This window comes from Amblyomma mixtum, chromosome 1 (assembly GCF_055824585.1).
Source record: "Amblyomma mixtum isolate Tamu chromosome 1, ASM5582458v1, whole genome shotgun sequence".
Taxonomy (NCBI): Eukaryota; Metazoa; Arthropoda; class Arachnida; order Ixodida; family Ixodidae; genus Amblyomma; species Amblyomma mixtum.
In genome coordinates this window covers 20,823,399-20,924,772 of record NC_143012.1, presented here as the reverse complement: position 1 = coordinate 20,924,772, position 101,374 = coordinate 20,823,399, and the positions used below count along the sequence as shown (strand labels likewise).

Sequence of the window (101,374 nt, the reverse complement as noted above, 5' to 3'; positions counted from 1 at the left end):
ATTATAACAGTGGCGGGTGCATCAGCGATCCTTCTATTGCTCTCAATGATAAGGAGTTCTCTTGTTTATCCGGAAAAGACATCTGTCTCACGCACATGCGCCACGGCGTTGATGTGTGTGTCTTGTCACCGTCATGTGTGATCAGTAGTTTTGGTTGCCTTGTTTTACTTTCGGAGTTTTCCTGGATAGGAAAGCATTTAAACGAACGTTTTCTTGGAATAATGATCAGTTGCGAGTCAGCGCTTGTGTTGTATTTTTCTTCGTTCGTCTCGTTTTCCCGCGGACAGGAGGCGGGAAGCGAGTTTGGGTGGGGAGGGGAGGTACTGCCGACAGCCTTCCAGTGCGACTAAAAAAGAAACATCGGGGAGCTTCCTTTGTTATCAGTCACCTCTGTCTTGACTGCGGCGCCGCGTACACGGGAGGAAGACGCCGTCAAAGTGCGCCGCTGTCTACAGCCCCGACTAAGCAACAATTGCATGCACGCTTCCGCTGCGTGTGCGCTAGGCGCGGTTCTGATTGGTAGCGCCCAGTCTCAGTACTGGGTGAGTGAAATGCGTTTTCATCTCAGCTTTTCATTTTGAATTTTCAGAGCGGAATAACTTTCGTTTGCATGCCCCGATTTCAATAATTCTTTTTGTCCTGGTCTCGAGAACGCATCATGCATCTATTTAATAACCGGTACTGAGGAAGTCATCGCGGTGCCTCTTTAAAGTCATCTTGCTTTGAGCTCACCTCCTGATTTCGTAGTTAGCCGGTGCAAGTCGCTTCGCTGATCGGCTCGTTGCTGACAGTTAGGGAATGACACGACCTCTTTCTGAATGTAAAATATTAGAGGAAAGGATTTTGCCGACATTGGAAACACAAACTCAATCTACGCGGGAAACCCTTTTATTGCCGTTGGCGAAGAAGTTGCCTCAACTTTCACCGCTGAGCAGAAAACACAGAAAAGGTGCTATCATGGCGCAAAACCGCCGCTCCACATATCTAAAGACTTATCAGCGCCCGCCGCGACGGCTTAGTGGTTATGGCGCTCGGCTGCTGACCCAAAAGATGCGGGTTCCATCCCGGCCGCGGCGGTCGAATATCTATGGAGGCGAAATTCTAGAGACACGTGTACTGTGAGAGGTAAGTGCACATTAAAAATCCCCAGGTGGTCGAAATTTCCGGAGCCCTTCACTACGGCGTCCCTCATAGCCTGAGTCGCTTTGGCTCGTTAAACCCCCCCCCCCCCCCTAAACCTAAAGACTTATCAAGGGAACGGCCAATGGGCGATAAGGGGAAATTTATCTGTGTAAACCAGTTAGCCAGCCAAGGTTTCAAGCTCTACGGGGGAGAACAATGACGGGATTGAATGCTCTGAGGGAGAAAACGACTTGCATCGTGCAAAACAATATATATATAGCTGCCTAAATGCGAACTAGCGCCTTATCACTCACCACTCCAGCACAGAGCGGGAAGGTACTTGATGCCTATGTCTATATCTGCCGGGTGGTATGTGCCGTGCCGCAACCCAATCGATATTGCGGAAACCTGTGTACGACAGTTTATTTCTTACTGCACAGTGAAAATTGAGGATTGCAAGGGGATGTTAAGATAGAGAAGGTAATCAATCCCCCTCCTACTCGCCTCTTCTGGAACTATGTGACTACGGAGGTTGTACGGATCACTCTTCATCGTCGTCATCATCAGCCAAACTACGCCCACAGCGCCTCTCCCATTTCTCTCCAATTAACCCTGTCGTGTGCCAGCTGCGGCCGCCCTATCCTCGCGAACTTCTTAAAGTGAAGAGGAATCTGAACTTGTATTTTTGCCGCGGAAACTCGATCTACGCGTTCCTAGCATTCTTAGAAACGTCGATTTATTGCCCTCTGTGGCCGATTTCCCTAATTAAATCGAATTAACGTCCGGCTTCCGCCTTTTTGTTTGAATTCTCCCTCGTACGGTGGGCGGAGTCGACCAACGCGTGGAGTGCCCTTCAGCCAGCTCCGTGGAGGCTTTGCTTTCGCTTCATTTTGTTTTTTAGGTTTCCGTGAATAAATAGTTTCATTTTGCAGATAATATAACCGCAAAATAAGCCCGCAGAAATAAAAATACGCGCGGACTATTTGCTACTACGGACTACTACGCATTACTCCGCCGATGTCAGAGTGGCAAGCCGCCACGGGACTGGGTGAAAGGCTCTCCCCGCGTTGGTCGACTCCGCCCACCGTACGAGGGAGAATTCAAGAAAAAAAAGGCGGGAGTCAGACGTTAATTCGATTTAATTAGGGAAATGGGCCACACAGGGCAATAAATCGTTGTTTCTAAGAATGCTAGGAACGTGTACATTGACTTCTCGCATTCCCGAGGAGCATTCAAGGCAGCCGCGGTGGGTGTAACCTAGAAGCGAGAGTTACCCCGCCCTCACCTTTCCTCAATTTTTTTTATTGCGAAAGCAATACTACGCCAGGTGTCGCCTCTTGGCGGTACCGCAGCCTACCCTTCACGGTCGGTGGTCGGTCATGTGACTAATGGCGTCATACCAGAGCGAGAGATGGGGCACCAAGTCGGCTCTTCAGCGCGCCGCAGCTAGACTTCGCGGCCGAACGACAGTTGGCGGTCGGTCATGTGACTACTGACGTCATACCAGAGCGAGAGATGGGGCACCAAGTCGGCTCTTCAGCGCGCCGCAGCTAGACTTCGCGGCCGAACGACAGTTGGCGGTCGGTCATGTGACTAATGGCGTCATACCAGAGCGAGAGATGGGGCACCAAGTCGGCTCTTCAGCGCGCCGCAGCTAGACTTCACGGCCGAACGACAGTTGGCGGTCGGTCATGTGACTAATGGCGTCATACCAGAGCGAGAGATGGGGCACCAAGTCGGCTCTTCAGCGCGCCGCAGCTAGACTTCGCGGCCGAACGACAGTTGGCGGTCGGTCATGTGACTAATGGCGTCATACCAGAGCGAGAGATGGGGCACCAAGTCGGCTCTTCAGCGCGCCGCAGCTAGACTTCGCGGCCGAACGACAGTTGGCGGTCGGTCATGTGACTAATGGCGTCATACCAGAGCGAGAGATGGGGCACCAAGTCGGCTCTTCAGCGCGCCGCAGCTAGACTTCGCGGCCGAACGACAGTTGGCAGTCGGTCATGTGACTAATGGCGTCATACCAGAGCGAGAGATGGGGCACGAAGTCGGCTCTTCAGCGCGCCGCAGCTAGACTTCGCGGCCGAACGACAGTTGGCGGTCGGTCATGTGACTAATGGCGTCATACCAGAGCGAGAGATGGGGCACGAAGTCGGCTCTTCAGCGCGCCGCAGCTAGACTTCGCGGCCGAACGACAGTTGGCGGTCGGTCATGTGACTACTGACGTCATACCAGAGCGAGAGATGGGGCACCAAGTCGGCTCTTCAGCGCGCCGCAGCTAGCTAGAACTTCGCGGCCGGACAAACACCCGCGAACGGCGGCAAGCGATTGACGTCATAAAGTTGCAAGAGCTTGTAGGCCTTGCAGCGGTGATGGATGTGTGTTGCAGCGTGTGGTATGACGTCATCCACAGGCATCCAGGCGCTATCGGGTGTAGAGAAAAGTAGCAGAGAGAGAGAAAGAAACTTTGTTTAACAGGAATTCGGGGCACGCCCCAGGGTCCCCGCACGACCACCCCACTGCACTCAAGTGTTTATGTTCCTAAAGTCCATAACACTGGCAGCCCGGCCGGTGGCGATGGTCTGCACGGCCGGGTCTTCCGAGCGCAGCAAGGTCTCCCAGTCCTCCCAGGTCTTGAGGTTCTCTAGGTCCCGCGGGGGAGGGTCCGCCGGGCAGAGGGAAAGGATGTGGAGGGAAGAGGAGCTCTATGCCCAGAAAAGTAGCACCTGCTCGCCGGGTAAAGATAGTTGCGGCAGGCTGCTTGTGAATCAGTAAGAATTGTTAGGGACCGCCCAGTCCGATAGCCCTCCGCTGCCGCTAGAGCGACGGCCGCTTCTTCAGCCTCAGCTATCGAGCAATCTTGCAGTGAGGCGCTGGTAATCTCGTGTAATTCCGAGTTGACTACAGTTGCCACTGCGTTGTTGGTGTCTTGTCCCCTTTTCATGGCATATGTGGCAGCGTCCACATACACTGTTGTATCCTGGGATGCGTGTGTTTTCTGTAAGCGGTCGGCCCTTGCTTCTCTTCGGTCTTTGTGGAGGTTAGGGTCCATGTTTCTTTGCGGCAGAGTCGGTCACAGAGCGCTCCGCATACTCCGCTCTGTAGACTGCAAGACGCAACAAACACATGCAAAACCACACAAGCCGATCAAACATAAGATCATCTGGGTACCGGGGCACACAGGGGTGGCAGGAAACCAAGAGGCGGACAGGATAGCTCGAGGATATACTAACTACCGACCATCCAACGTCAACGACCTTGAGGAATCCCTGCCAGTACCTTAGGAATACTCGGCCATACTCAACAACTACAAAGGCAGCAGGATGCGGTACCCACCACCGCACAAATCTTTAAACAAAGAAGAGGCTGTCACATGGAGACAACTTCGAACGGGGTCATATCCAAATCTAAACACACTAAGTAAAATTCACCCCACACTTTACGCACACAATTGTCCGTGGTGTCATGAAAAACCTACACTGTATCACATCACATGGGCATGTCAAAAAGTCGACATCGTGCCAGTTATACAAAACCCAAGTGTGGAACAATGGGAGGGTCTGCTCTCCAGCGACTGCCGCGATGACCAGATCGGTTTGATACGGCGAGCTCAGCTGACGGCAGCATCAAGCGGAGCCCTGGAATAGGGGCAACCGACCGTTGCGGATGGACTCATCTGACCACATAAAAAAACACTGTGCTAGAGCCAAATAAAGTTATCCTATCCTATCGCCGGATGGATGGATGGAAAACTTTATTAAGCAAGTGAGTTTGGACCGTACAAGATCTCAGGGCCACCGCACAGCCCTCACATTACGCGCATGTGTCCAGGCCACGTAGGGCCATGGCACTGGCACCCCGGTTCACACAGCGAAGTTGCGCGTCCGGGTCCTGCGACGCAAGGAGGGCCTCCCATTCCTCCCGTGTACCGATGGCGGGCTGTCCCTGCGGGGGAGGATCGGCAGGGCAGCCGAAGAGGATGTGGTCTAGGGTGGCGTGCGGTTCTCCGCAGAGAGTGCACTCTGGGGAAACATGGCGGAAGTGGGATAGAAGCTGAGGGGTAGGAAGAGTTCGGGTCTGGAGTCCCCTCGCCGGGTATTTTCATTTCGTGGGTACACACAGACATCAGCAATGTGCACCGTCCATAAGCGAAACACATAGCGTAGCCAAGGGAATATTGCTTTCGCAATTACCTAGGCTTAAACAAAGCTAAGCCCCAGCGATTTTTTCCCCACTGCACGACTGTGGCTATGCCGTTCGGCTACCACTGCGTCTTGGTGAACTGACTGCGACTGCTATGCAGTTGCCGTAAAGTTATAATTGGTTTAATATGTTTATTCTGTTTGCGAAATGCAGTTGGCGTTTTTAAGAATTTATTTCGTTCCTTGCAAAGAGCAAATCATTTTCTCAATGAAACCGCTCTCTGCCGGCGAAGTTTCGCGCGCCCCACATAATAGGAAGAAGGTCGCTTAGGGCGCCGGTTGGTTTGTTGTGGAACTATACGCATTCCGGACTTCTTTCCATGTCCGCACATGTGTGTGCCCGACGCACAATTTTACGGCGAAAGCCTTTAATAGCTCATACTACCGTCCGTCCGTACAACGTTACACCCAGCCCCTGGGGTGACTCATCAACAATGACGGGTGTCCACCGAGATATGTGAGACGGTTACTGCGTAATTTCCTTTCTTCAAATACAATTTTAATTTTCTTCATTACGACCCCTCTTTTTCTTTCTTCTTTCACTCCCACCTTCTCCCTTCCTCTACAAACGGATTTAAAGAACCCCAGGTGGTCGAAATCTCCGAAGCCCTTCACTACGGGGTCCCTCATAGCCTGAGTCGCTTTGGGACGTTAAACCCCAATAAACCAAAGAAACAAATCGATTCTTCAAATACAAATTTCATTTTCTTGTTTACGACCCCTCTTTCTCTTTCTTCTTTCACTCCCACTTTCTCCCTTCCTCTACACACGGATGACGGGTGTCCAGATATGCGACAGTTACCGCGTAATTTCCTTTCCTAAAATACAAATTCCATTTTCTTCATTACGGCCCCTCCTTCACTTTCTTCTTTCACTCCCACTTCCTTCCTTCCTGTACGGTGCGGTTCAGGTGTCCACCGAGATTTTGACAGAGAATTACTGCGACATATCCTTTCCTCAAAAAGCGTTGCGTTCAAAGGGCAAGGCATCTCGCCGAACGGGTGGTGGCGTTCCGTGGACTCCCTAGGGGAGCGCTACAACACGATATCGCGTTCCTTTTCCTAAAGGCGGAGCTTGGTGTGTGTTGTTGGTGTGTGTTCTCTCCCCTTTTGTCCGTCGTCCTGGTTTTGCGCTACTCTTATGTTATGGATCAATACAGACTTGCCCAAATTTCCACCCTGGCGGAGCTTAAGCGTCATTAATCACCCACCGCGGTGGCTCAATGGTAAGGCGCTCGCCTACCGAGCCGGAGTAGGTGGTGAAAAACATTTATAAGCAACGCCGCCCGCGTCCGTTGAACCAAGGCCTTTTGGCTCTTCAGGTCTTGACAGCCGAGCAGGGCCGCCTCCCAGTCCTCTCTGGTGGGGTTGGGGTTGGGGGGGATAGATGGGTTAGACTGACACGCCCAAACCATGTGGAAGGTGTCAGACACCTCCCCACAGAACTGGCACGTGCCGGAGTACCAGAGACTTCTGGCCTTGGGCGTGGTGAACACATTCCGGGAGCTTCGAGAAGCCCACTTAGTAAACCAATACACGCGTCTTGCACAGACCACGTCCGGTCGCCGCCTCTTGGACCGGCTACACATCAAACACGACTGCCACATTGAGGAAAGGGAGAGTGTGCCAGAACCCTGGAGACGCGCCCTCCGGGTCCGACCCCTTCCCCGCAACATGTCCAGAGAAGACCATAGCGGTCGTCGCCAGGCTCGCGCGGAAGCGTTGGCGCGATACTATGGTAACCAAGAACACGTGTATTACGTGGACGTTGCCGGCCCACACCACGGGGGGTGGTACACGGCCGCAGTCGTACACAACACAAACACAGTTAACGGGCTCACTTTCAAAGCCTACAGCGCAACACACGCGGAGGAGATTGCCATTGCTCTGGCTCTCACGAATCCCAAGTCGAAACACATCATCACCGACTCGCGAGGGGCCTGTCGGAACTACGAGTTGGGCTGGGCTCCCCCGCTTGCCTGGCGCATACTGGAATATAGCTGTCGATGCGAAGATCCAACTCCACGCAACCTGATTTGGGCCCCCGGTCACCAGGGACTCCAGGGAAACGAAGAGGCCGATCAGGCCGCCCGCGCACTCTCTCCCCGGGCCATCTCCCTGTCCTTGGAAGGGTACTCCCAATCAGACAATCTGGCCCTTACATTCAAACAAATCACCGATTACTACAAGGAGGAGCACCGGCGCTACCCGGCCCCTTGTAAGGGTCTGGATCGCGCTGACGAGCGCCTCCTCATCAAAATTCTTACTAACACTGTGCTGTGCCCGGCGTTGCTCAAACATTTCAATACATCATTTGATGGTGCGTGCCAGTTCTGTGGGGAGGTGGCTGACACCTTCCACATGGTTTGGGCGTGTCAATCAAACCCATCTATCCCCCCCAACCCCAACCCCACCAGAGAGGACTGGGAGGCGGCCCTGCTCGGCTGTCAAGACCTAAAGAGCCAAAAGGCTTTGGTGCAACGGACGCGGGCGGCGCTGCTTGCCAATGGGGCACCGGAATAGGGGCTCCACCCAGTATTGTAAGGGGAAAGGGCCAATAGGGTCCTACCCCAATCACCTTTCTGTAATGAACTTAATTTCCCATAAATGTTTTTCACCACCACCACGCCAGCTCTACCCCCCGCCCCACCCCTCCCTAGATAACAAACACGCAACACTCTGGCGCAGACTACAGACACACACTGTCCCCTCACCCCTTAACCTAGCCCACTATCATCCCTCCTTTCCCACTCCCGCATGTGCCCTATGCCCAGAACCCTTCGCTTCTTCCCTCCACATCCTTTCCCTCTGCCCGGCGGACCCTCCCCCGCGGGACCTAGAGAACACGCTCGCACAACGAGGGTCGACGCAACGCTCGGATCGACTACTTAAAGTGCACAGTCGCCCGCAGCTCCAAGACTCATGCTTTGATTTGCAAGGCATTCAAGGTAGCACTTCACCTTCCCCTGAACACACCCACAGACAGATTACTAGGCCTGGGCCTCCACAATACGATCGGGGAACTGGTGGAGGCCCACCGACAGGCCCAATACATCAGGCTCACACAAACCTCCACAGGTCGGTATATCCTGGACACCCTCGGAATCAAAATACCGGCCAACAACCCAACCCTCCTCGCCATCCCACGATCCCTTCACCGAGAGCTCCTCATCAGGCCGCTCCCGAGGAATATGCACCCTTCCCACAATGAGCAGCGCCGCAGAGCCCGTGCGAAGGCACTTCATCGAGCGTACGGCCCCCAGCCGGACGCCGTGTGGGTGGACGCTGCCTGCACGGGTGATGAAGCGACAGCAACTGTGGTGGACTCCTCTTTATCCGCCCTCCTCACACTACCTCTCCCTCCAGACACGTCCCCAGAGGCTGCAGAGGAAGCCGCCATTGCCCTTGCTATAACCCGCACGGAAGCCCGGTACATTTTAAGCGATTCTAAAACTGCGATTCTAAATTTTGCTCGAGGCCGAGTCCATGTCCCTGCTTTTGGCATACTGGACTCGCCCGATGCCCCCCCCGCCCCGCCAAGTGGAGCTGATATGGGTGCCCGCGCACTCCGGGAATCCCGGAAACGAGGCCGCCAACCTTTTAGCCCGAGGTTCTTTAAACCGGGCTCAGGCGGCCTCTGATCGGGGATTCACGAAGGAGCGCATGCACTCATTCAGTGAGCTGACCCAGGCGCACAGAGCCTTACGCCAGCTCTACCCCCCGCCCCACCCCTCCCTAGATAACAAACACGCAACACTCTGGCGCAGACTACAGACACACACACTCCCTTCACCCCTTACCCTAGCCCATTATCATCCCTCCTTCCCCACTCCGGCATGCACTCTATGCACAGAACCCTTCGCTTCTTCCCTCCACATCCTTTCCCTCTGCCCGGCGGACCCTCCCCCGCGGGACCTAGAGAACCTCAAGACCTGGGAGGACTGGGAGACCCTGCTGCGCTCGGAGGACCCGGCCGTGCAGACCATCGCCACCGGCCGTGCTGCCAGTGTTATGGACCTTCGGAACATAAACACTTGAGTGCAGTGGGGTCGTGCGGGGACCCTGGGGCGTGCCCTGAATTCCTCTGTAAATAAAGTTTTCTCTCTCTCTCTATACGTAGACGCCGCCCTACACAGAGACACTACGCGCGCCACGGCAGTGGTGGTGGACTGGACATTCCAAGAAGTGGCCAGCGTTTCCCTGAGGCACTGCACCGTCACTGAAGCTGAAACGGCCGCGATAGTGCTCGCCGTCCAGTACGGAGATACGCACGGCAAAGAAGTGAAGATTGTGTCGGACTCCCAGGCGGCATGTCGACTTCTTCTCGCAGGAAGAATCCCCAAAAAGTTGACCATATTTACAACGACTTCCCCTGTACACAATTCCGAACTCCAACACGAAATCACATGGGCTCTGGGGCACTCGGGGCTCGAGGGAAACGAGGCCGCGGACCTGTCAGCTCGAGGGCACACCAACCGAGCGACAGACACCCCCGACCAGGACACCACCACCCCCGAAATCCCCACTGCCTACAGTGCACGGCTCCAATACTTTAGAACGCTTCGCCAGCAATACCCCCCACCGCATAAAAGGCTAAATGCTCAGGAGGCGCGCGAATGGAGGCAACTCCAGACCGACACCTTTCCTAATCCATATACAAGTACCACATTATTTTCCCGGGCCGTTACGAAGGCTCCTGCCCGTGGTGCGAAGAACGTCCCACAACATACCACATTACAAGTGGGTGCATTGGGCCAAAACCATTGGAACTAAAATTCCCTAGCACAGCGGAGCAGTGGGAGGCCACTCTGCTCAGCTCGGACCTTGCCACTCAGCAACAGCTGATCAAACAAGCCCGGGCGGCAGCGATAGCCACTGGGGTCCTGAAATGAGGACACCACCCGTTCTGTAACCTTTCATTTTCTTATTTTCTTTTACTTTTCTCAATAAATGTTTTCAACAACAACCTCAAGACCTGGGAGGACTGGGAGACATTGCTGCGCTCGGAGGACCCGGCCGTGCACACCATCGCCACCGGCCGCGCTGCCAGTGTTATGGACCTCAGGAACATAAACACTTGAGTACAGTGGGGTCGTGCGGGGACCCTGGGGCGTGCCCCGAATTCCTGTGTAAATAAAGTTTTTCTCTCTCTCTTCGGCGAGGGTGGTCGAATGTGCACAAATTCCGATTTGGCCGGGGAGCATACAAGGCAGCCGCGGTGGGTGTAACCTAGAAGCGAGACAGGTACCCCGCCCTCACCTTTCCTCAATTTTTTTTTTATTGCGAAAGCAATACTACGCCAGGTGTCGCCTCTTCGCGGTACCGCAGCCTACCCTTCACGGTCGGTGGTTGGTCATGTGACTACTGACGTCATACCAGAGCGAGAGATGGGGCACCAAGTCGGTTCTTCAGCGCGCCGCAGCTAGACTTCGCGGCCGAACGACAGTTGGCGGTCGGTCATGTGACTACTGACGTCATACCAGAGCGAGAGATGGGGCACCAAGTCGGCTCTTCAGCGCGCCGCAGCTAGCTAGAACTTCGCGGCCGGACAACCACCCGCGAACGGCGGCAAGCGATTGACGTCATACAAGTTGCAAGAGCTTGTAGGCCTTGCAGCGGTGATGGATGTGTGTTGCAGCGTGTGGTATGACGTCATCCACAGGCATCCAGATGCTATCGGGTGTAGAGAAAAGTAGCAGAGAGAGAGAAAAAAAACTTTGTTTACACAGGAATTCGGGGCACGCCCCAGGGTCCCCGCACGACCCCACTGCACTCAAGTGTTTATGTTCCTAAAGTCCATAACACTGGCAGCCCGGCCGGTGGCGATGGTCTACACGGCCGGGTCCTCCGAGCGCAGCAGGGTCTCCCAGTCCTCCCAGGTCTTGAGGTTCTCTAGGTCCCGCGGGGGAGGGTCCGCCGGGCAGAGGGAAAGGATGTGGAGGGAAGAGGCGCTCTATGCCCAGAAAAGTAGCACCTGCTCGCCGGTTCTTCGGTATTTTCATTTCGTGGGTACACACAGACATTAGCAATGTGCACCGCCCATTAGCGAAACACATAGCGTAGCCATGGGGATATTGCTTTCGCAATTACCTAGGCTTAAACAAAGCTAAGCCCCAGCAATTTTTTCCCCACTGCACGACTGTGGCTATGCCGTTCGGCTACCACTTCGTCTTGGTGAACTGACTGCGACTGCTATGCAGTTGCCGTAAAGTTATAATTGGTTTAATATGTTTATTCTGTTTGCGAAATGCAGTTGGCGTTTTTAAGAATTTATTTCGTTCCTTGCAAAGAGCAAATCATTTTCTCATTGAAGCCGCTCTCTGCCGGCGAAGTTTCGCGCGCCCCACATAATAGGAAGAAGGTCGCTTAGGGCGCGGGTTGGTTTGTTGCGGAACTATAAGCATTCCGGACTTCTTTTCCATGTCCACACATGTGTGTGCCCCGACCACGACTCATGCTCCTGTACAACGTTACATCCACCGAGATATGTGAGACGGTTACTGCGTAATTTCCTTTCCTCAAATACAATTTTAATTTTATTTATTACGACCCCTCTTTCTCTTTCTTCTTTCACTCCCACCTTCTCCCTTCCTCTACAAACGGATTTAAAGAACTCCAGGTGGTCGAAATCTCCGGAGCCCTTCACTACGGGGTCCCTCATAGCCTGAGTCGCTTTGGGACGTTAAACCCCAATAAACCAATGAAACAAATCGATTCTTCAAATACAATTTTCATTTTCTTCTTTACGAAATCTCCGGAGCCCTTCACTACGGGGTCCCTCATAGCCTGAGTCGCTTTGGGACGTTAAACCCCAATAAACCAATGAAACAAATCGATTCTTCAAATACAATTTTCATTTTCTTCTTTACGACCCCTCTTTCTCTTTGTTCTTTCACTCCCACTTTCTCCCTTCCTCTACACACGGATGACGGGTGTCCAGATATGCATGACAGTTACCGCGTAATTTCCTTTCCTAAAATACAAGTTCCATTTTCTTCATTACGGCCCCTCCTTCACTTTCTTCTTTCACTCCCACTTCCTCCCTTCCTGTACGGTGCGGTTCAGGTGTCCACCGAGATTTTGACAGATAATTGCTGCGACATATCCTTTCCTCAAAAAGCGTTGCGTTCAAAGGGCAAGGCATCGCGCCGAACGGGTGGTGGCGTTCCGTGGACTCCCTAGGGGAGCGCTACAACACGATATCGCGTTCCTTTTCCTAAAGGCTGAGCTTGGTGTGTGTTCTCTCCCCTTTTGTCCGTCGTCCTGGTTTTGCGCTACTCTTATGTTATGGATCAATTTAAGCGTCATTAATCACCCACCGCGGTGGCTCAGTGGTAAAGCGCTCGTCTACCGAGCCGGAGTACCCGGGTTCGAACCCGACCGCGGCGGCCGCGTTTCGATGGAGGCGAAACCCAAGAGGCGCCCGTGTGCTGTGCGATGTCAGTGCACGTTAAAGATCCCCAGGTGGTCGAAATTATTCCGGAGACCTCCACTACGGCACCTCTTTCTCTCTTTCTTCTTTCACTCCCACCTTCCTCCCTTCCCTTACGGCGCGGTTGTCCGCCGAGATATGTGAGACAGATACTGCGCCATTTCCTTTCCTCAAAACCAATTTACCAATTTAAGCGTCATTAATTAGCAGTTAATTAGTATTTAGTAATGATTGCAGTAATTATCCATTAATTATTAATCTGTCATTACTCAGTAATTAGTCATTAATTATATGTGATGTCATACAGCGGTGACGTCACCAGTGGCACAGAGGCAGTCAAAGTGGTGCGGAAAACGCTTTCGCCTCTACGCACTATATAGACAGTCAAAGGGTGCGTTCCAATACTCCCGAGTTAAGAGTCTAGTACACTCTACCCGAGTAGACGTCTACTTAGACGTCTTGCCGGACAGCCGCCATTTTGAGACGCGTTCCATTTTTCACGAAGCCGTCCAGGAAGACTGCTTCGCCGAAGTCCACATCGATGCAGGCTAACTTCCTGTCTAAAGATGGCGGAGCAGCTGGTGCAGTCAGAGCTGAGTGAGCCGTGCGCTTGGCGGGCACTGGAGCCCAGAGACGCACAATCTTTCAAGTGCCAGTCATTCCGTTAAGTTGATTTTTATAGGAACTGGCGGCAAATAAAGCCGTCTTTGTGGACCTACGATTATATTTGTGAATCGCGCGAGAGGAAATCGTGCGGGTGAGATCGTCTGCTGAGGCGGTAGCGATGAACGCACCATTATTGCAGAAAAAAAAAGTAAAATAAGAACTAGCAACAGCGCGTTTTTAACTTGTTTTATTAGGAATTTTTAAGAACATAGGAGTGCAACTATTCGCAAATGTTAGTTCAGTTGATATGCGCAAGGCGGCGCGTGAAGTAGACACGTTCCAATATGTAGACATGTAGACGGCTTCCTAGACGTCACACTAGACGTCTTGTCGGACGTCTAGAGAATTGGAACGCACTCAGAGTGATTGCCGCGCCGTTGCTTCCACAATTCTACTCGGGATGGCCATTGGTCAAACCACAGCCAATTTTTTTTTTCTCATAGCGAGCCCCCTGTTGCCCACAGCGTGATGACGTTCGTGTACATCGCGTATTTCATTCCATCGATTCTGTCTAGTTTCTTCGCGAGTGCGATCATGGCACATTGAAGAGTACCTGCGATACGACCGATCCTTGCTGTGTTTTCTTGTTTTCAATTCAATTCAATTCAATTTATTCTCCAGTTATACACTGGAATGTTCTCCGGGCTAAAAGGACCGACTGGGCCTTGACTGAGTCCAGGAGACGTTTACAGAACAACGACAGGCAGTATATATGGAGAAATGCTAAGCAGTACAAAATTAAAGAGTGTGTAAAAAGTACATACATAAATACAAAGCACACAAAATAGGACACATGTACAGAGTTATATAACCACAAAATGCGAGGCAGAAGGCAATTACAATTTACTGAAGTATTCGTGTAGCTTTTCGCGCGAAAAGTTATTCATACCTTTATAACGATTTAATATAACAGGTAGATTGTGTTTTATGGACTGCAATTTATAATTGGTGCGAAAATGAGGAACGAGCCAAGAATCGGTGTTACGGGTAGCAACATTGTGTTCGTGGCGGGTCAATGAAGCTACACGTTTAAAATATGATTGGAACTCCTTTGTGGAAAAGAGAAATGACTTTAAAATGCGATACTAATAAAAGGGAAGAATTCGAATGATATGATTCGGCAAAAAAGCTGCCATTGGCAGCTTCAGGGTGCCTGATGCCCGTACAAGGCAGCAGCATTTAGCCAACAGAAAATTCTGAACACAGTGTGTATTACACTTTCACACAAATTGACTGATCGAAACATATTCGAAGCACATCAAAACACAGCAAGAAAGCACACAGTACGAAAAACTGAAAGGCAATGAAAATACAGTGAATACAATTAGTTGCGCAAAAACTGAGATGAGAAAAAATTTGACATGTCTGTTTTCTATTACATGCGCTTAAGTCAAAATTTGAAGACAGGAATTTGTTAAGCAAGCATGACAAGTTGTGCATGAGCGACTGTAACATATAATTTGTACGTCTGCGTGGTATCAGCCATGTCTCAGATCCACGGGTGCGACAATCGCTTTTCTGTTTCTGCAACTGCGAAAGGAATTTTGTGAGGCTCTTCAAGTTTTCATCTGAAAATAAGTACGAGTACAGTAGACGGAACTCGTAAATTTTTTCGACGCTTATTATGTTACATCGCGTGAACAATGGTGCAGATGAATGTAAATAGGACACATTTGCATTGCAACGAAGTGCTTTCTTTTGAAGAAGGAGCAGTGTTTGAATATTTGTTTGAGTGGTTGTGGCCCAAACCAGTGCGCAGTACTTTATGCGAGAGGAAAACAGTGCATGATAAATTTGAAGTTTTTCTCTACCTGGAAGAAAATGACGGCACCGTGCTAGTGCGCCGACTGATGTAGATAGTGTCTTTGATAATGGTTGAATGTGATGATTGCATGACATGTCAGCAGCAAAGGTCAGATCAAGAATTTTATGCTTCTTAACAATTTCTATGGGTGCATCTCCAAGAACCAACCTTTCATCGCCACCGGCCGTGCTGCCAGTGTTATGGACCTTCGGAACATAAACACTTGAGTGCAGTGGGGTCGTGCGGGGACCCTGGGGCGTGCCCCGAATTCCTCTGTAAATAAAGTTTTCTCTCTCTCTCTCTCTCTTCTATTTGTGCTTGCTTGCCTCTAGCCATGAATAATATGGCCTTAGATTTATTGCTATTTATTTTTAACAGTTCTTACTTGACCAATCCCAAATTATTGCAAGCTCTTTTTTGGCTTCTATTAATACGTCGTCTACATTTTTACCGGTGAAAAAGATGTTCGTGTCGTCTGCGTAGGGCCCGTATATTGCATTGCACGATATCGTTGACATAGATGTTGAAAAGAAAGGGACCTAATATACTTCCTTGTGGCACGCCGAAAGTTAGTAATCTGTGTGATGAGTTATCTTCAGCGGTAGAAACGCGCTGCTGACGATTCAAAAGAAAAGATTTAAGTAAAGCGAAACCAACTCCTCGGACACCATAACATAACAGTTTGTCTAGTAATATTTCATGGTTTAGGCGATCAAATGCTTTGCTGTAGTCAATGAAAATTCCGAGGGTAAGTCTGCCTTCATCAATATTTGAAGTTATTAATTCCTTCTGAGTTAATAATGCTGTTTCTGTTGACCTGCCTTTGCGAAAGCCATGTTGACCATCTGAAAGCATGTCCTGTTTAACGAAAAAGCTGTTCATGCGCAAAAGAATAATCTTCTCTAAACCCTTAGAAAATACAGGAAGCACTGAGACTGGTTAACATCATTTTTATTGCCCCCCTTAAAAAGGGCTGAAACTTTTGCGATTTTCATCCTGTCCGGGAAACAACCAGATGTAAGAGCCAGATTGAATATGTATGCTAGATGCGGCGCAATAATATCGATAACACACTTCACCGCCTTTATTTGAAAGCCGTCAATATCGCTGGCATTGGTGCTTTTCAAATTTATAAATAGGCATCGAAGGAGGCAGACGTTAACTTTTCCTATTCTACCATCGCCATTCTGTTTGTTAGGAAGGTTTATTCGTTTATTCGGACAGTTTGGTACCGTCGCCACTACGTACATCGCAGCAATTTCGACCACCTGGGGTTCTTAACGTGCACGCACTGACGTCGCACAGTATACAGGCCTCTAGAATTCCTCCTTCAAAGAAATTCATCCGCCGCGGCCGGGATCGAACCCGCGTCTTTCGGGTCAGCAGCCGAGCACCATAACCACTGAGCCACCGCGGCGGCGTACATCCACTCAAGCGGGTTCACCCTAAAACCGCATAAAAACATCGCTTTATTACCTATATAAAAATGAACAAGCAAGTACACAGATGACGGTGCGAAAGTCAGCACATGAGTATTTTCGGTTAATATTAACGAAGTGTTAAATAGTACTAACTTCAGCCATGAAATTAACGCTTGCTACTTGCTCGAACGCTGCAACTAGCACAAAATCATAATTACACGACTCAGTCCAATCCGTGTGCCGAGTCGAAATCCCCCGACACAAGAGGAATTCGACAGCTTTCGTTCTTTGTAAACGTAACCTCTGTCAAATAAAACTCGTTTTCAAATTCCGTCAGTTCGCAAAACACACGAAATGCGGTGCTGGATCCTAATTGCCAGAACGCTGCTTGCGGACTACGACGGCTCGGCAAGCTGCGCCTGCGCAGAAGGCGTAGCGTCAAGATTGGCCTCGACGCCGCTGGGGGCCGCCACGGTCACGACGTTAGCGTTCGCGGTGGAAGCGGCTGTGGCTGCGCTGGGTCTGACCCTGGTGTCGAAGTTCATGCCCGCGAACAGAGCGAGCGCCGTAAAGGCACTGACCACCTCCAGGAGGAAGAAGACCGCCGACCAGCCGTAGTGTTCGGCCACCAGGCTGAGGGGGAGACCGGACATCACTCCTCCCACTGCGCGGGAAGTTCAGAATGTAATGCCTCATCGTTGTCGACAGAAGGTTGTCAGCAGAGGTATCACGCTTTTCGGTTGGTCGAAATGGTTGTGACGTCAGAGTGCGCGAATTCGAAGCAATGAGGTCACCCACGCAATGCCTGACGCCCCCTTTTGGAGCAGACGACAGCTAATAAAATAGTTGTCGTCCGCTCCGACATGGGGCGTAAGGCGTCCGTGGGTGACCACATTACATACCTCATTACTGCGAACAGAGCCATGGATACAACCGAACTCATCGAAGAAGAGAGAGAGAGAGTCGTGCTAAAGAAGCAGTCAAAGTCGGCAGTCAAAGTGTGTAGTTGCAATGTGTAGTCAAAGTGTGTAGTCAAATAAAGCACTAGTACAGCACGAACAGTCTCGCAGTCAATGCCAAACAGTGCGCCAGGAAATGCTTTCGCCTTGCAGCACTTTAGAGAGCCAAAGTGGCCCCTGAATTTTTTGTGACGTTTCATTTGCTTTGATCGTTACATCAAACATCACGAAAGCGACATGGAGTGGGGAAGCACGCGACCGATCACACGAACGGCCGATCTGCTCGCGGCGTCGCCGCTGCCGTCGCATCTAGTCCGGCCGCTGCATCACTGTGACCATTATCATAGCCATCATCAGTCTAACTGCGCCCACTGCAGGGCAAAGACCTCTCCCATATCTAATCAGTCATGTCCTGTGCCATCTGCGGCCACTTTATCCCTGGAAACTTCCTAATCTCATCCTCCCACCTGACATTCTGACCCCCCTCCGCTACGCTTGCCTTCTCTTCGTATCTAGTCCGATAGGCTTAAAGACTATCCGTCATTTCATCTTTGCGTTACGTGCCCTGTCCATGCCCACTGCTTTTTCTTGATTTTCACTAGAATGTCATTAATTCGCGTTTGTTAGCTGACTCCCCCTGCTCTATTCCTTTTTCCTAACGTTTCACCAATTATTTTCCTTTCCATAGCTCGCTGCGTTGGCCTCGTTAGCCTCTAGGTTTCTGTCTCATGGGTGAATGTCGGTAAGATAGAGCTCTTGCGTAGCATTTCTTCGGGAATACTGGTAAACTGCCATTCATGATCTGAAAGTACTTTCCGAATGCGCTCCAACTCTCTCAGTTATTTCACTCCCATGTTTCGGATCTGTGGTCGCTCTTTGCTCTGAGAAGTATTCCCTTACCGGTTCCAGAGCTTCGCTACTTATCATGAACTGATTTTTCATATTAAGTTCAAGACAGGTGAATATTACTTTTGTTTAGTTATACTGATTTTTGTGCCCACCATTCTGCTTTTTCTAAGTTATTGATCATACTTTTCAATTCGCTCCTGAGTTAGTTTATGTCATCAGCGAATCGCAAACTACTAAGGAATCGCAAACTACTATAATTCGGCCCTAGCCCCAATTCTTTAGAATCCAGATCTATGAATACCTCCTGTAAACAAGTGGTGAATAGTACTGGAGAAATCGTGTCTCCCTGACACCCTCCCTTAATGGTATTTTATTACTTTCTCTATGATGACTGCAGTTGCTTTGTAGTCGTTATAGATATTTTCCAGTACATTTACATATGCCTATACACCAAGTAGTCGCACAGCCACTTATGATTTTTTTTCCATCGAGATGAAAATAGTGCCGTAAAAATGTGTTTACGTATTTGAAACGCGTCGTCGTGCTCCGAGATTCGTACACGCGTCGGCGCCGGTCTGCCATTGTGGCATGAACCTATAGCGCATTTTTCAAGTAGGTCATGACGTCACAGCCAGTGTGACGTCATCCGCAATGGCCTGCGGCACCAAAAACAGCGAGCAACGGCTGGGGACCATACGAAATGAAACCGAAATGAATCGTTGCAAAAGAAGTTCACTAGTTTGAAGGGAAAGCGCTTATACAAAGACGCATTTGATTATGGTGGCACTGTGAACAAGTTCAGTTCCAACTTCACTCAGAAGAAGCGGCCACCTTGAAGGAACTGGACAGCTACGGGACCTCTACAACTGAATTTGGTCAACACTGCAGTGTATATCTGCAAAGCGTGGACAAGTGGCCGCAAACTCAAACGAGCGGGCGACACTGGACAGGCGGAGGCTTGCGCGAAGAATCAGTTCGTACCAAACCCAGACGTGTGATGAAGGGCTGCTCTCCTTTAACAGAAAAGACCCTTCGAGGTTTAAACACTCGAATTTCAGGTAAGCATGATGCCTCTGTTCTTCCTCGAAGAAAAAAATGCTACAAGAAGAACATAGATGTAGCAATGGCAGCGTCACATGCTCCCTTACCTGCCGCACGGACTAAAACGTTTACAGGAAGCACCTGGTGAATTTTTGGGGCGGCACCCACTATCCCTCGTCCCCTCTTGACGTCACCATTTACCACTTCTATTTTTTTATGTGCAAGCAACAAATACAAATCTGCTCCTGTGGAAGCAGCCCCAAATAACTCTCCAAATATCTTTCTTTTACTTTTGCGTTGAAGGAACTCACGGCTTCCGCCGAAGGCGACGATGGCGTGCGAGGTTCCCGACAGGTGCGCGGGCACGCATTCCGAGGCGACCACTCCGAAGATGGCCATGGCCCCGTACAGGCAGGCACCCAGGGCCAGACCGATGGTGCTGATGAGCAGCTGCGTGTATTTCACATTACAAAAAGGTGGGTCGATAATTCCAGAGGCATCGTTGGGTTTCTAACATGCACCTGTATAATTCTTAACATAGGGTAGAGCAGAAGTCTCAAACACGCTGGTCGCGGGCCGCACGGGGACCCTGGTGTCCCCGTAGTGCGGTCCGCTGGCCGCAAAGATTGCAGCATTTTTTCCAGAAGCCCTGTAACAGCAACGACTTGCTTTAGAGCGCGCAGCTCTTGGGGGCCCATTCCTGGGTTTAGGGGCGTGCCTCGCCGTCGGCGTAACCAAGCGCGAGGAGGTAAGGGAGAGGAGGAGGGTCTGACAGCTAGCAGCGTGAAGGCAGGTTGCGAAACATATTTATTCGACTCGACGTTTCGATCGGAAGACCGATCTTACCAGAGAAGAACGCGCTGTCGTCTATTCATCGATGACGTCATCAAAATGGCATGCGATGAGCGCATCGCGAGGAGAGCCAGTTGCCGCCGCTCGCTCAGAGATGGCGCCAGTGTACTCTGCGGCAGCGGATCGCTGTGCGCGCTTCTGTCTGGCACTGCGGTACTGCGGGTTCTGTATGCGCTCGCCTATGGTTCAAATAGCGCAGCTGCTGCGCCCCCAAAATTGCATTACTGAGAAGCGTAATCGTAGGCCAGGTTTTTTTTAAAATTAGAATTGCACCTATTGATCGCTTTTTGTGAGTTCCACAGATCTGCAAAAATAAGTCTGCGGCTACACTTTTGCACTATCGCCGCACTAAGATATGTTTAGTTTTATTTTCGCTACGCCTGAGATGGCATAACAATTCAAGTGCTCATTAGCGGTATGAGGTGCTCTTCCTCCCACTTTCTCCTCTCCTGCTAGCGGCTCGTGCGTAACAAAGCTTTTCAATGCGGTCCCGTACAAAAGCCGGATGCTCAAACCACTAGACTGCCGCAGTGGTATCCGTACTTAAGCCCTGTGCGCACAGTCACAAATGACGGCATTTTTTTTTATTCTCCTCAAACTGTGTTTGTGATATTCAAGGCCAGGAAATCTGGACAAACGCTTCTTGTTTGCTCCACTGCCAACACAAGGCGTGTGGCGCCGAACACTCAATGTCACCGCTGGAATTTCAAATGTTGGCTACCTCCCTTTGATTACCTATGTCCGTCGGAAAGGGTCTTGATGCCATAGGAGGCATAAGAGGGTTCTCACACAGCTTCCACCCTCGTCGTTCGATGACGTGCCACGTCACACCAGCGGTAACTCAGGACGTACTACGTCCGCCGCTTATGAACGTGGGTGGCGCTGATGAACACTCTCAAGGTTAGGTAACATGTAAACATAAATACCCCCGAAAGCAGAAGGTCAGACAGCCGTCGCCGTAGCTCAGCGGTAGAGCACCGGACGCGTAATTCGGAGGTCGTGGGTTGGGATCCCACCGGCGGCATGTGGTTGTTTTTTCTTCTGCTTTTCTAATCAATTAGCTTTAAGCGATAATTACATATTCTGTAATATTCTAAATTGATCAACACCACAAAATGAATAAATAAATTTAAAAATCTCCTGTGCCCCTCGGTTTCTGTGGCTGTTGGCTTCTCTCATATGCACATAGAATGTCGGTCCGCTGCGGACACCGGCATCAAGTTCAGACGAGTACGCCTGTCGGCTGCTCCGATGACGTGTTCTCATTAGTTGTTCTCTCTACTTCTATTTTTTTTTCTGTTTCACGAGCACAAATCCGTCGTACAAACAGATGGCCTCAGCAGGCAGTCGCATCTTCCCTGCCATCACATGCTCGTGACAGTATGCGGCTCATGAACCGGCTTGATGTGTTACAGCAGGTGTAAGGCATCACCAGGACGATGCCGTTGTCTTTTCTCCTACTCCATTCGAAATTACGTTTTACTTAGAAAGTGCCTGCACCACTAATTTTCCAATGATCGACATCACAATGAATAAAAAAAAAATGCTGAATACTCCGAGTAGTGTGTGGCTTTCAAGCTTAAGCTGAACACCGCTATCAATTTTGCGAGGTGCGTTTCATTGTCTAATATACGGCCGCCTTGGCTTTTTCTTCGTTCGATTCATTCCTTTTTACGTGACCGCGATCATCCAAATCTCAGGCATAGCAAGCCGAAGAAGGGAAATGTCTGCGTGCGTTCATTTCAGTAGTAAAGTCACATATGTGCTCTGCATCCTTGCGAAGCATTGTACTAATAAATTAGGGCTAGCTCTTCATTTTAAACGACAAATGCACTAATAGAAATCTGCACTACTCATGCCCAAAGCCATGCTGGTCGGATAACAAATAAAAAAAAGGAAATAAGCCATTGGCCTCTCTCTGCACGCCTCCTGCTATCGTAATTTCCGGTTCCGGTACGGGCTGCCGTGCACTCGTTGTAATCAGCGGCTCAGGTCGTCCTTCGACGTGACCCCGGGACTATACTTGGAAGCAGTCAGACTGAAAAAATTCATTCACTGCTATTGGGACACAGCGCCCGGCTGCAGAAGTAAAGTTTTTGTTGTCACCTGTGGCGTGATGAACTACGCGCATTTTGGTGAGTTAGGTGACTTGCCAACCTGAATAACACTCCTACTGGGTAACAAGTTAACGAGAAAGTAAAAAAAGCAAAGGTTTGGTTCATGGGGTTTAACCTCTTAAAGCGACTCAGGCTATGAGGGACGCCATAGTGATGGCCTCTGGAAAATTTCGACCAGGTTCTTTACGTGCATTGACATCGCACAATACACGGGCCTCTAGAACTTCGCCTCCATCGAAATTCGACCGCCGCGGCCAGGACCGAACTCGCGTCTTTCGGATCAGCAGCCGAGCGCCATAACCACTGAGCAACCACGGCGGCGGCGGCAAAAAAAAAAAAAAGATTTGGAGTTTTTTATTGACACAGTACGACACAACGGATGTGGATTGCGCCGAATAAGTCCCCTGATGCACATACTGCTGTGAAACTTTCTAGCCGTTTAACCGCTCCCCGTGACCGCTCCCAAGCACAGCTTTCGACAACTCCGTTAACGCCCTCTGTCAGGCACCACTAGTGAACCCCACCAAACACAGTACGGATTTCACACTTGCCCAAAAATCCGGCGAGCGAAGCGGATTCGGCCGCTTTTGACGCCGAGCGACGCGGAAAGCGGCGCGGCGAGGGCGATCGGGCTGGACCCATTGACGCCGCGCGGCGACAAACATGGCGGCGCACTTCGAAGCCGGACCCCCCGCTTCGGATTGAATTCTCGTTGTTGCTGCCTTTTTCAGTGTGTTCACTGGCCAGAAATGCGGCTCAGGTCTTTCGCTTCCTCTCACCTCGCCTCCAAGAAAACGTATAAGTGATAAATTTGCTTTCTTTTTTTTATTCAGAGTGACGATTCCACCGCTTCTAGGCTTAACAGCAGAGTCGCTTTGTTGACAGTAATGGTTCCCGCCCTGACAACCAGATGGCGCCACTATAGCTGAGTTTATTTTTCCGTCCGAGCTAGCATACGCTGAACTAAAAGTGAGAATGTGCCTGCGTTTAACGTACGAAAGCATGCGTACGCTTATGGTACGTAGACAGCGTAAATTTATGCTCTTTTCTCACTATATCTGTGTAAGCCGCTAGCAGCGACGCGGTGTGGAAAAGCGAGAAACAGCAGCGGCGCGGCGGATCCGCCTCGCTCGCGCGTGAACAAGTGAGAACAGGTCCTTGTTTTTGCGGCGAGCGAATACGCTTCGCTCGCCGGATTTTTGGGCAAGTGTGAACGGGCCTTAACTCTGGGCAAACTCTGGAGTGCCGGGAGACGGGGCGCGAGCCTATTCATAGAGGTTGGCTACTGTTCCTATGCGCTGCAAAAACCGACGTGCTAAATTTTTCCTGCGCTAGCGGGTGAGCCGAAGATTCGAAATTCCCGCGATGTTTTAAAAATTTACTTTATTTAAATTGAGCTTCATGCGACACCTGGTGTAGCCGAGGAAACTAAAAGCGTTAGTCTATGTAAGAATATATATTCTTACACCGTGGTCTAGGTTTTGGGGGCTTGCCGTAACTAAAGCCCCTTGACGATTTGCAAGTAGCGCCACACTTAACTACACCGCTACCGCTTGACCTCCTCACCCCAAACGCGCCCTCCGGGTAAAGCTGTTAACCCCCCCCCCCTTTCTTGTAGCACCAGGGTTTGAATGGCCGCTGCGGCTGCGATTTGATGGCAGCGAAATGCAAAAGGCGTCCATGTCCATGTCCATGTCCATGTCCAGGACTCCTGCTTGCGCCCTATGCCCAGAACCCTTCGCTTCTTCCCTCCACATCCTTTCCCTCTGCCCGGCGGACCCTCCCCCGCGGGACCTAGAGAACCTCAAGACCTGGGAGGACTGGGAGACCCTGCTGCATTCGGAGGACCCGGCCGTGCAGACCATTGGCACCGGCCGTGCTGCCAGTGTTATGGACCTCAGGAACATAAACACTTGAGTGCAGTGGGGTCGTGCGGGGACCCTGGGGCGTGCCCCGAATTCCTTTGTAAATAAAGTTTTCTCTCTCTCTCTCTCTCTCTCTCCATGTGCTGTGCAATGTCAGTGCACGTGAAAGATTTCCACGTAGTCGAAGTTATTCCGAAGCTCTCCACTATACAGCACATCTGTCTCTCTCATTTTTCTTTCACTCCCACCTCCTCCTTTCCTTCCCACACTGTAAAAAATTTCACACCTTTAAAGGAACAAACTGACTAACACACCCTCGCACCCGACAAAATAGGAGTTTCTGTTACTCGTGCACCCGTCCTGCACCCGTCTGCAACCTAGCATTTCAGGGGCGGGTGCATATGGTCAAAATACCCGCCAGTGCAGGCAAGGGTGTTCCTTTAAAAAATGTAAAGCTGGCTTCACCTCAGTTAAGCATGCCGGACTAATTGGGGAAGGGAACTGTAAAAAACATAAAATATAGCTGTAGCTCGTGCGTTTTATGGGACAAAATGTGTTGGCGTGGTTACTGTGACAACAACACGTGCACGTGTGAAGCAGTAACATGCGTTTTCGGCATTTTATCCACGTTTCACTGATGCATCGACGCGATTGTTAAGGCAACATTCCACATGGCGATCCCAACTTAACTAATTATGAAGGCAGTACAAACGCTCTGACGGGGGCGATAGTATGCGCTTTTGAGGATTGCACTTTGAGCATGGTTTACATCTTTCGCACCCGAGAACATACATGCAGCGGCGAGAAAAATATTGGTTCACTCGCAGCTGAAAAAAAAAAAAAGTTATTGATTTTATTACGGCCGCCGCGCCGCTGCGGAAAGTGACTGTCAAGCCGCTGCTAAGAGCGGCGGCCGTTCACTTCGCCACGGTCAGCGGGCACACTCAGTTTCCATGCTCAGTTTGCTCGAGAACGCCGTTGAGAGCGTTGCAATTTGGTAGCGCACGAGCGTAGTCACGTGGTATCTTTTCATATTTCGCGGGCTTTCTTTAGATGCCGGAAAAAAGGACCCCGTAGGAGATACGATGCTACAATAAACTGTATTCGTTGTTTATAAACCTGCTCTACAACCTAACGTAATGGTCTTGGCACTAAAGTGAATATATGAAAAATTGCATAATTCATCTTAGTTAATTAATTAAGCGCAATACAAAATATTCTGAGGAGCGCCACATGATGGCGAACAATGCATCGTTTGTTTCAGCTGGCTGCGGTGTACCGCTTTTTTTAAATCTTTGGTTCAAGTTACGTGAAACACCCTGCATATTTTTCAAACGGAGTACTATCAGCGCGAAATCATTCTACTTTACGCACGAAACTACGCGCAAAAAACAAGACCAAAATTAGCAATTTCTTGAAGTAACCTCTGTGTCAACTGGAAGAAAGGTAATGATGGAGACCTGAAGTTAATTAGGGTCCCAGAAGAGCTTGAGAAGCTCAAAGAGCAAAGGGAAGAAAACAAAAATTTTATTTTGCCCCGACGTACGTAGCTCTCCAAAACTGAGCGAGTAGCAGAAGGTACCTGTGCAAACCCATTATACAAAAAAGTTAAATGCTGCGGTATACAGCGTTTAATGTCTGAAAGCTAAACCTGAGCTATCGGAGACACCGTAGTGGAGGACTCCATACCATTTTCGGCAATCGTGGGTCCTTTAACGTGCACTGACATTCGCACAACACACGGACAATTTAGGCATTTAGTGCTTCCAGTTTCCGTTCTGGACAAACTAGCGAACATCGTCTACGCACAGCAGCGCACAGGACAGAGAACATGAGCTAGAACGTTTAGAACCTTAAGCGAACATTTCGATCCTCCCGCTGATCTCGTAACAGGCGCGCCGCGAGTGGAAGCACGCTGTGCGGGCCCATGAGAGCGCCAAGGGAGCTGAAGGTCTACTGGACCGCAGAAAAATCTGTCGCGATCAGACCTTGCAGTCGGCATTCGGCCTTATGTGTTGCTCTCAATCACCGCTGCGTTTTGTTAATTAATTTAAGTTTATGAAGAGCAATGCCACAGGCCTTGGAGCATTATGCCTATCCATCATAACATAGCGCCCTCCCGCTCATCTTCTACCTCTCTGAGCCTCCTCACCACGAATGCCCTGGCACCGTCCCTGTGCGGCCCTTCGAAGGTGTCGCTTGACGGTGGGGGTGCCGTCCCAAAATATGCTACGCCGTGACTGCCATACATTTCATGCTCCCTCCACTTTCGACGACGATATAGGCTACACTTTTTTATATATATTTCGCCACCATCGAAATGCAGCCGCTGGAGTGAACGTAAAAAGAAAGAAACGGCAAGGGGGCCAATTCATGGTAACTTTTGAATACGAAGAAATATATCTAATTTAATCACTTCGCATTTTCCATAACTGGTAACGGTTGGCAATCGTTGCGTATGCTGTTCCGATGATGCAAATACATTCTAGCTTCCGTACGCACTGTAAAAAACCCAATAAACTGAATTCAAAACTGAAAGTGAAACTACATTTCCGCCGCTAGGCGGCCATTGGTACCGTCGGGCCTTTGTTGATTTTTTCCTGCCTGTTGTGTATGGTGTGGCGTCGGTCGTGGTGTGCGGATTTCAGCAGTTGACGTGAACTGCGCTTTCGACCGCGTTTTTCGAGGTACCGTGTTGAACTGAAGTGTTTTTTGTGCATATATAACTGGAGTAGTGCGTAGGTTCGTTCACTGCTGTCCAAGTACTCGTGTCTCACGTATCGGAACAGAAGCAGCCTTTGGAGGCTCTGCCGAATGCGTTTCTTTGTTGTAGATTGGCAGAAAGGCCGGCGCTCGCTCACGGTTTAAAGGTTTGATATCAGAAATCACGGGCGAAGTTATAATGTGCGCTGTTTATGCACCAGAATGTATTTTGTAATGTAGAAACGTCCTGAAGTCGGCGTTAATGAAAAACTAGCGTTGCCGTGACTTGGAGACGCACTTCATCAGCTCGGCACGACTACACACCTGCCTCGAATGGTAAGCAATACTATGTCTTCATGCATGCTGGTTTGCATTATTCAAAGCATATTTTATGGAAGAGCGGCCTCAAGACTTGCCGCTTCTAGTACCAAAGTGCCAAGATCTGCAGACAGGCAGCTCTTTCCATGTATCCAGGAAGAGAAGCAGCACTGAACAGAGTTCGCCGAGAATGATTCTACTCAGAGCTGTTTTTGTTTTGACGAAACGAATGTTACAGAGTACTGCCTCATGCTACTTAAGAGCTCTAGTATGTGTGTTCTGTCCAATTTAAAGCCGTTTAACGCTATTTCGTCAAATTCCTTGTCCTACGGTTTATCTGCACGTGGTAATTTTTCCGCCCGTGCGTAAGGTCTATTCCGTATCTGTGCGTAAAATGCGTTGCGTCAGCGTGACGTCTGAGATAAGCTTTCAATTTTGTGTGCTGCAGGCGCTGACCACTGATCGTTTGTGCATCAGGCCATGTTTTTGTATAAATTTGTTGACGCTGCTATCTATTTTGGTTTTTAATTGTTTTTAGAACGGCATCCAGATTAAAGAATCCAGTGCTGTGCCAGCTAGGTATATTTAGCTTGCTTTTTCAAGTTTTTAAAAGCTTCATTGTTTGGCCGTAGTGACCTAATTTCTGAATTTTGGCGGCCTCTAATCGTGATGGTATTAAATGGATGTCTGCAGGGGAAACATCTACATCCACATGGGAGTCCACAGCCACAGCTTGCACCTTGTTGCCGCTGGGAAATATTCACGAGCAGTATGGAAGCAAAGGTGTGTTCTAGTTCTTGCTGCAAGCTTCTTTTTATGTTGTATGCTAGGTTCTTTTTTGGGCCATTTTCCCTTCTTTCCTTCATCAGGCTGCTTCATGAAACAGGGTACATAGCCTAACCATGCCCTCATTTATTTGTACATCCTTGCTAGTTCATTGTCAGCATGGGGTTATTGCAAACCAGTTTGAGTGTCGTTAAACGTAGTTTTCTCGTCATCATCATCATCCTGATTACACCCACTGCAGGGCAAAGGCAGTCCTTTGCCAGCTGCGGCTACCATATCCCTGCGAACTTGGTACTAGCATTTGGTGATAAAAAGTGCGCTACCACATAATGTCTTAATCTCCTCCTCTCAAAAAGTATGTGTTCACAAGCAGGAGAAGTACACAGTCCTGTGTACTATCGCGCTCAATATGAGTTGCAACGCGCGGTCATCGACCGGGGCTCGTTCCGTGGCGTGCCTCCTACAAACAGTAGCTCGGAATTCTGGGAGAAACTGCTGTTCCAGGAAACAACAGCACCCCCGCTCAGGAAAAAGTTTTTCCCAGAATTCCGAGCGACTGTTTGGAGGAGGCACACCACGGAACGAGCCCCGGTCGATGACCGCGCGTTGCAACTCATATTGAGCGCGATAGTACTTCTGCTTGTGAACGCGTCCTTTCCACGAGTGTCTCACAATTTGAAAAGAATAGGAGCTAGGCCTGGTGTGCGAGTAGTATTCTCTGCTCCAAGCAAATTGCAATATCTCCGCAAGAGTGTCAACCGTGAAGGGTTGCCACCTGCAGAATGCGAAAAGAACCGAGAATTCTCTTATGTACAAGTGCCCCAAAAATGTGGCGCACAGAAGTGAGCTATCCCGCGGAACGTGCTCTATCAGTCAAACAGGACATGCCTAAACGACTGTCTGAGCGAACACAAGAGCCCCTTAAAACCACCTCCTGAAAGCAATATGGTCAAATATTGGCTGTCGTGTGAAAACTGCACCTCTGCTTTCAGCCGTACAACCATACTGTACACGCATAAGGACCAGCACACGCGGGAGATTGTTGTTGATGCGTTTTATCCGTCAGGAGCAAGACAAATGCATCTGCAAACATTCTGTTGTGCTCAGATGCAAAGAACTATACTTCGTCTCACAAGATGTTTGCAGCACTACGGAAGGTAGAGCTCTCTCGTCCAATCAGGACTGCAGAAACGCGGAAAATAGTCCCTTGAATATTTGAGGAGCGTATGACTATTAATCAAAACAATAAGCATTGCAACTAAAAACATGGTTTGGACAGGTATATTTAAATGGTAGAGAGTGTTTCAATCACTGGTGATATTACCAGACAAAGCCCGTACGGACACAGCTCTGCGGAGTCCTGCTGCGAGGTAGTGATGCGTTGCCACTTTCCAACATGGCGTCGGTCGAGTCTGTTGTGTCTCCTGTGTGCTCTACATCGACAGTGCGCTATTTCCCCAAGCAGGCGAAGCAGGTGGCTTCGCGACAACAGAGGAACTGATCAGAACAGGTTGCGACAAAAAAAAAAAAGTGGGGCTAGTCCCTTTGGAACGGGCGTCCGCCTGTCCAAAAACAAACCAAAATAGAATAAAAAGACATCAAGTGCCACCTGCTAGAGGTAGAAAGAAGCCACCTGGACATCAGGTGGATTGAGCCACAGGCGCGTAGGAACACACTAATTTAGTGCGCGCCATCCTGATTGGACGAGAGAGCTCTACCTTTCGTAGTGCTGCAAACATCTTGTGAGACGGAGTATAGGCTACCTCAGCAGCTTAGACGGCAGGGTAACAGTTTCTTCTACATTTTTAAACATTTTTTTTTTGTTTTTATTCGCCAGCATTTTTGCCTTTCGCAGTCAATCTTTAATGCAGTGCCACATGTTTTGCAAGCTGGCAAACTGTCGCGAAAAAAAATGTTGTTTATACTCTTTTTTCACCTGTTTATTGTGTGGCAGCAATTAAGATCGTCAGTCTTGAGTCAGCGCCTAGTCTGTCTTGTTCTTTCATACCATTATAGTCATGCTGTGCCCTTCATGCTGACAAACATGTACCGACTAGCTCAAGAAAGTAACCTTTTACATTGTGGAGCCATTTTACCCATTGCATTCGCATGGTTTGAATGAATGACCATTCAGGTTGCTATTGCATATCTTTGGAACCGAACAAGCTTAAATTTTGCAAGCTTACCAAGCTCTTAGGATGCTTATGTTTGTTATTACCTGCATTAAGTCTCCTTTCCTGCTCACGTCTACAGAGGGCAAAATGCTAGACTCATTATATTGCGGGGACTATATTTGGTAGACTGGCAGGAACAATACCACCATCCAAGTGCGTAGGGGAGTGGGAGTTCTCAGTGTCACGGTTATACATCTGCACAATGTAAAGATTCAGATTGGTGTCCTCGTTGTAACTTGTAATTGTAATTTTTCTAGTGTTACAGAAGCCTCTTACAGCCCAGCCAATTTATTGACCTATATGGAAGCTGCTATATGCCTGGTGATAAGTAGGCTGTGTATTGTGTTGCTGTGCAATACTGAATAAGGTGATTCCACGCCACGTTATCCAGACTTTTGTACTCGACTGCACTTGATTTCCTACAGAAACAAAAAAATCATGGCTTATTTTATTACCATGACAAAGATTTTTAAAGCATGTTCTTGGCAGAAAAAAAGAAGTTTCGTGTCGTGGCCACAGTCTTATGTTTACAAGCAATACCAAAGCTAAGTCTTACAAAAAACTTGTTAAAAATAAACGCTTTATGCATGACTGAAACTTTTTCATATAAATAAAGGACGTGCTTTTATATCCAATAAATTGGACTCATGTATAAAACATGAAAGAAGGTACAAAAATATTGGAAATTGATATTTTTTATTCAATTTATGTTCTCATAACAGTCATTTCAACTATTTTTCTGGGTTATCCAAAAGGCAAAGAATGTGATAAAAGTGTTTCAGAGATGAAAAAAATGCAAGGCATGTCAGTCAGCTGAAAAAAAATATTTTTGAGGCATATTCAGCCGCCAGTGGCTCAGTGAGGTTGGCCTCATTTATTTTCTAATGGCTGTGACATTTCTAAAATTTTAATTGGAGCAATTTTCGTTTTAGGCGTGAAAATAATTTCGCAATTTGAGTCTACCTTCAACCCCAGCATTGCTGGCTGCTTGCTCGACACTGCGGTGCACACTAGAGCCGGCATCAAGGAGACACAAAGCTTCGCTGCACGGTGCTCCATGTGGATGCTCCTCAAATTTTGGTTTTGACATGTCTGCTGGCATGTTCGCTCACATTTTGTCAGTTTGAACTCGAGCATGACTTAAGTCCAGCGTGCACCATTGAGAGAGATAAAAAAGGCTTGATGTGGTGAAAAATGCTTATTTTAATGGTAGCACTCTTGTAAACCGCCTAGTGAGTTCACCTTTGTTTTCTTGAATCATTTGTTGGAGCACCCAGATAGCTACGACACTCTTAATGGTTTTCTCCGCCCATGTAAACAGCTTATAGAGGATCAGTATTTAACCTTTCAATGGCCTCTGAATGCTTTCTGTTGCTGCAGGGGGCCTCACACTTCCACCAATGCCGTCACAAGCGCTCTTCCCATGTGATCAGGTGAAAAAGTCCATTCCACTGAAAAGTTTAAATAATTTTCATGGTAGTAGAGGTTTTAACTCTGATTGGTCATACCACAAGCAGTGCTTCCCTGTGTCGAGGAACGAGAGCCGTTCTGCCATGTGGCCCCTTCCTTCATTTTTACTTTTTGTAAATCTATCCTTCAGCAGATTTCTTTATTGCCGAAGCTGGTGGCATCGAAGACCAGCACACCATTGTATTCGTGCAGCGGAGTGCTGGTTTTGTGTAATTTACAGCTGGTGGAAAAGTGTGCTGGAGTGAAAAGGAAGCACTGAGCAGTGTCGATGTTGAACGCAGGGACTCAACTTGTAAGATTGTTTTCTCGCTTAAAACAAAAAAAGAGCCCCAAATAAACTAAAAATAAATGCCATTAAATGGTACTGTTTAAATTTCTATCTTTCATAATTTAATTAAGATCACCTCATTATGTAGTAGACTACTGAATATGTCACAAAAAGCAAATTCTCTCGACTTTAGAATCCTTTCGCTGTCTTGCCTTACATGTTTTGCTCTCTGAAACATTTTTATCACCTTTGCCTTCTCGACAGCTTAGAAAATAGAATAACTACTCTGAGAACATGAAATTTGATAAAAGATTTCAAATTTTTATATTTTGTACTTATTACATGTTTTATTTAAAACAAAATAAGTTCAATTTACTGCATTGGATATGGAATACCTTTAATTTATATAACAGAAACTTCATAGTCCTGCGTAAGAACGTTTCTTTTTATAAATTTTTTTGCAAGGTTAGGTTTGGCTATCACTTTCAAACATGAAATGGCGGCCACGTCGGGAAAAAATTACTCCGCCTAAAACAAGCTGGGATAATGTTTGCCTAGGTAATGCAATAAGCCATGAATTTTTTTAAAGAAATAGAAGATTCAGTGCTAAGCCTGGAACAGTTGGCATGGAATGACCCAATGGCGCTGATTTGAAGAAGCCTTTATAATATTTTTGTAGCTCAATTAATATTGCAGTGTAGGTTGAATGCAATTTTTTCTGCTTGCATAATTGGAATGGTTCCATATCATGCCGTTTATTTCGCATCTTGTATGCAAACTTGTATTGCATTGCCAATATTTTTTGCTGCTAGCATTCACCCCATGTGAATACTGCTGCTCCTGAGCAGTATACTCAACTGATCCACTGGAATGGTATCACTGTGTGTACCTTTGGTAAATTTCTGGGAAAAATGTATTCATTCACCTGGCTGCTTCGTAGTTTCATGTTTCATATGTAATGACAGATGAAATGCGGATCTGGCCTAAGGATGAATGTGGCCATTTGTTAACACCATTTTACAGTAGTGATATTTGCAAGATGATCAATTCTATTTATCTACTTTGTACTTTTGTTCACTACATGGTGCATGTATGCCTCTAAGAAAGGAAACGCGAACCAGAAAGGAAACAGCTTGGAACCCCTTGTGGTCTTTTTCCAGATGTAGACTTCATCTCTTAATGTGTGATAGTATATTAGTCTAGGCAAAGCAGCGTGCAGGGTAACAGGGCACTGACAGGAACACACAGGTACTGCGCTGACTAACAATTGAGGAATTTATCGCTTTGCTCACTATAAATACAGGAAATATGATCCAAAATACAAAAGAAGGAAAGTCATGGAATCATCATTTGGTCAAATCTGTTGGGCTTATTTATCCAGATAGTCAATTTCTTTTTTCGTTGGCGTTAGTGATGATGTGCTTCCATAGGTTGAACAATTCTTATGTGTCATGCACGTCTCTTATATCTCGGCATGAGCTGTTAATTATATTTCCTAAGAATTTTACATCATCGAAAGTGGGGGGTGCACTCACAGTTCGACACGTCTTGCTAGTTTGCTACTGTATCCTGTCTCAGTATTGCCGACTTGTTCTATTAGACAAATGTTGACACGCTGACCTTATTTCCCAACATACGACGCTTCGCATGAGAGAGGGATCTCGTAAGCGAAGCCACAGTCGCATGTTGTGAATTTGTTTCGGTGCTTCATCTTGTGTTGGCCCGTTGCATACTACGTTCAGCTACTTTCTGCAAAAAAAGCAAATGAATCCATCGCAAAGAACTTCCGCAAGCTGCAAAAGAAGGTTAAGCGCCAAACAGTGAAGAACGAAACCTAAAAACTTGTGTCAAGCCAACAACTTGTCCAAATTAGTGCTGGCTATGACGAAAAGTGATGGCCTATGCCTGAATGCCTTCGCTATTGCAAAAACACGGAACAATAACTGGCCTTTCAGAGTAATTGTCGCTGAACAAGGATCAAGTAAGGAACCCTTGGGGCAGTATCTGCAAGAATTGCTCTCCTTGTTCACCGTGGGAGACCTCTTCCTGGTGAAGAAGCCAGAAGTGTCTGCATTCCTCTCGAACAGCTGTACAGAAGAGTTGTCATCTCATTCTGATCAAGGACTAAGACTGCACGCTGCTAAATGCTGCCTTGTTTGAGACGATAACAGAAGGCATTAATTCAGTGGGAGCAGTACAATTCCAGAACCTGTGCAGAATTAATGCGGATAGATTCCTCGAGTTGCTAACCATCTACTTCCGTTCTACCTATGTAAAGTTTAATGATGTGTGCATACAGTGGCAGGGAGTATGCACCAGTTCCAGCGTTGCACTAATTCTCATTGTGCAGCTAGCCTGTCAAGATAGCCAACTATTAAAAAGCTGTGCATGGCGCCAGTTTGATAATGACCTTCCGATTTGGGGATGACTTCTTAGTAACCCACAAGCTTCATTACCAAGGGTAACACAAAGTCATTGTTGACATCTTCAAGACCTTCTCCAAAGTTCTTGCTAACTTTGAGCTGACCAAAGAAATGCCACTGGAGGTACAGCTTCCCGATCTATGGCTGTACTTTGTAGAGACCCATATGTGCTTGCGTTACTTCCCAAGGTCGAAAAAAAGGCTGTTGCTACTGGCGCACTGAAAAATATCCTAAATAGCTCGTGTATTGACCGTCAGCAAGAATTCCTTGAGGCCCACCTGACATGGCTACCTGAAGCTGATTTCCCAGATGACCTCATCTGCAGCCTTGGCTTCAGGATAAAGAAATTTGCCTGTCTACCTGTAAAAGGCTTCAGAAAGAATGGAACATAGCTGTCATAGCATATTACTATGGGGTTTAGCTCAGCAGCAGGCGCGACGGGTTGCACTCAGAAGGCACCCCAAACCAAGTCACTCCGAGCGCTAGCTGCAGCGTGCCTGTTGTCGTCAACTGCCCAGTGTCAAAACAACGTCCTCTTCGCCTTGCAACTTGCACTGTAGCACTACCCCCTCCGCCTCGCGGAAGGAAGCACAGCCCCTGGGCGCCCTAAGGTGGTGTGAATGGTAGGGCTTAAGACAGGTGACGTGCACGAGCTTTGTGGAGTGGGCCGGGGGAACAGTGCGGGAGTGCAGGGACGTGATTTCATAGGTCACATTGCTCAGTTGCCTGAAGAGAAGACGCGGTAAGGACCCGCGTAACGAGGCAGCAGCTTCTCACCCAGGCCCACATGGTACGCAGGGAGCCAGGGGAGTACGTGGAAGCCGGGAGGGTAGTGGGCAACACGGTGATTAAGGTCATAGGTGCATGGTATCAGCCACGCACTAAAGAAAGTGGTCAGGCAGGCTGGTGTGAACTTAGTATGCAACACGCCCAGCTAGGGTGCTTCAAAGACAGCCTGGTATAAAAGAAGGCTGTCAAATCCACAGCATGCGACAGTGACTTAGGCACCTTGTTTACTAAGTTCACACCAGCTCGCCTGACCACTTTCTCTTGCGCGTGGCTGATACCATGCACATATGCCGTCACAGCTAACTTCCGTTCTTTCTGAAGCCTCGTTGGGGTGGATCAGCAAATTTTTTTCATTATCTTCAAGCCAAGGCTGCAGACGAGGTCATCCGGGAAACCAGCTTCAGGTAACTATGTTAGTTGGGCCTCAACGCTTTCCTGCTGACAGTCAATAACAATCTGTTTGAGACATTTTTTAGTGTGCCAGTAGCAACAGTCTTTTTTTCGACTGTGGGACATAACACCAGTACATATGGGCCTCTGATGTGCAGCCATAGATCGAGAAGCTGTACCTCCAGCAAGGACTTCGGAGAAGGTCTTGAATATGTGAACAATGCCGTTGTGTTGCCCTTGTTTATGAAGCTTGTGGATTACTAGGAAGTCGTCCAAAAATCGGGAGGTCATTATCAAATTGGTGATAAGCAAAGCTTTTAATAGTTCGCTATCTTGACAGGCTAGCAGGACAATGAGAATTAGTGCAACGCAGGAACTGGTGCATAATCCTTGCCATTGTATGTGCAGATAATTAAACTAAAATAACAGACGGCTAGCAACTCGAGGAATCTATCAGCATTAATTCTGCATTGGTTCTGGAATCATGCTGCTCCCATTGAATCAATGCCTTCTCTTACCGTCTCAAACAAGGTGGAATGTGGCAGCGTGTAATGTTAGTCCTTGATGACAATGAGAAGACACTCCTTCTGGACGGCTGTTCAAGAGGAATGTGGACACTTCTGGCTTCTTTACCAGGAAAAGGTCTTCTATGGTGAGCTAGGAGAGCAATTCTTGCAGATACTGCCCTAAGGGTTGCTGCCACGATCCTTGTTCAGAGACAATTACTCTGAAAGGCCAGTTATCGTTCCGTGTTTTTGCCATAAAGAAGGCATTCAGGCATAGGCCCTCACTCTTCTTCACAACCAGCCCTAGTTTGGTCAAGTTGTTGGCTTGACCTTCTTTTGCAGCTTGTGGAAGTTCTTTTCAGTGGCTTCATTTGCTTTTTCATAGAAAGTAGCTGAATGTAGTACGCAATGCTCCTAGCAAAGGTGCTTCAAAAACAGCCCAGCGTAAGACGAAGCACAGAAACAAATTCACGACATGCGACAGTGGCTTAGTTTACAAGATCTATCCGCCACGCGGAGCGTCCTGTGTTGGGAAATAAGGTCAGCGTGTTAACATTTATCTAATGCAACATATCGGCAATACTGAGAAAGGATATCGTAGCAAGCTACCAAGACACATATCGGACTGTGAGTGTCTATCACACTTTCGACAATGTAAAATTCTGAGGAAATGCAAGAGATGTGTATGGTACATAAGAATTGTTCAACCTGTTTAAGCACATCATCACTAACTCTAAGGAAAAAGAAATTGACTACCTGGATAAATAATCACGACAGATTTGACAAAATGACGATTCCATGACTTTCCTTCTTTGTAATTTGGATGATGCTTTCTGTATTCATTGCAAACTAAACAATGAATTCCTCAGTTATCACTGCACCTGTCTTGTCTGTGTCGTGTTATCCTGCGTGGTTTTGCAAAGATTCATGCACCAACTGGCCCAGCTCCTTTTCTTGTAGTAGTTTAGTGGCCTTGTGCAAATCTTTCTTGATGGATTTTTGAGTTTACTGGCTGCAGATATGGGAGATATGTTAACTTAGCACTGTTGCCTGCCTTTCAAGATGTCACTTGCTTGATATAATAATGAATGCATGCTTTGCATTAGTTGCAGCTGACCACTCTCATGGAAGGGGTTGTGTTGCTGACTTTGATCAGATACTGTGCTTTCTGTTGTTACAGTGAATTTTGCACATTACTTGTTGTTCGGTTTATTTTAAAGCATTTTCAAGTGCGCTATTTTCGTCTTTATTGTCATGGTGTTTTGTGCCTTTTATAGTCAGTTTACCCTCCAGACAGGCCAGTGGTTTGCACTAGCTTGTAGCAGTTCGTGCAGAATTAATTGCATAACCTGACCACCTTCGTTCCATTTCATAACATCTAGCTTTTTAGCTAAAACATTGTTTGTATAATGCCGTTTAGAGCAATTTTCTCTAAACCACAGTGGCCTCTTTGGAATGTTTCAAAAAATAACAGCTGGTGCTTGCTCGCCACATGGGCAGATTTTCTTCTTTCTGTTAGCGTTAGCATGCATAATAAAACACATTGTTAATGAGCAATATGTTGGAATTTATCAGCAACATTGAACAGTGTAAACTGGTATGAAATATTTTACTGTTTTTGTCTAAAATGCAGACTCGCACCATGTATGCTGTTCACCGAAGACAATCCCGAGGTGGCTGAGAACCTGTTCGTCGAGGGAGGATGGCTACTCAGCAGGCTTACCACTGCGGCTCACTCCACAACTGCGCCATAATGTTAGGAATATGGGTGTTCAGCATAAGTTGCCTTTAGTTTGCTTTTTGCTTATTCCTGGGAGTTAGCGTCACAGTTCAAGCCTTCTTCAGGCTGGTATATAAGGCTGCACAAGCATGAATTTTTCATTGTTTGCTCTGAAAAAATTGGGAGGTAGAGTAAGTGCTATGGAACCTTATTCTTGCAGCACCATAAACCCAATAAAAGCAGGTATGGTGCTGTTGTACCTTAAAATTTTTAGTTCTTTGGATGGCAGTAAGGAATTCATTGGAGAAGCTTCTTGTGCCTTGTTTTATGGATGTGTTTTGTTCATAATAAAAATTTTCCACATTTCTGCAGTTTTGTGATTTGTTTGTCAATAAACGTTTTAGGTGCAGACCGCCTGTTTACTGCTATGAAGAGCTCCACTAATACAGGTATATTGCATTACTTAGGCAGTATAATGGTAAATTTAAAGAACGCTTAAGAAAAGTAATAAAAGTGGGAACAAATTATGAACCCATTGCATGCTTTTTTCCTGAAGGGTGTAGGGGTGTCAGAAGCGTAAAACGCCTGTGGCTCGGTGGTAAAGTGTGTGATACACCTCAACACCTTTGGGTCAAGTTTTATCATTTTCGGGCTGGTTCTTTCCTGAAACACCCCACCTTTAAGATGTATTGAAGTCACAAAACTCCTTTCTGGGCCGGGTGCAAGGGTGCGAGTTATAGACACCTGGAAACTCTTTTAAAGGTGTTTTATTTTTTACAGTGCAGCACGCTTGAGGTGTACACCGGTAATTGAGACAACTGCTCTAGAGCACTGGATAAGTGTCTCGCCTTTAGTTTCCTCAAAAGCAATTTCCATTTTTTTTCCCCGGCCGCATTTAACGACGATTGGAAGCTTCCGCCGTTACCCTTGGAAACGCACGGAGCTTGTGTTTTGCTTCTACTACATTTTTTTATTGCCGCCATTTTTCGCCTAATTTCGGTGCAGCGAATGTTTCGCGCTGTACTTTCTATGCTGTGCTGAGTGGTTAGAGTTCTCGGATAGTGAGCGAAGTACCCGGGTTTGAACCCGGTCGCGGCGCTCGCGTCTTTTTTTTTTTTTCGCGAGCTTCTCAAAGAGCGCCACTTATTGTGAAAAAAGATTGAGAAGAGTGGCGGATCGGGCTAGTTGGTGCACGTTTGACATTTTTCGAAAGCGCTAAAACAACTCGGAGATAGAAAGAACAGACAGGGACGAGCGCTCGTCCCTGTCTGTTCCTTCTTCGTCCACGTTGTTTTAGCGCTTTCGAAAAATGAAAAAAAAAAAGATTGTACTGAACTCGAAGGCGAGCAAAAATTTCTTCGAACTCAGCGGAACAAGAATTAAGGGACGAAAGCGTCCGTCCGCATTGACCGGAAGAACGAATAGCTCGAATTTCAACGATGCGTTGCAGTACTAGTTGTAGAACATGTAACCTGGGTCAGAAGTCCTCAGGACCACACAGCTCGCTTTTAAGCCGTGTTGTTGGGCATCTGTGGCGCGCCTCAAGCTCGAAATCTTTGCTGGGGGAAGAGAGAGCCCTCGTCCCCGCATTTAAAAACTTTCTTAGATCTTTGGTGGGGGAGGGGGAATAAGTGCTCCGAAAGAAAAGCCGTGCGTCCCGAAGACTTTTCACCAAGGCTGAGAGTCGTGATAGCAAAGTCAGTGGCGCCATCCCCGCAGAACCACGTGATTATCTGCTGACAAACGAATATGGAGCAGTCACAAGTCACCCCCCAGCTAATGAAAACGCCCTGTTTCGAGTTATGCAATACACGTGAACCGCTTGGCCTCGCGAAGTGGATTCCCTCTACCCTTCAAAAGGGGAGGGGGTCGCGGGACGTGGCTGTGAGGGCCGTAATCAGCCACGTGCCCCTTGTAAAACAACACGTTGATATCGTCACAGCTCGTATGTTAAACTACTGCCCGTCAACGGCGTATCATTATGTCATAATAAACCTGGGAAACCTCCCTGGCCCTCCTACCGCTGTCAAACGGTGCTTGACTTCAACGTACAGCTTCAGTAGCTTGCGGAATGAAACGCAAGACGGCACTGCGCGAGCACCTACCTCCGACGAGTGCTCCGTGATGCTGTAGCCAAAGACGTGGAAGGCCACGGTTGCTCCTGAAACTAGCACCACCGACACGGGAACCCGGGGACTCGCTCCGCTGGTGTCCCCCTGCGTTGGTTCATTCATTCATTCATTCATTCATTCATTCATTCATTCATTCATTCATTCATTCATTCATTCATTCATTCATTTGATCCCGGCCGCGGCGGCTGGAATTTCTTTGGAGGAGAGATTCTAGAGGCCCGTGTACTGTGCGATGTCAGTGGTCGACCCCAGGTGGTCGAAATTTGCGGAGCCCTCCACTACGGCGTCTCTCATAGCCTTAGTCGCTTTGGGACGTTAAACCCCATAAACCAACCAACCAACCAGCCGAAGAAAAGAACTGTAGCGCAACCGAGACGTACGCAACAGAGGACCACACAGGACTAGCGCTAAGTCCTGTGTGGTCCTCTCTTGTGTACGCTAAGTCCTGTGTGGTCCTCTGTTGTGTACGTCTTGGTTGCGCTACAGTTCTTTTCTTACAACATGCACCATCTAGCCCAACAAAACGTTCTTCTAAATTAATTAATTCGTTCATTCATTTGCTATGCACAGGTCCGTAGAAGCGGGGTGGGGGAAAGGAGTGAACATCTCAGACCCGCGTGCAAAAGTCGAGGCTGATTCCTACGCAAGAGCACATAAGCAGAAACCCTGTCGCGCGTGTGGATAAGCTTCGACTATCTAGCTGCGAACAAGAGCTAGCGTCACTACCCCCTCTCCCCTAAAATAAACCGTCTGCTCAAGCAGTTGAAGTGAAGCGCCCAGCACAAGCGAAGAGCCTCTACCTCCCCCCCTCCCCCCCCCCCCCCCCCCCTAAAAGCACCATCCACCAGAGGCCTCCCCACCCCACCTCCCTAGCTAGGGGGCTCTACCAACATCCGACCACCTTCACACTCCAGATAAAAGCCTCAGCTTAGAGTAAAAGCATCAAACTAATTATATAGGGTAAGTCCAACTCTTTTCGCAGAACAGATCTATTCGTATCAGAAGCCTGATCGTCCCACATTTTTTTTTTTTTTTTGAGGAAAGGAAATGGAGCAGTATCTGTTTTCACTTATCTTGGTGGACACCTGAACCGCGCCGTGAGGGAAGGGATAAAGGAGGGAGTGAGAGAAGAAAGAGAGAGGTACCATAGTGGAGGTGGATTTTTAACGTGCACTGACATCGCACAGGACACGGGCGCCTTTTGCGTTTCGCCTCCATCGAAACGCTGCCGCCGCGGTCTTGTTCGAAACCGGATACTCAGATTCAGTAGCCGAGCGCCTGAGCCACCGCGGCGGGTTCCACATGTTTTATTCCAGGTTGCGTAAACCTGAAATAAAACATGTTTTATTTCAGGTTTATGTGCTTTCGAGTAGCCTATTATTACTCCATTTCTGCCTTCGGTACTTGTTTGCTATGGCCAGCCACGAGCCGTGTTACTGTGTCAACCCTTGCCACATTAGGTGCTATAAGCATGGTCAGACACGGTTTTCAGTGGTTTAACTTTATTGCATGACTTGACCTGGTTGTTGGTTGATCAAAGAGCAGAGCTTACCATAAGAATCGTGGTTTGGTTTGGTTTGGTTTATGGGGTTTAAGGTCCCAAAGCGACTAAGGCTATGAGAGACGCCGTAGTGGAGGGCTCCGGAAATTTCGACCACCTGGGGTTCTTTAACGTGCACTGACATCGTTATATCTCCCCTTACGGTGTGGTTCGCCAAAGTGTGACAGTCACTGCGCCATTTTCTTACTTCAGAAACGAAACCAAACAAGTGGGCCGCTGGCGTTTTAGAGACCTCAACCTCGCTTTCATGTACGTAGCGTTGGTATGCACGTGCTTTCGCTTAATATTCCGTGCATAGCAGTGTTAAACCGCCAGCTATTTTTTACTATCTCATAAGGTGAACGGCGAGTCACGTGGTTCAGCACAACTGTGAGATGAGCGTTGAATCATATTGTTCAACGCAGTTGCGCTTGACGGTCATTCTCCAGAGCGGCATGACTTTGTCTTTCATTGAGGATAACAGTGCGGAAGAACTCAATGGTATATCCCCACCAAGTGAGCTGTCACAGCGCAACCCCTTGATATCCGATGTCAGTCCTTAAAGCACGCAAAAGTGCAATCCCTTTTAGCAAAATATTCAATTTCAGTTCTAGAGAATGCCGTCCAGAACAACAGCTGCAGTTCTACTTTAGTGACCGCACCATGTTTTAATTCAGTGAGGCTTTTTTTTTTAGATGAGAGCCCAACGAATACGCAAATGGAGGCTAATGAAAGGAATTGAAAGTAATGATATGAAGGAAAAAAAAACTGGTTGTTTTTTGGGGGGGTTTTTGAGGAAAGGAAATGGTGCAGCGTCTGTCTCACATATCTAGGTGGACACCTGAACCGCGCCATAAGGGAAAGGAGGAAGGTGGGAGTGAAAGAAGGAAGAGAGAAAGAGGTGCCGTAATGAAGGTCTCCGGAATAATTTCGACCACATGGGGATCTTTAACGCGCACTGACATCGCACAGCACACGGGCGCCTTTTCCGTTTCGCCTCCATTGAAACGCGGCTGCCGCGGTCGGGTTCGAACCCGGGTACTCCGGCTCGGTAGACGAGCGCCTTGATTCATGATGAGTGAACAGCGCAACAAAGGCGGGACAAAGACAAGACAAGCTGTTCACCCACCACGACTGCTTACCAACTCGCCCAAATCTCAGCTTTACTCAACGTGAGCGCCTTAACCACTGAGCCATCGCGGCGGGTAAAGTCAAGACGACCAACCTTGCTTGTGTGCCAGACTATAAGCCAGTCCGTTATGTAGCCGGCTACGATGCCCCCCAGGAATCCACCGCATTCGATGCAGCTCATGAAGGCACTGGCTGCGAGCGCGAAAAAGGAGGTTTAGTTCATTTTTATTTATTTCACAGTATTGCTGGCAAGACTTGGCTCAGACAGACGAGGCATGCACCCAAAGGCTCATAAAACAATAACATCACAAGTGTTACATAAGAAAAGAGACATGTAGATGAAGGCATAACAGCAAAGAAAAAAAAAACCCTCATAGGGACAACTAATTCCATTGCGTGTTGGCAATGAGATACGATTAGATGCCTTTACCGGTAGTAACATTGCTTCCGGTCTGACTACGTCCCTATCCAGCCAATAGAAATGCACCCATCTGATGACGTCACTTCCTTCCAGCCAGCAGCGAATTTAGCTTCCGACAGCATATTTTGCTCCTGATGAGGCTTATAATGCTATCGTGTTAATAACGTGACTAAAAAGAACATTTAATGGCGATTACATCCGTGGTAACGCGGATTGTCAGTAATGAGGGCACGAGGCTGTTGCATTTGACCTCCGCATAGTCAATGATTACTAGTTTCCGTATTCGATTCCAGACTGCGAAGGCTACTGCGGATGAGAGAGTGAAAGGACGTTTATTGATCCACATTCTCGAGTCATCAGCGCTGCGGTGGAAGAGATATATAGATGGTCAGTTAAGAGGAGAACGGCTGAGAGACTTAGCCGGATACAACTCACAAAGAAAACGGCAAATATCCCTCTAAGATGTTCCAAGCAGAGTCCTCGACCGACTGTCAAGACGTCGGGGTAAACCGCTTTGCACCTGCTAGTGTGGCGTCGCCAGCGGCTAGCAGTCTCTCGACCTGAAGGGCACTGAAGACAACGGCACAAGAAAGATAACACCACTAGTGCAGCTCGCTAGCAGGTGCAATACGACTGTCTGCGACGTCGTGCCAATAGGTCGAAGGTCCCTGCGATTGGCTGGAGGGACTTCTTGGAGAATCATACGCCCTTTACTTCTTGAGTTGTATGCAACTGCAACCTTCCCAACCTGGGAGTTGCCTCACTGCTAGCTGGACTGCCATCTACTACCAATAAAGGGTTACAGTTCAGTTCAAGTTTATTATTACACAGAAAAAATATATAAAGTTCACGGTGAATGAGGCATCTGGATCCTTAGCCAGTGGCTAGTTTCGGATCCATTACAGACATGTTATAAATCTATGCAGTTGAACAACGCTGAACATACAAAGCATATAATTAATATAATGCACTAAAAATAATCAATTCAACAGTAAGGGGAGGTGTATTGTTTTGATAGCATGTACGTTTTTAGAGCAGGTGGAATGTTCGAGATGGACTTAATGCTGAATGGGATGATATTCCAAACTTTAGCGCTGACAAATGCTATGCTTCTACGTCCGTATACATTGTGTGTTGTAGGTAAATTGAGGTTATTGTTGTCAGCGTGTCTAGTGTGACTTGAAGGAAGCTTCAGAATGGAAGAATTGCACGGTATATCCGCTTTTATAATAGTGCTCACCAAGAGCGCTGTTTTGTAATCGCGAATTATACGAAATCGCATGATGTTGAGGTCTCTGAAGAGTGGATCTGCTGATGATGAGTGCCAAGGTGCAGTCAAGGATCGAAGCATAATTTCTTCAGCACTGATGGTATTTTTATGTGTTAGCTGTGCACGTTTGTTCCCAAGATGACTGCAACCACCCACAGATGGTTGAAAACCGTACACGTACCGGCAAACTGCGACTGTTTGAGGTCCTCGATGAGGTAAAGCTGTCCCCAGTCGACGGCCCCCGTGCGTGCGAAGAACATGGTCAGGTACGCGGCCGACAGGAGCCATATGAACGGGCTGCCCAGCAGGTTCACGGTGCTCGCTGCCTCCTCCTCTGCTCCCTGCCAACTGCCTGGAGTCCCTAGTGTGGCCTCTGGGCAGAAGGAGCAGTTGGGCAAAATAAAAGGGAAGATTGGACCACAACACAACTGCGCCTAGTCTTTGTCGCTCGCTGCCTACTACCAGCCAGGGCTCCCTAAGAGGCTCCCTACATAAGCGCCGGGGAAAGGTGGTGGGGAGGGGGCGAGGGGGGGGGAGATTGTTGACGGTGAATATGTATAAAACGATTTACGGCTTACGGGGGTTTAACGTCCCAAAGCAACTAAGGCTATGAGGGACGCCGTAGTGAAGGGCTCCGGAAATTTCGACCACGTGGGGTTCTTTAACGTGCACTGACATCGCACAGTACACGGGCCTCTAGAATTTCGCCTCCATAGAAATTCGGCCACCGCGGCCGGGATCGAACCCGCGTCTTTCGGGTCAGCAGCCGAGCGCCGAAACCACTGAGCCACCGCGGCGGGGCATGTATAAAACGAGTTACAGAAATTAAGCAAACATAATCAAAAGAAAAAAATGAAAAATTATGAAACTTAAGTACGCAAGCAAGTGGAAGCACAACATCTGTGAAATATACACACGCGAAATGACTGGGTACGCGGAAAGGACAGCAAAAGTAAGAAAAATACGCATGTAACAGTAACGAGTAAACGCGTTCAGCCCTTGTCGAATCCTGTCGATGCTTTGTAGCGGACACTTCAGGAAGCTTCCAGTGGTGGATTGTTCGTCTCAGATATATTTTCTGCTGTCAGTAAGGACCCTAGTAACGTACAGCCCAGTATGAGTTATGGCATACACTCCGTTAAATGCGCTATGCTCACGAAGGTGTGGCCGAAACGCTGTCGTGGAACTACGTTCGAACAAGTTCCCGTAAGTACCGCATATCATTTAGGGATGTGAATGAATACACAAATAACGTTTAACTCTTTAACCACCTAATTGCTTCCTGAAAAACATACCAAAATCGCCAAACTGTTTTGGCAATTTTGGCGAGAATTACTGCTGTCAGGCTACGCTAAAGAGCGAAAGGCGTTTTTCAGACAACTACCGCCCTCTAGTGTTGAAAATTGTAACCAACGGAATTGCCGACCATAACTCGTCTATGGCGGTGCGAGCAGAGCAACATCAGGCTGGACGAGTGTGACTCGTCATTGGCGATATTGGTGTAATCACTCATGACGAATGCAGCTCGGGGTTCGTGGTTAAAAGGTTAACGGAGATTCCATTATCAAGTGGCTATATTCTTCAAAAAATCGTGATGCAAAAGCAACTTATGTCACCTTTTCCAGGAGGCGAGTCGACTTCCCGATGACTCGGACTGCGTTGCGGGCTTTCGCTCACGCTCAGGCCAACATCGGCAGGCTTGTTGACGATTGTGAACACAGATAGGCAACCCATGAGCATGCACAGTACGCCTGCAGGAACGGCACACAATAACAGCTAGGAGGTAAGTGAAGCAGGTGAAGTGGGCAGTCGTCCCCGAGCTGCCATTCCAGCGAGGCGTCAGTGAATTATGTTCGGTCCACTTCTTTACCCTATCGGTAGCCTATCGATACATGCCAACTTCAGTTTGGTCGTCAGTGTCCGTTTAAAGCATGTTTAAAGTAAGCATGACAAGAGTGGCCCCGAACATGATCCCCAGAGGGAGCCACTGGCGGTGTCTTGAGTAACCTGCATACTTTTTGAACCAGTTATTGTCATCCTGATGGGAACGGTAAAAAAGGAAGCGTGAATGTGTTTTGCCCGCTTTGCCCTTCATTCATCTGTTGCTGTTCTCCAGTTCCTAAGGCACTCATTTATCTCTGTGTACGGTTTATCCCCAAATGGTGATCACTTGAAGGTTTCCTCATGTTGATATTAAGACGACTTGTGATCGTTCAAAATCTTATTAGGGCAAACGGAATCACACGCTGTAAATGGCAAAGCAGAAGCCGCCGACCGAAAGTTATTAATTTAGAACAGAAGTGTGTAACTCCATGCACAGCGTCGCTATTTGGATGTAGAACGCAGTACAGTGCACGGGAACGTGGCATAAAATATAAAGAAGCAAAAATCACTTCAGGCGTGCAGTACGACGTTTATGCTCCCTACGTTTTTACAAATAACACCTCATCACCACTGCTGCCTAGTACTATGTCAGTGACTGACAGTACAATTCATGACTAACTCCAGTGTGATGTCACAGTGTGATGTCACAGAACTCGTGAACTTAAACAAGATCCACTACGAACAAAGATTAGGATCAGAGAATCTGTAAGGTATTCGGGTATTTTTAAATCTAATTACTTTATGGCTGTGCCGTTGCTATGATTTCACGGACAAAACAATTACTTCAGTGTCAGTGCCCCCCTAAAAACGACGAAATGAGCCTGACATAAATTTTTACTGCCAGCAATCAAGGTGGTGTCTGTTCAGGTGTCACAGAAAGCGGAGGACCGTCCGATGGGTCGAAAGGTACGCGATAGCGCAGCAAAAAGATAGGCAGCGCAGTAAATGCATGCCGTTACCAGTGGCAATGACACTTGCTCGCCAGCTGTAGGTGAGCATCAGGTACGACGACAGGAATGGAGCTATGCTCAAGGAAATGTTGGATGATGCCGAGAGCACGCCGTACAATGTCCCGAACTGGGCTTGTAGAAACCACTGGAAGACAGAAAAAAGAAGTATAATATAAAGTGGTTACATTACTGCATGGTATGTGAGATTTGTAAGTGTCGCTGAACCTTAAATGAAATATTTCAGTGTAAGCGCGTTGTACGGAATGTCATATAGACGTCATGATTGTGGTCCACGGATAGCTCATGACGAGCTTTCCTGGCGATCAGCAACTAGCGTCATCTGCTGGCGGCCAGTAGCGAACACCTCGTAACTCAGTGGGGATAGTTGGATATTTTAAAGTTTTAATTTTGAGCCGCAGCGGTGGCTCAGTGGTTATGGCACTCGGCTGCTGATCCGAATCACGCGGGCTCGATCCCGGCCGCGGCGGTCCGATTTCGGTGGAGGCGAAATTCTAGAGGCCCGTGTACTGTGCCATCTCAGTGCACGTTGAAAAACCCCAAGTGGTCGCAATTTTCGGAGCCCTTCACTACGGCGTCTCTCATAGCCTCAGTCGCTGTGGGACGTTAAACCCCCTTAAACCAAACCAAACCAAACAAAATTTTAATTTTGAGATAATTAGAGTCTCAAGAGATTTTGCGCGAACACGATGATTGCTATGGTCCACTCTTCTTCACCACTGCAAAATCTAATTTAAAAAATTGCCTCTTGCGCTCGCACCAACTGTTTCTGACAGCCATGAACATCAGTGGGATATGTAACGAAGACTGCGAACTCCCAGGGTGATTTTTAATGTCCAGCGCCAAGCGGCACGGGCTGTCAGCCATGCGAACCACAAGCGTTTGTCCAGGTTTCCTGGGTCTGTTAAACAGTGCACAGCGGCGCAGGCTGCGGTAAGCACCCGCATAAACCCGCATTTGTGCGCCCTAGTCCTAGTCTCCAATATGACTCGAGTGCAACTCCCCTGTGATTAAGCTCACAGTTAATTCGAAAGTATGCAGATGTATAGGTTAAATGTCTTCTTTGGGATTTGTTTGGCGTATAGTTTTTCAGCAGCGGTCATGGACCGTTCAAAGTTTCGTTATCCGACTCGAGTGCAACTCCCCTGTTTGGCGTATAGTTTTTCAGCAGCGGTCATGGACCGTTCTAAGTTTTGTTATCCGAACGGGCTTGCATGCATTCATCAGTGCTACGGGAGGGCAACGGTATGGACCGCTTATAAGCAAACAGTGAATGGCTGTGATGGCTGTGATGAACAACGAAACAAATCAAACAGAACATCTCAAGCGTCCGGCTATATGATAGAATAACTGGCTAATTGACCACAGCGTGGCGTGCAGTGGAAAGGAAAATGATAAGGGCAACATTAAGACACAGAAAGACAGTTTCTCGAACTGTAGACAAGCCCGTGCTAAAGTGATGTATTAGTGGACACAAAGAGGAGGAGACGGGCATGGGGTAGGGCACGTCACGGGGAAGACAAGGGAGCGATAGTCTTTTATGGAAACAGAGTGGATCCTAAGAAAGGCAAACGCTGTTAGGGGCACCGCGGGGGGTCAGGTAGACGGATACTCTTAGGCACAGGACAGAGCGAATTGGAGGTCGACTTAACCAGGACCGATGATGATGGCGATGATGATGTTACTGACCTGCTGCAGTACCTTGATGAGGGAGGGCCATCCGCAGCCCTGCGAGCATCCGTTGAGGAACCAGAGCGCAGCGAACGGGTAGGCCGACACGGACGAGGCAGCGAGCACGAAGGTGAAGCCGGCAGAGAAAAGTAGACCGGCGGCGAACATGAGTCGAGAGCTGAGGCTGTCCGAGAGCACGCCGCACAGGAACTTGCTGCCGGCGTACGCCAGGTTCTGGCTGCTCAGGATCATGCCTGCGCGCCGTTAGAATTGCTCGGAGAAGCTCTGGAGCCCGAACTATACACGACAGGGCTGCGCTGACGCTGCTGCAGTTCCTCTCTTCTAATTAAGCTAGTACTCTCAATTACTGAAGAGCATTAAACCTGCTGTCAAGATTGTTTTTTGAGAGTTAACCGCCGCGGTAGCTCAATGGTTAGGGCGCTCGTCTACTGAGGCCGCGTTTCGATAGAGGCGAAACGCAAGAGGCGTCCGAGTGCTGTGCGATGTCAGTGCACGTTAAAGATCCCTTGTTGGTCGAAATCATTCCGGAGCCCTCCACTACAGCACCACTTCCTTCCTTTCTTCTCTCAGTTCCTTCTTTATCCCTTCCCTTACGGCGCGGTTCAGGTGTCCACCGAGATATGTGAGACAGATACTGCGCTATTTCCTTTCCCAAGAACCAATTTTCGTTTTAGTTACTGAGTTATTGATTTTGTTGCTGGCCTACAGTGATTGTGCTCCGATGATTATTCTCTGCATTGTTGCAGGTACTATCAGTTTCACCGTGTTTTTTTTATTGACGCGCTAACGTTAAGGGTATACCGTTCTGCAGAAAATCCGGCATAGTATCAGCGCCGGCGTTGTGAGCGAAAGGAGGAGCAACCTAGGTGGGTCCCCTAGGTCACGTGATTTTGTGGCGTCGTCACAACCTGCCCATCGGATTAGGAGCAATCTGACCACCGTGGCAGGTGGCAGTTATATAAATGATTTGTCGCGAGAAGTTGTTCGAGAAAAGCAACCTGAGTCGCACAATCCCCACTGGTGGCAGCACCTGCCATCGCAGGGCAATGGCGCATCGCTTACCGCTGCACCACTGCGCTAGGAGTGGTATGAAGACTTCTAGGCATCTATCAATATCAATCAGTAAAAAAGACCAATTCCGCACATATGGACGTAACCCATAACCGCTATCGCGTCTTACCATTAAGACGGAGCTCAAGTTACCCCTCCAATTTTGCTGCAGGGGTAAAACCTAGCGTCTGCAAATACAGTAATTAAATAGATCTCCGGAGATTCTGCCAACACCGTGTAGAGAGGCTGGTGACCTATGAAAACAGACTGTGAAAAATCAGAAAACTGGGGTTTGCAAAGCATGCCAATGTCGTTAGCATGAACGCAAAAACGTAGGAAGAAAGATTTCGAGGTACATGCGCGTCGTTAACGCGGTATGTTCTCCATCCTTCAAAGCAGAGTCTAAAGAGAGTCTGTTGATTGTCAGTGAATTGACACCAAATAACTGTTGCACGTGCTATATTTACTCGCATAATAGTCGCACTGTTTTTCCCATGAAAAATCTGAGTATCTTGGGGGTGCGTTCAATACACAGGGGTAAAACATCTAGAAAAAAAAATGAAGCCATAAGAACTGAACAAAAAGTAGGATGGTGCAATAATTACTTCATGCGATACGACTCGCATTCCAAATGAAACAAAACCACTGTTCAGCACGATTCTCTTGCTCTAGAGCATAGCTCGCTCAGCGGATCATAATTATAACCAAACAGATCCCAGCCAGCCTTCTCTAGCACAACACACATCATTCAGCGTGAAACACGACATCAGACAGTTGGTTGTTTTATTATGGTTTACAGGGGTTTAACGTCCCAAAGCAACTCAGGCTATGAGGGACGCCGTAGTGAAGGGCTCCGGAAATTTCGACCACCTGGGGTTCTTTAACGTGCACTGACATCGCAGAGTAAACGGGCCTCTGGAATTTCGCCTCCATCGACATTCGACCGCCGCGGCCGGGATCGAACCCGCGTTTTTCGGGTCAGTAGCCGAGCGCCGTAACCACTCAGCGGCGGCTTTCAGAAAGTTGGTACTATCCTTAAACGAGAAAGTATTTATGACCATGCGTTGGTTTTTGTTAGTTTTTTGTTAACATTCTGTTCCGCTGTTTATCCTGTACGGTGAGGTACAGTAGTCTTGACATTTGAGAGATGGTGCTATTGCATAGTTGTTTCGGCGTTCAAACAAGGGTGCCAGCTAGCATTCAATATCGCTATCGGCACACTGTCTCCAAAAGAAGCGGGTGCGTCTCTTACGCGAAGGGGAAAAATGTACTCTTTGAGAGCCGAAGTAGGAAATGCGTTCATTGTATACGAGTAAGTACGGTATACGGCAGCCAAAATATGAGCAGTTTCCCTGACATGCAATACGCTAACTACCTGTCATATGAGGACGAGCCGTCGACCGGAAATGTACAGGTTGCGGCAGTATGAAAGGGAACACGGCAGCACGTGGCCTCGGCACGTCACGAAGCGCTGCTGCCGGCAAGAGCAGGCGAGAATGGGTGGCTCGCACCAGGCGCATGCGCGAAAAGGGAGCCGGCCGTGCTTGCTGCGCATGCGCCTTTGCTGCCGATTCTCGCCGGGTCTCGGCGGTAGCGCTTGGAGAAGCGCAGAGGCCGCGCGCTCCCGTGTTTCCTTTCATACTGCCGCAACCTGTACTGCTACATACAGGCTTCATTAAATCTGATTTGGTTTATTAGGGTTTAACGTCCCAAAGCGACTAAGGCTATGAGGCACGCCGTAGTGAAGGGCTCCGGAAATTTCGACCACTTGGGGTTCTTTAACCTGCACTGACATCGCACAGTACACGGGCCTCTAGAATTTCGCCTCCATAGAAAACATTTACAAGCATCTTTATTGAAAGCGTTTGGAGAAAGCGTTTCCCTAAATGTATTCATTGTATTAATTGCAAATGTATTCATTAAATGTATTCATTGGACTTCATTCGCATGACCCGCTCGGCTACTGAGCCGTAGTACCCGGGAGTGCCCAGAATGTCCGGGTTCGAACCCTACCGCGGTGACCGCGTTTCGATGGAGGCGAAACGCAAAAGGTGCCCGTGAGCTGTGCAAGTTGAAGATCTCCAAGTGGTCGAAATTATTCCAAGCCCGCCTCGGTGGCTCAGTGGTTATGGAGCTCGGCTGCTGACCCGAAAGACGAGGGTTCCATCCCGGCCGCGGCGGTAGAATTTCGATGGAGGCGACGTTCTAGAGACCCATGTATTCTGCGATGTCAGCGCACATTAAAGAACCCCAGGTGGTCGACATTTCCGGAGCCCTTCACTACGGTGTCTCTCGTAGCCTGGGTCGCTTTGAGACGTTACACCCCCTAAACCGAACCGAAATTACTCCGGAGCCCTCCGCTGCAGCACTTTTTTTTTCTCTTTTTTTCTCCTTCTTTCACTTTCACCTTCCTTCCCTCACAGCGCGGTTGAGGATTACATCGAGAAGTAAGGCATTTAACGCACCATTTCCCTTCCATAAAAAAGTACTAATTTATTAATCATTTCGCTAAAAAAAAATTGGCGTCGTCGAAATTTTTCTGCGCAAAAATCTCTTCTGCGGCGGTGGGAGTCGACACTCACCGCTCTCTTCTCATATCCGTTTATAAATTAATCATGCCTGGGCGTAAATTAAGTGTTCCAGGAAGCTGATGCCCGAATTTCGCGACGCCAGCGTCAGTCTTGGTGCTAGGTTAAGTGACATTCATTATGCGTTCACTTGCAGGCGACGCAGCGCGGTAATACGCATCTTCTATCTCTGAGGCGAAATGCTTTGTTTTTTTTTTTGTTTTTACTAGAGAAGTACTTCTAGCTGGGCGTGCTGGCGCACATGCGCGTTTTGGTTTGGTTTATGGGGTTTAACGTCCCATAGCGCTCAGGCTAGACGCCGTAGTAAAGGGCTCCGGAAATTTCGACCACCTGGGCCGCGGCCGGGACCGAACCCGCGTATTTCGGGTCAGTAGCCGAGCACCATAACCACTGAGCCACCACGGCGGGGCACATGCGCGTTTTCGTCAGACGTTTTCTTCCTAGATCGCTATGTTGCACTGAGCAGTGGTCTCACGTTTCAAACGCAGTTTGGTTTGGTTTAGTTTGGTTTATGGGGTTTAACGTCCCAAAGCGACTAAGGCTATGAGAGACGCCGTAGTGGATGGCTCCGGAAATTTCGACCACCTGGGGTTCTTTAACGTGCACTGACACTGCACAGTACACGGGCAGTGCGTCTTCTCATTCATCAGAGTAGCATCCTACGTCCTTGCGTGCTGCTACATGTATATATTCGTTAGCAGTAATAAGGAAACAGAAGAGAGTACCGGCTTCATCTCTGCGAAGTCCACTGGCGGTGAGTGCAGGCAATACAAAAGCGACACTCTTGCGGTTATAACCGTAGAAGGCGTAGCCGAAGAACAACGTTGCGAATATCATCTTCTGGTACCCCTTCAGCTCCATACTGCCATTTGCAATGCTAGGTGGCCTGGTACCGCAGGCAATAAATGGGGACAAAATACTTGCTCGGTGGCTTAGCCTTCCCGCTGTTAAGATGCGTTCGACTGTGCACACGTGTACACTAGGCGCTCGCGCTTGTTGTATGGTGATGATGGTGAAGATAGCAGAGTTAGTGGCGATGCAGATGCAATCATATAGTTTTGATAAACTGGGCGCCGAAGTTAGATTTTTGCAAGCTATGAACGCGCAGTATGAAGCCTAAATTTATTAAACATGTATAGAAAAAGATGTCAGGTCGGACGCAAAGGTGCGCTATTTTTGTTTTCTTCCCAGACAACACCAAATGTCCTGAGGACGTCCTCAAATGGTCAAAACGTCCTCATCCCGAACAGGACATTCTGAGTACTTTTTGAGTGCATCATGGCAAAATGTCCTCGTGAGGATGTCCTCAGTTTGTACTTTGCGGAACGACTCGAGGACGAAAATTTCTCAAATGTCCTACAAACGTCCTATCTCAGGACAATATTGTGGCATTGAACTGAGATGAAACCAGCTTTATCTCTCGCACTCGGCTTTCATTTCGTAAAAACTTCAGGTTTATTAAAAGATACTTGTGTACTATAGAGAAGTAATGTAGGAAACCATTCTGACTAAAAATATTGTGTGCCTTCAGGAGATATCTTAAGTTATTTTAGTTTGCAAACCTGGTCACATGTACTGCATGCTTCTGATGGGGTTGGAGTGTGCAAATTTTTGGGCAATTTGTTGGATTGGGTATTCCACTGAGGCGACAGAGTTCAACTCCTGTGAGAGTTATATAGTCATTGCTGTAGGAAAATATTGCATGTAGAATAAGCTGTAACTGTCAACAAATATGGTGAACGAACCAGTTACTTGTTGAGTATGCGAAACTTTTGCAAAATTTGTTTGCTAAAATACAAGACAAAAGAAACACGAACAAAGCAGTTTCACAACCGCTGTGCACACTGCCTACAATAATTAAGAAACCAATGACCCACATTCCCTGGGCTACATCATCGTCTGATGTCCTGAAAACAGACTGAGAATGTCCTCCAGAGGAAATCTGAGGATGTCCTGAGGACATACTGAGGCCGGACAACAGGACTAAATGAGGACCTTTTGAGGATTAGAAGAGGACGTCCTCAGGATAACAAAATGTCCTCAAAAATTAATCCTCAGGACGTCCTGAGGATGTACTTGTGTTGTCTGGGTTGTCTTCTAGCCGCAGTTAATTTCCTTTTCATCCTTCTTTCAGTCGCAACAACAACAACCACAACAACAACAACAAGTTAGCTAAGAACATCGGCTAGCGACAGCAGCTTGCAGCAGCTCGTCGGGAAACCGCCAAAGTCCGTCAGATTTTCCACGTTACGATGTTTGCCTTTCAGCCTACCGTCAAAACACGAGATAACTCGGCTTAAGTTTCCGTTTGGCGCGCAGCCGTCGAGATTATGGCCACATGTCATGGCCCCGCGCGCTCACCGTCAGACCATACGCCCGGGCCGGTAGCAAACAACGCGCCAGGCTGCTGACGCCATCGTCGTCCGCTAGGGGGTTGAGCGCGCCGTCAGGTGCCGGCGTCAACAAGCGCGCCGCCAGCGCGGGGTTGCCGGCTCATCAAGCCGCCGATCGCACATGTGATCGGCATGCGCCGGCTCTCTGACGTGCCGATGCCGTAGCTTACGAAACACCTCAAGACCTGCAGAAGAAGTCCGGAGGACGTCAAGGACGTGCCAACACCAACAGCGTTACGCCATAAACGCCGCCCGCCGCGCAAACATGGACCTCAAGAGCTACCAGTTCTCCATCTTCGCGACCATGTTCTTCGGATACGCTTTCTACGCGTACAACCGAAAGTGCGTCTCTTTTGCGCTTCCCGAGTTGATGGAAGAGGGTTTGACCAAGGAACAGGCGGGTAAGCCATGCGCGCGAGTTTCCACCGCTGTTGTGCCCATTGGTCCTCTCGCTGCTCACGTGCTCAGTGCGCGACAGTTTGAGATCCGCGACGTTCTGGACGGAGCAACGACTCCCGTCACGAAACGATGTTCGCTTTTTTTTTCTGTTCTTATTTTCGGTCTCTGTTTCCCCCTCAAGCATGCAGGTGGCCTTTTGTCATATACCGTGTTTACAACGCAGTGGCAAAAGGTCTTACTGAATAATTCATACGCTGAATCAGAAGCGCCGGAGAACATCTGCGGTATTCAGTGAGACAATGCACCCGTGATCCTGCCCGAGCTGAAATGTGAGTCCCAGTGCGATGATATAACAGCCAGAGGTATTCAGAGGAAGCACTTGCGCCGGATATAGGTCGGCTTCGTACAATTGCGTGCAATGCGCCACCGCTTATTATCAATTACGAAGATCACTGCGCGGGCGCAGCTGGTAGGGAAAGCCAACTGCTTGTGAAATAATTGAAATGAGCTGAACTCAGTTGCCACGCCAAGGGTGAGAAATTTGGGCTGAAGACTTGGATGTTTTGATAAAACCAAGTACAGTCTGGGAAATGGGCAACTCATCAACCTCTTATGCCACTGTGCACGTGAAAGGTATCGGGGACAAATCCGACTCTCATATCAGGCAGTGTACCATCCCAGCACAAGTCAGAGAGAAAGTGCCATCTTCTGCGTCTCTTCTCCTGGCCCAGTTCCACATCTTTCTGCCAGAGATAAAGTGGCGGCATTTTGACCGTGCCCTCGAGAGGGAGTCCTTAGGGCAGAGGTTTGATAAGTGTTGCCCACTTTCTCCTTTCTTTCTTTGCTGCGTCTGTTCTCTTTGCTTCTTTCTTCTCCGACCTGATGTTGAGAGGTCTGTGCTTGATGAGGTCTAGCCGTTATCACCTGACGGCAACTTGGGAGATAACAAGGCGCTGTCAGCCAGCATCGTCCCACGAGTGGTGTGCTCCGTTTCTTCGTGTCTGGACTCCTTTACACCTTTATGGCTGGCGCTCAGGCCACTGTCTCCTCAGCTCATTCCGGTGGCATGCCCTCATGCCTTGTCAGTCAACTGCTGATTAGGCAGCTGTAGTTTAATTAACCTTACCTCCATATCAGAGTACAATGTTTTTTAGGGAATCCCCAGAGTGGAGTAGATTTGTAGTAATTACTCACTAGCATCTACCAGAGTGTAGCTGTATGGCTACGAGGGACGGCTTCACATTTGTACCCTGGGCCAGGATGAATTTTTCTTCAACTACGAAGTTCCTTGGGAACCTGTATAGCTTTCCTTTCTAGCAGTATGGCTGCACTTGTGCGGATGCTAATGAGTAATTACTCCCAAGTTTGAATGAACTTTAAAACCACCTGCATAAGGTCACATGTCTGTGCTTTGAAATATACCACCATCTTTAATATCTAGGGTCCTTTTTTTTTGGGCAGAACCAATTTCACTAAATGTTTGCTTCATGAACAAAATTTCTGACGGCGGGAAAATGTGACTGCAGTTAAAGTTGGGTGGGTGGATGAGATTAAGAAGTTTGCGGGGATACGGTGGCTTCAGCTGGCAAAGAACAGGGTTAGTTAGAGAGACATGGGGGAGGCCTTTGCCCTGCAGTGGGTGTAGTCAGGCTGATGATGATGATGATGATGAAACCTGATTTGTACCCAAAAAGGCACATTCGATAAATTGTAGCTTGCAAGTGCATAAGGCTCAATGTGCTACACGGAAACTAGGAGCTGCTTTGAAGCTGGCTTATGTGGCATCTGAAGTTAATTGTATGCTTGTGATATTCACAGCATAGGCTGCCTCAGGATGAGTTCAGAAAGTGCCTGCTAGAAGCAAGCCGCCAGAACGCAAATAATAGCGTCTTGCAGACATCATTTGGCCAAACGCCAGTCATGCTTACGAAACCCTGCTTAAGTGACATCTTGTATTTCATACAGCAGCTGTTATGTTGGAAGAATGTTTTTGCAATGTTCATGGAATGACGAGAAAGTGTAGCAAGGACGCAGAAATGTGCACTGAGGTGGTAACGTCTGTGACAAAAAAGTGTTTTAATAAATGAGAAGAAATGGCTGATTTCGTAAACAGTTTCATGATGCTACCAGTGATGAGTGAACTGAGCCATCATTGTCTTGTGACAAGATGGGTGCAAATAATTTTTCTGTAGTTGGCAAAAATGACCAATAAAAGTCCTAATTAAGGAAGTTTTCTGAAAAGTTGATTTGTAACTGAGTTTGAATTCAAAGAATAGTGCTTAATTTTTACATCCCAAACTCATCCTTGTTGTAAGGGGCCTTGTATATGTTGTGAATGGCTTTAGGGCGTGCCTGTTTTGAGTGGCTCCATTAGTAAACTGAATGGCTTGGGAGTCGTAATATACTCTCAAATAGCGGAGCCCTAGTGTGTGTTCATTTCCTCATTGAATGAAATGCAGTTGCTATGGCTAGATAATTGAGCCTGTGATCTGCCCAGCAGTGAAAAATTTTTATCAACCTTGCCGCACCTCTTATGCAATGCTTTCTTGCAGTGCACTGATTTCTTAAAAGCCGGAAAAAGTGCAGCACACTTAGAGAAACTACATATTTTTTTTTTGCTGGATTTAAAAGTAGTCTTTTACATGGTACACATGAATACTTTGTGTACTTTTGAGTTTTATATAAATACATACTGGGCCCCTCTGTCATATAAGTTACCTTAAAAGGCACTGGGTGCCTGTTGTACTTTGTCTTGGAGGATTTCTGTTCTTCATCAGGATAGCTATATTAAAATTGGACAGTTGGAATGTCTTCGTAATGTCTGTGTCTCATTTGTCGCTTACACTAATTGCTCAGTGTGTTTATTCCCTGAATAGGCTGCGTCTGTAATGTGAGTAAATGTGTATAATAAAACTGGAACAAAATATCTAATTTTATTTAACAGTTGTTTATCTCATACTGCAGGCTTTATGCAGCTCCAAGCTAGGTTGGTGAAAAGGCAAAAATGCTGGAATAAAAAAAAGAGATTACGTTGTGAGACGGGAGGCAATAAATCGGGCAAACAGTTGAGATTTACCACTGTGTGAGGAACATATGAAAAGGTTTAGTTTGATTTATGGGGTTTAACTTCCCAAAGCAACTCAGGCTATAAGAGACGACGTAGTGGAGGGCTCAGGAAATTTCGACCACCTGGGGTTCTTTAACATGCACTGACATTGCACGGTATATGGACCTCTAGAATTTCGCCTCTCTCAAAATTCACCCGCTGCGGCCGGGACCGGACCTGCGTTTTCGGGCTAGCAGCCAAGCGCCATAGTCCAGTCGTGCGAAACATGGTTTTAATGCTCTAGGATGATTGTGACAGATTTGCCTCCATGTCAAAGGCAATAGGGAGCACATTCGTATTGAAGTAACCCAAGAAATTGAACAACAGTTTTTGATGTCAAGTCAAAATAATGGAACAGTCTACGCAGTGTATGCAGAATCAGTCATGTTGTTTGCATATAAAAAACTGCAGGCATGATCATCAGCAGCCAGAACCTGGCGTACGCCATCAGCAAGTTCCTGGGTGGTGTGCTGTCCGACCGGCTGAGCGCACGGCTCCTCTTCATGTTTGGGCTGGTCCTCAGTGGTGTGGCCACCGTGCTGTTTGGCGCTTCGGCCAATTCGGTGCTGCTGTTCTCTGGGCTGTGGTTTCTCAACGGACTGGCCCAGGGCTGTGGGTGGCCCTCCTGTGCCAAGATCCTCAGAAAGGTGTGTTCTTCATCACTAGTGAACCTGGTCAGGGTTTACTTATTTGAGGAGCCTTGAAACAATTTTCGGAAAAAATTCAGGGGGGCGGCCACTTTGCTGACCTAAAGTGCGGTGAGGTGAAAGCCTTAAGCACAGTGTTGCTGCTTGTGTCACTGATGTGTGGTTAAGATGTTAAGCTTTGCCTCTGAGTGGAACGCGACAGCGTCTTGAAACACTGCCAGGGAGTCCACAGAATGCCATCGCCCGTTCTTGCTCGTAGGTGAATTGGTTTTTGAGGAACGGAAATGTATCTGTCTCGCATATCTCAGTGGACACCTGAACCTTCCTGTAATGGGGCGGGAAGGGAGGAAGATGGGAGTGAAGGAAGACACCATATTCACTAGACCGGCCTTTGTTCATTCCGAACCATCGAGCTGACATGGCGGAGTGGTTAGCATGCTCGTCTCCCACTATTGCTCGGTTTTATTTATTTATGTGGTCTGACTAGAAAGGTTAATTAGGCTCAATTAGTCATTAATTATCACGCAATTACCATAGAATGCCTTAAATCGCATTCCGATATCATTGGAGTGCCATCGATTAAGCAATGATTGGCATATGCCCATATAAGGCACGTAACCGAATCGCAGACACATCTGCTGACAGGGCTGCTAACGGCAGTATGAGGCATTAAAGCCTTTTGCCTTAAAAGAGGCAGTAGGCATTCATAGCTGAAGCACACAGTTTCCTGACTCCTCCAGATGAGAATCGAAATTGACCCTTTGCCCTCTTCGCACCTTAACAACTGCTGTCGTGATTCCTTGCTTTCTCAAAGTGAGGTGCTGTCTAGCCGAAAGGGCAACACTGACATAGTCGTGTTGACACTTGTTTTCATTTTTTTTTCACTTTTTTTGTTTATCTCGCAAGATGGCTACTTCCGGTTGTGGCACGTGCGATTGTCTAGCCTCTTGAGGCTGCTGATACTAATTCACTGTTGTTGCTCTGAAACACGTATTCGTGTTCTTGCGGAGCCTGAAGTTATCTGACTGCCGTTTCTAAACCCATGCAAGTAGATGCATTACATGAAGAGCACTGGAGTTTAGAAACTCGAAGGAAAAAGCAAGCCAACTTATGAGCCCGATACAGCATCCCCTGCTGCACGTAGCGGTGCATGTTCTATATATGCTACTTGTAATAAGGGTGTAATAGGCTACAAAGGAAAGCTGTACAGCTTTCTCAGAAACTTCACAGTTAAAGAAAAATTCGTCCAGGTCCGGGGTTCGAACCCGGGACCACCGCTTCACCGGAGCAGTTGCTCTACCAACTGAGCTAACCGGGACGGCAAGCTTATGGTAGGGCGAGAGCAAATTGATCAATAATTCGGATTGGGAACAGAGTTGGTCAGATGTTTAGGGGAATCCCCCTAGGGGGAGTAGATTTGTAATGAGGGAGTAATTACTCATGTGAATGAGTAATTACTCCCTTATTACAAATCTACTCCCCCTTGGGGGATTCCCCTAAACATTTGACCTCTATGCTACTTGTGTGCATGTTTATAAAACATTTATACCAGGTGTCCCAGCTAAATGTAACCAAGCTTTTAAAAAACACGGGGTGTCCTAGCCGTCTGAAACCAAATTAGGGTTGTTTAGAGTCGCGTGACCTAGTCTGCAGTATTTTTTTCGTTCTTCAAGGTTGACTAATTAGTTAAGCTTAATTAGCTAACTTTTTAATTATTGACTTGAGGAACAAAGTGTCAATGGAAAAGTTGTAGATCGCTTTGAGAAACAGCTTACTGAGACCTTTGCAGCAAAGTAATATTTACTAAAGTAGCTTTTTTACCGACCTTTAACCATAACCCGCACAATAAGAAAAAGCTTCCACATGACAACTGTGCCACTTCAGCGTCCCAAGATGCGCCTTAAAGAATAAAATCCGTTTTTTCTGCAGTCCTCTCCTCGATGAGACCTTCGGTGAACATTGGGGCAGAGAAGTGAGCGAGCAGCTGGCCACGTGACAACTTTCTTTTAAGGCCAATAAATGAAGCTACGTGAATCGTAACTTGACGGAAACAGCACTACTAGCGGTTTTTCGAGGTGATCTAAAACTTTTTCATTGACACTTTCTTCCGGAAGTCACTAATTAAAAAGTTAGCTAATTAAATTTTACTAATTAATGAACTTTGAAGAGCGACAAAATACTCAAGACTAGGCCACACGACTATGAACAACCCTCAGTTGGTTTCACTGGACTAGGACACTTCACCTTTTTTAAAAGTTTGGTTACATTTAGCTGGGACACCCGGCATATATGCACCTTATGTGCATGTTTTGTCGCTGTTTTTTTTTCACCTATTCCATTTTCTCATTCAGTTCCTGGGCTGCTGTGTTGGCCCCTACACAAGTTCCTTTCCTCACAATGATCTCGTTTGTCTAAATGCGCAGTGGTTCTCGCCATCTCAGTTTGGCACCTGGTGGAGTGTCCTCTCTGCATCTGCAAACATCTCAGGCGGGGTGGCTCCTTTCCTGTCTGCATTCCTGATTCTGAATTATGGTTGGCGCTTCAGCCTGACAATAGCAGGTAGGCAAACGGTTGGAAACCCATAAATGTTCTCTCTGGTTATGGCTGTAAGCTACAGCACCGGTTATATGGCAGTGCAATTTTCGACACAAACTAAAAGAAATAAAAAGCCCCCAATTTGGAGAGTTTTCTGTGTGTATATATAGTGTTTTAAAAAATGTGTTTATATTTTGAACAACTGATACTAACAAGGTTATCATATATTTCCGCACACATTGATTACTGTCACGAGTTCCAATTCAGTCATTGCACAAAATGCTGCATGTCTTTTTCACACCCTGAACTCGGGCTGTTTGGAGCCATGTTCTTTGAATCATCAGTGAAATTCTGGAGAGTGTTGCACTTTGTAGGGCTGTTATCTGTGTTTAGTACGAGTGCCTCATACCTACAAGTACTGTTACGGGTTTTACAACTATTACTATCACCTTTGTTTACTGTTTTATTGTACATTCTAGCTGTTTTGTACACCATTCCTTTAACAATACACTATGGCCCTGAGGATGTATGGATCCGTTACTAGCCTTTGGCTATGGATCTGCTCAGCTTTGTGTATTGAAGATACAGTCTTCGGCCAAAAGTCTTAAGGCCAAAGGTTTTTTGCTTCAGCCCTATAATAGAGCCATTGCGGCACTATTAAAGACCGAACGACCTTGATATGCTAGCAGAAGGTTTCTTCTTGAGGCTGAGAAGCTTCCTGCTTGACTTGTGTTTTGAATCATCCGCTGCACGGAGCATTCTAGGAAGAACGTTCACTTCGATGCGGCTGAACGCTGTGGCCTTAAGACTTTTTACCAAGACTGTGCCTGGAATGACAATAAATAAATAAATTAATATGAATAACTTGCTGCTTCGACACGTCCTGGATAGCAATGCGGACTGACATTTCTTGTGTCCACTTTAGGAACCGTGTCAATTGCAATGGGAGCCGTAGCCCTGTTTACGCTTATCAACTCGCCAACTGACGTCGGCCTAGAAGCGCAAGATGTGGTTGGCAAGAAGGACGGGACGAAGACGGACGGAAGCAAAGGTGAGGCTTGCAGCACGGAGGTGGTGATGGTCAGCCCTGGGGAATTCGCATTGTAGTCGCTTACCTGAGCATGCAGGGCCCCAGAAGTCGGCGGCCGACGACCGCAGCGGGGCGACCGTCTGGGACCTGGTGGCGAGTCCGTTCTTGTGGCTAGTGTCCTTCAGCTACCTGGTCATCTTCTGCGCCAAGACGAGCGCCGTCGACTGGGGACAGTTGTACGTCATGGAGGACCTCAACCATTCCCAGTATGTCGGTATGTCGGCACTGCATTGCATCTTAACACTGCGTGCAGCTTGAAATGAGATTCACAGTCTATTTTGTCAAGAGTAGAATAGGTCACGAATAGGAAATTCATGCTCTCTTTAGCATCTGGACTTTGTGCAGTAGTCTTGTGACGCTTTGCAGAATAAAACCAATTTTCAATTTTCGAACTTTCTCTGGTCTTAAACAGTGGCTATTATGCTGCAATATTTTGCAAGACGTCGTAACTACTGCACAAAGTTCAGATGCCAAACAGAGACTGAATTTCCTATTCATGGCCTATTCTACTCTTGACAGCGTAGATTGTGAATGATATTTTGAGCTAAGACACAAGACATTTTGTTCATTACAGAGGATTGTGGCATAATAGGTCTTTGTTTAAGACTCAGTATAATTTATGCATAAAGGTGGTACCATTATTTAGCACTACCTGATGTAGCCATCTTCTGCCTCAACTCTCATTTTTAATTACAAACTATGGGTGCTTTGCAAATTTGGAGAAACTGGCTTGTCCAAATTTGACTGGTTAGTTGGACAGCTTGAAGCTCTGTTTAACTAATCAATACTGCTTGTGCATTGCTGCAAAGGTTTTCAGTCCTCATAATGACAGATAATCTCAGTGCTTATCTGATATTTTGTCAGATGAAGTACTATTGTGCTCAGTGTGACTTGCAGCTCTTCTGAAGTGAATCATCTGAGGTTTCCAGTTTACTGTAAATGAAACTGCGTTCACTTAGAGCAGCCAACTTGTGCATATAATCAGTGTACTTTATTTTTTCCATCGACGGCTGTCTGCGTCAATTCCAAGCTGCGTTCGCATTGCTTCAGGAACCGAGTTCTTACCACACCTTGTGCTTTGCAGCTCATATTGAGTAAAATAGCACTTCAGGAGGTTATGTTAAGACTGAGAATAAGCCATGTGGTGGATGTAGACAGATGCCAAAGAATGTTCTGATGTGAAGTTGAGGCTAAGATTTCATCGAAGTTGCACACAGCTGGAAGCAAGCTTCAATACAAGTTTTGGATCCTAGTTCAAAGGGGGAACATATCAATAAGAGCCATGCACATTTCACTAAGAAAATGGTGCGTTGAAACAAATTGGCTTTTTCATTGAGGATAGTCATGAACTCTGTAGGTTTTGTCTTGTGACTTTTTTATAGTGTGGTATATAACTAAGGACTACACTGACAACAGTGACTACATGACTACAGTGATAACTAAGGACTACAGTGAAGCGTTTTGCCTCTTAAGCAAAACGCTTTGGCTAATGGGGTCAACCTGTTGACATGATATTGCAGTCAGCCACAGTGCACCTGCTAGCATGCGCATTCTAGTAGCCGCATCAAATGCAAGGCAGTTGGCTACCTATATAGAACTAAATATCAGGGCTAAATTGTCACGAGTATTAGTTGTCAAGACTAAATAGGCCAACACTAGTGCTTAGTGGAGACCTCATTTTAGGGGCATCTGCCGCTTTGTTTTTGAGTTGTATCCTACTAATATCTAGCGAAAGGTTTCCTCAGGAGAGTGCTGATTTTTGTTTATTATCCTGGGATCCACCTCGCTTTTTTTTTGCTGTGTTCTTGTAGGCAGTGCCTTGACAAGCAGCATTGAGTCTGGCGGGTTCTTCGGAGGCATTTTGGCCGGCTACCTCACGGACTGGTTCCTGCACTGGCATGTCAAAAAGGTGAGCCGTAAGATGCCATGATCTCAGCTGCAAAACAGTTATATTGTCACAAGTAGTCCGACATTTTGTTCGCAGTGAATATCTTTTTGTCTTGTCGTGAAAGGATGTGCTGCTTTACTTTTTATTTCTTGTATACTGTTTTGCCAGTATGTGCCACGGGTTCTTTTTTTTCTATGTGGTTCATTTTGTTGCACTTTGCATATGCAGTGGGTGCTGTCGTGGAGCACACCATTTATATTCTCATAATGAGCACTTGTAATATGTGCATCCCCTACATTAGTCATTAAAGTTTTAGAGCAGTTTCATTTACCACAGTGTAAATTTTACCCAGCTTAATAAACACACCTTCCAGATCTGCCGCAATTTTTTTTTTGACAAATAGTATGCCTGCTTTGCAAGTACGTAAATACAGTGTGTACAGTAATAATTACAATAATAATAGTGAATATTATCATTAATATATTCTATATTTAAGGTAATAAAACGTAATAATATGGTATATAGTATAATATATATAATGTAATATAATATTAATGTAAGGTAATAATATAGTCTTCAAGGTAATAAAATGAAATGAAACGAAATAATAATGCTTATATTAATAATAATGCTTTACCGTAAATAATGAAAGTTTGCCATCTGTTCCGATGACACATAGTCAAGGAAGTGTGGTTCTCTTTCAGGGTAGCAAAAGCAATGCGAACCCTAGGATACCCGTAGCAGTGCTCTTCACGGTTGGGGCAGCCGGCTGTTTCCACCTACTGTGCTTCAACGTTGGCAAGGGGTCGTCGGAGGTGAGACCATACTTCCGCTCTGTAGCAGACTGAGCACAAACATGGACACTGGCAGCGACAGAATGAAAGCATTGGAAGCCGTTTGGCAAATATATGCTTAGTGATTTAGTAAAGGAGCACCTCACACTTGTGGGCAATGTCGGCTATGGATAAGAGAGAAATTTTCATTGCTTTTGGTTGTTTTGAGTTGTAGTGCCTAAAGGGTGCTGTGGATAATGCATACATAAATATAAAAGCAGAAATCGGAGCTTTGAATGGTGTCATGCAATGGGCACAGCGCACAGCATCTTCTTGGCCTTTTCACAGTGTAGTGTTTGTGAGGTAGACAAAGCATACAAGTTGACTTTTTTTTCGCATCATAAATTGGTCTACCATTTAAGACAGTGCATTTCTTTTTTTCTTCTGGTAGTTTCATTATTTAAAGTCAAGCAGTAAGGATCAGTACACCTGTGCTCTGTGTTCCATCCACGCGCATGTAAAGATGAAGATGAAATGATGGTCCGGTGCATCTGTTCCAGACTGGTTGCTTTCAGTGCCTCTAAGAGTCACGGAACATTGTTTTTGGGGTGCTCTGGGTAGTGTGTACAGTAAAACGGCACCTTCATTTAAACAAAACGTGCCGTATGGTTCAGTTTCAGAAGCTAAAAAGAAATGTCACTTTGTAACACCCCCACGTAAAACTATGCCTTCATTTAATGACAAGCTAGTTCAGTTTGAAAAGTGCGAAAGAAAGGTGACTTGATAACTTTCCTTCTCTGTTGCAAATGCAGGTGTTTGGAAGGAATGCTAGCTGTGCAGTGTTGTGAAGTCTTGGTCTCGTTCAAGGGCACCGTTCAAAGATAGGGTAGGCAGGGTACAGCATGATATTTGTGTTCATATACCCCATCAAAGTGTTATGTCAGGCATGGAGCAAGTTGATACAGAAGGGGAAGGTAATCATTTGCATGACTTCGATATTATTGTCATCATTATCAGTCTTTTCAAGTCCACGGTAATACAAAGGCACCTCCCACTGTTCTGTTATGGCACACCTGTGACCTGTGCCATTGGTGGCCATTCCATCCTAGCAGATATGCTTACCCCATTGCTCCATTTGATTTCTTATTGCTGTAAAATAAAAAATCCTGACTGTCCTTCCCTTTAGGTACATTCTGGCACTCTAGTAAGACTAACAGTCACCCAACTTTCTTATTTCAAGTCCTTTCCATGCCTGTCGAAGTCGCCCTGTATCGATAGAGTGCCCCATTCTATCTACAAAGGAGCTGCTTTCGCTGAAAACAGAGTTTTATGACAGAAAAGGCCAAAAAATGGAATACCGGTATCACTGCCATTTACCATTTTCATGAGCTTATATATGTTGTCAAGTTTGTTTTTTTGTATGACGATCTCTGAAAACAGGGTGCACTTATTTTCATTTCCAAATGGTAATCAGTGGAGCCATTTTTGCTATTGATCTCACTACTTTGAATCGAGTAGTGGGGGAAACATTAAGTCCCATTTTTAGATCTAATTGTTTCAGCAGTGAATTTGTCATTTTCTGCCGAAAAAAACGTAGACACGGCTACATAGACACGGCTACAAAGAACCAAATGAGCGATTTTTACAAAGAGCAAAAATTGGACTGAGTTAACACTGAGAGATTTTTAATTTTGGTTAGAATGTCACTCAAGCATGTTAGTTGCCTAATCCACACCACTCTCGTTTTGTCCTTAATTACTGAACTTAACATTGAGATAATCCTTGTGCACTTGCAAAACTTACCTTTGCAGAGCACAATCTTTCTATGTTGCTTTTTCTGTGGAAACGATACCGTAGCAGACCACAGGGGACACCTTGTTGCATCTGCACTATGTTGAAAATTCATATTGAATGCTTCACATTATTGATTAAGGTCATAGGGTATGCATCATGAATGTTCAGGTTGCTATCACAGACAAATAGTCTCACTCAAGAAGCTTTGCAATATCACAGCACTGTGCAGCATGGCCAAGATGTTCTCGTGTATACCTGTAAGACGTATACCATGAGGAAGAAAAGAAAAACCTGAACAGAGGTGGACCGGTCCTGTGGTGACTTGCCATTTCAGCTGTGGATTTCCGGCATTGGTCTGGTCCTGGGTGCCTGCCTCTATGGACCCATTGCCATCTTTGGTGTTGCCGCTTCCGAGTCGGCACCTGCTCATCTGTCGGGGACATCGCACGCTATCGTTGCCCTTGCTGCAAGTAGTGAGTGGCACTTACTGCTGCTACCTCGGTATATCAGCTAGGCTTTTGCCAATTTGTTGCACTTTTGCAGGTTATATTGCTCAGTATGCTGCCGTAGTGTGTTAATTAAATTACTGTTTGTTTTTTGCTTGTATACCCAAAAGGCTTAGTGAGGGTAGTACTTGAGAAAGAACGGTAGAATTGAACCTGTGCAAGGTATTTCGCAACCAACTACAATACAGGGTGAGACACATTCAAAGAGTGAGCATAACAAACTTACATTGTACAACTGATAGTGGAACGTGAAATGTCGTAGCAAAAGTGGATTTGAAAGTTAATACTAGTGCTTGTGGTGTGTGCTTCTCTGTCCTTCCTGTGTTTTCTGCACTAAACTTTTAATAATGTTACTGCATAGGACAAGTATATGTACTTGAAAATAGGCTTGTGCAAATATCCGATCGAATCCAAATTTTTTTCGGTATTAAAAATCTCGAAGTATTTGTATCAAGCAAATAACATTTCCGGTATGCATGCTGGTTAGCATGGTTTTGGTTCTATGTATAATTTCTGCGGGGTAGTATCGCACCGCGTGCGCAGCGCAAAGACTATTCGACAAGACTATTCAAAATATTCGCTTTGACATTATTTCGAACGAAATCAATATTCGTTTTGAATTCTCTTCGAACCAAAAAAATGCTATTCACACAAGCCTAGTAAATATACATAATAGTAATAGTATACTAGGTGCATGAAAACATGCCAGTAGTTACCTATGAATTTTGTGAAAATAAGTCAAAAGTGTTACTAAAAGTTGGACAAGTCCAAGTAAGTTGTAAGCACTGCTTGTAGCAAGAAGACCCCACTATCATGGCAATCATTGAAGGTGACACGTTTGTTCATGCTGTTAGCATTATTGATGTGTTAAGTGGTTTTTTTTCATTACTGCATGAGGCATTCATAAAGTACAATACATTTTCTGTGGATGTTATCACTGGTTAGCATATTTTAGTATGTGTAAGCGCCTTACAATTTATTCTCGTTTTCGTGTTTCCTCACAGTTGGTGCCGTCATCTCTGGCCTGCCCTTTAGTATCATTGCCAACTACTACAACTGGCGTGCCGTCTTCGTCCTCCTCGAAGTGGTGTGTGGGATTACGGCGGTGGTGTTATTTCTCGGGATGAACTTTGACGCGAAAATGGGAGCATCACGACCAAAGAAAGACTAACGACGGCTCCCTGAACTGTTCATTCCTTCCTGCTGTGTACTGAAGAATTCCTATGTTGCTGCTTCATTCTTCTTGCATTGAGCAGCATCTACATCGACTTGTCGCTTCTTATATAGAAAACTGGAGCGGGGCATTTATTGTTTCGACGTTTTTTTCTTATGCCTTGTAAAAAGGATTGCCAGACTGTGTTAGATTTACTTCTAAGTTTTTGACAATTTAGAGAAAACGGAATTTTAACTTTATGCTTGGTATTACTGTGTGATAAATTTAGCATTAGGCATTGCCCACGCATTGTGATATACTACTTAGTGTTCGTTTTCTTGCTGCTACACTCTAGCTCCTGAGTTATTCCAATTTCATGATGCAAAAGATGTGTCAAGGACATTATGGAGGCATTCTGATATAGTCATTTTGTGTCATACTTAGCTTTTCCTTGCGCTAGACAGTATTAAAGCGTACCATGTGTGCATGATCCATTTAGAAGCCTTTTGAAGACTCTTTATTTCAAAGCAACCTGGGATAAGCAACTGCAATCTGTTTGGGATGTCGAGCTTTGGAGAGTCTAAGTTATCCTCTGGAACAGGGAACAAAGTGTTTTGTATGTTTTACTAAAAAAATAAAAGCACAGGCATATCATCTAACAACTCACCATGACTCCTGTTTCATTATTTGAAACTTGGCTTCGTAGTTCTTACTCTTGATTATCTCTGTGACACAGTGGGGCGTAACAACTGCAAGAGCACGCTAATAAATTTGAAATGGTCAACTTGCTTTTAGATGCATTTGCTAATAGTGTCATAAAATGTGATTGTTAATGGTTGACACCTACTAAAAGAAAAGTGGCACCAATGGGAAACATGCTGTTATCAATGACTGTTAACGTGCATTCTACAGCTTTAATGAGTGCAGTTAGTTTTTTTAGTGTTATCACTTTCAAGTTGAGAAAAAGAGAATCAACATTTATTACACATCTTGTCGTTCACTGCTGTAGAGCAATTGTTGCATTATGAATTTTTGCAGGAAAAAACTAGGAAACAAAGCGGCAGTGACAAGTGGACATAATATTTTGCCTACTGGAATTGATTAAGATTTCTTGGGGACTGTGGTCAATACAATTTGCAGATAACTCCAGTCAAGTTTCTGTCTTGTTGCAACCTGTCATAAGAGCCTGCAACAAATACAGGGCCAATAGCAAGTGCACAAAAAAAGTTCTTTTTCTGTCGACTGTATTTGTCCTGTGGTCTGCAAAATTTTAGCAGCGTACTAAAGTCAAAGAAGTGCATTGTCTTTGAATGGGGGAAGAGGGGTCTGATTTCATCCGGAATGCATTTTATGCAGGTTCTTTATCCATTAACTGGAACTTTCTTTTAAACAAAATTTGTAACAGAATGGTCTTTCTGTATCCGTGTACTACCATCTGTCAGCTGAATAAAAAAACTTCATTGGACAAGTGGTACTTACTGTAAACCAGACATGGAGGTGCCACAAAATGCATAAGCTGGACTAGTCATGAGTCGAGATGAATGCCAGCTTGGGGTTAAGAGGGGGTGGTAAAGTTGATTTGAAATCACACTGACACAACGCCTGAAAAATGGCCCTCAAGGAATGTCGCTAGGCACATGTCACAACTTGAGGTTTTAAAACTGAACATTTTAATATCCATGGTTGTTCAAAGCAATCCTGCATGTCTGTTTACCTCTATATGCTGTTTTTCTGGTGCAGTCAGCAATATAAAAAAAAGTGCTCATGGCAGCATTGAATGCTGTTCTGAGTGTTACAATTCTTATGATTCATTTAATTAACATCTGTGGTTTCAATCCATGAACATCCTTCAGCTGTCCTTGCAGAGCAGCAGATGTGTTGATTTTGCAACTGAAACAAGCATCACAGGTTGCATTCATTTATTTACTTGACCATAATTGTGGAACTTTTTTTATTTCTGCAGAGTACAGAAATGCTTTTTGATTTTAGCTGTAAATGCACTATGCTGCATTTTCCCACTGTCACCTGCAGCCTCACTGGCCTCCTCACCACAACAGTAATCACTGTGTTCATTCTTTCTACAAGAACTCTGCTCCAGCATTCCTCTTACCATAGTTACAACCAGCTATAATCCTTCTTTCATTGCTGAGGATGTCTCAAGGAATGAAAAGCTGTTCAGGCCATTGTTGTCATCATCATCATCAGCCGGACTACACCCACTGCAGGGCAAAGGCCTCTCCCATGTCTCTCCAATTAACCCTGTTCTTCACCAGCCGCGGCCACCATATTCCCGTAAGTTTCTTAATCTCATCCGCCCACCTAATTTTCTGCCGCCCCCTGCTACGCTTGCCTTCTCTTGGAACCCACTCTGTTACCCTTAAAGGGACACTGAGGAGAAATTGAAGCTGGCTTGTATCGACAGAATACCAGCTCCTGATTACAAAAACGCCACTCATACTGACAACAAAGCTCTTGTAATGTAGAAAAGAGCAAGAACCAAAATACAGGTATCGCCGCCACAGGCCAAACTCGCAAGTACAAGCGTGATGAGATCATAGAACAAAACAGTGTTGCTAGAACGAATGGTTCTAGCAACACCAGGAACCGAGAAACCATGCATCACTGAGGCGCAGCCAATGCATGCGCAAATCTCCTTGACGTCGCCAGATGGCGCCACGTGCCCGGCTGCTACGCGCGCTCCTGAAGCATCGGGACAAATCAGCGCCTGTTTTCCGACGGTAGGCGGGCTCCCGGTATTCCGCTAGCGGTAACAAGGTACACGGTATGCTAAAGGTGTCTATTTGCGAGAACTTCGTTGACGACTTAGAGAACGAGATCCATCGTAACGCTGGCAAAACGCCAGTGCAAACGTAATCGAAGCGCCTGTATTGCGGCCGGCGGTAGCTTTCTTTTCGGCTGCTGCTAGGCCGCACTGCTGGCAGCCAGAAATCACGGAGTCTGCGTTACGTCATGTGTACGTCATGTTTCACGTCTCTTTGTCCTCTGTCGTCATAGACGAATCCCAAGTTTGAATCAGAGCGGCGGGAAAAACTTTTTCAACTTCGAATCCAAATTTCTTAGAAATAAATGCATCTTTCGCTGCCGGCCAAGTGGCAACAAAGCCATGACATGCCGAACTATCGGATTTTACTATAAAAAAAATATTAATAGTGCTTTCCTCAGTGTCCCTTTAAGGACCAGCGGTTATCTTGCCTTTGCATTACATGTTGTTGTTGTTGTCATTGTTGTTGTGACTGAGAGAAGGATGAAAAGGAAATTGCACGGGCCTGCTACTGGCTCAAGCCAAGCCACCACCGCTGCCACGTGCAGATAGAGGAGAGTTAAAAGATCAGAGGAAAGAGAAAAAGGAAAGAAAAGACGCGCGTCGCAGCAACAACTGCGTCCGCCGGAGTGGACGCTGCTGAAAAAAGATACATGCCTTGTCCAAGGCCATTGGTATTATAAACCTTCCTGAACTTTATCCTTTTCTGACTTCTTCATCTTCATCTATCACAGGCTTCTTTCTTCTCGTTGCAGTAAATATTGTGCCACTAAACTTTCTGCGCTGTGTATTGTCATAGCTATAGCTTCATAATTATGCCATCACTGCCACAAGTAGCTGAAAAAATTATTACTGTAAGTAAAAGGCGTTTCTCGCAATGTTGACACCCGCTGTGGAAAAAAGACGAAGCCACGCGACCTCGCCTCCCGAGCCATGGTGTCTGCTTCACGGCACTGCGCGTCCCAAGCCACAATGATGTAGGGCCTGACAACTGCGCTGTCGCGCTCCTGCTTCACCGGCAGTGAACATGGAAGTTGAGGACCCAAGTGTGGCCCCTGCAGTGAGCATGCCTCTTTCTGATTTGCACATGATTGTACTCATCTTAATGTCTTATGTAGTGCATGCCAGCTGTTTTTTAGTGCACTGGATTGAAGACACTGTACAAGTCTTGAACCTCCACATGTTCGTCGTGTGGCTGTTTACGCTACTGTTTATTCTTGCCAGCTGGCAGTTGACATGTACTGTGCGATGTCAGTACACGTTAAAGAACCCCAGGTGGTCGAAATTTCCGGAGCCCTCCACTACGGCGTCTCTCATAGCCTTAGTCGCTTTGAGACGTTAAACCCCATAAACCAAACCAAACCAAACCACAATGTGCAACATAGCCAGTCTTAATGGCCATTGAATGCTGTTTTCATTCAGCTTTCTAGGGTTTTTTATGCGTGGTATCATAGAAAGCTGTACAAAGTCTGCACTAACAAAGTGCAAACAGGGTCAGTTTAAATCAGCATTCTGTGCCCTTTGATAGTGCACATGTGAAGACAGTATAACATAGTACTCATTATTTTGTCAACACCTCATCTCGAGGTACCCTCTGAATCATTATTTTGTCAACACCTCATCTCGAGGTACAGGCGCGGCCATAAGTAAACGGAGCACACTATTGCGTTCGAAGTGCAATCACACTTTCTCCATTGGTAATGAAGAAGCGTTGTTTGTCTACAAGAAAACCCACCAACCTCTGCCACCAGCACGCGGGTACCACTGCTGGAAATTTCAATTAGGTGACTCGTGAAAAATATTCGAAAACAGCTGCGTGCTTCGTTTACTTTTGTCCGCGCCTGTACCCTCTGATTGATGTTTAACACTGTAGACTAAATCCATCTACAGGTTTCTAGTGGCACACTTGAGCACACAAGGAAAAGAAAAAGTTTGTAGATGATATCTCTGAACGTCCCAAGGTGTGAATCGGGACTGTGGAGGGTTTCATTATCCAGAAATCATGATCCAGAAATCTGGCTAATCTCGGAGCATATGAAGGAAAGAGCAGTGGGGGTCCTCAGTGGTTCTAGTGAAGATGACCTGTAAACCTATTCTGACGCTGTGTATGCAGGAATGCCTGTGAGTGATTTTTGGAATCGTTAACTAGAAATTTACTGAGTGGCTGTTTCTACCAATACTGAGGAGAGTGCGGCGTGAACTGAGCTATCATTGTTTTGTCTCTTTCTCTATATTTTATTTTTTTTACCTTTTGAGCATCAGAATGTTCTGGTGCCTGTGCCTACACAAGGCTGTTATATTATGTTGGATTCCAACTTGAGTCTTGCATCGTTTGCTCAATAGGATGACTGTCGCCTGGTGCTAGGTTCATCGCAGAATGCCGCTGGGACCGCTTCGGCATTGGCAGTCACTGCTGATGATCCGGGCGTACACGTTAAAAGTGAGTTGTGGTTTGCTGGCCCTGTGTTTCTGGTCACTTTTCTCCGTTCGATGTTTGGTGTGATGAAGTCTTGATCGTGGATAAGGACACAATGTCGCATCTCAATGTTTCTTTTTTTTGCTTAATTCAGTTTGTTCACTGCAGTTAAATGTGCGGTCGTTATGAGATTACAGGTGCTAGTATAACGGCTCCGGTGCAAACATTTTTTGAGATACGAAAGCAGTTTTCTTTTTTTAAGTAGTAACTGTACTAGCTGCATCTTAGGCTGTACCTCACCTCTAAAAAGCCTTGACAGAAAGAACATTGAGGCCTACTGCATTATGATAGTAATAATCATAATCATCATCAGCCTGACTACGCTTTCTGCAGGGCAAAGGCCTCTGCTATGTCTCTCCAATCAACACGGTCCTTTGCTAGTTGTGGCCACCCTAACCCCCCAGGGCAGGGGAATTATAGTGCAAGAGCTGTAAAGCTGTAAAACACTGCACGTTACATTCTGCAGACTTTTGTGTCAGTGCGGGATATGTGAGTTTTAGCTGTGACGGCAAAGCAGCGATATTCCCCCTATGTCTCAGGACAATGCTACTTTCAGACAAAACAAGTTAAAAAGCATCATGGGAAGTAGCGGGGCCAGTTGGTTCATTTTTCAACTTAAAACAGTGCGCAGGGACAGGACACAGTCAAGAAACACACTGCTGTGTCTGTGTGTTTCTTGACTGTGTCCTGTCCCTGCGCACTGTTTTAAGTTGAAAAGTTAAAAAGCCTAGGAGTTATTCTTGAACAATGATGCAAGTCCTCATTTCATGATGGTTTTTGTTTAATTTTTACAATGATGCAAACTGCACAAGCATTGCCTTACAGGGTTCTGCCGGTGTACACGTCAAAGGCTGCCCTTCGATGATGCCGAAATGGGTGAGCCCGACTTCATCGAGGAGATGCATGTCAAAGAGCGCAACTACAAGCTGATGGCTGTTGTCCTCACCGTGGCCTGCATCATAAACTTGGCTGTCACGGGAATTGGCGTTGCCTACCTGCGTCTCCACTTTGCACAGGAAGACATCCTGTCGGCAGACAATGCAATGCCCGACTCTCCGCAGGGCAGGGAGCAAGGTATAATGGGATTTGGTCTGGTTCCACGGCTTGTTATGGTGTTATTCAGACAATACCACGTGTATCCTGATGACATAAGCATCTTCAGGACACGTCTTCCTCCCAGAATGAACATGCGGCTTGCATGCATGCTGCATGGGAACGTGTGCTACAAAGTTTTTTGGGTGTTCTGAGGATGCAGGTCATCTCCATCCTTCCTCGACATGATTTTGATACTATGTTTTATGCCAAGTGCCCAAATTCTGTTTGTGAAGCCAATTGCTCTCCTTGTTAGTCTGATACTAGTTGTTTGTTGCATAATGATTATTGGGTTGCTTTCTGGGACAATTAAGTAGCTTTCCCTTGTTATGAGCTCAACTAATTGAACATTTGCATGGGTTATTTAAAATGTAATTGTTAACCATAGTGAAGACAAGACATGGGGTTGCACTGCTATATAGGGTCGATGAGCAAGCTGAATGGTATAACGTGAAACGACAAACATGACAAAGACTAGATACTAGCTCGAAGTCAGTGCCTCATTTGTCTAACCGTCTTTGTCCTGCCTGTTTGCATTGTCTCCAGTTGACCTGAAGTTGCATGTGTTAAAACATGTTAAAAGTGTTAGAATGTGAATGTGAAAGGTTCCTCTCATTCTTTCTTTTTCTGCAGCTGTCAGTTTGTACAGCCACATCAAAGCCATGATCATGAAGAGAAGAGCTAAGCCGCTGGCGAGTGCAAAGAAAACCTCATCAACGCCAGGTTACATGCCGACGCGCAAGCGGAGAACGCGATGGACGTCTCGCTTTCACTTCCCGGATCTGCAGTGGCTAAGAGGCACAACAACAAGCATGGCACCCAAGCTGTTCAGGCCGCCTTCTGGCTATGCGTTGACTTGAGTTACATCGCCAGTGGCAACTTGGGAAGAAAGTAGCGAGAGATTAGCACTCCACCATACATGGTGCATGCGTGGACCAGAGGGAGTCAGTGCAGTGCAGAGCCGGGGCGAAGTGTGTCTTCTTATGTTAAACGATTTCTACATTGGTGCAGACTGTGACCATGAGTCACAGGAAATACAAATTCTCAAACTTGTATTTTGTGTTTCCTTCGTGCCCAAGTGTTTATTTCAGCTTGCTTTGCTAAGGGCAGGGTTTGCCGAAAACAGCGGAACGTTGTTACTAACAATGCAGGTGTTGATGTTAGATGCGTTGCTAGCCGAAGCGGTTTTCGGAACGATTTTTTATTGCGAAGTTAGTCTGCGAGAATACAACAGTTGTGAAAAAGAAAATGTGTCGAGATAAATGCTCAGGTTACGGTAGTTTGAGGCAAGAAACTACAAACAAAGCATTCCGTACGATAATCGCTCGCGACTCGCCCTTCAGGAGCTCGAATTTGCCGCCAGGCTGAGAGCGGCTTGCAGCACCTGAATTGTACTGAAAACAAGATTAAGCCACTGTTAATTGTAAGTCACATTCATTTTTTGTGAGTAAACTTCGTAGGGCAATCGTTTTTCAATCTTGATTTAAAAAAGTTTTTGCACTTAAAGTCGCTTTTCAAGTTTTCTTAGCATCCGTACCTTTTAGTCTGGCAACAACATTTGCCATTTTGCGGCTTCACAGCGAAGCAAATCCAATCCAATCCGATTTCTTTCGGTCTTCTGCCACTTCAACATCGCGCGTAGGTGATGGTGACGGATCAGTGAGGTGACGGGATGGTCAGACACCGGCAAGTTTTACAGCTCTTGCTCTTCACCGTGTTCAGCGTCACTGCGTCCCACGCCTTCATCGATGGCCTGTACTGTGGCAGAGAAAACTGTTACGATGGTGAGTCAACCTTTTTGTGCGGGTCGGGGATTCGGCCGCGTTCTTCGGGAAACCGACTTACACGGGCTTCTCAAAAGCGTGACTGACCGCGAGCGTGTAATACTTGTTGGGCGCATCACGCCGAGCCGGCGGCGCGGAAAAACAAAAATTATCTTACGCCTAAATCGCCGGCATGTCGGTGACGGTTCTTGAAACATGCAGGCAGACATCGTTTGCAAGGTTTCGTTTTGTTACATAACATATGCGACTAAGCAGCATGTTTCACGTTGGTACTCGCTAAAGCTGAACGCGTTTTGTTTGTGCTTTGCGTGTAGTAGTGTGCACCCCACGCTGAGTTACTTATCGCGTTTGAAGTTGCATTAGTTAGTAGGAAAATGATTTGAGGTCCGGCACCATGACGATGCATTGAAGGCGACCCATTGATATATGATGCCTTTGAGTAACATCACCTTTGTGTGCTTAATCAATTGCTGGTCTGTCTCCTAAGAATGTCTCATAACTTGTTCCTGTTGAGAACCCAACAGTTTGTGCCAGGCTCCGTTCAAACCTGTTCCAATGTCTTGTGGTGTCAAGTGTCAGACGTGATCGAAGTTGTGACAGCACATGTCATGTGGTGTCAAGTGTCAGACGTGATCGAAGTTGTGACAGCACATTGTCCGTAGCACTGTCCGGGTACCTGTTGTTCTTAAGGATAATTACAACCTTTATTTGTTTGCACGTTGGACGATGCTGTTTATTGAAAAAGAGGTCTTGCTGACTTCATTGCATTTGTGCTCGCATGCGGTCGCAGCGTGGTCCGACCTACGGCGTAACAATTGAGCAAAGGTCCGTAGAAATGACGTGACCTCTTGCTAGGAGCCACGTAGAAGATGATGTGTGACCGTTTTCGTAGACCTTAAAAAAAATTTAGTGACGTGGGCAGGAAGTTCGAGTCCGATGAGGTGCGGTCGAAAATCGGAGCATTAAAAGCAGCACATTTTTTTTTGTCACTGCATCTCACGCAAGTTTGATGATACACTATGTTACGACTTGAGCATTTCTTATTTTCTTCAAAAAAAAAAAAAATGTTTTTTTGCTCATCCATTTGTTTAGCCATATTTTCTTCAATATTTTATATCAATCGTCAGGATTGACTTACCTTGCTTATATGAATCTGTTAATAATAATATTAATGCAGTGTGTTGAATTCTTCTAAACAGCTGCACACAGGTTTGTCTTTCTTACTCAGATTTCATTTGACATGCAAATTGTGTAGCCAGTATCCGCATAGTCGTTGATTCTGTAACTGAATTAAATCAGCTAGAGATAGTGCTCTATGGCAGTTTATTTTCCTTTTGTTAGCCTTACTCTAATACTGATCACAAAGATTCTAGTAAATTCACTTTCCTGTGGCGGTCGAATTTCTTTGGAGGAGAAATTCTAGAGGCCTGTGTACTGTGCGATGTTAGTGCACGTTAAAGAACCCCAGGTGGTCGAAATTTCCGGAGCTCTCCACTACGGCGTCTCTCATAGCCTTAGTCGCTTTGGGACGTTAAACCCCATAAACCAACCAACCATTTTGCATGTGCACATTTATGTGGTATTAACGTTCTTGTTCTCTCTTTTCAGTGTTGGGCATTACAAGAGACACATCCAAGGTGAGTGCCTTAGCTTGTCTGCACATTTACGAGCATATAGTTTATGTTTGTATGTGATGAGCATTTTTGGCTAAGTTCACAGTGCTCAACTTTCTACATTTCTCTTGCAGTCCGAAATGGCGCGGACATACCGACAGCTGGCACGGAAGTACCACCCCGACATGCACAAAACACAAGTAAGAGAGGAACTTTTGTTTCATTGAAGAATATCCATGGTGTTATTAGTGAGATTGGACCAGTTGCTCATGCTGTGTTTGTGTTCGAATATGTTAAGGTATGCTTACTATTCCTGGTTATCAGCAGGTATACTCTTGTATGCATTTGCAGCCTTTTGCGAGAATTCATGGGACAACGAAGCTTAACTTTTTAGTACTTATTAAAACAGTATAGCATCAAGAAAAAACTGCACGGTATGGAAACTTGCAACAATGTACTATATTCGAACAAGATTGTTGTATGCTATTTGGACCATATTGATAACTTCTGCTATAGTTGCATACAACTCAAGAATGGAGCGGCAAATGTACCTCAAAGGAAGCCCTTCAGCCATTAGAATAGACTGCTACTGTTGTGACGTCAGGGTCAGTCCCTTGCTTCTGCTAGTATAAATTCGCAGGGGGCTAGCAGGTGCAATGGGTTTAACCATGGATTTACTGGATTAACCGCACCCTCGTGGCAATCGTTAAACGCTATTGGCTGGAGAGCCTAGGAGCCTTAGACTGACATGCTGTGAAAAGTTGAATGGCATTCACTGTATTGTAGGCTAAGTTGCATGAGAAGCATTGAAAGGGTAGAGAGTTGCACACATCATGCTTGCTTGTTACATTTTACTGCACATTAAAAAATGTAGCGTAGCTGTGTGTGGTCTGTGTGAAAAGTGAGGACTGTCATATGTATGGTCTGTTACAGCTAGCCTTCCACTGTACTGTTGTATGAAATGCGCTTTCCGGTACTACCTGCTGAGAAGTAACTTATTTTATAGCCTAGTATTTTTGGGCAAAGTGTGTTTTCTTGGAGCAGCTACGTTGGCATGAAAACTATTATTCCTTTTTTTTTAGCTAGATGAGGAAAAAGGGAGTTGATTGCTTAATCAAATATGTCAGTAATTGTTAAGTACCAAAACGTGGTGAACACAGAAAAGCCCCAACCGGTATTGCGGCCATAAACACTTATATGGAAAAAATTTTTACACCTGATATCTCTTGGTATTCTAGAAGAAAGGGTACTGTGCCCACATTCAACGTGGCTGGAACTACAGGTGACATTGAGATTGGTGAACAATAGAAGCAGAAACCAGGTGGGATGGACCTGACAGCAGAGTAAAAGTGATTGATGGTTTTATTGAGAGAAGAGATCCTTGCTCTCACTGCTTGTTTCTGTTCTTGGTCCTGTGTAAGCTTCCATGTGGAAAACTTGAGAGTGTCAGTACTTTTAGCTGATACTTTAGGATATTAGCATTGAATATCTTTGGATTCAGACTTGTGCTTTTGGGCTCAGAAGGTGAGAAAAATGACTTTTCTTTGAGGTGCTTTATTTTATTGTATTATAGAAACTGTGCGTCTTTTTACTGGTCGACGCTGGCTCTATTGAGTGTCCATTTGTGCTTACGTGTTGCATTTTGGGGATTAGAGTTGTAATAAATGCTTGAACAAGAACAGGAAAGCAAGCGTTTTGAAATGTTATCCGTTGCACTGCTCGGACTTCACCCATTTTTTTCTTTCCTTAACCATCCAGGAGGCGAAGGCCAAGGCAGCAGAACGTTTCACCCTTATAGCAACAGCTTACGAGGTGAGCAACTCATTGCTGCATTCTCCTGATGTTACTGTATGAGTCTTATGACTGAGTGAGAACAAATAATTGTTTTTTTTTTCGCAGATTCTCAAAGATGATGAATCTCGAAAAGACTATGATGACATGCTGGATAACCCAGGTACTAAGCAGCTTTCTTTCTTTGGATTGGACTTGTCCCATTTCGTGTGTGGTAATAGAATGATAATTTCAATATTTAATTGGGGCACATGCTACCTTCTCATAGTGTTCTCATACATAGTGTTATTCTTTCTTAGGAATGTAAAGTGGCACAGGCATCTAGGTTTATTAGTCGGCCCATAGGTCATTGAAATGATATCAGTGAATGTATTCATATGTTAGCATTGTGTTAATGTTGTAGAGTGTATGTTTTTCAAGCAGTTTCATTTGATGCAACCTGTAAAACACAGATGTGTTGGCAGCTTATTTCACAGTGCAGTTGCAAGCTGGACAGTACTGGAACACTACATATTCAGTTACACTGCTTCCTCGAGTGTGCTTGCTGTACTGTTTAATCACCATGTTTTTAGTTGCTGCAAAACAAATTGTACCACAGGTGCCACCGCTGGTGTGTTGCAGGTTACAATGAGCGCAAGTGTACCATCTATCACAAAAGATCCGTACCCAAGGTGCCTATGACTGGAGTTGGTGTGGCGCCAAGCATTAACGCAGTGATCGCTGCCGCTAGCTGGCTTTGCAATCCAAGATGTTGAAGAGAAATGAGCACATTGGCCTGAGATTGTGTAGAAAAGAAAACCAATGATGAAGGGTCATCAGTGCTAATTATAATTAGTTATGCAGCGAGTGGAGAGGAAGAGGTCACAAGGTGCTTTGCTGTACATCCACCACCACGGTGTAGCCCTCTGTGATATTGACTGACCCATCACAGCACTGTGCTGTGATGGGTCATTATTTGCTTGTGTTACATTGGTCGATTGAGCAGTGTTGTAACAGCTTTGTTGTGGTGCCTTGTTAGTAACCAGCTGGTTGGTTTTGATTGCAGAGGCGATATACAGGCATTACTACCGGTACTACCGGAAGCGGATGGCACCTAAGGTGGACATCCGCATCGTCCTTGCGGTCACAATCACAGTCATCTCAGCTGTCCAGGTGTGTGGCTTTTGATGGTGGAGGAAAGACTCTGACGCTTTTCTCACATGTGTGGTTCATAGACAGATGAAAGGTGCATGCTGATTTCTGCTTGTTTTGTTTACAAATCGAAGATGAACTTTAGTTCCCAGAGAGATCAGATAAAATGGATGATGCCCGAAATTAAACATAATGCAGTAAAATGTTAATTCCAAAATCCCAATGATTTGGGCTGCTGGCGAGGTCCCGGCCACCGCCCGTGGCGTTGAACTATCTTTAATTCGAACATGATGACGATGATTGCAGAAAATAACTCTGACTCTGTAGTTTTGGTTCCGCTTTTCTCAGCTTTGTGCTGGCTTATGGCGATGGCTGCCATCAGCCATGCATAGTCAGCCATTAGAGAACAGTGGTAAAAAATGGCTGTGGCTCAACTTGGTTAAGCCGGGAAATTGCGAAAGCAATACCCATGGCTACGCCCTCGCTCACATGATAGTCGTGCTGTTGTGGTGCTTGTGTGAAACTTGTTGTATACCTTGGTGCTGCTGTGGTGATCACTTGGCTATTCTATGTACAACTAGTAGTGAAACTATAATCGCTGCGCTGTGAGGATATACTTGGATGCTGGTGATGTTAATGCAGACTGTAGAATTACGAGGAACTTTAGCGGCTAAACTGGTGAAAGGCGAAAGCCTGAGTGCTGCATTCTGCTACGCGATTGTTCACTGCACATTTTGTTGGTACATTAATTAACTGCCAATTAATGATGCTTAAGCTTCGCCTTTAGGAGTGGAATGTGACAGCGTGTTGTAGGGCTGCCATGGAGTCCAAAGAACACCACCACCTGTTCGGCGCAGTGCATTGCCCTTTGAGCAAGGCTTTTTGAGGAAAGGAAATGGTCTGTAATTCTCTGTCATCACTGTACAGGAAGGGAGGAAGTGTGAGTGAAAGAAGAAAGAGGGGCCCTAATGAACAAAATGAAAATTGTATTTGAGGAAAGGAAATTACTCATTAACTGTCTCACATATCTCAGTAGACACTAGTCGAAAATTGTATTTGAGGAAAGGAAGTTGCCAGTAACTGTCTCACATATTTCAGTGGACACCCATCAAATTTGTGCCGGCTCAGTGGACACCTAAACCTTGCTGTAATGGGAAGGGAGGAAGATGGGAGTGAACAAAGACATCATATTCACTAGACCCACCTTTGTTCATTCCAAACCATTGAGCTGGCATGGCGGAGTGGACACTCTGGAGAGGGGGGTTCGATTCCCAAGCTGGGCAAATTTCTTACTGGGTTTTATTTATTTATGTGGTGTGACTAGAAAGGTTTGACTAATTGGTTAAGTAGGGAAGTAATTAAACTCAGTCAGACTTACTTGGAGCATCACTAAATGATCCCTTTAATTGGTTGCATGGTTAGTAGCCAAAGTACAATTGGCCCCGTTTGATATTCGCGCACTGTGACGTCACGACCGTTTCGACCAATTGAAAAGCGTGACATTTCTGTCGACAGCTCCTGCTTACAACGATGAGGCATTAAACGCTTCCGCCTTAAAAACGCGCTTCGATCCCGGAGGCCACGCCGTGGTGGCACCGCCGCGGCTTGCGACGGCGCGTGTCGGTCGCCCTTCTCTTCGGCGTGACGTCACAAAGCACCTGTTGCGCTCCTAGCGGAGAGCGCAGGCGTTAGGCGCCGGTGGTGGTGGCACCGCCGCGCCACGCCAAAGGCTGAAAGTGCAAGTAGTAAAGGTTTCGCTTTAAAAGCTAATTATTTTGGTACCTATATCGAGAACTTTGTTGCATTGAGAAAGCATCTCATTTTTCTGGCTGTTTCAGGGTAAATGCACTCTGTTGTGTGTTTTTAGAGGTTCATAAAATCAGGCTTCGTGAGATTGGTATTTATTTGATAGTATAGTACCAGTGATTCAGATTGAAAGCCTCGTTTAATATCCATTGCTTATTTCTCAAATATAGTGTGAAGAAATGTTAACATGGCACTAATGTGGCATTTGCTGAGGATACGCACGACCTGATGTTGTGAAGCATTAGACTGTTTGAAGATAAATGTATTTCTTTTTTTATTTTTGCAGTATTATGGAGCTTGGCACAGGTATCGAGCTGCCATCGATCACCTCATCACAGTGCCTAAGTACAGGCTCAGAGTGAGTCCTTGTTTTTTGTATTTTCTCTTTCTAAAATTCAAGCACTGCTTGGTTGGCTTATTGGAGGTTTTGTCTGAATTGTACAGTGTCCATATGGAGCCTGCATTGGCTAGCTAGGAAGAGTTTGGAGAAAATTCTGGGAATTTTGTGTGTGAAAATCTCAATTGCAGCATGGCTTGTACATGGAGAAAAATTGTGTACGTGGAGTTACTGAATGGCCTGCTATGGTGTTTTGTTGGGGAATGAATAGCGCCATATCGTGCAGGTGGATGGGGATAGTTGGCAACTACAATTGAGTGATAATTGAGTCTTTTCAGAGAGAGAGATATGGAGCAGAAGATGTTTGTATTTTTGTTGCCTGTTTTCTTCAGTTGTTATTGTCAATACAGTTGCTTTATTTTACGTTTACCCTGTTCTTTTTTTTGTTGCACAGATTTGTCTGTAACAGATTACGTGGCGTATACTTAGAACAAATATTTAGCAGAAGTTCGCAGTAACTGGTAGGGGTGTGCGAATATTCGAAATTTTCGAATATTATATTTTTAGTATTCGTATTCGATTTGAAATCCAAGTATTCATGTTGATTCGAATATTCGATCCGACGCGAATATACGTATCTACCCGAATATTCTATTGTGAGCACCGGCGTTCATATCGGTCCGCAAGTCCTTTCGACAGAGACATAACAACACGGCGGCGCCTAGAGCAATGCATAACGTTGAGCCATGCCGTAGCTGACTGCGCTGATGAGCTTCTTAGTGGCTATACCTGCGAAGCTGGTATAGTCATAGCTGTGCACGAAGTGCCTCGCAATACGTGCCAGTTCAGTGCCAAGTGGGAGGGCATTTTCTGTGGCTGAAGGAGTCGTTAAGGGAACTACTTCTGCCTGACCATGTGGAGCAGCTCGTTTTCCTTTACGACAACCTTTTATGTTCATCCCAGCAACGCGCTTTTGTGCTTATGGCAAGCTAGCCTTAATCAGTGCTGTGTACTAGTCATCTTCTCTGATATTTCCACTCTTCTAAGAATAATGTTCGAGGCTTTGATGCTTTTTGTGCAGCCACACACACCTTTTGTGTTCATTTAATCATTGATAGTTAAACTGTGATGTTCTTGGGTGCTCAAATAAACGTTTTGTAGTGGTTAAATGCATCTGTTCTTAATTATTCGATATTCGATTCGATATTCAGAACCAAGTATTCGTATTCGGTTCGTATTCGAAAAATTTGATATTCGCACACTCCTAGTAACTGGATTTTATTTTTGACATTGAAATTTTGCTGTGATCTCTTAAGTTTCTGTGAACTGAGGTTATTGACTCTTATTCATGGGTTTGTACGGCAAGATAGCTTTTGCTGGGAATTTTTATCTGTTCAAGTGCTGGTCAGCCACTTTAGTTGTCATCTTGCAGCATGTACTAATATGGCAACATATTTTCTTGCCAGAGGCTGATAATGTTTCCGGTCTGCTATGTCAGCATTGAAAGTTTTTCTTACTGTTGCACTTACAGGCCATGGAGATTGCCAAGAAGGAGGGTTTATTCAATCCTAACAAGAAGAAAGACAGGAGAAGGAAGGTAAGCGGACTTTGTTGGGTGTCCATAAAGCGCAAATCACTTTGCTGCAGTTTTGTTCGATGTGTGGCCTTTGGTTGCATTTTGTGGTGAAACATGAATGACTATTGCTTGCATTGTTTCAAAGTGTGAGCGCTGTCAGTACAGCTGATAAAAATAACACGAACTTACCTTGGGAATCAGAATCAGTTTATTCTGAATCAGAATCAGGCCTGTAAATCATAATGATTCACAGGCCTGCAAGGTAGAGACTACACGCACTGAAAGTGCTAGATGAAGAGAGTGTACAGAAGCTAGTATTTCCGTAGAAAAGCTTTACAGTGCTTCAGGAGCTTTAATGACCCTTATTTTTCTCAATTCTCTAAAAGGTTGTCTGTTCCCCTATCTTGCAATAGCTGTGCAAGCTCTGCAACATATTTTAAGCTCTGAAGCTTTGTAGTACATTCACATTGCGGTGTGAATTCTTCAATGGTGAGCAGAGTTCATTGCTGCTACTCCCTCTCTCATTGAAAATACTGTTTTGTAAGCAGGATCGATTCCAGACTGGTTTCTACTGCTAGAAAGAAGTTAGCAATAGCAAATAGGAATTCAGGTACTACTATAGAGATGCATGCATGTGTCAGTCAGTTTCTTTAATAATTCATTCATTCATTCTTTGTACGGTGCAAGCTGTTATGGGGAAGGTTTCTGGATGAAGGCTGTCACTGTTGCAGTAGTCAAAGCGTCCGTGCATCCGAGCGTGACCTAAACGAAGGCGGCAAATGAGGTGTAGGACGGGTGCCCCATGTGAGGTGCCATCCCACAGGGGTGCGATCACAGGACCACCTTGTGCAAATATCTCTTGCCTTGCGGCTCACGCTGATTTTCTGAAGACAAACAGAATGAAGGTTCCTGGGAAAGGCATGTATGGGTTCGTAGTCATTTTACGTCTGTACAGGCAAGTGCAATTCGGGAGGGGCGGGCAGAGACCTCGCATGGGATTCCCACACAGGCTGACTCTTTCTGTGCGCAGTCAGTATGGCACGCCTGCTTGCACTGATATTCGCCATTCAATTTTCTTAAATATTAAATTTAGACCTCATGGCCAAAGTCACGGCATGCACACATCATCAGGTGCAATGGGCAGGTGGTTTCAGTGATTGCAGATTTCACTCTCTTTTGGGGCCAAACACCCAAAGCAGTGTTTTCTTCATGCTGTGTACTGTGAGCTTTCACACAGGTTTACTGTGGTTAGAGTTTGTGGCTAAATGCATCTTTAGTGATGTGATATGTTGTGTCTGGCATGTGCAGCACAGTATACTAAGTAGTGCAACTTGTGCCATGTCAAAGGCATTTTAATGTGTGATCCAAAGCTAGAAGCACTTCTTTACTGTTTTTTTTTCATCACTTTTACTCAGTACAACACGTGCTGCCAAGTAATGAATAGCACTTGGAAATAGCACTTGTATGTTTGCTGACACAAAATTTCCACTGATTGCACCTTAATTGATTGCCGCAATACATGGAGGGGCCATCGTCTTTTAGTACAAAAGCAAGAAGCAAAATGCATAGGTACATTGCGTTGAAGCTGATACAGACATTACAACTAAGCTTGAAATGAGCCGGGCCCCCAAAGCTACTGAAGTTGCACTAAGAAAGGGTTCAACTGGTTGAATGAGGACTTAGACATGGTAGCTTTTCAAATAGGAACTCTATCCACCAGGCCTTTGAACCACACAGCAATGAAGCTAGGAGACCTTTGATTGGGTTATAGTAAGGGTGCTACAAACACTGTGTCTGGCCTATCATAAAAAGTAATCCTAAGCCCCTGCTAGTAGTATTTTGTTGCCTCTTATTAGTTTTTTCCTCCTAAACGAGTTCATGCAAGAAAGATTTGATCGCTTGATTGAGTCGAAGGGCTTCTGGGGCTCATTTAAGGGTTTTCTTGAAGGGAAAGCTTAGCATCAGAATGGAAGATGCTTGTACTGTTCGGAACGGCCATTTAGCTTCCAGGTTTGGTCCCGGTACTTTCTACAATTAAACAGAGATTGCACTAAAGAAAAGTACTGCTATGCTTGCCGTGCATGCCATATTCAAGTAAACTGATAGTAATGGAGCGGTTTGGGATAAGAGATCATTCCAACCTCACCAAGTCAGTCAAGGTGGTTGTCCGCAGCTCCACTATGCCTCTCCTTTCGCTTTCCAAGCCACTGTCCATCTCTTTGTTTGTCTGTGATTCATTCGGCATATTCAGCAGCAATGGAACAGACCATTTCTTCTCTTGCTGAAGGGGGTAATGGAAGAACCTCTCTGTATTCATTCAGTGGCTTGTTGGTCAAACTCCTTTGTCACCGACTTTCTCTTTTTTTCAAGGCCATGTCCGATCCGCTGTTCGTCTTTGACACATTCAGCAGCTTTTATGCTCACACCTGCTGCAAGCAGTGAAAGATGTTAATACATATATACGCACATACATACATATATACATACATACTTATTTTGTCATATTTACTCATGGAAGTATGTGTGCCCGTGGAAGCGCAAGACAGGGCGCTTGTGGGTGGGCCACGGCAGTCAAAGAAAGTGCAGACTATGTTCAGACAAAATTACATGGCTTGCAATATAAAAGAGAGAAAAAAAAAACTAAAAAAACATTCATTGATAGGAACAACAATCACACTTGCAGAGACTGAAAAAGTAGGTTAATTACATAGGTTAAGAGGATACAAAAAAGCAACCATGCTTCATAACACATGTCAACGAGACCTTCATAGTGTGTTGAGTGATTATATCAGAGTACCGTTTTAAAGGTTCTAGACGTAATTAGCCATGATTTTACTTGTGATTTGACCTCTTTGACAGTCTGCCATGATAGTATTTTTGTTGGAAGCTGGTTAAAAAAAAAGGGGATGTAGAACGTTCGGCACCTTTTTCCATAGTGTGTATATATATCTTGGGAAGTTTAAACGGCTCTACTTTTGTTAGTATTTTAGGTTTGTTTACAGGAAGCTTAAAGTTATTAGAAAAGTAGTTTCTACTGACTAGTACATGTGTAAATAAATCTTAAATGAAATACCTTCGTTCTCTCTCTCTCTTTGGACAGGAGGAGATAAAGGAGGAGGAGGAGAACACGCTCAAGCGCATCCTGGAGGAGCAGGTGGACATCCGGGGCGGCTACAGCAAGCCCACGGTGCGCCACGTGCTCTGGGTGCAGCTGGTGCTGCTGCCGTACACCATCGGCTCCTACCTCTGGTGGCAGGCCCGCTGGCTCATCAAGTTCACCCTGGGCGGCCAGGAACTGGGACTGCCCGAGAAGCAGTACCTCATCCGCCGCCAGATGGCGCTCTCCCAGTCCCAGTGGGACGCCCTCGAGGAGAAGGACCGCCAGGGCTTCCTCCGCGACGAGCTCTGGATTCCGGACAACTTCAAGGTGCCTGCCCCTTCTTTTACGCTGGCGCTCAGCTGAAGTCGTCAGAGTGGGGTGTCTCGCTTTTTGGCACATTGCGGTCAGTGTCAGTGGGCAGGGCATGTAATGCGAAGGGAAGATAACCGCTGGTCCTTAAGGGTAACAGAGTGGATTCCAAGAGAAGGCAAGCGTAGCAGGTGGAGGCAGAAGTTAGATGGGCGGATGAGATTAATAAATTTACGAATACGGAGGCCGCAGCTGGGAAAGGACAGGGTTAATTGGAGAGATGTGGGAGAGGCCCTTGCCCTGCAGTGGGTGTAGTTAGGCTGATGATGATGATGATTGGTGGTCAGTGCCAGCAGACGTCTTGGAGCTGTTTGCATGCTAGCGCCATCTGGTAGTCAGGATGGCAACCATCCTCATGCATTTGGTATGCATTTGGTACGGAGCTTATTGTCTGTGAAGGGTATTTAAAAGGATAGTGAGGACAAGTAGAAATTGGCTTATATAAATTACTGCATTCTGTTGAAAAAGAAGCTATTTCCACAAAGACCAGAGCTTTCATAAGCTACAGAAAATAAGAAAATAATAGATTGATGACGCCATCACTGGCAGTTTTGATAAAACAAACTGCAGTCATGTCAATGCATTTTTGGCTGCTGATCTCTGAGGCTAGTCTGCTTTGCCATGCACTGTCAAATTGTGATCACGAGTTCGTTTTCATCACTGATGTCGCAAGTTCGAACGAAGTTGCAGGCAAAAAAAAGCGTTCCCTTTTGAAATCCAATTTTCTTCGTAATAAATGCGTCTTTCGCTGGAGAACTAACATCAGCGTGGCCACAAAGAGCCTTGTAACTGATGTTTTCTGAGAGAAAAAAATGGGTGGAATTGTCCTTTAACATACAGGAATGTGCACACACATTAACCCTTTGTAGGACAACAGGACTCATGTTGTCCCTCTTGTTTCAAGTGCTGGCGAAAGACAGTGGCACACCTGCTTAACATAGTTTTGTGAGCTGAATAACTGAGGGATCAAAGAAACCGTTCAGCATGTTTTTCTCCTTCACTAATAGACCTCCCTGGTGTTTTGTGTGTTTTTACAAGTGTGGATGTGCAGTTTGATGCGGGAAAATCGAAATTTTAAAAATTGTTGATCTTAATTTTGAGCCTTCTTCATCAATCGACTTCCTCATAATACTTATTGAAGTATTTTTTAGTTCCATTGGAAGTTTTCTTACATGTTGCAAAGTTTTTGGCACGAGTGTGGTACCAGTGGTGGAAACGGCTTGAAAGTGATGTCATTCAATTTCTACACTCATTCTGAATGCAATTTTGCCATTTGTATGCTTGTCAAACACGCATACAGCTTGAACCTTATGAAGGTTGAATTTACTTGCACTGGTATGTTTGGTGTTGCTTTCACAGCGGAACACTGCATAGAGAGCTAGGTTATACCGGATGCTGCCATAGCATGCACCTTTAGCAATGGTTCTTTGTGTGCTGTTTTCTCTTCATTTGCTTTCACTTGTGCTTTTTAAGGAGTGCTTCACATATCCTTACTTAGCACCTGTGATCCAGTGCACCTTGTGAGGATGCGTTAATACAGCATGGACTGCGCAGTATTGCTGAGCAGTAGATGGTGTTTTCTTTATTACTCTACTGGTCTTGTTGTTTTGGTGAGGTGCTGTAACGGAAATGATAACGGGGTAAGAGATAATACTCTGGACAGAGGGACAATGCAGGAATGTGGTGTTGGGCACCCGTACCTTTCTTTGCCAATTGCTTCATTTGTGTAATACATTATCAACACCTTGTAGCCTTACTTCATCATCAACATGACTATGCCCACTGCGGGGCAAAGGACTCTCCCATGCCTCTCCAATTAACCCTGTCCTTGCATCCTGGCTGATGTCTGTCTGAGCCATCTCGGTGGTATTCTTATTTACTTTCTTGTATATGTATGTGGCCCAGGAGGTTTTGGAACTCTTATTTGGGGTGACCTGTGTGCCGAATTGTCACTTGCTGAAAAGGCTGAGTTTATATGCACTGAGAAAAATGTGTAAATCACGAAATCTTAGCATGTTGTATATAAGATCCGAAGTCGTGTGACGAGGAGTTATAGTTATAACCCTCTCCTAAGTACTTCTCTGTTCAAGTAAGATTTATGACATAGAATAACAGTGTATTATTGTACCGTTTTTTTTCTTCAGGTCTGGAAGCAGAGACAGGAAGACGAGATGAAAGCCAAACTTGCAGAGAGTGCGCGGTACAAGAGTTACCGGCGGTACATGAAGAACCACGGCCCCGGCCAGATCACATTTGAGGACTGAGCCCGAAAGTGGGCAATAAATTATTTTTACGTTTTGCACATTCTGGAGCTTTGCTGTGAACACAACACCACATTACGGGCTCAGTGTTGCTGATCTGTTGGTGATATTACTGCCTTGTATTGCTTGCTTTGCCATTTTTATCACCTCTTCATTTCATTTATATTTATTGCATCCTTAAAGGCCTGAAGGCATTCTGTAGAAGGGGAGGGGCTACACCTGATGCGTTATTAGTATACTACTAGTACTGTTTGTTGGTGTGCTCTTGGTTTTTCATGAGGAATATGTGTTACATGTAATATTAGTGTATACAAAAGAATATAAAAGTTTTGTTGGTTAGCAGAGTTTATTTCAAGATAACTGGGTCTTGACATATAGTGTATGGGGTGCTATGGTAATTCATAAAAGCAATAATTTATTGCAAAAGAAGTTTAGGAGCAGGGAATGTCTTGATGTTAATTATAGGCTTCATGGATTGGAGCCACGAATAACAGAAAATGTCACAAGCACTATGACGCCGCCAAGAACAGCAACATTGAAGTATGAAGTGAACACGTGAAGCTTGGCTATCACGCTTTGTCTTGTGACTTTTAGCCTGACTGTTGCGACGAGAGACGTGCCGTCATAGCAGCTGCAATGGAATGAATGAAGATATGTTACTTTCTGTGCTCTTTCATTTCACTTGCGGCACTTTTTCTGATAACTGTGACACAATATCCTCAAGACAACACATTTAATGAACACTGCAGTCTTTAATTGGTTTTTTACAATATTCCAAAATTTTCAATACTACATGGACGAAACGTAACATACCATGCTAATGTAATGCCGATGTCTGCAGTTTTCTTTTAATCACAAGTCATATATCAATGTTTTTAATTGTAATGCAGACTACAGCTCGTAAAATTTTCAGATGCAGATTTGGCCATCTTTGCATCTACAGCACCTTTTTTTTAGGGCACAATCTTCGCTGTGTGGTGCCCAGAAGCTGCACGAAAGCAATAAGTCACACACTGTAGTCTAGATTAATTTCGCGAAATGGGCCTGAGAACATGTAGCAAAACATTCAAAACATTTTTACTCAGTGCTGCATTTGGTCATATAGGCAAGAGCTGTTTTGCCTGGAGCAAAATTTAGCCGCTTCTATACACTTGTCCTGTGTTCTTTCTGGCGCCTTCTTTTCTAACAGCGCTGTTTTTGCTGCTGAGTATGCAGCATTAAGTGCGCTGCGAAGCTACAGGGGACCTGCAGACGATGGACATCACCTGTAGATGCCCGTGTCCCAGAACTCTGCCCTGGTGATGTGCAGGTTGTTGGCCAGGTCTATCTTGACCCTGCCGCCAGACAGCTGGGACACGACCATCGGGTTGAGCAGGATGGACCCGTTTCGCCACTGGTAGAACTTGCTGCCGAAACGCTGCCTGGGTATACGTTTAAGAAGGCCCTCTCTTCAGCGACGTGTATGTAGAGATGTAAGGTTACAGTGTCCGTGCTTCGCTGGACGCCGTAATGGAAGGCTTCGGTTCAATTTCTGCCAACTGTAGTGGTGGCCTAGTCATTTGAGCATCCCCCTCATATGGAGGAGGTATGGGGTTCGATTCCAGTGCCACCGGGTACCCTCTGGTGATGGGTGTAAGCTTTCCCCCTGCCTGGTGCTGGGCTTCTCTGGAGTGAAATGCTTGGAAAATTGGGTCTTTAGCCCCACCTTGTGAGACGAAAATTCCTTCATGGCGCTCTTTTGCGAAAGCTACCTTTGCGCCATCAAAAGTAGTTGCCATCATCATCATCAATTTCTGCCATTGATGCCGCTGTCTTACGTTCAGGGATATCTGCTTACGTCTGTCTTTGTTTCCCTCTATTTGGAATGTGGCCTCAGTCAGTCAGTCAGTTAGCCAATCAGTCAATCAAGAGCCGACTAATGAATGAGTGAATCAATCAATCAATCAAAAGCCAACATTTGAATGATTGAATGAATCAATACATAAAGCGATCAATCAATCGGGGAACGCATCCATCGATCAGTACAGTGCCAAGGTTGTGACATGCCTCGTACAGGAGAGCAGGACCTCGCTGCCGCGGACTCGCTTCACTGTACGGCGGCGGACCCTTTTGGGAAGCTCGAGTAACTTCTGGCGCAGCGAGAATATGCCGCGGCTGTTGTCCACCACCTCCTCGACCAGGCCCGACGAGTCCGTCACCACCACGACGCCTTGGCCTCGCACGCACGGTTCCTACAATTATACCCGCGAGTCTAAACGTCAGCCTATTTTTTATTTTATGCAGCGAATAGATCGCAAGGTAAAAAAAAACGTGCTGTAAGGGTGATCACGTGATGGCTGTCACGTGACGCTATTCGACGTCACATGGTCACGTGTCTCACGATCGTGAAGCTTGCGTCATGTCAAAACTTTCAAATTTAGCACCGTAAGGCGCCGCTGCAGTCATCGCTTTTCGTCCAAGACAAGCGGTACATCTCACTCCGGTTACTTTTCTGTAGTTGTCAAATATGGACCTAATGCATTCACTTAGCAAGATAGTCGTTTCGAAGAGCCACTCATCAACAAAGGGCCATTTAGGTAAATACCCAGACAACACAAGTACATCCTCAGGACGTCCTGAGGATTAATTTTTGAGAACATTGTGTTGTCCTGAGGTCGTCCTCTTCTAATCCTCAAAAGGTCCTCATTTAGTCCTGTTGTCCAGCCTCAGTATGTCCTCAGGACATCCTCAGATTTCCTCTGGAGGACTTTCTCAGTCTGTTTTCGGGACATCAGACGATGATGTAGCCCAGGGAATGTGGGTCACTGCTTTCTTAATTATTGTAGGCAGTGTGCACAGGGATTGTGAAACTGCTTTCTTCGTGCTTCTTTTGTCTTGTATTTTAGCAAACAAATTTTGCAAACGTTTCGCACTCAGCAAGGTTCGTTCACCATATTTGTTGGTAGTTACAGGTTATTCTACATGCAATATTTTCCTACAGCAATGACTATATAACTCTCACAGGAGTTGAAATCTGTCGCCTCAGTGGAATAGCCAATCCAACAAATTGGCCGGAAATTTGCACACTCCAACCCCATCAGAAGCATGCAGTACATGTGACCAGGTTTGCAAACCAAAATAACTTCAGATATGTCCTGAAGGCACACAATATTTTCAGTCAGAATGGTTTCCTACATTACATCTCTATTGTACACAAGTATCTTTTAATAAACCTGAACTTTTTACGAAATGAAAGCCGAGTGCGAGAGATAAAGCTGGTTTCATCTCAGTTCAATACCACAATATTGTCCTGAGATAGGACGTTTGTAGGACATTTGAGAAATTTTCGTCCTCGAGTCGTTCCGCGAAGTACAAACTGAGGACATCCTCATGAGGACATTTTGCTGTGATGCACTCAAAAAGTACTCAGAATGTCCTGTTCGGGATGAGGACGTTTTGACCATTTGAGGACGTCCTCAGGACGTTTGGTGCTGTCTGGGTAAGCAGGATGTGTTACGTCACATTGACACGTACGCTGCATAGGCCAATCATGTGCAGGCTCCAGTGGTCCTTGAGCACTGAAGCGACGACTGCCGGGATCAGAGTGGACCGGCATGGAAGACCTTCTGGGAAGAGCTCTAACAGCAGGGTCATCATGGATGCCTCTTTGGGCAGCGTCCTATTTTCGCCCTGGAGAAAATAAAAGAGTAGCAAATAATTTTGAGCCAGGAGGCTTTGAAAAGATGAGAGATTCAACAGTACCGACGTTTCTCCAACTCACTTTGCCAGTTTGAATTCAGTGCTAGCACAAAAACGCTTTCCCTGCAAGTTCCACACATTCGACGTCTTTTTACTTCTTCAGTTGCCCTTTATTAAGAATGGAGCACGTCCGGCGAAGCGCACGTGCTCTCATCCCTCCGTGTGCAGTCACCCTCTCATGTGGTTTACCGTTGCGGAGCACTTTGGGGTGTGCGGGTGGGGTTGCACTAACTCCTGTCGTAAATGGAAATTGGCCTCGATTTCGAAACTTATGTTCCCGCCCCGGTTGTCTGTCTGCAAGCCCTGGAATACTGAGGCCAATGTGCATCACCTGCAGTGGGTTCGCCCGGTACTGAAGCCGACGAGAATGCGGCACATGACTACAGCGGCTCTCTCGCTGAATAATCTTTCGTCAGATGCTGCTTGGACGGAACCGCACCACCACTCAATCCTCGACTTCACTATATCGTCCAGCTGACCTGAACTCCCGGGTCACCCAAACTGCTACGGCAAATGGGGCTCTGGACTAAGGTCTCCTGTGGGGTCTCCCTCGAACCTTTGCTTAAAATAAAAGTTTTTTTTCTCTCTCATTATAAGGACGAACTGTTTCTAATTTATTTAGTTATAATTTTCGTTTATCCACTGTTTTTACCGCACTTCCTTTATGTCCTGAGGCAATAAACGTTGCTTAAAAAATATGAAAAGTGGCCGAGCTTTGTTGTTCTTTCACAAAAAAGCAAAGTTGACATACCATCTAAGAACGAACGCTTCACTGGTTACATGGGCACCTTTAGTAAGTAACATACGGTATCAGATTTCGTTGCTCAGAAAGGAACCATAATTGCATAGCGAAATTGATACCACAGGTTCCTTGCTATAGGTATTCACAAACGGCACAAAAACAACGCTAGGTTGATTTTTAATGGCTGACTAAATGGAGTGGTGGAACACAATCCGTTACTCGCTACGCCTTACTTTTGAAGTGGAAAAAAGAAACATATTTCGACTATTGTGCAGATTTATAGTTCACTCATTTTGAAATCTGGTTACTCGGCATCGTTGCTCTGGATTAGCCTGGTGCACCGCTGTATGCCTTTCCCTTAAATATAATTGTCTAATTTGTCTTGCTCTTCAAATTCTTGCTCCCAGTAAATAAAGGAATACTTGCAACCTCAAGACGCTAATCGATCAGTCTAACAACACTGTTCCCCTCGTGCGCTGCTTTAAATTAAATTCTACTGCAATGATAGGCTCGTGGAAAAAGCAACTGCAGACGACTTTTTTTTAGACATCCTTAAAAAACGCAAAACATTGAATGAAAATACTTACGTTTTCGGTAACAAGCCACTTGTGTCTGAACTGTAGACATTGCACTCTAAACACGAATACACCTCTATGGGAGTAAAAAGGGAGTAAGCTCTCCTCTGACGCACTCCCTTCTTCGAAGGGTGTGCAGTAGAGGACAGCTTTACTCCCTTTTTACACCTTTTTGTTTAGAGTGTTCGTAATAAGAAACCAGGTTGTGTTCGTTAAGCCATTTTAGTGTTATTAAAACGTAATTTTGTGGTGGTGGTGATGACACTTATTTCGCTTTGATAACGCACGAGCACCTTGGCCAAAGCGCTCTATGAGCAACGCATTTTTCGTCCGTAAGAGATGGGAGCGAACATCCATTGAGAAGCCGAGCAGCAGGCAAGGCAAAAATTGTACCCATTGGAACCTCTCCCTTTCTTCCCTTTACCAACGTACCAACACACGAACTACAGTTGAACCTTGTTATAGTGATGTTGAAGGGGCCCGGCAATTACTTCGTTATAGCCCGTGTTGGCCAAGCTTCCAAAGGGAGTCGTCAGGCCTTCGTTATAGCCGTCATTTCGTTATAGACCATTTAGTTAAAACGAGGTTCGACTGTAGCTTAAATCCAAACTGCTATTAGTTAGTTCGGTTCAATGAGCGGCTCGAAGCAGCGATGTCCGTCTCGCCTTGTATCCGACAGTGCATATCCCGGCTCGGCGCCGTCTTCCGACGGAGCCGCATCGGTCACAGCCGCTCCATTCGGACCACTCGAGCCACGTGACCAGCGGGAAACCGGGGACGTCGGCCCTCTCTTTGGTGCTGTTGTGCTCGTTTTCCCACACCTGGATAACGCGGCGAAACAGGGGCAACAAGTTCATGGCCCTAAATACCACAAAAAGCCTGTTGGGACGACAGAAATATTTCTGCTGCTTTTCCGACTCAGATGCCAGCTTAGTATACTGTCCCCGTACCATGGAGTATGGCTCGCGGGCCACCACTTGCAGGTGGTAGGTGGCGTACTCCCTGCCAGCCCACAAGCATCGGTAGAAGCCCGTGTCCGAGGGCAGGGCGTCGGTCACCACCAGGGAGCCGTAGCCCATGAGTTGTCGTCGCGTGTCGCCCTTGCCGAGGGCCACGGGTGCGATGGACGACTTCGAGAGTGGATCCACACGGTGCCACGGGGACTGCGCCTCGGACTCCGGCGGAAAGCTGCGCGCACGCGCGTACGGGACTGACAACGGTGTTGCAATGCTCAAACATCACCACCATAGCAACCAACGCTACCATGCACTGTTCATCTTTGAAGAAGCGTGAAACACTAGAAGAGGAACTGCAGAACACAAACTGTTGTTTTCTGTGTGGAAGTTCATTCTTGCTTGTGGTCCAAATATTCAGAAGAATTCCCAAAGGCGAAGTAGATTGAGAGTATTTATTATAAGGGAGTAATTACTCATTGGCACCCACCCAAGCGCAGCCGTACGGCTACAAAGGAAAGCTAAACAACTTACACCGAAAATTCGTATCTAAAAAAAAATTCGTAGTGTGAATTCGGGGAAGCTGGGGTGGTGCTGATGCACGTTGGACCGTTTAAATCGGGCAGGGAGTAAGATGTTTGTTGCGATTATGCCACTAAACTCGCATTTGCACCTCGGGTATAAGCTCTGGTCGATTCCTCCTGCTGACAGTGTTACTATAGTTCGGTGCAGTAACGCTTCGGAGGGTATGGGATTGTCTTGTTAGGGAGGGATAGGGGGTGTGAAGAGAGGGGCAGGCAGACGAAGACGACGCTATGGTCTCGTCCTAATGTGCCTTATACTGCTACATCTGTCGGTGTAAAATTGTTGTGACGGTCACCAACCGCATGCGAGGCTACACGTCACAGCCCTACTCCACGCGACGCGCAGTTAGGAAAGCCAGCATCAACAGATGTCATTCTTTCTGTGATTTGTAAATAAATACGGTTGTGAATCTTGGACGAAGGTTCAAGTAGTGGCTTATGAGGTTCTTGATACAACGCACAGCAATTCGTGGAATTCGCTTTAAAGACCGTTTAAAGTACATCCGCAGGTTCATGATATTTCTGCTCTCGAGGGAAAGGATTGGGGTCATGGAGTGTTTTTAGCACTTGGCGTTTTGCATAGAAAAACAAACCATTTGGCTCACTTCATACATAGATATACTATTTAAACATTTTAAAAGTTAAAATAGAGAGCGGTGCCTGATATGGTTAAATAATTTTTTGCCCTTTGCGGATTCAGTTCCCTCTTCAGGTAGGTCATGTCGACATTTTTGTGCGTTTTAGGGCGTGTTCTTGTTCGTTCGCTCACTTCATCGTCTCGTCGCTACGTTAGATGGCGCCAGGAGGGAAGCGATGGCCGTCGACAGGCGGCGAGCACTCACCATATTCCGGGGCATGGCAGCTCCACCTTGGAGCCGAGCAACACGAGCACTGATTGGCGTCTGGGCGGAGCGTCGTCCGAGCGTTCCCGTATGCAACGTTCATACTCGTCCCACGACCACTCGATCTCCCGCCTGCGGGCAACGAACCCGCGCTGCAGGAAGGCACCAGTAGCTTTGTTTCGGTTTCGTATGCATGCATACAATGCGCTCCAGATATGTGTTTGTTAAACCCATATGGCTGACGTTAACAGGGACATCTTGTGTGTTGCGACATACTGTAGGGTCGCACTTTGTAAGGTTTCGTTTTTGTTTCATTGGGCCCGCTGCCATTGATCGCTGCTCCCGGTGACGTAGGCCACAGTGGATGACGTCATTCTGGTCGTGGCAGAGACGCTTATGGCGTATTCCAATCGGCGACCCGAAGCAGCTCTCCGAATCCGCGGAGCAGAAAGACATTGGTCGCCCGCCAATGAGATCTCATAATCTGGATCGCCCATTTAAACACACTCTTCGGTAAAACACGTTGTTGGGCTAGTTGGCGCATAACGTTGATGGAAAAACACCAGCCAAAAAACAGACGAATAGCTGAAAACGAGAAGTAGTTAGGAAAGAGAGTGGTTTCCTAATTTCTCTTTCCTACCTTTTAGTTTTCCTGCGTTCGTCTGTTTTTTGGCTTATGTTTTTCCATCAACACTCTGATATCGCGGAGCACGAAAAATTGCTCTGGATCGCCGATTGGAATGCACCATCGCGTATTTCTCCGTACTTGCGAAAATTCTCCCTATACCCATACCGTGCACTAGCGCACCAAAGACTACGCCGATGAATGACGAAGAACGACGACTCGTTTGTCTCTCTTGACGAGCTTTAAGGGCACTAATACCGCCTCGGGAATGAAGCTGCGGTGTTCGTGAGAAGAACTGCAGGAGCGTGCTCTCTACCACCCAGCCGGACCGGATACGGCACCAGTATACGGTAGCTAGCGGTGGCGTCATGGCTAAACCGGTGGTGTCTGCTACGGGGGTTTGCTGCCCCACCTCCCGCAGCTTACGGCCTGACTGAAGTCATGACAAAATAAAACGAAGACGCTTTGAAGCGTTACACAATAAGGCCCTAAATATATATTACAATAAGGTCGAGGGTTGCTGACACTGGACTGTGGAAGCACTACCCAGCAGCTGTGCGTAGAACTGGAAAAGAGTTTAGGTACGAGGTTCCTACATGCTCCCCCTTCAGTCGCAAAATATTTTTCGGATATGGACGCGAAACGCTTGGTGCACAGCTACTGCAGAAATGCATTACACCACTTGTCCCCAGCAGCCCCCGATGTATTGTTGTTGGCCTCAAATAAATATGGCACATACCCTCTACCGTGGAGTGGCAAAGACGCAGGCGGGAATTGGAGGAAACAGAAGCGTTTTGAAGAAAAATAAAGTAATTATAGGTTATTTCGTGACAGATTGGAAGGTGGAACTTAATTAGGAGTCTGAAACAGGACAACGGCTTTATGTGCGAATTTGGATATATTGCGTGTAATGTTTCGAAGTGTCATTGACTCAACTAGAATACAAAAAAAAAAGTGTCAGAGTTCTACTGAGGTTGTCTTCTTCGTCTTCCTTTTCCTCCCATTCCAGACTCACCTGGATAAGCAGTTAGCCTAACGGTCTACACTAGTGACCACATCTTCAGTGTGCGCAATTAGCCGAAGTCGATCGCATTGTGCGCGAATAATTTTCGCCCTTCAGCCAGGAGATCATATGCGCCGGATTTATGTGTGACTATACTATAAGCACGTACTGGTTGGCGAGTTGGTTCGACATTCTTGCAAAAAGACCCCCCAAAAAATGCGCAACAGACAGAGAAAAGAACACGGAACAAACACGTAGGTGGGACACACGCGTAGGCGACTACTCTACGGCGTGCATCATAACCCTCATGCAGCTTCGGAATTCTGAACACCACGTGCTATCACATACCCTCTTTTCTTTCTTACATTTAGGGTTCCGTTATCGTCTGTTCCAAATGACGAGTCCGTAAGCGCGCAGGAAGGTTTTTAGAACCCGGTGGCGGAGACTCACGCTCTGAAGAGGCTCTTGACGGCTCCCAGGAAGTCGTAGGCACTGCAGGGATGCACAGTGCCCGCAAGGAGCAGAATCCGCACGATCGCAAGAACGACTCCGGCAATGTGGTCACGCTTGCTGCAACGGGACAGACTGATCATGGCTTCTTCTTCTTCCATTGGAGCATGGTGTTGAACCCGACGACGTTGCACCGAAACCTCGTAGGCGAATTTTTTTTTATCGGTGTTTGTTGTCTCAGAGCATAAAAGTGTAGCGGTTATGAAACTGAAACATGGCGTATGGTTATACTATAAATGAAAAGAAGTTGTCTGATCGAAAGAAGTCCATAGGAATTATCGGTGATGCACACACTGCCTCCAAGAATCGTAGGATGCAAAACTGTCCGACTAAAGACACGCTGCAGCCAGATGCCGGATTCTTGTATGTTTTAAAGCTGAGAAGAAACAGAGTAAATGATGAATATCGGCTTCCTTTTCCTGGGATTGGCATACTCCACAATCGGGCCGGAGAAAGAAGCCTGGGAAGGGAAGCCAGTTCCGATTGACGGCTGGAGTGAGCACAACACAGAAACAGATCCTCTTAAATACAATCTCCTTTGCGCGGGAGAGACTGTGAGGGAATGTTACCGAACACAGAGGAACTACAGCACGTTTGTGGCGCCAGACATGCTCCCTTCTCGTCAACAGGAGCTCGGAGGAATCCAGATTGTGGATATGAGGCGGGGGCGCGGACTGAGTCACCAGGTGTGCGCAGAACATGCGTGGCCTTCTGAACTAAGGAGATCATGGGGAGCCCCAGTAAGTTCGTATTGGTCGAAGAGTGTGACCTACCAAACGATGAATATTTTCACGAAACGCTGGTGTCCGGGGACGCGTCTTGGTAGGCATATTGCCCGAGTAGTTTTG

At 46.3% G+C, this 101,374-nt stretch overlaps 5 protein-coding genes and 1 long non-coding RNA gene across 10 annotated transcripts; 4 read left to right on the top strand and 2 right to left on the bottom strand.

Annotated features, from left to right (window-relative positions):
- Nucleotides 1-17,041: 17,041 nt before the first annotated feature.
- Nucleotides 17,042-53,484, bottom strand: LOC149365665 (glucose-6-phosphate exchanger SLC37A4-like). The gene is made up of 9 exons (XM_089545130.1): nucleotides 53,278-53,484; nucleotides 48,912-49,147; nucleotides 47,214-47,349; nucleotides 45,987-46,121; nucleotides 44,552-44,743; nucleotides 42,774-42,871; nucleotides 39,982-40,092; nucleotides 19,807-19,945; nucleotides 17,042-17,310 (listed from the first exon to the last, which is right to left on the bottom strand). Exons 1-9 carry the CDS (start codon nucleotides 53,411-53,413, stop codon nucleotides 17,042-17,044), a joined length of 1,452 nt encoding a protein of 483 aa, XP_089401256.1. The 5' UTR covers nucleotides 53,414-53,484.
- Nucleotides 26,951-38,247, top strand: LOC149365666 (uncharacterized). Of its 5 annotated transcripts, none has more exons than XR_016283058.1 (4): nucleotides 26,951-27,368; nucleotides 28,044-28,133; nucleotides 31,691-31,743; nucleotides 37,790-38,247. It is a non-coding gene; the product is annotated as an uncharacterized LOC149365666 (long non-coding RNA). The 5 variants fall into 5 exon arrangements; XR_016283065.1 differs by having other exon boundaries at nucleotides 26,953-27,016; XR_016283066.1 differs by lacking the exon at nucleotides 31,691-31,743.
- Nucleotides 53,485-54,971: 1,487 nt separating the features above from the next.
- Nucleotides 54,972-69,502, top strand: LOC149365664 (glucose-6-phosphate exchanger SLC37A4-like). The gene is made up of 9 exons (XM_089545117.1): nucleotides 54,972-55,346; nucleotides 58,862-59,097; nucleotides 61,521-61,656; nucleotides 62,558-62,683; nucleotides 62,760-62,936; nucleotides 64,534-64,631; nucleotides 65,315-65,425; nucleotides 67,512-67,650; nucleotides 68,688-69,502. Exons 1-9 carry the CDS (start codon nucleotides 55,211-55,213, stop codon nucleotides 68,852-68,854), a joined length of 1,326 nt encoding a protein of 441 aa, XP_089401243.1. The 5' UTR covers nucleotides 54,972-55,210; the 3' UTR covers nucleotides 68,855-69,502.
- Nucleotides 69,503-72,524: 3,022 nt separating this feature from the next.
- On the top strand, nucleotides 72,525-76,540 carry LOC149365663 (uncharacterized). Its single transcript, XM_089541281.1, has 4 exons — nucleotides 72,525-72,678; nucleotides 73,962-74,058; nucleotides 74,920-75,168; nucleotides 75,820-76,540. The coding sequence occupies exons 1-4, from the start codon at nucleotides 72,646-72,648 to the stop codon at nucleotides 76,044-76,046; spliced, it is 606 nt and encodes a 201-aa protein (XP_089397407.1). The 5' UTR covers nucleotides 72,525-72,645; the 3' UTR covers nucleotides 76,047-76,540.
- Nucleotides 76,541-76,858: 318 nt separating this feature from the next.
- Nucleotides 76,859-90,995, top strand: LOC149365662 (dnaJ homolog subfamily C member 25 homolog). The gene is made up of 10 exons (XM_089541356.1): nucleotides 76,859-76,970; nucleotides 78,579-78,607; nucleotides 78,718-78,783; nucleotides 80,342-80,395; nucleotides 80,483-80,537; nucleotides 81,420-81,526; nucleotides 83,598-83,669; nucleotides 85,180-85,245; nucleotides 88,325-88,651; nucleotides 90,838-90,995. Exons 1-10 carry the CDS (start codon nucleotides 76,859-76,861, stop codon nucleotides 90,955-90,957), a joined length of 1,008 nt encoding a protein of 335 aa, XP_089397482.1. The 3' UTR covers nucleotides 90,958-90,995.
- Nucleotides 90,996-91,422: 427 nt separating this feature from the next.
- On the bottom strand, nucleotides 91,423-94,611 carry LOC149365661 (uncharacterized). The gene is made up of 4 exons (XM_089541224.1): nucleotides 94,468-94,611; nucleotides 92,997-93,185; nucleotides 92,220-92,371; nucleotides 91,423-91,585 (listed from the first exon to the last, which is right to left on the bottom strand). The coding sequence occupies exons 1-4, from the start codon at nucleotides 94,588-94,590 to the stop codon at nucleotides 91,423-91,425; spliced, it is 627 nt and encodes a 208-aa protein (XP_089397350.1). The 5' UTR covers nucleotides 94,591-94,611.
- Nucleotides 94,612-101,374: the final 6,763 nt, after the last annotated feature.

Bases quoted from the DNA above. Each gene is read 5' to 3' on its own strand.
- LOC149365665 (XM_089545130.1), bottom strand. From the start codon at position 53,413: ATGGAGCTGAAGGGGTACCAGAAGATGATATTCGCAACGTTGTTCTTC. The intron at 49,148-53,277 runs GTACTCTCTTCT...AACGGCGCGCAG, and splicing joins ACTTCGCAGAGATGAAGCCG to GCATGATCCTGAGCAGCCAG. The intron at 17,311-19,806 runs GTGAGTTCCTTC...CTTCCCGCGCAG, and splicing joins CGTCGCCTTCGGCGGAAGCC to TGGGAGGAGTGATGTCCGGT.
- LOC149365664 (XM_089545117.1), top strand. From the start codon at position 55,211: ATGGACCTCAAGAGCTACCAGTTCTCCATCTTCGCGACCATGTTCTTC. The intron at 59,098-61,520 runs GTGTGTTCTTCA...CTAAATGCGCAG, and splicing joins GTGCCAAGATCCTCAGAAAG to TGGTTCTCGCCATCTCAGTT. The intron at 65,426-67,511 runs GTGAGACCATAC...TTGCCATTTCAG, and splicing joins TTGGCAAGGGGTCGTCGGAG to CTGTGGATTTCCGGCATTGG.
- LOC149365663 (XM_089541281.1), top strand. From the start codon at position 72,646: ATGGAAGTTGAGGACCCAAGTGTGGCCCCTGCA. The intron at 72,679-73,961 runs GTGAGCATGCCT...TTTGCTCAATAG, and splicing joins ACCCAAGTGTGGCCCCTGCA to GATGACTGTCGCCTGGTGCT. The intron at 74,059-74,919 runs GTGAGTTGTGGT...ATTGCCTTACAG, and splicing joins TCCGGGCGTACACGTTAAAA to GGTTCTGCCGGTGTACACGT.
- LOC149365662 (XM_089541356.1), top strand. From the start codon at position 76,859: ATGGTCAGACACCGGCAAGTTTTACAGCTCTTGCTCTTCACCGTGTTC. The intron at 80,396-80,482 runs GTGAGCAACTCA...TTTTTTTCGCAG, and splicing joins TTATAGCAACAGCTTACGAG to ATTCTCAAAGATGATGAATC. The intron at 88,652-90,837 runs GTGCCTGCCCCT...TTTTTTCTTCAG, and splicing joins GGATTCCGGACAACTTCAAG to GTCTGGAAGCAGAGACAGGA.
- LOC149365661 (XM_089541224.1), bottom strand. From the start codon at position 94,590: ATGATGACCCTGCTGTTAGAGCTCTTCCCAGAAGGTCTTCCATGCCGG. The intron at 92,372-92,996 runs GTCACAACCTTG...ATACCCAGGCAG, and splicing joins TGCTCTCCTGTACGAGGCAT to CGTTTCGGCAGCAAGTTCTA. The intron at 91,586-92,219 runs GTGATGTCCATC...ATTCCATTGCAG, and splicing joins TGGGACACGGGCATCTACAG to CTGCTATGACGGCACGTCTC.